The sequence below is a fragment of the Amblyomma maculatum genome, chromosome 8 (genome assembly GCF_055883805.1).
Source record: "Amblyomma maculatum isolate TAMU_Amacu chromosome 8, ASM5588380v1, whole genome shotgun sequence".
Taxonomy (NCBI): domain Eukaryota; kingdom Metazoa; phylum Arthropoda; class Arachnida; order Ixodida; family Ixodidae; genus Amblyomma; species Amblyomma maculatum.
In genome coordinates this window covers 91,967,525-92,111,703 of record NC_139351.1, presented here as the reverse complement: position 1 = coordinate 92,111,703, position 144,179 = coordinate 91,967,525, and the positions used below count along the sequence as shown (strand labels likewise).

General features: G+C 45.3%; 2 protein-coding genes and 4 long non-coding RNA genes across 8 annotated transcripts; 5 read left to right on the top strand and 1 right to left on the bottom strand.

Moving 5' to 3' along the window:
- Nucleotides 1-12,391: 12,391 nt before the first annotated feature.
- On the top strand, nucleotides 12,392-17,121 carry LOC146181810 (uncharacterized). The gene is made up of 2 exons (XM_084575551.1): nucleotides 12,392-12,574; nucleotides 16,365-17,121. The coding sequence occupies exons 1-2, from the start codon at nucleotides 12,517-12,519 to the stop codon at nucleotides 16,586-16,588; spliced, it is 282 nt and encodes a 93-aa protein (XP_084431677.1). The 5' UTR covers nucleotides 12,392-12,516; the 3' UTR covers nucleotides 16,589-17,121.
- Nucleotides 17,122-38,335: 21,214 nt separating this feature from the next.
- Nucleotides 38,336-40,832, top strand: LOC146181809 (uncharacterized). Its single transcript, XR_014700022.1, has 2 exons — nucleotides 38,336-38,486; nucleotides 40,579-40,832. It is a non-coding gene; the product is annotated as an uncharacterized LOC146181809 (long non-coding RNA).
- Nucleotides 40,833-45,676: 4,844 nt separating this feature from the next.
- LOC146181808 (uncharacterized) lies at nucleotides 45,677-48,118 on the top strand. Its single transcript, XR_014700021.1, has 2 exons — nucleotides 45,677-45,785; nucleotides 47,861-48,118. It is a non-coding gene; the product is annotated as an uncharacterized LOC146181808 (long non-coding RNA).
- A 5,058-nt stretch (nucleotides 48,119-53,176) lies between these two features.
- Nucleotides 53,177-55,655, top strand: LOC146181807 (uncharacterized). The gene is made up of 2 exons (XR_014700020.1): nucleotides 53,177-53,318; nucleotides 55,396-55,655. It is a non-coding gene; the product is annotated as an uncharacterized LOC146181807 (long non-coding RNA).
- A 23,974-nt stretch (nucleotides 55,656-79,629) lies between these two features.
- LOC146181806 (E3 ubiquitin-protein ligase rfwd3.S-like) lies at nucleotides 79,630-112,436 on the top strand. Of its 3 annotated transcripts, none has more exons than XM_084576805.1 (14): nucleotides 79,630-79,749; nucleotides 81,850-82,081; nucleotides 82,923-83,064; nucleotides 90,183-90,343; nucleotides 91,682-91,767; nucleotides 92,300-92,402; nucleotides 96,484-96,650; nucleotides 97,881-98,094; nucleotides 101,113-101,270; nucleotides 101,991-102,197; nucleotides 102,744-102,841; nucleotides 102,954-103,045; nucleotides 104,484-104,657; nucleotides 109,801-112,436. In XM_084576805.1, coding segments are annotated over exons 1-14 (1,998 nt in total). In that variant the 5' UTR covers nucleotides 79,630-79,747; the 3' UTR covers nucleotides 109,963-112,436. The 3 variants fall into 3 exon arrangements, with proteins under 3 accessions (XP_084432931.1, XP_084432932.1, XP_084432933.1); XM_084576806.1 differs by lacking the exon at nucleotides 79,630-79,749 and adding an exon at nucleotides 79,978-80,427; XM_084576807.1 differs by lacking the exon at nucleotides 79,630-79,749 and adding an exon at nucleotides 80,772-80,790.
- A 1,322-nt stretch (nucleotides 112,437-113,758) lies between these two features.
- LOC146181805 (uncharacterized) lies at nucleotides 113,759-142,921 on the bottom strand. The gene is made up of 4 exons (XR_014700292.1): nucleotides 142,637-142,921; nucleotides 140,534-140,717; nucleotides 121,697-121,731; nucleotides 113,759-114,290 (listed from the first exon to the last, which is right to left on the bottom strand). It is a non-coding gene; the product is annotated as an uncharacterized LOC146181805 (long non-coding RNA).
- Nucleotides 142,922-144,179: the final 1,258 nt, after the last annotated feature.

Below are 144,179 nucleotides of genomic sequence, written 5' to 3'. Positions count from 1 at the left end.
TCTGACATAATGTATGCATAATGTTAACAGCCTTCCCTTAATCTAAGCCAATGTGGCTTTCAATAAACGTTTTCATCATTATCATTCACAGAAGTCATCCAATATTGGGACATGGTACTGTCGTCTTCAGTTATATTTTTAACTATAATCAACTAACGATAGTGGCTTGAGGCCTGAAATTAGTCTTGTTGAAGCGCGCTTATTTGGCTATTCGGTGATATATTTCAGAGCTGTAGAATAATAAACCGATTTTATTCACAGTGAACTGATTAATGGTAATTATGTAAAGCCTATATTAGTCCAGTAGGACTATACTCTACACAAGCTGACTTACGGTTATTCGTAAGCTACACAACGCTGTTGCATGTGTGTTGCTATGGCTTAAGTCCAATTTTTCACACTGAGGCTAGGATGTTATGGATGTTGCAGTGAGCGAGTATGCAGCGAGGAAAACTGACCCCATAAAGGGTATAATCATGATTTCTCCACAGCTGTACATGTGAAGCGCATTCGATGCACACGTGGCGAGCGCATCCCGCGGTGCGTACAGAAACTGGAAAACTAGGCCCCATCTTTCATAGAGAGCGCCACCGGCAAACCCACGAATGCCACATATGAGAGTTCGTCAGGTATGTTATGTGATAGCGAAAGCCAGGGGAAAGGCTGGTCGTCGTGCGGAATACTTTGCGGCGAACGCCCTACCTTGCAGCGCTGCGTTGCGGCCCGCAACCACTTCTGGATAGAAGCGGTGCGTTGCGTTATGGTGGCTAGCCATCATACCTGCGTGTTTTTAAAAACGGCTCTGCATCGTGACAACGTGGCGTACGCCGTCGGTTTCACTCTACGTTGTGTGCCGCCTGACATTCACACCGGAGCACCGGAAGTGATTTATTCACTGACTGCACGCACCGCTAAAAACAGACTCTAGCCTCGAATTGTATGGTTAGCTTGATCACATGGTTTCGTTTTCGTACTCTCTCGCACTCCATCTGCCACAATCAAAGTTTTGGGCTTTTAGGACTGTGTAATACGTTGTACCGGTAAAAATGGGTACAAGCGTCCCCCGGTCTGGCGCTCGGCTTTTCCAGGGGTGTGCGTTTGGGAGAAGCTCCGTAAACCCCGCTGCGCGCCCCTCCTCCGCAGTGGGCCCAAACCCAGTTTCGAACCTCGCAGCCTGCAAAGGTGGTTCTGTTTGTCTTGCAAAGGTACTTCATTTGAGCCTCACCTGAAGTGCTCCCTTAGAGCCTCAGCTGCAGCAGTCCTGACTGCTCAAAGTTAAAGCTCAGCTACTTTGGTCATCTGATGAGAAGAGAGGAGTCGCTGGAGAAAGATTTGATGTTGAGAAAGGTTGAGGGCCGCCGGAGAAGGGGTAGGCAGCGAACGCGATGGTTAGATAACATCCTCGAGGCACTGCAGATGAAGTTATGTGATGTTAGGAAGATAGTGAGAGACCGGAAAGCGTGGCGTGACATGGTCCATAGGGTCACGAAGAGTCGGACACGACTGAACGACTGAACTGAACTGAACTGAATACGTCATTATGTGCAATAGAAAAACTAGTAGGCTTCTGCTGCTCTCGTAATTATTTAAGCTTTATGTGTTTTGACGCAAAGCTGCTTCAGGACATATATTTTACTTAGACCCATAAGTTTTACTTCGATGACATCTAACAAAATACATGCCGTTCATCGTGATTTGGATGACTAGTGTGTTCGCAAGCAGATATGCTAGGCATCGAGCGCGGACTGCAAGGCCTACGTGCTAGGCCCTTCCTTACCTGAATGTCTGGTACAAGCGAGTCGTCTTTGCTCGTGTCTCAACGGGCTGTTCGCAGCGAAAGCTACACTAACAAAGTAGAAGCGCTTTTTTTTTTGAGCCGGAAGCCACTATTGTGCGTGCGCCGTTCCCACAGCAACCAGTTGCGCCGTATCCCCAGGTGTGCGGCGCGCGTCATCGCTCCGCCGCACGTGACGTCATCACTTGGCTATGCGCAGTCGCGCCGCACACCTGAAATATAAGCCTGGCGAAGCGTTCGCTCCTTAATCGCGCACCATGGAAGAAGAACAACGGCCGTGTTCGACACATCAGTAATACAGGCAGCAAGAAATTGAGTTTCGATCCAGAAGTCAAAGCATGGTACAAAACCAGCCGAAGGCATGAAAACGAGGTGAGAAAAACAGCGGGTGGGTGAGACGTTCGAAGAAGGAGAGAAACTTCTCGCGGAGAGACGCCGCCAAGCCACTGAATGATGACGGCCTATCGCTACCGAAATGTCAGTAGACAAGTGAGATATGAAGCCGAGATCGGCGAGGAACGTTACTACTTTACGGGCTCCAAATGAAGCCACCCCAGCTGATGCGCGCTGCGGCATGGACAGGGGGAGAAGGCTAGTTTCCGCACTGGTGGATAGGCGGGCCGCTGCGGAGAGCTGACCGAGTGGAGCGAGGAAGTATCTGCCAGCATCGCAAGCGCAGGGCGTGAAAGTGTATTCTGCCTAGAATGCCGAGGAACTTCGATGCTCTCAACAGTGCGCTGGGTGTGTTCGATTCAACGTTCGAATGCGTGCAGACTAAGCTTTTTACACTACATTCGGTTCAGCAGCGTTGTACCCCTCTAATTTTTTTTTTCCTTTTGTTTCAGCTGCCATGCGGATATATGTAGATATCGCCTCTAATAACACGATAACACTTGAGGCATCTTCGAACGAAAAGATTGCGAACGTCAAGACCAAGATTCAGGACAAGGAGGGCATCCCAGTTGAGCAGCAGCAACTCATTTACAATGGCCAGGATTTACAGGACGCCAACACGCTGGGTTACTACAAGATTAAGAACAAGTCGGTCCTTCTCCTTGAACTTGAGGACTAGTTTTTGTGTGTGATCCTGAGTCAATCCTTCCAACTAGCTCTTCCTTATCAAGTATAATTTTTCTTTTACAATTATCCCATGTTGGCCGTGATCCTTTCTTGCGAGGCTCTGTAGTAGCAGTATTTTTTTTCTTCATCTAAATGTGTTATACCACCAACCATTCGCAAGTTTCTTCTCCTTCTGCAATCTCGAAAAGTTGTCAGCACATTTAAGCGTGTACACTTTATTGCGTATTCTCTTCTAGATGCAAAGTCAACAATCAAGGTATTTTATTTAACTTTGGGAAACCTCATGACAACAGACTTGCTTATCAAACAAAATTCCAGCACAGAGGAAATACGAATGCGCGCACGTTTTGTTATGCTCTACGATCCTCCGGACGAGAAAGTGGAGAACGAATATATGCATGACAAGATATATTGGTGTCTGAGCACCTGCGATCTCTGATTCATGTTGCTGTCGGCATAATCCTAACGCCGTCAAACCGGAGTATGCTGAACGTCGAGTGAACTATATATGCTGCCAGGTTCGCTATGGCTGCAGCGCTGACGTAGAGCTTACGCTCTATAAACAGGTTCATCCATTGGTAAATCATATATGTATGTATGAAAACGTTATTGATCCACCGAGAAGGGGCCTCCTATTCCCCGGTACACAGGCCGGGGGCGCGGGTCAGGAAAAACCCCGCGGGCCTCAGCCGCCAGGCGGATGGCTAGCTGCTGGATGGCGGGATCTCCGCTACGAAGCCAAGCTTCCCAGGCTTCCTATTTTAGAATATTGCGTAAGAATCTCGTTCAGGCGAAAAGTCGGTGTCCGTTATCATCGCCGTTATGCGCTCTATGGAAAGGAACTTCTTGGCCGAGAGGTCATCACATTGCAACCACATGACCTCGCACAAGACTTTCAAGAACGCCAGATTTAAAGCTAAATTTGAGAGGATCCATAGGGACTTGCGTAGACCGTCTGGAGCGATCGATCGTAGGGCCGCATTCTGATTTTCAGCGTCCTCTCGATGGTCGATGCTTCACTTTCGAATTCCGGCGCGGTTTTTGCTAAATTTCTGACCAGCCCTGAAAAAAGAGACTCTTGAACGCCTTGCATTAAAAATTTCACTTTCTCACCTCCGGTCATGTTAGGGTCGGCGCGGCGAAAGGGGCGCTTCATCTCCTCAACATAGCCCAGGACAGGCTCGTTAGACAGTTGAAGTCTTGATTGAAGGATGGCCTGGGCTCTTTTCTTTCGGACGACACTTGTAAAGTAAGTCGAAAATGCTTTCTTGAAAATCCCCAATCCTTCCAAGCTGCCTCATGATTTTCGAACCATATTCGGGCAGATCCCTCAAGAGAAAAATAGACTTGCCTGAGCTTCGTTCTAGCCGTTGATTTCTTCCACACTGTCGAAGAAGTCCATCTAGGTGTTCGCATCGTCAGTGGGCACTCCTTGGAAGATGGGGGGCTCCCGGGGCTGCCCGAAGTCAACCGGTGCTATTGACTGGGTCGTTTCCAAAGTTGATGCCTTCCGGGGTCGAACGGAGTCAGGCAGGTTAGAGCCCTTTCCGTCAGCTTGGTGACCTGTAGGCTGATCCCCCAGGGCGACAGGAACAAGAATGACGTCTTTGTTTCAAGGATCAAGGGCAGTACTTCCAGCAGATGTCACGTGGCGGTAACAAGGTCGGTGACACAAATGAAGAGACTTTGAGTGCATTGAAGAAACTCTTTGTTGGGCTGACTTGCGCCCGCAAAAGGACAGCGATTCTGCGACGGCGATAGCAACAATTGTGCTCGGCGGTCGTTAGACAAAAAATGCTTGTCGCACACGTCAACGCTGAATTTAAAGACGGCTCAGAACCATCTAGACAAAGTCGCAAACTGTTACTAGCACAACCTAGAGCATTGTAGAAACATAAGCGAGTGGCCGGAATCATCGAGACAGATCTCGGTGCATCTTGCGCGACAAAGAAACTGATAAATGTGCGTCTCGTGACATTGAGTATTAACGAACAAAGAATACAGAATTGATGTGCGTGCCACAATCAGAGTGATAAGGCCGCACGCCGGCGGCTGCTAAAAAACAACTAATACAGTTTTGAAGCTTTCGCGGCAATATATATATATATATATATATATATATATATATATATATATATATATATATATATATATATATATATATATATATATATCAGTTACTAGTTCAGTCGTTCAGTCGTGTCCGACACTTCGTGACCCTATAGGCCATTTCACGCCACGCTTTCCGGTCTCTCACTATCTTCCTAACATCACATAACTTCATCTGCAGTGCCTCGAGGATGCCATCTAACCATCGTGTTCGCTGCCTACCCCTTCTCCGCCGACCGTCAACCTTTCCTAACATCAAATCTTTCTCCAGCGACTCCTCTCTTCTCATCAGATGACCAAAGTAGCTGAGTTTTAACTTTAGAATTTGACCCTCCAATGAGCAGTTAGGGTTTATGGTCGACAATATCGACTGATTTGATCTTCTGGCAGTCCAAGGAACTCTCAAGAGTCTTCGCCAGCACCACAATTCAAACGCGTCAATTCTTCGGCGGTCAGCCTTTTTCACAGTCCAACTCTCGCATCCATACATCACAACTGGAAAGACCATAGCACGAGTTATACGGATCTTGGTTGGCAGACTAATGTCTCTGCTCTTTACTAGGCGGTCAAGGCTAACCATTGCTCCCTTTCCCAGAAGCAGGCGTCTCCTAATTTCATGGCTGCAGTCTCCTTCCGAGGTAATCTTGGAGCCCAAGAAGAGAAAATCTGTCACAGCTTCCACTTCTTGTCCATTGATGCTCCAGGACTTGATAGGGCAAGACGCCATGATCTTTGTCTTTTTGATGTTCAGTTTAAGCCCAAACTTCTCACTCTCTTCTTGTACGCGCATCAGAACTCTCTTGAGTTCCACTTCACTTTCTGCCATTAAAGTGGTATCATCCGCATATCTAAGGTTGTTGATACGTTTTCCAGCAATCTTCACTCCATATGAAGACTCGTCCAGACCAACCTTCCTCATGATGCACTCTGCATATAGATTAAATAGGCAGGGCGACAGTATGCAGCCTTGCCTCACTCCTTTCTCAATCGGAAACCAATCGGTAAGACCATGCCCAGTTCTGACTGTGGCCTCTTGTCCTTCATACAGGTTCCTGAGGAGACAGATGAGGTGAATTGAAACTCCCATCTCTTGGAGAGCTTGCCACAATCTGCTGTGATCTACGCAGTCAAACGCTTTAGCATAATCAATAAAGCAGAAGTAGATGGGTTTCTGGAACTCTCTTGCTTTTTCCATGATCCAGCGGAGGTTGGCAATTTGGTCTCTAGTTCCTCTGCCCTTGCGAAACCCAGCTTGCACGTCCGGAAGCTCCCGATCCACATACTGCTGCAGCCTACCTTGGAGGATTTTCAACATCACCTTGCTAGCATGCGAAATAAGTGCGATCGTGCGGTAGTTGGAACAATCTTTGGCACTGCCTTTCTTTGGAATGGGGATGTAAACTGACCTTCTCCAATCCTGTGGCCACTGCAGGGTTGTCCAAATCTTCTGACATAATGTATGCAGAATGCTAACAGCGTCATGGTTGAGGTTTTGAAGCAACTCAGCTGGAATGCCATCACTTCCGCTGGCTTTCTTCTTAGCAAGACTGGCTAAGGCCCATTCAACTTCACTCTTCAGGATGCCCGGCTCGAGATCAGTAATCACAACCGTCTTATGTTGGGTTTGCACATTCGGGTCCTTCTTGTACAGTTATACTGTGTATTCCTGCCACCTCTTCTTTATCTCTGAGGCTTCAGTGAGGCCCTTGCCTCGTTTGTCTTTTATCACGCCCAGCTTAGCACAGAAGCTTCCTTTGATATCTTTGATTGTCTTGTACAGAGCTCTTGTGTTCCTTAATTGGCTGTTGTCCTCAACTGCTTGGCACTGTATGTTCAGGAAGGCATTCTTATCTCTCCTTGCTATTTTCTGAAAATCCGCATTGAGAACCTTGTATCTTTCTCTTTCCCCCATAACTTTTGCCATCCTCCTTTCCTCAGCTATTTGCAAAGCCTCTTCAGATAACCAGTTTGCTTTCTTGCATTTCTTTTGCTTTGGAACTACCTTAGTAGCAACTTCTTGTATTATATCACGAACATCAGTCCACATCTCTTCGGGCTCTCTGTCTTCTAGATCTAATTCTTGAAATCGATTGCTCACTTCCACAGCATATTCTAATGGAATTTGATCCAGATCATACCTGAAAGGCCTTCTAGTTTTCTGAGTTTTCCTCAATCGAAGCTTAATTTTGGCAACAAGAAGCTGATTATCGGTGCCACAATCGGCCCCAGGCCTTGTTTTTACTGCTTGTATAGCGCTTCTCCATCTCGTCCGGCAAAGAATATAATCGATCTGATTCCTGTACAGACCGTCCGGTGAAGTCCATGTGTACAGGCGCCTCTTGTGCTGTTGAAAATGAGTATTCGTTATGGTCAGGTTGTTTTCTTGACAAAACTCTACTAGCCTCTGTCCAGCTTCATTTGACTCGCCAAGACCGAACTTGCCTACAATTCCGGATATTTCTTCACTCCCGACCTTAGCATTCCAGTCTCCTACGAGAAAAACAACGTCTGATGATGGGGTGCGGTCTAAAAGGCATTGTAGGTCCGCATAAAATCTCTCAACGTCAGCTTCTTCAGCAGTAGTGGTCGGTGCATAGACTTGGATAACTGTTATGTTGAGAGGGTGACCTTGGATCCGAAGTGAAATCATTCGGTCGTTTTTGGGGATGTACCCTAGCACTGCTTTACCCATTCTTCTGTTTACTATGAGAGCAACCCCATTCCTTCTCTTGGATTCGTGCCCACAATAAAAGACATAATGGTCGCCGGAGTTAAATTCTCCCATTCCGGTCCACTTGAGCTCGCTGATACCCAAGATATCAATGTTCAATCGGTTCATTTCTCGCTTGACGATATCCAGTTTACCTTGCGTCATAGATCTTACATTCCATGTTGCTATGTGATACATATCCTTGCAACATCGGACTTTCCGGTCGCTTCCCGACACATCCACAACTGAGCGTCCTTTTGGCTTTAGCCCAGCCGCTTCATTCGTCCTGGAGCTACTAGGAATCGCCCTTTGTTCATCCCCAGTAACATGTGGGACGCCTTCCAACCTGGGGGGCTCATCTTCCGGCGCCATATCATTAATGGTATTGTGACTGGCCATAGGGTTTTCTTGGCAGGAAATACTGGAGTGGCTTGCCATTACCTTCTCCAGTGAATCACATTTTGTCAGAACTCTCTGCCGTGACCTGTCTATCTTGGGTGGCCCTACACAGCAGAGCTCACGACTTCATCGAGTTTCGTAAGCCCCTCCGCCACGACAAGGCAGTGATCCATGAAGGGGATATATATATATATATATATATATATATATATATATATATATATATATATATATATATATATATATATATATATATATATATATATACATATACATATGTATGCGTGCTTCTGCACCGTCAATAAAAGGTAGTTGCACGCCAGTGCTGTGGTCTGGATTTCTTTCACGTCCCTGTCTTTTTGCGCTTCAGGCTTCGCCAAAAATATGATCAATCTCTACCAACTATCCCGAGAAACAGCTCTTCTGCGCTTTTCAGGTACGCCAAATTTCGTTTTACTTTACAGCGAAACCTCTACTATTACATGTACAACAATGTTTTGTCGCTTTGTAACGTGAAACCCCACAAAACAAACAAACGAAAAAACGAAGATAGTGTAGCATTAAGACGCCATAAAAAAGAGAAGGAATTGCATACTTTGATTCCACGATATGACAAGCTCCAATAAAACAGCACTGACCACAGGGTTCGAAAACTATAGCACAAATACCAGCAACATTTTTGGTGAAACAGGTTTCGATTCTCAAAAACATTACAATAAGGGGCGGACGTTCAGTTGTTTTTCTGATAGCACGTATCTTACTACTTCCGATGGAAAGCGCTGTACAATAAAAAACGTATAGACAAAGGACACAGGACTAAAGCGGCGCAAGCTGCAGCTGTAGGTTGTTTTGAAAGCTCCGCGGAACGCCCTTAAAATTATTAAGTCCACTTCGCCTGTAGCATCCCAGACCCTGCGTGACGTGTCGGGAGAGGCAATGAAGGTCCTTCTCAGCACCGCCGTTGCACTGCATGTTCTCGAAAATGCATTTGCACGTGAGGGCAACACGCAGGGATCCGTTATGCTTGGGAACGCTGAAAACTTGTTTATCACTGAAAGTTTCGCAATGACGCAAAGGTTTTCCTCTTTGCTCAACGAGTCTTACAAAGGCCTGCGAGAATTGAGAGGACCTATGATAATACTGTAGATAACGAAATATATATTTTCTTTTGCGTATTAGAGGACGTCTGGTTGAATTTGGGTTCTATTTTGATTACAGAGGCGCGGTTATTGATGTGCTCTATGTTAGGAAGCGGGAATAAGATAATTTTAACACCAAAATAATCTTAAACTTTGCCAGCGATTTTAAACGCAATACGTGCGCCTACCGAGCCACACAGGCTCGATCGGACTGCTTACTTAAAGCGGAGCTTTATGTAGAATGCTTTTTCACGTAGTGTGACAACCTAAAATTGAACAATTATAGCCAATTAAGGGATTTATTTGGAGGGCAGCAAAATGCATCGGGGTAATGATTACGATAACAACAAAATGCACGTACTCGAGCGATTATCTACAAAATTATTTGTATTATTTATATTTTTATTGTACGTTCGGTTTATTAACGAAAAGAGCAGTGGTGAAGTCAAGGTTGAGTAGATATCGGAGGACACAAAAGATATATTATTTTGAGCTGCACTTGCAGTAGGGTCGCAGCTGCATGATTTTATTTCACCCCGCCGGACTTGCTCATTCGTTAGGCGTTCCACAGCTGCTCTCGCGAACGTCGGCTCATTCCCTGCCACGGCGACGAACCGTCGGTGGAAATTTACTCACAGGTGCCCGTGTATTCTGAGGTACCTGCATATTTAACAACCACAAATAGTTGAGTACACAGCGGAGTTCTGAAAATTCTGCGCTCCTCATAGGGGTCGCTGACTTCGGATTTTAAATGCCAAGTGTACATAAAATAAATAATTAATAGACTGTTGTAATACAAAATTGTAATGAAACACGAAAGTAGAATCATATGGTTTTGTTCGTGAGTTAAACGAGTTAACTGAATTTTGGCATCAAAGCCAACGTATACGGCTGCCCCGACCGAAACAAGTACACCAGCAGATAAGAAAATTCTATTATAGATGATTTCCCACACGGACGCGAATTTCATGCCCCAATTTTAACATTACAATGCCTCGTTTTACAACACAATTCTTTCTCCCTATCGCGCACCTCTTTGATTTCCTCTACCTCTTCCTCGCAATCCCTTTATTTCCGCCGCCCCAGTTCAGGTGCTTCAGATATCAGATAGCAGATACCGGGGCTGGCAAACTTCTTTTCTTTCGTTTTGTATATACAATAAATAACCACTACCACTACCAACAAAAAGCGCAGGTAAGAATGTAGAGTCGTGCTTGACATGAATATACAGATGCCCAATTTTATGGAAGGTTTTTAAGCTGATGGCGGTAAAGGAGGCCATGGGACCATTTTCTGTCATTTCAATATATTTTTCTATCGATTGGGCAGATGTGTGGGCAGATGTGTGGGCAGGGAGAAATGGGCTTTTATGCTTTGAGAAACACTGCATTTTCTTGCTTAAAAATTTGGCGAACACAAAAGTTCCCCATTTGAGAATAAGACGCGATAGTAGTGATAATGGCTCTTACTTGCGGCTCCCTTGCGGATCTTCGTTCGTGCACATTCATTTGTTAATTGCGTAATTTCTAAACATTTATTATCTGATTTTTTTGTTGCCAACATATTGATAAGCATACAGCTGTAAGCTATCCAGGTACCTATTTTAAAAACATGCATAGATACGAATCCCCGTTTTAACTAAGCCGCACCAACGGGATCACACTGGGTATGGGTATGCGGAGACGAACAGACAGACTGGTCGTTGGCTCTCCACAAATATATTTTTGGCAGGACCTGCTGTGCCAGGCGGGAACGGCGGGAATTGGAGTTGGAGTTGGAGTTGGAGTGTATTTCTTTCTTTTACAAGAAAGGGGAAGCCAAGGCAAAAGGCGACAAGCCTGACTGGGCCTTGGCTCCCAAAACAGACAACAGCAGACAGCAGCACACACCTCTAGTGTATATAAAATATTAAAAAAACATTATGCAACACTTACATACGATATATAAAAGGTATCAATACATGCAGTATTCATTGGATATTCAAATAAAGAGATCACGCATTCAATAACATATATTTCATAGCAAAAATATTTACACAAAAAAGATTGCATATGAGAAAAATACAGTTACTACCACTATTGAAATTATAGGGGATATTCAATCCTGCTGCCACGTAGCACTAACTGCGCGTGTTTGGCAGGCGTGCTGAGGCTGTCGTCTTCTTCTTGGCCAAGACGACGACGTCATGCCACAGGCACTTTGTTTGAATAGGCATCCATGGGTCCCAGAATCTATTCCCATCGCACCCTTCATCTCAAAACCTCCTTCCTGGGTCACTAAAAAGCCAACCTCTTACTGATGCGAAAATGGCGCAGGGTGCAATCAGCCAGAGCGCTTGGCACCGCCGTGTCAGTCGAGTACAGACGTGCCTGAGTCAACACAGAGGAGTTATATGTCACGAGAGGCGACAGCAGGGGGGGAGTAATACCCCGCACCTCCACCCGATGTCACGTAGGGGTGACAAGGCCGTTGACACCAAAAGAAGAGACAGGCTTGATGGTACTGAAATTAACTCTTTATTGGGCTGACTTGCGCCCGCAAAATAACTAAACACCTCGGCTGCGGCGATAGCAACAAACGTGCTCGTCGATCGTCGAACTAAGAATGCCCGTCACACTCGTCAACGCTAAATTTAAAGGCTGCTCAGAACAATCTAGATAACGTCGCAAACTGCTACTAGTACACCCTGGAACATGGTGGAAACATACGCAAGTGATCGGAATCTTCGAGACAAATCTCGGCGCATCTTTCGCGACAAAGACAATGATAACGCGTCGTATAGAGACAACGATCATGAACAACCACGGAATACAGAATTGATACGCGTGCCAGAATCACAGTGATAAGGCCGGATGCCAGCGGCTGTTAATAAAAAAAAAACAGTTTTGAAGGTTTCGCGGCAATATTTCCCGAGAGGAGACAGCAGCAGCAGCTTGCAATCAGCAACGGCTGTGAAAATTTGTGCTGTGACAAGACGATTTAAAATAAAAAAGAGCAAAACACATGGTTTCCAAACGTCATGAAAATATCAGCATGAAGGGCAGCTCTCGCCGTTAAAGTCGTTGGCGCGAGTAGACCGGACGTTACTATCTTCCTGATATCCCGTACCTAGCTACATCCGGCTAAATTGTACCCTGCATTAAGCATGAGCAAAGGGCAATGCATTCCAGCCCACCACGTGACACTGCAAGCTGTATTTAAAGCTGCGCCGGAGGCGCTTTGTTTCAGTGAAGACCGGGGCTGTCCAGCATCCTCAGCCAGCGTGTGCCGTATCGAGAGAGACGATGAAGGTTCTTCTGACTACCCTTGTTGCGCTGATTATTCTGCAAAATGAATTTTCAGGTGGGTGTAACACACAGGGACACTTTGAGTGCTTCGGAGAGCCGTAAACGTGTACGTTAGCTACTAAAGGTCTTCTCTGGCGCGGAGGTGTCCCTATATGCTCGTCTAAACGTTAAAAGGCATGTAATGGCGTTTTAATACAGCAGTTAAAATTCTCGAGATGCGGAAGAGTACGACGATTTGGATTTCCATCAACCCAGTAAAGAATTCCTGTTGTTCCACTCCTCTTAAAGACGAAATCTTTTCATGAGGCGCGAAAAAAATGTATTTCTTGGGCCAAGAAAACATTGAATTTTACGACAGCCTCAAGCGTTTTTTGCTATTTCATATCTGAACAGCACTTGCGAAGGCGGTAAAACTAATCACCCGGAAATTTATTTTCTAGTTGATACCGGTCCGAGGTAAAGTAAAGTTGTTATGCGAAAAAAAAAAGGAATCAGTAGTTTTAGCTGTGCACGTGGCGCCGACTGGGAGTCCCAGCAAAAAATGACGGTGGTTTAACAGCGGCCTTAGAGATCAGCTCCAGTACAAAACGACGCATGATTGCGGAGAGAGATCGAGTGGCATTGTCGGAGGCCACAGGTTTGTGGCGCCATCTGTCAAAAACAGAGCAGCAGCTATGCCGCAGTGGTTAAGTTACTCGGATACTGGTACGAACCCGAGGACTAGGGTTCGAACTCGGCTAGGTTCCAATCGGCTCCGATGGATTTCGTGTTTAATGTGAAAGCAATAAAAAGACGGGCTCAACAGTGTTCAGTCATAGGCTCCATCACTCTCTTTCTCTCTCTCGCTTGGCTGGCGAATTTGAAAGTCCCGTCGGAGAGCTTCGTACTTTGGAATCTCTATAGCGGACTGGGTTTCAATTTCCCGTCCCAGGCCATGTCGTTGCGACCTCATGAAAAACAGCTGGGCCAATCAGAGCGATGGTACAAACCAGATTGAATAAGGTTCTCGGTCGGTGGTAGGGATCGTGTGAGTACTCCCGGGGCAAATGTTGTGGTCACTTAAGTTTCGCCTTAAGCGTGAAACACTATAGCACGTTTTCCTTCTTTCCATCACGTTCTCATTAATTCAACGCCACAGCGTCGCTCAAATGCACAAGCTAATACTTCATAAACAAAACTTCGCATTCTATAACCATTCACAAGTAGCTTTCGGTCATGGATGTGCGTGGACACCTAGAGAACCAAAGGTAGGGATGGAAAGCCCCTTGCAGCGATGGAGTAAGATAGGGAGTAGGGAGGCGGTATAAATTAAAGTGGGTTAAGTGGAGAAATATGTGAGAGTCCTTCGCCCTGCAGTGGGTATAATCAGGCTGATGATGATTATTATTATTATTATTATTATTATTATTATTATTATTATTATTATTATTATTATTATTATTATTATTATTATTATTATTATTATTATTATTATTATTATTATTATTATTATTATTATTATTATTATTATTATTATTATTATTATTATTATAAATTAAAGCAAAATGTGGAGTAAACTAGGTGCCTATTACAGCTACCTGCAAAATAATTCCAAGACAAACCTGCCTTGTAACTTCAATTCAGACAGTTGGTCAATACATCGTACGGTCACGCATAAACACAGTTGCATATCTGCAGCCACATTTATCCATTTTTATATTCACGTTTTCATTTATACAAGCATGGAAAAAGCATGTAACTAACAAAACCTAACTACCACTTCATGGAAAAGGAGAAATATTTCAGCAGTTCACAACTGGAATGGCTCAAGTTATTCAGTGGTAAACTTCACCTTCATTGCTCTGTTTTCCTGAAGCTGCATCAACCAATTTTCATCTTCAGCTTATTCATGTGCAAAGCATGTCATGTCAGCTTCAAAAGCGGCATCAAGCGATGTGTCTGGGAAAGATCCTCGGAAGTTCTCGAGGAAGTAATCGAAATAATAAAAAGATAAGTTGTGGTATAGCTCTGGTTAACCCTACTTGAATTGCGAAAGTAACGGCGGAAGCATTTTTTGCCTGCTACATTATTCCCCTATCACGCCCTATCAGTGTAAGGTGCTACATTTTTGGGGGCACTTCAGCTCGACCTTTAAGGGTATGACGCGAGAGAGTAAGCATACAGCCCTCATAAAGTCACGCTTTAACCGAGCCGTATGGACGTGCCTGCGTGTCGTATAGAGTTAACGAGAATACAAACGGTTCTGGCCGGCTTATTCCGATATCATCCTCTCATACGAAAGGAGCAAGCCGAGTTGGCAGCTCCTGCCCGTGGCATGGGGGTAAAGGAAACCGTAGCTAGGCCTCTTCACGGCATAACTGCGTCCACCCGAGTTCTCGCTTTGATTATCTTAATATTCTTTTAGCAGTAAAATTACAAGGGGTCAACGCTGCTGTACCAAATATTGAGCGAAAGCATTAGCTGCGGGTTCTTCTTCCTCAGCCCACATATAAAGCCCCACTTTAACCAACCCACCATATGAACATGCCTTAGTGGCTTATAGGAGTAACGTGAATTCTAGGGTCCTAGCAGGCTGATTTCGACATAACCGTTCCATGTCAAACGAGAGACCCAAGTTGGCAGCTCCTACCAGACCACATATAAAGCCCCGCTTTAACCAAGCAGTTTGAACCAGCCGCGGCTCCGACCGCGCCACGCCGACCGCTTGAGTTGAGAATCCATCTCTCTCTCGCCTTTGTGTCTCGTGGGGTGTGACGTCACACCGCGCAGCCGCGGCTCCGAATATGTATATTCGCCAGTCCTTAGTCGCGGAGGTTCCAGCCCCCGTTCCTTAGGCCTGCGGGCCAGGAGCGGGGAGTAGGAGGCCTCCTAAATAGATGGAAATTGAAGTTTTAATCAATCAATCAATCCGCGGCTCCGACCGCGCCAAGCCGACCGCTTGAATTGGGAGCCTATCTCTCGCTTTTGTGTCACGCGCGCTGCGACCACGTCACGCGCTGCGACCACGCTACATCGACCGCTTGAGTTGGTAGCCCAGCTCTCACCCTAGTGTCAAGTGGGGTGTGACGTCACAGCGTCACGTGGGTAAGACGTGGCTACCGGCCGCGCTACGCTGAACGCTCGAAACATAGAGTAGTATTGCCTAGAGTAGTAGAGTAGTATAAAAATTTTCAGTGAGAAGTTTTCCACTCCAAAGCACGACAACACTGCTGATAAGCCACCACAGACGAATAATCGCCGTAGGCTGAGCCTCTTGCGTGTCGCATACTCGTTGTTTACAGGCAGCGGTAAGGTCTTGTAGTCCATCCTATGTGAGAAAGTTAAAGTGCATAATCTACGCGATCCACGCCTGGGTCCTGTTGACTGTTCTTCCCTGAACGTACGCATCGCTACAAACAGTGGCTGGCTTTAAGATTATCCTGTTAATTGGATGACATAGTTATAGTTGGATAACATCGTTCAATTTGCGTACTTTGTGCTCTCCATCGACCGCATTCAGAACTTGGGCTCCTCGGTAAGCGCATTGGCTCGTTACTTGAGGGCGCGTTGCTCGCAGCCTTCTTCTGTTGTAATGATCGCTTAAGCCTAATGCGCTGTTGCGTTGGCCAACAAACTATTTTCTGCCTTTGGTGGCCGCTGAATTGCAACACTGCGATTACGCGTTTAAAAAAATATGTGCACTTTATAGTGATTTACGCGGCTACTGAGGTTCCAAGCCGCCACTGAGGCTTCGAGCAGGGAGACTGTCAAGCGTATCCATAGGGTAAAGTACCTAGGTATCTGTTATGAGCAGGTCATCTTTTGCACCTGAATCACATGTTGCGTTTTGTTTCTTTTCTTTCCAGCTGCTTTTAAGATATATGTAAAGACCCCCTCTGGCGAGACCATAACGCTTCAAGCACAATCGGACGAAAAGATTGCAGCCGTAAAAGCCGAGATCCAAGAAGAGGAAGGCATCCCAGTTGACCAACAGACTCTCTTTTACAATAACCAGGAGCTGCAGAATGCCCACACTCTGGGTTACTACAAGATTAAAGACGAATCGACTATTGAACTTGGGGTCGTTTAGGGTTTGTGCGTGTGCGATACTGTGATTTTGTGTCCAACGTTCAAGTTGCCTCTTGGATGCCCAGTATACTTTTTTTGTTTCCCAGTGATCCTGTACTGGTTATTTGTTTCATCATTTGTCCTGACCTCCGTGGTGGCAGCTGTTTATACTAGAAAAAGGGATCACTCTAGGCACATAATATGGAAATGTGCGAAGTCACCAGAAAGTCTAAAATATTGTTAACGTACTCTTAAGGTTTATTTACAGAATGCGACTTCACCTTAGCTGCGTTCATGCTCAAATGGCGAGCTTCTTCCTGTTCCTGATACTTCATATTCCCTCTCTTCAGCGCTACATAACACTTCCCCCTTCGCAGATGAAGCCCCCTGGGCTATCAGTCAGAGTCGCGCGTGAATGGCTGAGCTTCATCCTTGCGACATGAACAACCTGTGTTTTCCGCGAGAGGCAGCTTTGGGAACATTGGCGAGACACCACCTAGTCCAAGTCATTGGTCCGCGTGAGCACAATAAACGGGCTTGTCTAGTGCGACAGCTGTTCTGCCACAGACCACGCTTGCGGAGAGGCGTCCAGAGCCATACTAAGTCTCCGGGAAAATAGCAGACATCCCTGTACCAACGATCGTAACGCTGATTAGAGCGTCCTGCTAGGTCAGAGTGCGTAACCTGGCGAGCCGACGAGTCCCTTCAGCGCGGTAAAGTGTGCTCGAAACAGCAGAAGGATCGCTGTCGAGAGAGAGCATTAAGATGGAGTCGAGAGAACTTCGATGCGGACGGACATAAAAAATAAAAAATGGGCTAAAGCAGTTGTATCATGCCTCGAGGTGTTATAGGCGTATGTAATGAGAATTCGAATAATTCATTATGATTATATATATTATCATTATGATTATTCAGACGAATAATCGCCGTACGCTGAGCCTCCTGCGTGTCGCATACTCGTTGTTTACAGGCAGCGGTAAGGTCTTGTAGTCCATCCTATGTGAGAAAGTTGTCTTCGCGAACCACGCCTGGGTCCTGTTGACTGTTCTTCCCTGAACGTACGAATCGAGAGAACTTCGATGCGGACGGACATAAAAAAAGAAAAAAATGGGCTAAAGCAGTTCTATCATGCCTCGAGGTGTTATAGGCGTATGTAATGAGAATTCGAATAATTCATTATGATTATATATATAATCATAATATATTGACTGAACGGCTGAACTGAACTGAATGAAGGGAAGCACGTCATCCTAGTTTTTATGCTAGGAGTCGGCACACATTGCAACCATGTTCGTCAGTGTCCGGTTTGTACGTTCAATAAGGTCATTTATCTGGTGATGGTATGGTGTAGAGTGACGGCATTGGCAAGAACAAAAGCGTAGAAGCTGTTCCACGACATCTGCCGTAAACTGGCGGCTGCGGTGACTAATAATCACACGAAGAGGTCGTGACGGAGGACCACAGCCTGAAGGAAGAAGGACACGTCAGCGGCGGTGGCGGAAGGGATGGCGGTAGTTTCGCAGTAACACGTGAGATTATCAACGGATACGAGGACCCAGCGATTGTCTTTGGATGAGCGAGGAAACAGGCCTATGAGGTTAACACACACTTGCTCATATGGTGCGGTCGATGGTGTAAGCGGCCACTGGATGTAAGCGGCCCGGCGGAGAAGTCGCGGGAAGCTTGAATTGCTGGCATTGCGCACAGTCGCTCACATCAAGCTGAGTCGTTCGGCGCAAATTTAACCAGTAAAAACGTTCCTTGATGCGGGTTAGGGTCCTGGCAAACCCCAAGTTTCCAGCTGTGACGTCACCGTGCATTTCGTGTTGAAGGGAGTAGAGGCTACACGGAACGAAGAGCAGGAAGCGCGCACCGAAGACGAGTGATGTTTTCGGTAGAGCAAACCATCGCGAATGCCGAAAGGGTTCGCAGATGTCGAATCAGGAGGTTTTTCAAACAGCGGTACCAAGTTTTGATCTTTGTGCTATTCTCGCTGGACGGTGGCAAGATCCGGAAGTTATAAGGAAATGGCTGCAAGATGGCCATCAAAGTTGTCATCGCAAAGAGTAGTCGCGAGGGACAGTCAGCATCGGCGTACTGGCGGCCAATGTTTTGTGACACAGTAAAGGTCCACTCCTGAAGGCGAATTTTCCAGCGGATCAACCGACCGCAGAGGTAGCGCAGATTCACCAGCTAGCAAAGAGAATAAGGATCGGTGATGACTGTAAAGGCACGTCCATAAAGGTAGTAGCGAAACCGCTGTATGCCTAAAACAACAGCAAGACTATCTTCCTGTGTCGCGGGATAATTGCATTCAGACTTGGTAAGGGTGCGACTTGCATAAGCGACAACGTGTTGATTTCCACCATGCCGGTAAATGAGCACAGTATTCACGCCAATGCCGCTAGCGTCAGTGGGGAATTCAATAGGAGCTGTCGGGCTGAAAATACGCATTATGGTCCACGAGGTAAAGAGAAACGTGAGCTTGCGAAACGCAGATTCACACTTGGGAGTCCATTTAAAAAGAATATCTTTCTGTAAGAGGCATGTGAGCGTGTAAGCTACGTCAGCAAACTTGGGTATGAAGCTCCGAAAGTCAGACCAAAGTCCCAAAAAGCTCCTGAGTTCTTTCAAAGACATGTGCTCTTTGACGCAGCTGACGTCTTCGATTTTCTATGGATCGATCTTAACACCATATATTTGTCAACCTCACGCCGAAACAACGATTTGGTGTTCTCCGAAGCGGCACTTGGAGTTCTTCACAAGAGTGGCTTTCTCTATACAGTTAAGGACAACATCTAAACGGCTGCTATGCTCGGCGAAGGTCCTCCCGAAAATTTCTAGGTCATCTGGGTAACACATGCAAATTTGCCACTTCAGTCCACGCAAAATGGTGTCCATAAATTTTTCAAACGTACCGGTAGCGTTACATAGGCCGAAGGACATCACATTAAATCCATATAACCCAAGTGATGAAAACCGTATGAGTCACAATAACCTCCATACAGATTTCTCATACTAAACTCATACAAATCTCATTATTTCTCATATGTTTCTCATATGATGGATGAGTTTAGTATGAGATTATATGAGATTTGTATGAGATTAGTACGAGTTTAGTATGAGAATTTGTATGATGTTATTGTGACTCATAGGTTTTTTCACTAGGGAACCCATCTAGGGTCACGAACGCAGTCTTCTCTTTCTCTTTCGGATGCACCGGGATCGGCCAGTATCCGGACCGTAAATCAACTGAGGAAAAGTAGAAAGCTGAATAGAGGCAGTCAATGGCATCATAAAAGCGCGGAAGCGGGTAAACATTCTTTTTTATAACAGTGTTGAAGGGGCGATCGTCGACACAAAATCGCCATATGCCATCGTTTTGTTTCACGAGAGCCACAGGGGCTGCCCACAGGCTCGATGATTCCTGAATATAAGACTTCTCCCTGTTTACAAACAATGTGACGTCAGGAAGGCACGTGATGACCTGGCTTGGTGGGCAAAAACGCTCTTTTCAGCCGGGTCTCCCTGCTGCAAGAAGCGGCGGGAAGCTGCCCGCTTCTGTGCAATTTTTGCTTCAAATCTTGAATAGCCATATTCGCATCCGGCACAATATGCAGCACTCCTTAGTACACGCACCTATTAGCAATTTTCGCCTTGAAAAAGATGACAGTCTCGGCAAGCATGCATGCAATTATTTTTGTTCAATGAACTGGCACGGCCGCTCGCGGACGACCTGAAGTCCTACCAAACACTTGAAACTCATAGGACGTAAGCATGCTGGAAAACGGGTCAATGCAGGCATATTACCGGCATCATTTTATGTTCTATTTTAATCTTAACAAAACCGACTGTGAGCCCTACGAAGCGTAGGCAGTTATGAGTGAAAATAGCTGCGCACGCGCGAGCTTCGTGCTTGGCTGGATGATTTCCAACCCAAGTACAGACATTTTTAGTTTTTGTTATATTCCACCAGACAAAAAAAAAAGTATTTCCGCCTAAGCGTGTAGTATTGTAACCAAAACTGTTACAAGGTAGCTATCAATGACGCGCGAATGAGTCCCGTGGTATGAAAAGTAACAAAGCGCGATTTGTGCTACAAAATACTATTCATACAAGGCACACAAATATTCATAAGGGCGCTTAAATGATTTCAGTAAAAACACTTTTCGCTTGGGACACGATAGCTTTTGAACGAGCTATATAACGATTCCGTCAAGGGATGCTGTTCACTTCGGCATCATGCCGCTGGCATGACCTGGGGAGCCGTTTGGTGAGAGAGCTATCTCCTTCAACATGACCTACTGAACTGGAATAAATTCAATGCCGAGCAACAATCTCTAAAAACGCTGCAATCAATCGCATGCCGCCCGGGCCTTTAGGAGCGCGATTGGCCAGCATTCAGCACGATTCGTTTGGAAGGGCAATAAAGCAAACTAATAAGTACTTGTTCTTTTTCCCAGAATTACGCGAACGCACTTGTATAGCAGAAAAATGTGCTTACCGTCGAGAACAATGTTGAGGCTTGCCGGCGCACGACGTTTGTCGCTTGGCTCTTTGCACAGCTGAAAAACACATTTGGACCGCGTATAGAACGGAAGAAACATACAGTTGGTCATCGGCGATCGAATATAACATCACACCACGCGGGATCTTGACGGCGTTGCGAAAAACACAGCAAGTTGTCACCAGACGAGACCAAATCCTCCGCGCCATGCCACCAGCAGCGGAATGTTTTGCCCACCAAGGAGCGATCGCCCCCTTCACCCCTCCTCCGAAACGTCATTCGTGACGTTGGCGGGGGGGGGGGGGGGGGGGGGGGTCTATTTTTTTGGGTGCAGCATATCGCGGACCTGATCATCACTCATCTTACGTTTTTAAGGTAAGACACGGTATAGCATCCGTCTAATCGGGGTCTAATCGATGCCGGGGGATAAGACCAGGCATCGATCATGTGATAGGAGCGGGAAGGCGGAATCGGTGGCGTCTGATCTCAAGCGAAGTCAAACATACCCACATGCTTCAAACGAACTGCCATCAATATCCAGCGGTCGCTGGTGGATAGCAATTTGTTTATCATGGACTGGAATCGGTCAGATCCGAACGTCTAGTTGGACGAGCAGCGCATGTCACTGAATGAGGCAATTGGCATAGAAAGGCGTTCTTCAAAGTAGGCGAGTTTCAAACCACGCGGCAATACGGCAACTTTGTTGGAATGATTAAGAGTCAAAAGCGTGGCATGACCCTCGTTCACTCGAACTACGCTGTGGGGCACCAGCCCACTCTTTTTCGCGCCGGCAAGGGAAGCGGGTTCCACCAGAACGTCGAAGGCATTGAAATCCACTCCCGAGGACACAACTGGGACGAAGATGGCGGACATCGCCGGAACGACGGTATCTTCCAAGACAGAAAATGCTTGAGGAGCCCATGGCCATTCTTTTATGAGGGACAATAGAAGGCTAGGTCTTATTGCTATTCGGCCCCTTTGCCACATTGTTGTGCAAAGTCAACACCTAGAATAATGCGCGTAGAGAGAGAGAGAGCACCTTAAATTTAGTTCTAAACACGTGGCCAGCAATCGCTAAATTTACATAGCAAATACAAAGTGGAACCGAAAATTTTCCCCCCACGCCACGAAATATGACATGTTCTATTCCAACCAATTCTAATTTTACGGTTGAGGCGATTCTTAAAATCTAAGTTTATCGAGGACAGTGTAGAACCAGTATCCACTACGACCATAACACAAACACAGACTTCAAGCGGTTCTTTAGCATAACGACATGTAGAGGAATTGGTTACATCAGTGACCTGGCGCCCGCACCTCCATCAGCCGCACACGCTAATTTCCAGGTGGCGGCGAAGAACGGCGGGGAGACAGCGAACATCAGGAGCGGCGAGCAGGGAGTGTCAAGGTCCGGTAAGAACCTGGAGAGTATTTTCGTTATGGTGCTTAGCGGTAGGGGCCTGATGGGGGCGGAATTGTCGGGTCACGAAGGTCGGGTCACGGACTTCTGGACTGAAACCGACGATTCTACCATTGGCGCTGGTAGCGTGTAACCTGGTTTCGGCGGAGGCTGAAACGGGATATGTGGCCAAGCTACCAGAGTGGTAACATAGGGGTGGTTCACGAGCACGGTCCAGATAATAGCCTTCGGAGTCAGGATCGAAGCAATCAGCAAATTCCAACCACTGGTGCCATTTTGGAGGGGTGGCGCGCTATAGTAGGAACATGTGAATAGAGCAAAGCCGTAGAAGTTGTTCCGTGGTTCGCGGACAGGATGAGTGCGTGCGGTGGTACGCCAAGAAGAGGAGCGCTTGATCGGAGCTGCCTTCAGGGGGCAGCTGTCACAAGGTTTGCACTGCGGCTCAACATATCGATGGTAGGAGAGTTCATCACGGACAGTTTGGCGAATCATGTCGGGTAAATTTGGAGGCTCATGAGTATTCACGCTTCCAACAGTAGGTACATTACGCAAACGACCGAACATCGGGGTTATGACACGCAGCTTTAAAACTTCGAGCGTGCGACAGTGCTTGATGACGGCCACGGTAGAATCCAAGTTATCTTTTGTGATTTAAAGTTATATACCTCATCCACGATGCTTTTAAGAGGTGGCAAACTCTGTCTTCTTCAGATGCGGGTATTGACCCACACAGACCGGTTTGAGTTCCATAGAGAAGACGCGGGAAGGGAAAGAGTGGAATAAACACTCTCCCCGCGTACAGCGAGGAGAGCTAGTCTGTCTCGCTAGCTATGTGTACGGCCTGCCTTCTGGGCGAACCTACCCGCGCCCTTCTCAGGGCACGTTGGTGACCCACGCATAGGCGTCTTGGGGCTCGGCCCTTTACAACCCTATAACATTCTGGCGATGAGGTAAAACGTTTTTCCGGCATTGCACTAAATTATTTGCAACCATGCCGACCTACGGAGTATTGAAGCCGTTTCACGGAGAAGGAGCAACCTTGACAGAGTACCTGGAGCGAGTGAAGCTGTTTTTCGACGCTAACAGCGTTCCCGGGGAAAAGCAAAGGTCTGTGTTCCCGACATGTTGCGGACCCAACACATACTCCTTGCTACGAAGCCTGGTGATGCCTGAGACACCCGACCAAGTCTCCATCTACAAGATATTCAGCGCGCTCTCCCACCACTTCATTCCGAAGCCTTCCGTGGTGGTGTGCCGCGTCAACTTCAACAGCCGCCAAAGCCAACCAGATGAATCCGTCAACAATTACACGGCATCGCTGAAAAAGCTGTCGGCGAACTGTGAGTACGGCACCTTTCTTAGTGACATGCTGCGGGACAGACCCGCTTGCGGCATTAATGACGCGTCAATGCAGTGGCACCTTCTTGAAGAGCAGAACCTGACGTTCGAGTTAGCAGTCAATATCCTTGTTGCGATGGAGACAGCCAGAATAGACTCAAGCATGTTGATGCAAATGCAGGGCGTGGCCGAAGCTCAGACAGCTTACTCTACGAGACGAGCGCAAGTGACACAGACGATAGGAGAGCTACACTACGCAGCAGTATGCCAGCATGCCAAATCCCGTTGCAACTCATGCAGCAAGAGAGGGCATTTAGCGAGAATATGCTGCTCTACGAAAAGTGCAGACATGAAGCAGAAAAATGTGTCGAGTAAGCACAACAACAAAAGGCAACAAAAGCAGCCAGTGCATAGCATTGAAAACAGTGGGAAAATTTCAGCTACCAAGCCGCAGGTCTACGAGACGTGGCAGATGAACAGTGAGAAAATAGTTCCACCGTTTGTAGCAGTGTTACAAGTTTCAGGCAGATCTCAGCGAATAGAGGAGCACACGGGAGCCAGCGTCTACGTCATGGGTGAAACTGCATACCAAGAGCGTACTCCTATAGCTGAACTTGAGCGTTTGGCTGCTCTTCCACCGCTCGCTACCATCGTTTCCAAGTTACAGTCGCGTCATCGAATACGTCTAGAGAACACTGTCCAAGGGCGTCTCTTGCTCTCTTGTAATGAACAGCGTAACGACAAAACACCAGCCCTATACGCATCTCTTCTCCCTTGGGTGATGCCAGTGGTCACACGCCTCCATTGCCGACCTATAAACCGCGATTTTGTCATTCCTCGAGTGCTCCTCGCTGCCCATCACCGACAAGTGTAAATCCCTGATACGACTGACATATACATCGACGTTTCGATTACTAGCGAATTAGCATCTATGGACGGGGTATGCGTTGACAACCCTTCCCTTTCAGGCGCTTATTCCTGCCACCCACCTTAAGGTACCTCTCTTCATGCTCAACTCCTCGCGATTTAGGGAGCCTTGTCAGAAGTGTCTTGCACCGGAACTGGTTCAGTACCTATTCTTACTAATTCCTATGAAGCCTAAAAGAAAATCGCTACTACGGGATCGCAAGATACAACTGCTACGGCCATACAGCGCCTCCTTAAGCGCCACCAACTCGCAACCAGAACCGTCGTTATTCAGTGTACCCCAGGTCACTCGGACGAATCAGGTATCAGGACAAATCAGGACGAATGCAGCGGCACACGCCGCGGCTGCCCTGGCAGGTGGGATGACCACATTTACTTCCCCATCCCCCTTGCTTCAGCCTTACTCAACCTCGGGCGGGCAACACACCCCTTCTCTTGCCCTGATGCACTATACTCGGACAAGTCTTCGTAGCCTCAGTCAGCATCACATGCAGGTGGCCACACCAGACCCACCTTTTACGCGAAAAAACCCACCTCACCTGAAGTCAAGAAGTCTTCTTGAATAAGCTCATCGCCCATGCGGTTTACACGCCACGTATTATGGCCCGCTAGAGTCAGTATAGAGGAAATAATTACGTGCCCCCCCCCCCCCCCCCCCTGTACGACTCTAACACACGGCGGCATATCTCATCTACTCTGGGATTGCCCTGCTTTTTCTACTGGACGCTCCGAGATCGAACCCTACAGCCTGAACTTCCGTTCCCTTCCAGAAGCTGATGCTAACACAGATGTTTCCAAGTATGGCTTCCTTATTGGCCTTGTCAAAGCAATATGATTTGAGTGACGACCTGTGCAAATAATGAAGATTCTGTCTACTCCAATTAACCCCCCTACATGGACATGAGCCTTCCTATTCAATGAAGTACGTTCAATCAATTAACCTAAATTAAAGGAAAATTATTGGTTGGTTGTACAACTTTTAATACCATCGGAAATGGACGTCCTCTTCCCCGCCAAGGCATTCCTGATTTAACTATTAATTGTGACGTTTTTTTTTTTTTTTTTTTGAACTCCTCTGTCTGGGTTGAGGCCTACTTTTGCAAGGATTACCCTACCCGTCACGGTGGTGCTTAGTCTCTCTAATTGGGAGACTCTCACTGCCTCCGCCAATTCTGCCCACGTGTTATGCACCCCGAGTTCGAGCAGTCGTTCGCTCGAGGTACCCATGGGCAGTCCTAGCGCCTTCTTAACGCATCTTCGAATCAGGCAGTCTAACTTCTCTTTTTCGCCGGCCTTGATGTCCAGGTAGGTCGTTGCGTAACTGATTCTGCTTATTACATGTGCCTGGATGAGTTTTAGTAAATTTCTCTCCTTGAGGCATCTTCCTTTAGTGGCGACCCTACTCAAGAGCCCAAGGGTTTGCATCGCTTAACTTTCTCATTTTTTCCGGACCTCACTGTTATGGCCGTGGGATTGAATGACCATCACCAAAATCCTGATCTGATCTACTTTTGGCACCGGTTTGCCCTCCACCTGAATATGAAACTCCCCGCTATTCTTGCAGTGGAGGTACTTTGGGTTATAAACGAACAACTTAGATTTATGCGGGGAGCACGAAAGTCCCCTTTTAGCCGCGTAATCGACAATGATGTCGGTCGCTGCCTGTAGGCGTCCCTCCGTAATCGCATCGCTCCCATGGTTAATCCAGAGGTTAATATCGTCCGCATACATGCTAAACTTTAGCCCCTTGATTTAGTTAAGTTTACCCGGGAGGCCTCTCATTGCCACGTTGAATAGGAAAGGCGATAGCACTGAGCCCTGTAGTGGGCCTTTGCTTCCTAACTCTATCGCAGGAGATTCTAAATTTTGAAATATCGTGCAGGCTTTTCTGCCCGATAAGAAGTCTTTTATGTAGTTGTACGTTCTCTCCCCTACTCCGAGCACTTCGAGCCCTTCGAGAATAGCCTCGTTCCTGACATTGTCGAAAGCCTTGGTGAGGTCTAGGCCCAGGATTACTTTGGCGTCTCTCGATCGCGAGTCTATGATATCATGCTTTAGTCGGAGCATTACGTCCTGCGTGCACAAGTGTGGTCGGAAACCGACCATTTCATGCGGCCACAGGTTGTTTTGCTCCATGAAGCACGTTAATCTCGTCTGTATTACGAGCTCCAGCAACTTCCCTATCCATGAGGTTAGGGAAATCGGTCTCAAATTTTCCAATTGCGGGGGTTTTCCCGGTTTGGGTATTAGTATTATTTCTGCCGTTTTCCACTGATCTAGCAACTGGCTCGTTTCCCAAACTATTCCAATGAATTCCGTTAGAATGAAAATTATTGCTCGACACCACACGTAACCAGGTCAAATAACAATAATAATAATTGCTTCACAGGAAGGGAAAGGCGCAGTATCTGTCACACGTGTTTCTTTGGACACCTGAAGAAAAAATGATTGATTGATTTATAGGAAGAGAAAGGCGTGGTAACTGTCTCACTTGTTTCCTGTGGACGCCTCGACCGCGTCGAAAGGGAAGAGAGGAAGGTGGGGGTAAAAGTGGAAAGAAAGAGGAGCCGTAGTGGAGAGCTATGGAGTAATTTCGACCACCTGGGGGTCTTTAACGTGCGCTGACTTCGCACAGCACACGGACGCCTCTTCGTTTCGCCTACATCGAAACGCAGCCGCCGAGGTCGGGTTCGAACCCAGGTACTCCGGCACAGTAGTCGGGCGTCCCACTACTGCGCCACCCCGGCGGAACAGCGCCGTAATGTAAGGGAGGAAGGTGGAAGTGAAAGCGGAAGAAAAGACAGGGGTCCACTAGTGAAGGGCTGCCGAGTAATTTCGAGCACCTGGGGATATTTTACGTACACTCAAGCACACGGGCTAGATCAGTCATTTTGCATATTGGGGGCAGGTGGTGAAGGGTGGCTGTTTTTGGTCCTACGGGGTTGTGACAGTAGGTCAACGCCGCTTGCGGCGGGGGCTAGCCAGCCGCCGAATTTTATCTGTTGTAGGCCGTCATTGCACCCGCCACAACTTAGGTGATGGACGATGGCTGTTGAGGCGCGCGTCTTTCTCCCCCTCTTCCTTTTCTTTCCTTCTCTACTTTCTCTCTTTTGTTCGCACGAGGCAGCGGAGGTGGCTCAGCCAAAGCCAGTAACAGGCCCGTGTATTTTCTTCTCCTTCTCCTACAGGCACAACATTTTGCATATTTTGAATAATAATAATAATAATTATTCAAAATAAGCAAAATGTTGTTGTGGCTGTAGGAAGAAGGAGGAGAAGAATATATATATATATATATATATATATATATATATATATATATATATATATATAGATAAATGAAGGGGAATGAGGGTACCCGTTATAATACATGAAGGAAAGAAGCCAACAGTCGGCGAGGCCAAGGAAAGCATTGGGGATTGTACTTTGCCTTTTTTTAATTTTTACTTCATAATCACGTAAATTAGTAATGTAATGTATTTAAGGAAAGATAAATAAACACAAAGTAGAAAGAAAAACAACGTGCCGATGGTGGGAACCAAACCCACGACCTCCGAATAACGCGTCCGGTGCTCTTCCAACTGAGCTACATCGGCCGCTGTCCCCCCTGCTACTTTCTTGGATATTAATGTTGTCTGCATACGAACCTTGAGAGTGTTCACCAGCGCCACCCTCAAATATAGCGGTGGACGTGTAACGTCCTGTGTTACCGCCAGCGTCACGTAGAACGTGATCACGAGTCAGGGCGAAAGCTGTGCTAGAACCCTCTTACGCTACCTATGGTTTCAAGACTGCCAGAACCGAGACCCCCGTGAGCTACAAGCAGATAAATAAAGGGGAAATGAGGGTACTCGTTATAATACATGAAGGAAAGAAGCCGACAGTCGGCGAGGCGAAGGAAAGCATTGGGGATTGCACTTTGTCTTTTTTTTTTAATTTTTACTTCATAATCACGTAAATTAGTAATGTAATGTGTTTAGGGAAAAGATAAATAAACACAAAGTAGAAAGGAAAACAACGTGCCGATGGTGGGAACCAAACCCACGACCTCCGAATAACGCGTCCGGTGCTCTTCCAACTGAGCTACATCGGCCGCTGTCCCCCCTGCTACTTTCTTGGATATTAATGTTGTCTGTATACGAACCTTGAGAGTGTTCACCAGCGCCACCCTCAAATATAGCGGTGGACGTGTAACGTCCTGTGTTACCGCCAGCGTCACGTAGAACGTGATCACGAGTCAGGGCGAAAGCTGTGCTAGAACCCTCTTACGCTACCTATGGTTTCAAGACTGCCAGAACCGAGACCCCCGTGAGCTACAAGCAGATAAATAAAGGGGAAATGAGGGTACTCGTTATAATACATGAAGGAAAGAAGCCGACAGTCGGCGAGGCGAAGGAAAGCATTGGGGATTGCACTTTGTCTTTTTTTTTAATTTTTACTTCATAATCACATAAATTAGTAATGTAATGTGTTTAGGGAAAAGATAAATAAACACAAAGTAGAAAGGAAAACAACGTGCCGATGGTGGGAACCAAACCCACGACCTTCGAATAACGCGTCCGGTGCTCTTCCAACTGAGCTACATCGGCCGCTGTCCCCCCTGCTACTTTCTTGGATATTAATGTTGTCTGTATACGAACCTTGAGAGTGTTCACCAGCGCCACCCTCAAATATAGCGGTGGACGTGTAACGTCCTGTGTTACCGCCAGCGTCACGTAGAACGTGATCACGAGTCAGGGTGAAAGCTGTGCTAGAACCCTCTTACGCTACCTATGGTTTCAAGACTGCCAGAACCGAGACCCCCGTGAGCTACATGCAGATAAATAAAGGGGAAATGAGGGTACTCGTTATAATACATGAAGGAAAGAAGCCGACAGTCGGCGAGGCGAAGGAAAGCATTGGGGATTGCACTTTGTCTTTTTTTTTAATTTTTACTTCATAATCACATAAATTAGTAATGTAATGTGTTTAGGGAAAAGATAAATAAACACAAAGTAGAAAGGAAAACAACGTGCCGATGGTGGGAACCAAACCCACGACCTCCGAATAACGCGTCCGGTGCTCTTCCAACTGAGCTACATCGGCCGCTGTCCCCCCTGCTACTTTCTTGGATATTAATGTTGTCTGTATACGAACCTTGAGAGTGTTCACCAGCGCCACCCTCAAATATAGCGGTGGACGTGTAACGTCCTGTGTTACCGCCAGCGTCACGTAGAACGTGATCACGAGTGAGAGCGAAAGCTGTGCTAGAACCCTCTTACGCTACCTATGGTTTCAAGACTGCCAGAACCGAGACCCCCGTAAGCTACAAGCAGATAAATGAAGGGGAAATGAGGGTACTCGTATTAATACATGAAGGAAAGAAGCCGACAGTCGGCGAGGCCAAAGAAAGCATTGAGGATTGTACTTTGTCTTTTTTTTTAATTTTTACTTCATAATCACGTAAATTAGTAATGTAATGTGTTTAGGGGAAAGATAAATAAACACAAAGTAGAAAAACAACGTGCTGATGGTGGGAACCGAACCCATGACCTCCGAATAACGCGTCCGGTGCTCTTCCAACTGAGCTACATCAGCCGCTGTCCCCCCTGCTACTTTCTTGGATATTAATGTTGTCTGTATACGAACCTTGAGAGTGTTCACCAGCGCCACCCTCAAATATAGCGGTGGACGTGTAACGTCCTGTGTTACCGCCAGCGTCACGTAGAACGTGATCACGAGTGAGAGCGAAAGCTGTGCTAGAACCCTCTTACGCTACCTATGGCTTCAAGAGTGCCAGAACCGAGACCCCCGTAAGCTACAAGCAGATAAATGAAGGGGAAATGAGGGTACTCGTTATAATACATGAAGGAAAGAAGCCGAGAGTCGGTGAGGCAAAGGAAAGCATTGGGGATTGTACTTTCTCTTTTTTTATATTTTACTTCATAATCACGTAAATTAGTAATGTAATGTGTTTAGGGGAAAGATAAATTAACACAAAATAGAAAGAAAAACAATGTGCCGATGGTGCGAACCGAACCCACGACCTCCGAATAACGCGTCCGGTGCTCTTCCAACTGAGCTACATCGGCCGCTGTCCCCCCTGCTACTTTCTTGGATATTAATGTTGTCTGTATACGAACCTTGAGAGTGTTCACCAGCGTCACCCTCAACTATAGCGGTGGACGTGTAACGTCCTGTGTTACCGCCAGCGTCACGTAGAACGTGATCACGAGTGAGGGCGAAAGCTGTGCTAGAACCCTCTTACGCTACCTATGGCTTCAAGACTGCCAGAACCGAGACCCCCGTAAGCTAACAGCAGATAAATGAAGGGGAAATGAGGGTACTCGTTATAATACATGAAGGAAAGAAGCCGACAGTCGGCGAGGCCAAGGAAAGCATTCGGGATTGTACTTTGTCTTTTTTTTTTAATCTTTACTTCATAATCACGTAAATGGTGAACACTCTCAAGGTTCGTATACAGACAGCATTAATACCCAAAAAAGTAGTAGGGGGGACAGCGGCCGATGTAGCTCAGTTGGAAGAGCACCGGACGCGTTATTCGGAGGTCGTGGGTTCGGTTCCCACCATCGGCACGTTGTTTTTCTTTCTACTTTGTGTTTATTTATCTTTCCCATAAACACATTACATTACTAATTTACGTGATTATGAAGTAAAAATAAAAAAAAAGACAAAGTACAATCCCCAATGCTTTCCTTGGCCTCGCCGACTGTCGGCTTCTTTCCTTCATATATATATATATCAGTTCAGTTCAGTCGTTCAGTCGTGTCCGACTCCTCGTGACACTATTGACCATATCACGCCACGCTTTCCGGTCTCTCACTAATATATATATATATATATATATATATATATATATATATATATACATTATTAGATATTTTCAAAAACATGACCAGGCCAAAGTCACGCTCTCACATTTTTTCTCCGCAGCCCTCCACTACGGCTCCTTTTTCTCTCTTTACCCTTCCACTCTACATTCATGTCTTCCCGTACGGCGTGGCTCAGTTGTCCGCAAGAAACACATGTAAAAGATACAGCAGCTTTCCTTTCCTGCAAACCAAATGAAGTTTGTATGAAAAGTTATGAAAAAAGCCGCGCATTGAAAACGCGGTGTCCTGCCAAGTATGACTGACATAGTACCCGCCACCTGCTCGAAGTGTTCCACACCGGTTTCAAGGTCGCCGAAAGCCACGGACTAGCGGCCAGTGAAGAACACATCGCGCACGTGGCGAGTCCTATATGTCAGTCATACGTGGGCAAAGAAGAAAAAGCGGCAACGTGCTGCGGCAGCGGCTAAGAATAGTTCAATGCAATGATATGATGCGTCAAGCTAAAAACAAAAAAAAAATAAGAAATAAATTCGCCGCTCGGATTCCAAACCCCAACACGAATATCCAATCCAATCTGCACCCCAACACAGCCGGTGCAGATTGGATTGGATTGGATTGGATTGAAAAGATTTATTGTCCGCATTGACCCCTATGTGGGAACTATACTAGATGGGACCGGAACAAGAATTGCAGAGAGAGGCTGTCATTCACTCAAACGTGTTTGGTTTAGTTTGGTTTATGAGGTTTCCCAAAGCGACTCGGGCTATGAGAAACGCTGTAGTAGAAGTCTCCGCAAAAATCGACCAACTCTGGTTTTTTCGCGTGCCCTGACATTGCTCAATTCGCTCAGATTGTCTCTAATATTCGTGCTAGGGTTTGTCAACCGAACGGTCACTTCCTTTTTTTCGATTTTAATGAGTCGTGTTATCACATCAAACTATTAGTTGCTTATTCTATATTTATTGAAATGTCCTTTTATTCGGATGTAATTAGAAATGGATAATGAAAAAATGAAAAACTGACCGTCCGGTCCCAGTACTGTGATATGAATCGCATAGACGGGCTGTCATTCCCTCATACTGTTTCCGATGTTAGTGTGGGCGTTTGGGAACCGAGCGGTCAGTTTCTTTTTTTAGTTTAATGCGTTATGTCATAAATAACACATAACTATTATCTGCCGCTTCTGCTGCACGTTGCCGCTTTTTCTTCTTTGGCCAAGTATGACTGGCATAGGACCCGCCACCGTCTCGAAGTGTTCCACACCGGTTACAAGGTCGCCGAGAGCCACGGACTAGAGGCCAGGAAAGAACACAGCGGGCACGTGGCGAGTCCTGTATGTCAGTCATACGTGGACAAAGAAGAAAAAGCGGCAACGTGCTGAGGCAGCGGCTAAGAGTAGTTCTATGCGATGATATAATGCGTCAAGCTAAAATAAAAGAAAAAAAGAAACTCGCCGCACGGATTCCAAACCCCAACACGAATATCAGAAACAGTTTGAGCGATTCATGGTACTGTGCGAGGACCGGACGGAAAGTTTTTCATTATACATTCTAATTACGTACAAATTAAAGGACATATCAGTAAATAATTATATTGTTAAGGGAAACTTACAAAGCGGTAAAAGCCAGATAACTCCCAGAAGCTCACACCACCAGCACAAACCCAGCTTAGCTTGAGCGTCGTCTTCTTCACCACACCACACCAGTGCGTCGTCGTCATCTAGATATTGCGCACCGTAACAGTATTCCCCGCGCGGGAGAAGCACCGTCCCGGTGCTGCCTACACAGGAGAACTTGAATAGTACGGTTTCAGACGGGCGACGTGCACAATTTCTGGATGAGGGGTTGTGGAAGGATACTTGGGCTGTAGAGGGGCGATCTCATAAGTCACATCGGTGACTTGTCGCAGGACGCAGTAAGGACCTACGTAACGAGGCAGAAGTTTCTCGCACATCCCCACACGACGGGCCGGGAGCCAAAGAAGCACGAGGGAACCAGGAGGGTAGTGGACGTCTCGGTGATGTAGGTCATAACGACGCTTTTGTGAGCACTGAGACGCGCCAAGCCGGTCTCGAGCAATGTGGCGGGCGGCATCAGCGCGGGCGATGGCGTCCGAAGCGTAACTACAGGAAGAGTTGTCAAGAGGCAGCAAGGTGTCGAAGGGGAGTAAAGGGTTGCGGCCGAAAAGTAGATAAAAGGGAGAGTATCCGGCGGTATCATGGCGTGAGGAGTTATAGGCGAACGTGACGAAAGGTAAGGAGATGTCCCAGTCACGATGGTGATCGGACACATACATAGATAGCATGTCGGTCAGTGTGCGATTAAGGCGCTCAGTAAGACCGTTCGTTTGCGGATGGTAGGCCGTGGTGAATTGGTGACGAGTAGCGCATGAGCGGAGAAGGTCATGAACAACTTTAGAAAGGAAACAGCGGCCACGATCTGTGAGCAGTTGACGCGGAGCGCCATGAATCAAGATTACGTCATGCAAAAGAAAGTCAGCAACGTCGGTGGCGCAGCTGGTGGGGATGGCCCTGGTTATAGCATATCGGGTAGCATAATCAGTCGCCACAGCAATCCATTTGTTTCCAGACGTCGACGTCGGAAAAGGCCCAAGAAGATCGAGGCCCATACGAGAAAACGGTTCAGTCGGCACTGAGATTGGTTGCAGGGGCCCACTAGGTTGAAGCGATGGTGTCTTACGGCGCTGACATAGCTCACAAGCGGCGACGTAGCGACGGACAGAGCGGTAAAGACCAGGCCAGAAAAATCGTCGTCGCACACGGTCGTACGTGCGTGATACTCCCAAGTGTCCTGCTGTAGGGGCGTCGTGAAGTTGGGCGAGGACAGTAGAGCGCAGATGAGCCGGAACAACCAGTAAAAGGTCCGCGCCATCTGGACGCATGTTGCGTCTGTATAATGTCTCGTTATGGAGCACAAACATGCTGGCGGAAGAGTCGGGGTTGTTGCGCAGCTGGTTTATAATTGGTTGCAGGGCAGGATCCCGACGCTGTTCTGAGGCGATATTTATAAAGTCCGAGATGGACAAAATGTAGTCGTCAGCAGTATGGTCGGACAAATCGGGAGGATCTACGGGATGGCGGGACAAGCAGTCAGCGTCTTGGTGTAAGTGGCCGGACTTGTATACCACAGTAAACTCGTACTCTTGTATTCGCAAGGCCCAGCGACCTAAACGGCCAGTGGGGTCCTTAAGTGAGGACAGCCAACACAAAGCATGATGGTCTGTGACTACACAGAAAGACCGCCCAAACAAATAAGGGCGAAATTTCGTCAGCGCCCAAACGAGTGCAAGGCATTCCCGCTCTGTAATTGAATAATTGCGCTCAGAGGACGAAAGCAGGCGGCTGGCATAAGCAATGACGCGGGAGGACCCATGCTGGGATTGGGCAAGGACAGCACCAATACCATGGCCGCTAGCATCGGTGCGCAGTTCGGTAGGTGCAGAAGGATCGAAGTGCGCCAAAACAGGTGGTGTAGTGAGGGCGGAAATAAGCGTCGTGAAGGCATATGCTTGGTCAGAACCCCATGTGAAAGGTACGTTTTTCTTCAGAAGAGAGGTAAGCGGACGAGCGATGTCTGCGAAGTTCCGAATGAAGCGGCGGAAGTAGGAGCAAAGGCCAAGGAAGCTTCGCACGTCACTTGAGCTACGTGGGGAACTCGCGCACGGCTCGAACCTTGTCAGGGTCGGGCTGTACACCATTTGCATCAACCAAATGACCCAGGACTTTGATTTGGCGCCTACCGAAGCTGCATTTTTTGGCGTTCAGTTGAAGACCGGCGCGGCGAAAAACGGCCAGGACTGTAGAAAGTCGATCAAGGTGCGTTGCGAACGTGGAAGACAAAACTACGACGTCATCTAAGTAGCATAAACATGTTGTCCACTTGAAGCCACGAAGGAGCGAGTCCATCATGCACTCGAATGTCGCAGGAGCGTTACAGAGTCCAAATGGCATCACCTTGAATTGATAGAGTCCGTCGGGGGTGACAAATGCGGTTTTCTCGCGATCCCGTTCGTCGACAGCAATTTGCCAGTAGCCTGAACGCATGTCGATAGAAGAAAAATAGCTGGCACCATGCAAGCAGTCAAGCGCGTCGTCAATTCGTGGAAGAGGGTAAACATCTTTCTTTGTTATTTGATTAAGGTGGCGATAGTCCACACAAAACCTCCAACTTTGGTCTTTCTTTTTGACCAATACGACAGGGGACGCCCAGGGACTGCAGGAAGGCTCAATAATGTTTTCCGTCAGCATCTTGTCAACTTCTTTCTGTATAGCATGCCGCTCAGTAAGGGAAACACGATAAGGCCGTCTGTGGATGGGGCTTGCATCACCCGTATTGATTCGATGGGTCACAACGGATGTTTGGCCCAATGGTCGGTCCCCGAAATCAAATATATCAGCGTACGACAGCAAAAGGTCGGAGAGAGCTCTGGCTTGGTCAGCTGGCAGATCCGCAGATATCATGCTTGAAAAGAGGTTCGAATGTGAAGAAGCTGATATATGCTGCTCCGACAGATGCTGAGGCGTTAAAGCAGCAACTTCGCAGTCCGCCAAAGGAACCAGATCAGCAAGTGCGATGCAATGGGGTAAAACTTGGGTCGAGCGGCTGAAGTTAAGGACGGGAAGAGAGGTGCGGTTAGCAGTGCCAGTCACAACGGTATGAGGGAGTATGATGTTGCGACGTAGAACAACATCGGTAATTGGGCAAGTGACGTATGTGCCGTCAGGAACTGCGGGGAACGGGGCCAGCGGAACATAAATAGCAGCTTCGGGTGGTTGACGAACAAATTCGGCGGATCGGAGGCGGGGCTTGACATCGCTGGTTTCTGGGCAGTAGGGCAGGTCTAAGCGAAGAAGGCCAGTTGAGCAATCAATCAGGGCAGAATGGGCCGTTAAAAAGTCGATGCCGAGGATCACGTCATGAGGGCAGCGGTCGATAACAGTGAAGAGGACAGGGGTAGTGCGACCGGAAATACTGACGCGCGCAGTGCACAGTCCCACGACGGCAGCGACGCTTCCATCGGCGACACGAACGGCGGATGAAGCGGCGGGTGTGACAACCTTTTTGAGACGGCGGCGAAAGGATGAGCTGAGGACTGAAATTTGGGCACCAGTGTCAATGAGAGCAGTAACAGGGGCACCATCCACACAGATGTCTAGAAGGTTACGGCGATTAGCGAGGGTCAGCAGAGGATTTTCGGGCCTGGTCGTCAATGCAGCATCACCTCCGGGAGCTGCATTGGTTAGTTTTCCGGAAGAGAGCCAGAGAAGTGGGGAGATGGTGGACGGTGAGGTAGGGGCGAGCGGGACCTCCGGGTCTGAGGCGACGGTGAGCGGCTGGACATGCGCGGAGCTGGCGAGTTAAAGTCACGAGAGCGAGTATCCCGGAAATGGTTTGGGTGTGGATATTCGGCGCTGCGATCTGGAAAGTATCGGGGTCGAGGTGGCGGAATCCAACGGCTGCGGCAATGACGAGAAATATGGCCGACACATGAACAGGTGAAGCAGATCGGTCGGTCATCCGAGGTTCGCCATTCGTCCGGATTGCGGTAGCGGTATCGCGTCGGCAAGGGCGCAGTTGGAGCCGCAGCTGCTACCACCGGAACGGTGGGTTGGACAGATGGCTGTGCATTAGGTTGGAACGAGGGCTGTGCAGAAGACTGGCCAGAGTTGAAGCCCATGTTCGCGTTGAGGCCCACATTTGCGAACTCCTGGCGAACGACAGATTGTATTAAAGCTATAGTAGCATCTGCCGGTTGAGGAGCGAACGCAACGGGCGCCATAGCTTCTATCTCTCGGCGAACAATTCTGGTCAAGTTTGAAGGCAGCGATGGCTGCTGCAGTGTTGGACTGTCTTCGCACGAAGACGTAGTAGCTGTATTTGGCAAGCGGTCGAAGCGGGGAGTAATGCGACGGTGTTTTGCTTGCTCAAACTGCCGGCAAACTTGAATGACTGAGTCGACCGTCGGACAGTCTTTGCAAAGCAGCAGATTGTAAACATCGTTTGCAATGCCCTTTAATATGTGACCAACTTTGTCTGACTCGGACATGGCGCTGTCCACTTTTCGGCATAAGGCTAGAATATCTTGAATATACGACAAATATGATTCCGTGGAAGACTGGGCACGGGATGCGAGGTCTTTTTGTGCGCCGAGTTTGCGTCCGATCGGCTTGCCGAATAGATCGCGAAGTTTCTCTTTGCACATATCCCAGGATGTGATATCATCTTCATGCGTCTCAAACCAGACGCGCGCCGTACCCGCCAGATAGAAGATGACGTTTGCGAGCATGAGGGTGGCGTCCCAATGATTGTGCTTGCTTACTCGCTCGTACATACCGATCCAGTCTTCTACGTCGACATGGTCGGTGCCGCAAAAGGTGCCCGGATCACGAGGCTGCGTCATGACGACTGTGGAAGCCGGTGGTGCAGCTGAAGCTGATGTCGCGTCGGATGGCATAGTGATGGTACCAATCTGGCGGCCACTACGGAGATCCAGGTTTCCTACAGGTGCACTTCCAGCAATCCTCCACCAAATGTTAAGGGAAACTTACAAAGCGGTAAAAACCAGATAACTCTCAGAAGCTCACACCACCAGCACAAACCCAGCTTAGCTTGAGCGTCGTCTTCTTCACCACACCACACCAGTGCGTCGTCGTCATCTAGATATTGCGCACCGTAACAATATTCAAAGAACCATACACTGCCGTGCCGCTATCTGCGGCTGCAATTTGCATTTAAAGCTGTTCCGAAGGCCCGTATACTCGGGCAAAGCCACAGCGGTCAAGCATCTCAGCCACAGCGTGTCGCGTCGAGAGAAGCAATGAAGCTTCTTCTGAACGTCGTCTCTGCACTGATTGTACTGCAAATTGCGTTTGCAAGTAAGTGGAACACAGGGATGCCCTGTGCTTTTAGGACCACTGGAAAAGTATTAACCACTGAAAGTATTACATACAGCAGAGATTTCCGTATATGTTCGCCATGACGTGAAAAAGCATTTCATAGAGTTTGAGAGAAGCGGTTTTAATAATTTTCTTGCCGAACAAAAGAAAGTGTTAGATTATCTCACGTGTAGGGAATAACCCCTGCTCGAATCTAGCTCCTCTTTTCATGCTCTAGCGTACGAATAATAAAGAAGCTCTTTACTGCAGAAAGCGGAGGCATTATATTATTTTTTTAACTAATAAGAAAGTAGACATTATCACTTGTTTCAAGCGTTACTTTGTTTTGTTTCATATTGCAAAAAGCATTCACGAAGATATTGAATCTCATCAGTTTGACATGTGTTGTCGTTCAATACCAGTCTGAAATGAAAAGAAAGAAAGAGGCTGTTAAAATTTTACAAACACTCGCAGTAATTAGGATAAATTTGAAGAATCCAAGATAGAAAATAAATCACGTTATATGGCAATTACCGTGGCCTATGTACACGTACTGTTAATTTTCTTTCTAAAACACAGACAAATACAAGACGACAAGCTTTTATCCACCAAAATATTCTCGTCGCCATTTCTTTAGTTATCATTAAACAAAACGCAAATATCGTGTCGTAATATTAGTATTTTAAATTCATTTCACTCAAATCTAGAACACGTATCCAAATTTTGCTTGAAAGGTGAACAATTTTTAGGTTTTGCTTTGATTTGGTTTGTAATAGCTCACTCATTTAGCAGCAGCTAGGTATGACCAGATGCCTGAAATGGTTCTTCGTTCGAAAGTATTTAATTTTGGAGTCCACGTGCAAGAGCCCCAGCCCCCCCCCCCCCTCCCCCTAAAAAAAATTGCAATAAAATACCGTGAGAGGCTGAGACTTAGTTCGCAGTTCCTAGTCAATGAAAGGCAGTCATCGCTGTAAGCTTAAATGCTTCCCTAAAACCCTCGCATTCTATGATACGAAATCTGAAGGATAATTGAGGCTATTATAGCCTGCGTGAAAATATTAAATAACGTTTGCCTTCATTAACGGGCAGCCGCGGCGTTCGCGGCTAAATCCGGCATCCTTGGCATCAGCAGTGAACGGCGTAGTCACTAAGCCGTCTCGGACGGCGACATAATATTGGACTTAAGTTTTTAACGCATACAGAGGGCACAGAATGAAACAAATTTGACATGACTGAACGCTTCGTTCCTTCAGTCCTTCATGTGTTGTCTGTCAGAGCAAAAAAAAAAAGCCATGACCAGTGACGCACCAACTAACCTGCAAAAACGTCCTCGCAAGGCCTAATACTAACATGACAAGTCAAGAATTCAAGAAGTACAGATCACCATTGAAAGAAGTATTTTCAACCAATCGCATTAGTCCACAGAGCGGGCCCCCTCCGAGGGAACGTCATCGGCCCTTTTCAATATCTCCCAAGTCTGAGCTATTATTTCCTTTTTAACCCAAAGCTTCCCTACGCCAGGCAGTTCGGGCCATAGAGTATGTACAGTTTTAACCTTGAGGTTTGTGGTCGCCATTTGACTTTGGGTCATAGTCACGTAGCCCACCAAGTGGCCCATGACCACTGTCAAGGTCAAGGTCGCGTGAACTGGCGGTCGCAATGTGTCTTTGGGGCATAGTCACGTAGGCCACCTGTCAAGGTCAAGGTCATGTTAGTACGGTTTTCACCTTCAGGGGGATTTAGATGTCAAACTTCTGTGTTAAACCATGGTGGTCGCCATTTCTTTAGAGGCTTGAACACTGGTCGCCAACCTACGCTCTCTGCGACTGACTAGCGTCAGAAGAAAAAAATTATTCTGTGCCTCACTTGCCGGAAGGTTCCCCTCTGTCGACAGCATTGGTTGAAGGGCGTCTTTAGAGTAATTTTGCCGCTACATTCTCGACTTCTAACCGACTATATGCGAGTAAAAAAGACAACCTCGTTGTTGCGAAGACAATGTATTTTTCTTGAACCTGCTTGCTTGCTAGACGAATGTGGTCACTACCAATTTGCTTGATCCCTACGGCTGTGAAATGTAAACTTTCTCACGCAGAGCGGCCGTCATGCCCCGAGGGTGAAGATTTCGGCCCGACGGTACTGAAAATGTGCGAACCCCAATGCGGACAAGAAAGTGCAATAAGATGCCCCATGGTCCTAGACATCAGATGCCATTGCTCGGAAGGCCTAATCCGCAGACCATCTGACGACAAGTGTGTCCCCAAAGACCAATGCTAAAGGAGCCGAACAACACCACGAAGGAGAATAAACAAATTTTCGAATTTTTTGGCACGCAATAAAAATGACAATAAGCAAGCCACTTCTCCCGTCTCTTGTTCTGTAAATCCACCGCAGATGATTACTAAGCCATCTAGCTTTTGAGGCTTAACTTAAACGGGCCTAAACGGCTAGGCAGAAACAGGCATAGCGTGAGTAGCAATCAAGGTTCTGTGACTTAGCTCTTCCTCTCCCCTGATGGGGCTGGGACAGGTAGGTCACCGTCGCTTGCGGCGGGGGCTTAATAAATAATAATAATTGGTTCACAGGAAGGGAAAAGGCGCAGTACCTGTCACGCTTGCTCTGTGGACACCCGAACCGCTCCGTAAGGGAAGGAAGGAGGGGGGGGGGGGGGGATGAAAGTGGAAAGAGAGAAAGAGGAGCCGTAGTGGAGGGCTACGCAGTAATTTCGACCACCTGGGGATCTTTAACGTGCGCTGACATCGCACAGCACACGACGCCTCTTCGTTTCGCCTCCATCGAAACGCATCCGCCGAGGTCGGGTTCGAACTCGGGTACTCCGGCACAGTAGTCGGGCGTCTTACCACTGCACCAACCCGGCGGGGACTTGCCACCGAATTTTTATCTGTTGTAGGCCGTCATTGCACCCGCCACCGCTTCGGTGGTGGACGACGGCTGTTGTTCCGGCGCGCGTCTGTCTCTCCCTCTTCCTTTTCTTTCTTCTCTATTTTCTCTTCTGTCTGCACGAGGCAGCGGAGGTGGCTCAGCTACAGAGCCAGTAGCAGGCCCGTGCATTTTCTTTTCCTTCTTCTTACAGCCACAACAACAACAACAACTTTGCTTGAAATTTCAACAAAGGTTTTAGCATATACACTAGCCGACGCAAGGAATTCGTTTAAGAGAGGTTAGTCGGTAAAATGTTATCGTTTAGTTTCAAGATATTTCTATTGCTGATTTAACAGCCAAACAGGAGTGATGACGATAGAGTTCCTTTCACGCTACAAGAGGCAAAGAAAATGCACTATTATTGTGGCTGTGTAGCTTTTAATTCCCTAACACTCTTACCCCATGCCTGCTTGTAGAATAAAATGACAACGAATAATGCTGTGGCCACAATGCCGCTTTTTGTGTATCTTAGACGGGCTACATTGATCTCTAACACCATATTCGCCATACGGTCGTTCGCGCCCAAACAGTAAAAGATGAGCTGCAAAGTTCAACAATAAATTATATACAAAATTTGGACGTTTAAATTTCGCGATTTGTGTTTACTGATGCCTTAGCCATAAATACAATCAGTGAACCCACGATCGAAACGGAAGTCAATTCTTATTTGAAATATACATTGGAAATATATCTTCAGCTGAGAAAGGTATGGCACCGGTCCTGAGACCATTTCTTGATTTCACATTTTACAATGCACGCGCAAGCCTACTTACATGAAAAAACGCGCCTTTATTTTTCTTTTCAAGAAACAGTGTATTTTTCTTCTTTAAAAAAATTGCACATAATGCTCTATGCAGCAGCCGGCCCAAGTACGACACTTAACGATAGATAGCAATCAGATTATTGCCCATTGGCGGATCGCGAGTTCTCCGTCCCGCGCCAGATATTAACTATATGACGCCGGACAAGATGATGGACGCGACAGACAGGTAAAATCAAGATTTTAGGATAATAGATAGGCAGCTGGCCGCCACGGTGAAAAAACAAAACAAGCGAATGAACCTTGAAAGTGTTCAGAGAGATTGGTCATGAGAAATGAACAGCCTACATACATGGACGCGCCCAGAAGCAAGGGCGATGGTGCCGTCTCTGTGTTTGTTTAAATGGGTTATGACAATGAATGTTTTGGCTCTTTCATGTCCGAGCCCTTCGCTGTATGTAAGCTATTTATGCATGGACAGGTATTGAACCCAAGAAACGCTTAAGATATATTTTAGCTCAGGTTCAAAGCGTCGGTAAATGCTCTTCATTGCTATTGAGGTTACTCGCTAGCGTGATAGTGAATGACGTATGAAGTTGAGAAAAAATATCTGGTAATATTAGTGACTTCGCAGCACAGGCTGCACAGAAGCTTGACGCCGGTGCACCAGCGAAACATTCACAAGAGGGCTTGACTGTCTAAATAATTTTCTTTTATTCGAATCGCAAATAAGTGAAACGGCATTACATTTTATATGCTAGCACTTCAAAATTTCGCCGCAAATACCGACATAATTTTAGCTCACGTCGGCCGCCCCCTTCCACGACGATTATACCTAGCGAATCCGCGGGTTCGCATGCGCGATGTCTCGAAAGTGCAGAGAGAGCTGCAAGTTTCAGCGAATGCAAAGGGTTATCTAGTACATTTCTGACAATAGTTATCTGAAATCGACGATTATTGACGATTCCTTAGAGCCCAGGGCGTGCTGATAATGAGCGGGAAGTGTCACTGCCAGGCGATGCAACCTAGTCTGTCCGACGAATACTGTAGGCTCCAGGCAGCAGTGGCGACTCGTCCGTGTCGCTTGCAGACAAATTATGTCAATTTAATTACTAAAACTGGGACCGAACTTCTGAATAAAGCAATTTAAAATCCAGTGTACTGATCACACCGGAGAAGGCATATACGACGAAGAAAAGAGCGTATACCTTGCGCTGTGTGAACGATCCGGGCGTTCACCGGACACACACGCTCTCATTCGTCGGCGCTTCTTGTAGAGTTGTTGCATTGCATATAATTAAGCAAATAAACGTATACGTCATGTACAAAATATAAGATTGTTTAACTTAAGTATACTACATATTTCAGACCAAACGACAAAACATGACGTTTTCACGTTCTGGAAGAGGCAATATACCGGATATTGTACAAATCTGAGCGAATTGTGCGATGTCAGGGCACGGGAAAAAACCTGAGGTGGTCGATATTTCCGGAGACCTCTACTACGGCGTTCCTCATAGCCCGAGTCGCTTTGGGAAACCTCATAAACCAAACTAAGCCGCATTTAATCCCGCTTTCTGTACAACGAGCGTCCTTGACGCCATTGTCCCTGCACACGCACATAGCAGTTGGGGAACCTCCACTTCTGCAGCCGGTGCAGATTGGATTGGATTGGATTGGATTGGAAAGATTTATCCGCATTGACCCCTATGTGGGAACTATACTATAGATGGGACCGGAACAAGAATTGCAGAGAGAGGCTGTCATTCACTCAAACGTGTTTGGTTTAGTTTGGTTTATGAGGTTTCCCAAAGCGACTCGGGCTATGAGAAACGCTGTAGTAGAAGTCTCCGCAAAAATCGACCAACTCTGGTTTTTTCGCGTGCCCTGACACTGCACAATTCGCTCAGATTGTCTCTAATATTCGTGCTAGGGTTTGTCAACCGAACGGTCAGTTCCTTTTTTTCGATTTTAATGAGTTTGTTATCACATCAAACTATTAGTTGCTTATTCTATATTTATTGAAATGTCCTTTTATTCGGATGTAATTAGAAATGGATAATGAAAAAATGAAAAACTGACCGTCCGGTCCCAGTACTGTGATATGAATCGCATAGAGGGGCTGTCATTCCCTCATACTGTTTCCGATGTTAGTGTGCGCGTTTGGGAACCGAGCGGCCAGTTTCTTTTCTTATTTTAATGCATTATACCATAAATAACAGACAACTATTCTCCGCCGCTTCTGCCGCACGTTGCCGCTTTTTTCTTCTTTGGCCAAGTATGACTGACATAGGACCCGCCACCTGCTTGAAGTGTGAGAGAGAGAACAACTTTTATTTAAAATGCCTGCAGAATCGGTTAGGCTCCCTCCACGCAGGGAGGACAAGCTTTTACCGCGACGCGGCCACTACGTCAGTCTCGTGCGTTGTGCTCCTTGAGGTCTTGTTACGTCCCTCGCTACTTCCGCGGGTTCGAGAGGGCCGCCGCCCCCTTCTTGGGGGTGCTGCCCCCCCTCTCCTCGGTTTCGCTCGGTCGCTGCCTCTCTAGAGCTGCCGAGACCTGCTGGACGGCCTTGAGTTGTGTCTCTTGATCACAGCTCCTCGTTGCAGCCTCTAGCTGCGGCGGGATCGTCGTCTTCTCGCTGGCTTCGCGCGGATTTACTCTACAGTCCCAAAGGATGTGAGCCGCGGTGGCTCTCTCCTTCGCGCATAGTCTACACATGTCGCTCGCGTGCACACTCGGACACATGTGCTTAGCTAGCACCGGGGTAAGCAGGGACCCTGTCTGTAACTGTCTGTATAACACTGCCTCCTTCCGGGTAAGCCCCGGGTGAGGTGGCGGCATAGTCTGTCTGTTCAGTCTGTACCATTTCACTATTTCGTTGAAGGTGGTCATCTTGTCCTTGGCACTGCGCCGCGACCAAGACTCCGAGTCGGCCGTGCTTGCAGCCGCGCGGTTGGTTAGTCCTCGCGCGGCCGAGTTGGCCGTCTCGTTGTGGTTCACGTTTCCGCGTTCCGACAACCACCGGCAGTGTTCCACACCGGTTACAAGGTTGTCGGAAGTGTTCCACACCGGTTACAAGGTCGGCGAGAGCCACGGTCTGTAGGCCAGGGAGGAACACATCGGGCACGTGGCGAGTCCTATATGTCAGTCATACGTGGACAAAGAAGAAAAAGCGGCAACGTGCTGCGATAGCGCCTAAGAATAGTTCCATGCGATGATATGATGCGTCAAGCTAAAAAAAAAAAAAAAAAGGAAACTCTCCGCACGGATTCCAAACCCCAACACGAATATCCGAAACAGTTTGAGCGATTCATGGTACTGTGCGAGGACCGGACGGAAAGTTTTTCATTATACATATCTAATTACGTACAAATTAAAGGACATATCAGTAAATAAATAATATTCAAAGAACCATACACTGCAGTGCCGCTATCTGCGGCTGAAATTCGTATTTAAAGCTGTTCGGAAGGCCCGTATACTCGGGCAAAGCCACAGCGGTCAAGCATCTCAGCCACAGCGTGTCGCGTCGAGAGAAGCAATGAAGGTTCTTCTGTACGCCGTCTCTGCACTGATTGTACTGCAAATTGCGTTTGCAAGTAAGTGGAACACAGGGGTGCCCTGCGCTTTTAGGACTAATGGAAAAGTGTTAACCACTGAAAGTATTCCTTGCAACAGAGATTTTCGTATATGTTCGCCATGACGTGAAAAAGCATTTCATAGAGTTTGGGAGAACCGCTTTTAATACTTTTCTTGCACAACAAAAGAAAATGTTAGATTTTCTCACGTGTAGGGAATAACCCCTGCTCGAATCTAGCTCCTCTTTTCATGCTCTAGCGTACGAATATTAAAGAAGCTCTTTACTACAGAAAGCAGAGGCATTATATTATTTTTGAACCAATATATTTTTTCAACTAATAAGAAAGTAGACATTATCACTTGTTTCAAGCGTTACTTTGTTTTGTTTCATATTGCAAAAAGCATTCACGAAGATATTGAATCTCATCAGTTTGACATGTGTTGTCGTTAAATACCAGTCTGAAATGAAAAGAAAGAAAGAGGCTGTTAAAATTTTACAAACACTCGAAGTAATTAGGATAAATTTGAAGAATCCAAGATAGAAAATAAATCACGTTATATGGCAATTACCGTGGCCTATGTACACGTACTGTTAATTTTCTTTCTAAAACACAGACAAATACAAGACCAAGACGACAAGCTTTTATCCACCAAAATATTCTCGTCGCCATTTCTTTAATTATCATTAAACAAAACGCGGAGATTGTGACGTATTATTAGAATTTAAAATTCACTGGACTGTCATCTATTAGAACATGTATCCAAATTTCCCTCGAAAGGTGAACAGTTTTTAGGTTTCGGTTTGGTTTAGTTTGGTTTGTAATAGCTCACTCATTTAGCAGCCGCTAGGTATGACCAGTATTTATATTGGAAACCACGAGCAAGAGCCCCCTTCACTCAAAAAAATTGCAATAAAATACCATGAGAGGCTGAGACTTAGTTCACACTTCCTAATCAATGAAAGGCAGTCATCACTGTAAGCTTAGAGGCTTCCCTAAAACCCTCGCATTCTATGATACGAAAACTGAAAGATAATTGAGGTTATAGCCTGCGTGAAAATATTAAACAATGTTTGCCATCATTAACGGGCAGCCGCTGCGTTCGCGGCTAAATCCGGCATCCTTGGCATCAGCAGTGAACGGCGTAGTCACTAAGCCGTCTCGGACGGCGAAATAATATTGGACTTACGTTTTTAACGCATACAGAGGACGCAGAAAGAAACAAATTTCACATGACTGAGCGCTTCGTTCCTTCAGTCCTTCATGTGTTGTCTGTCAGAGCAAAAAAGAAAAAAAGCCATGACCAGTGACGCACCAACTAACCTGCAAAAACGTCCTCGCAAGGCCTAATACTAACATGACAAGTCAAGAATTCAAGTACAGATCACCATTGAAAGAAGTATTTTCAACCAATCGCATTAGTGCACAGAGCGGGCCCCCTCCGAGGGAACGTCATCGGCCTTCTTCAATGTCTCCCTAGTCTGAGCTATCATTTCCTTTTTAACCCAAAGCTTCCCTACGCCAGGCAGTTCGGGCCATAGAGTATGTACAGTTTTAACCTTGAGGTTTGTGGTCGCCATTTGACTTTGGGTCATAGTCACGTAGCCCACCAAGTGGCCCATGACCACTGTCAAGGTCAAGGTCGCGTGAACTGGCGGTCGCAATGTGTCTTTGGAGCATAGTCACGTAGGCCACCTGTCAAGGTCAAGGTCATGTTAGTACGGTTTTCACCTTCAGGGGAATTTAGATGTCAAACTTCTGTGTTAAACCATGGTGGTCGCCATTTCTTTAGAGGCTTGAACACTGGTCGCCAACCTACGCTCTCTGCGACTGACTTGCGTCAGAAGAAAAAAATTATTCTGTGCCTCACTTGCCGGAAGGTTCCCCTCTGTCGACAGCATTGGTTGAAGGGCGTCTTTAGAGTAATTTTGCCGCTACATTCTCGACTTCTAACCGACTATATGCGAGTAAAAAAGACAACCTCGTCGTTGCGAAGACAATGTATTTTTCTTGAACCTGCTTGCTTGCTAGACGAATGTGGTCACTACCAATTTGCTTGATCCCTACGGCTGTGAAATGTAAACTTTCTCACGCAGAGCGGCCGTCATGCCCCGAGGGTGAAGATTTCGGCCCGACGGTACTGAAAATGTGCGAACCCCAATGCGGACAAGAAAGTGCAATAAGATGTCCCATGGTCCTAGACATCAGATGCCATTGCTCGGAAGGCCTCATCCGCAGACCATCTGACGACAAGTGTGTCCCCAAAGACCAATGCTAAAGGAGCCGAACAACACCACGAAGGAGAATAAACAAATTTTCGAATTTTTTGGCACGCAATAAAAATGACAATAAGCAAGCCACTTCTCCCGTCTCTTGTTCTGTAAATCCACTGCAGATGATTACTAAGCCATCTAGCTTTTGAGGCTTAACTTAAACGGGCCTAAACGGCTAGGCAGAAACAGGCATAGCGTGAGTAGCAATCAAGGTTCTGTGACTCAGCTCTTCCTCTCCCCTGATAGGGCTGGGACAGGTAGGTCACCGTCGCTTGCGGCGGGGGCTTAATAAATAATAATAATTGGTTCACAGGAAGGGAAAAGGCGCAGTACCTGTCACGCTTGCTCTGTGGACACCCGAACCGCTCCGTAAGGGAAGGGAGGAGGGTGGGAATGGAAGTGGAAAGAGAGAAAGAGGAGCCGTAGTGGAGGGCTACGCAGTAATTTCGACCACCTGGGGATCTTTAACGTGCGCTGACATCGCACAGCACACGACGCCTCTTCGTTTCGCCTCCATCGAAACGCAGCCGCCGAGGTCGGGTTCGAACTCGAGTACTCCGGCACAGTAGTCGGGCGTCTTACCACTGCACCAACCCGGCGGGGACGCGTATTTGGGTTTGCTTGGTACGGTGGCTCTGCAAGGGACAAAGCAACAGAAGAGACGAAGAAAACGGGCTGTTCCGACTAGCATCTACCGCCCCCAGGAGCCGAGCAGCCTAGCGATTAGCGGCGCATGCTTTTTCAATGGGCGTCACGTTGGACGCGGCACTAGCTTGAGAGAGCCTATAATACTACTACTACTACTACTAAATAATAATAATAGTAATACACAGTAATATTTCTCTGCGAATTATTATTATTAATATTATATTATTATCATTAGTAATAGTAGTAGTATAGAGGAAGACTTGTTTCACGAAGTTGGGACTGAATTGTCTAGTTAACGGCCGAATTAACTGGCTAAATATTATCTTCACAGTTTTAATTAATCATAATAATAATAATTGGTTCACAGGAAGGGAAAGGCGCGGTATTTGTCATATTTGTGTCTGTGGACACCTGAACTACTCCGTAGCCCTGCGCTACGGTTGCTCTTTCTCTCTTCCTCCCTTGTGTCTGCGGATACCTTCATCCCTTGGTGTCCACAGACACAAGTGTGACAGATGCTGCGCCTTTCCCTTCCTGTGAACCAACTATTATTATTATCATTATTAATTAAAACTGCGAAGATAATATTTAGCCAGTTATTTTGGCCGTTACCTACAGACAAATCAGTGCCAACGTAGTGAAACGAGTCTTCCTCTATACTACTACTACTACTACTACTACTACTACTACTACTACTACTACTACTACTACCACTACTACTAATAATAATAATAATAATAATAATAGTAGTAGTAGTAGTAATAGTAGCAGTAGTAGTAGTATAGGCTTTCTCAAGCTAGTGCCGCGTCCAACATGATGCCCATTGAAAAAGCATGCGTCGCTAATTGCTAGGCTGCTCGGCTCCTGGGGCGGTAGATGCTACTCAGAACAGCCCGCTTTCTTCGTCTCTTCTGTCGTTTTGTCCTTTGCGGGGCCGCCGTACCGAGCAAACCCAAATACGCGGCGGGGTCTTGCCACCGAATTTTTATCTGTTGTAGGCCGTCATTGCACCCGCCACCGCTTCGGTGGTGGACGACGGCTGTTGTTCCGGCGCGCGTCTGTCTCTCCCTCTTCCTTTTCTTTCTTCTCTATTTTCTCTTCTGTCCGCACGAGGCAGCGGAGGTGGCTCAGCTACAGAGCCAGTAGCAGGCCCGTGCATTTTCTTTTCCTTCTTCTTACAGCCACAACAACAACAACAACTTTGCTTGAAATTTCAAAAAAGGTTTTAGCATATACACTAGCCGACGCAAGGAATTCGCTTAAGAGAGGTTAGTCGGTAAAATGTTATCGTTTAATTTCAAGATATTTCTATTGCTGATTTAACAGCCAAACAGGAGTGATGACGATAGAGTTCCTTTCACGCTACAAGAGGCAAAGAAAATGCACTATTATTGTGGCTGTGTAGCTTTTAATTCCCTAACACTCTTACCCCATGCCTGCTTGTAGAATAAAATGACAACGAATAATGCTGTGGCCACAATGCCGCTTTTTGTGTATCTTAGACGGGCTACATTGATCTCTAACACCATAGTCGCCATACGGTCGTTCGCGCCCAAACAGGAAAAGGTGAGCTGCAAAGTTCAACAATAAATTATATACAAAATTTGGACGTTTAAATTTCGCGATTTGTGTTTACTGATGCCTTAGCCATAAATACAATCAGTGAACCCACGATCGAAACGGAAGTCAATTCTTATTTGAAATATACATTGGAAATATATCTTCAGCTGAGAAAGGTATGGCGCCGGTCCTGAGACCATTTCTTGATTTCACATTTTACAATGCACGCGCAAGCCTACTTACATGAAAAAACGCACCTTTATTTTTCTTTTCAAGAAACAGTGTATTTTTCTTCTTTAAAAAAATTGCACATAATGCTCTATGCAGCAGCCGGCCTAAGTACGACACTTAACGATAGATAGCAATCAGATTATTGCCCATTGGCGGATCGCGAGTTCTCCGTCCCGCGCCAGATATTAACTATATGACGCCGGACAAGATGATGGACGCGACAGACAGGTAAAATCAAGATTTTAGGATAACAGATAGGCAGCTGGCCGCCACGGTGAAAAAACAAAACGAGCGAATGAACCTTGAAAGTGTTCAGAGAGATTGGTCATGAGAAATGAACAGCCTACATACATGGACGCGCCCAGAAGCAAGGGCGATGGTGCCGTCTCTGTGTTTGTTTAAATGGGTTATGACAATGAATGTTTTGGCTCTTTCATGTCCGAGCCCTTCGCTGTATGTAAGCTATTTATGCATGGACAGGTATTGAACCCAAGAAACGCTTAAGATATATTTTAGCTCAGGTTCAAAGCGTCGGTAAATGCTCTTCATTGCTATTGAGGTTACTCGCTAGCGTGATAGTGAATGACGTATGAAGTTGAGAAAAAATATCTGGTAATATTAGTGACTTCGCAGCACAGACTGCACAGAAGCTTGACGCCAGTGCACCAGCGAAACATTCACAAGAGGGCTTGACTGTCTAAATAATTTTCTTTTATTCGAATCGCAAATAAGTGAAACGGCATTACATTTTATATGCTAGCACTTCAAAATTTCGCCGCAAATACCGACATAATTTTAGCTCACGTCGGCCGCCCCCTTCCACGACGATTATACCTAGCGAATCCGCGGGTTCGCATGCGCGATGTCTCGAAAGTGCAGAGAGAGCTGCAAGTTTCAGCGAATGCAAAGGGTTATCTAGTACATTTCTGACAATAGTTATCTGAAATCGACGATTATTGACGATTCCTTAGAGCCCAGGGCGTGCTGATAATGAGCGGGAAGTGTCACTGCCAGGCGATGCAACCTAGTCTGTCCGACGAATACTGTAGGCTCCAGGCAGCAGTGGCGACTCGTCCGTGTCGCTTGCAGACAAATTATGTCAATTTAATTACTAAAACTGGGACCGAACTTCTGAATAAAGCAATTTAAAATCCAGTGTACTGATCACACCGGAGAAGGCATATACGACGAAGAAAAGCGCGTATACCTTGCGCTGTGTGAACGATCCGGGCGTTCACCGGACACACACGCTCTCATTCGTCGGCGCTTCTTGTAGAGTTGTTGCATTGCATACAATTAAGCAAATAAACGTATACGTCATGTACAAAATATAAAATTGTTTAACTTAGGTAAACTACATATTTCAGACCAAACGACAAAACATGACGTTTTCACGTTCTGGAAGAGGCCATTTACCGGAAATTGTACAAATCTGAGTGAATTGTGCGATGTGAGGGCACGCGAAAAACCTGAGGTGGTCGATATTTCCGGAGACCTCTACTACGGCGTTCCTCATAGCCCGAGTCGCTTTGGGAAACCTCATAAACCAAACTAAGGCGCATTTAATCCCGCTTTCTGTACAACGAGCCTCCTTGACGCCATTGTCCCTGCACACGCACATAGCAGATGGGGAACCTCCACTTCTGCAGCCGGTGCAGATTGGATTGGATTGGATTGGATTGGAAAGATTTATCCGCATTGACCCCTATGTGGGAACTATACTAGATGGGACCGGAACAAGAATTGCAGAGAGAGGCTGTCATTCACTCAAACGTGTTTGGTTTAGTTTGGTTTATGAGGTTTCCCAAAGCGACTCGGGCTATGAGAAACGCTGTAGTAGAAGTCTCCGCAAAAATCGACCAACTCTGGTTTTTTCGCGTGCCCTAACATTGCACAATTCGCTCAGATTGTCTCTAATATTCGTGCTAGGGTTTGTCAACCGAACGGTCAGTTCCTTTTTTTCGATTTTAATGAGTTTGTTATCATATCAAACTATTAGTTGATTATTCTATATTTATTGAAATGTCCTTTTATTCGGATGTAATTAGAAATGGATAATGAAAAAATGAAAAACTGACCGTCCGGTCCCAGTACTGCGATATGAATCGCATAGAGGGGCTGTCATTCCCTCATACTGTTTCCGATGTTAGTGTGCGCGTTTGGGAACCGAGCGGCCAGTTTCTTTTCTTATTTTAATGCTTTATGCCATAAATAACAGACAACTATTCTCCGCCGCTTCTGCCGCACGTTGCCGCTTTTTTCTTCTTTGGCCAAGTATGACTGACATAGGACCCGCCACCTGCTTGAAGTGTTCCACACCGGTTACAAGGTCGGCGAGAGCCACGGTCTGTAGGCCAGGGAGGAACACATCGGGCACGTGGCGAGTCCTATATGTCAGTCATACGTGGACAAAGAAGAAAAAGCGACAACGTGCTGCGATAGCGCCTAAGAATAGTTCAATGCGATGATATGATGCGTGAAGCTAAAAAAAAAAAAGGGCAACTCTCCGCACGGATTCCAAACCCCAACACGAATATCAGAAACAGTTTGAGCGATTCATGGTACTGTGCGAGGACCGGACGGAAAGTTTTTCATTATACATATCTAATTACATACAAATTAAAGGACATATCAGTAAATAAATAATATTCAAAGAACCATACACTGCAGTGCCGCTATCTGCGGCTGAAATTCGTATTTAAAGCTGTTCGGAAGGCCCGTAGACTCGGGCAAAGCCACAGCGGTCAAGCATCTCAGCCACAGCGTGTCGCGTCGAGAGAAGCAATGAAGGTTCTTCTGTACGCCGTCTCTGCACTGATTGTACTGCAAATTGCGTTTGCAAGTAAGTGGAACACAGGGATGCCCTGTGCTTTTAGGACCACTGGAAAAGTATTAACCACTGAAAGTATTACATACAGCAGAGATTTCCGTATATGTTCGTCATGACGTGAAAAAGCATTTCATAGAGTTTGAGAGAAGCGGTTTTAATAATTTTCTTGCCGAACAAAAGAAAGTGTTAGATTTTCTCACGTGTAGGGAATAACCCCTGCTCGAATCTAGCTCCTCTTTTCATGCTCTAGCATACGAATATTAAAGCAGCTCTTTACTACAGAAAGCGGAGGCATTATATTACTTTTTGAACCAATATATTTTTTGCACTAATAAGAAAGTAGACATTATCACTTGTTTCAAGCGTTACTTTGTTTTGTTTCATATTGCAAAAAGCATTCACGAAGATAACGAAACTCGTCAGTTTGATATGTGTTTTCGTTAAATACCAGACTGGAATAAAAAGAAAGAAAGAGGCTCTTAAAATTTTACAAACACCCGCAGTAGGTAGGATAAATTTGAAGAACCCGAGGTAGAAAATAACTCACGTTATATGGCAATTATCCTGGCCTATGTACACGTACTGTTAATTTTCTTTCTAAAACACAGACAAATACAAGACGACAAGCTTTTATCCACCAAAATGTTCTCGTCGCCATTTCTTTAATTATCATTAAACAAAACGCAAAGATTGTGACGTATAATTAGAATTTTAAATTCACTGGACTGTCATCTATTAGAACATGTATCCAAATTTCCCTCGAAAGGTGAACAGTTTTTAAGTTTCGGTTTGGTTTAGTTTGGTTTGTAATAGCTCACTCATTTAGCAGCCGCTAGGTATGACCAGTATTTATATTGGAAACCACGAGCAAGAGCCCCCTCCCCTCAAAATAATTGCAATAAAGTACCATGAGAGGCTGAGACTAAGTTCACACTTCCTAATCAATGAAAGGTAGTCATCACTGTAAGCTTAGATGCTTCCCTAAAACCCTCGCATTCTATGATACGAAAACTGAAAGATAATTCAGGTTATAGCCTGCGTGAAAATATTAAACAACGTTTGCCTTCATTAACGGGCAGCCGCTGCGTTCGCGGCTAAATCCGGCATCCTTGGCATCAGCAGTGAACGGCGTAGTCACTAAGCCGTCTCGGACGGCGAAATAATATTGGACTTACGTTTTTAACGCATACAGAGGGCGCAGAAAGAAACAAATTTCACATGACTGAACGCTTCGTTCCTTCAGTCCTTCCCGTGCTGTCTGTCAGAGCAAAAAAAAAAGAAAGCCATGACCAGTGACGCACCAACTAACCTGCAAAAACGTCCTCGCAAGGCCTAATACTAACATGACAAGTCGGCAATTCAAGAAGTAAAGATCACCATTGAAAGTAGTATATTCAACCAATCGCATCAGTCCTCAGAGCGGGCCCCCTCCAAGGGAACGTCATCGGCCCTTTTCAATTTCTCCCTAGTCTGAGCTATTATTTCCTTTTTAACCCAAAGCTTCCCTACGCCAGGCAGCTCGGGCCATAGAGTATGTACAGTTTTCACCTTGAGGTTTGTGGTCGCCATTTGACTTTGGGTCATAGTCACGTAGCCCACCAAGTGGCCCATGACCACTGTCAAGGTCAAGGTCAAGGTCTCGTGAACTGGCGGTCGCAGTGTGACTTTGGGGCATAGTCACGTAGGCCACCTGTCAAGGTCAAGGTCATGTTAGTACGGTTTTCACCTTCAGGGGGATTTAGAAGTCAAACTTCTGTGTTAAACCATAGTGGACGCCATTTCTTTAGAGGCTTGAACACCTGTCGCCACTCTACGCTTTTCAGCGACTGACTGGCGTCAGAAGAAAAATCTTCTGTGCCTCACTTGCCGGAAGGTTCCCCTCAGTCAACGGCATTGGTTGAAGGGCCTGTTTTGAGTAATTTTGCCGCTACATTCTCGATTTGTTACCGACTATATGCGAATAAAAAAGACAACCTCGTCGTTGCGAAGACAATGTATTTTTCTTGAACCTGCTTGCTTGCTAGACGAATGTGGTCACTACCAATTTGCTTGATCCCTACGGCTGTGAAATGTAAACTTTCTCACGCAGAGCGGCCGTCATGCCCCGAGGGTGAAGATTTCGGCCCGACGGTACTGAAAATGTGCGAACCCCAATGCGGACAAGAAAGCGCAATAATATGCCCCATGCTCCTAGACATCAGATGCCATTGCTTGGAAGGTCTCATCCGCAGACCATTTGATGACAAGTGTGTCCCCAAAGACCAATGCTGAAGGAGCCGAACAACACCACGAAGGCAAATAAACAAATTTGCGAATTTCTTGGAACGCAATAAAAATTATAATAAGCAAGCCACTTCTGTCGTCTCTTGCTCTGTAAATCCACCGCAGACGATTACTAAGCCATCTAGCTTTAGAGGCTGAACATAAACGGGCCTAAACGGCTAGGCTTAAACAGGCCTAGCCTGAAATGAAAAGTCGCAATAAAAGTTCTATCGCTTCGCTCTTTGCTTAAAATTTCATGAAATGTTTTAGCATATACACTAGCCGACGCAAGGAATTCGCTTAAGAGAGTTTAGTCGGTAAAATGTTATCGTTTATTTTCAAGTTATTTCTATTGCTGGTTTAACAGCCAAACAGGAGTGATAACGATAGAGTTCCTTTCACGTCACAAGAGGTAAATAAAATGCACTATTATTGTGGCTGTTTAGCTTTTAATTCCTTAACACTCTTACCATTGCCTGCGTATAGAATGAAATGACAATGAATAATGCTGTGGCCACAATGCAGCTTTTTTTGTGTCTTAGACGGGCTAAATTGATATCTTATACCATAGTCGCCATGCGGCCGTTCGCGCCCAAACAGGAAAATTGTGAGGTGCCAAGTTCAACAATAAATTATATACGAAATTTTGCCGTTTAAATTTCGCGATTTGTGTTTACTGATGATGAACACATAAATACATTCAGTGGACCCACGATCGAAACGGAAGTCAATTCTCATTTGTAATATGCACTGAAATATACACTGGAAGTATATCTTGAGCTGAGAAAGGTATGGAGCCGGTCTTTAAACCATTTTTTAATTTCACATTTTACGATGCACGAGTAAATGTGCCTAAACAAAAAAATGCGCCTTTATTTCTTTTTTCAAGAAACACTGTATTTTTCTTGTGTAAAAAAATAATTATTTATATAATTTTTTTAAATACCATTGCGTACTTATATGGCGACATGGCAGTCTACTGTAGTCAAAGAGTTCCCTGCCGTTAGCACAAAAATTGGTACTAGTAGTTTAAGTGTTGCGGAAGTCCAGTGCCCGGCACGACGCCTACTCACCTGCTCCGCCGCCACGCCCATGTTGTAAATAAATCCGGTATTGAAAGAGACACAGTAGCCTAAGACTTCTGATAAGACCCTCCGTAAAGCGCCAAAAGTACAGTAAAATCTGGACATGCGAATTTTTTTTTATACCTGGCGATTTTCGCAAACTAAAGCTGCAAATTTTCTGAAGTGTGAACTGTCTTCTCTGCACACGGGAAAAAGAACACTCAAATGCCGAAATAATCTTGATGCTGTAGGTACACCGTTTCTTTTCGACACTTCAGAAAAGTAAGCAAGTGTATAAAATAAATTACTAACTAGAGCCGATATATTATAATGCAGGTATTGAAAAATAAGTCTCACTAAGAAGGGGAACAAAAGTCGGTTGACAATCCTCCCCGCGCCATGAAAACAAATTGCAGGGTCCCTTCATTACATTATTCGATGGCTTGCATTAGAATTACCTCTTACTTTCATTTGTTTCATTGTATACACCTTATATACTCCTCTTATTTTCTTATACACATTGACCATGTATTTCTTCACTCACCGATGGTTTTTTTCCACCACTCTGATATGCAATCAGGTCAGCAACTTTGCTCCGCTATTTGCTAAAGACATTTTTCCTCTTGTGAGACATTTTTAAAGATGTGATCATTTTCATTTTGTCTCAGTTATTTTGTGGTCAATTTTAGTTCTACGTTTAGTCATTATGAGTGTCATTTTGCTCGGTTCAACTGGTGGCAGTCGACTTCAGGACTATTCCTTGTCTGGCCGAGAAGCGAAGAGCGGGACATGCTTCTCACCATTTTGCTATCTGCCAACCAGGGCGATTGTCTCTGCCGTTTTCCAAACGCGATATAGTATCGGTCAAAATGCGACATAAAGCAACCTACAAGTTGAAAACGTCCACCTATCGGGTGGCTGGAGAGGTGTTATCTTAACTCTATGTGCGAATTAACCCAGTCGAAAAAAACTACAGAACTGTGTCAAAAATACGACAAAATATCCTGTAGTTCTGTATAACCATCAGATTTTTCTCTATTTCTGTAGTTTTGCTGTAGTATATTTCTGTTGTCTGTAGTTCTGTAGCACTTTTCAGTTGTAACTACAGAAATTTCTGATGTTACTACAGAATGTTTTGTTGTCACAACAGGCTTCTCGTCAAAAACCGCACAGAAATTTTGTCGTAATATCAGAAAATTTTCTATAGCTTTTTTTTTTTCGACTGCGAAGGTTTTAAACCTTGTCTTTTGAGAGAATCAGTGCACTGGGGAGAAACGCGAGACCTCTGGCATCAAGAAGCGGCGAGAATCGGAGGTTTTTGAAAGCAGTAAGAAGCAACAGGACAATTTTCTCTGGTTTCACGGTCACGAAGCAACTCCTTGCTTCGTGACCGTCGCTTGTGACGATTCGCCATGTCCACTGTCCTCGAATCGTTCGACACGAGTATTGCGCCGGGAACTTCACGAGGCCTAAAATAAAACATATCATTTGAACATCTACTACGTAGATCAACAGCAAACTACTTCGTTGAAGACAGGTGTCCCTTGTCAGTGACGGCCGCAGCAATCCAATTTAAATTGGTATAAGGAAAATAAAACCACAGCAGGGACAGGACGGAGGGTGGAGACAACACAGAGCCCTATGTTGTCCTGTGCCTGCTGCGGTTTCATTTTCCTTTTGTCTCACCAACTGGCCTGCACTTCTACCCTGCTAAGTTAAATTTGTATATTATGTCTACGAGTTGCGTTGGATTAAGTGCACGAAGTCTGTTTCATTAATCAAAGAGGCTTGTTAGGCGAGCTGGTTGAACATTATTTTAAAACAGCCCTAGAACACGGACAGGTAGAAAGAAACAAACATACATTGTGCAGCGCGATGTGTGTTTGTCTCTTTCTATCTGTCCGTGTTCTAGCGCTGTTTTAAAATAAATCGGTTTTATTATTTCTTTTTGAGATTTGATACATGGTCTGAGCTAAGCGTCTCTATACATTCAGGAACATGCAGCCACATATTATATGACAAGGTAAAATATGTATTTAAATACTATTTACTTCGAAAACACCACTAGCTCCACCGGCAACTTTATTCTAAACTTAAAACGCATGATGTCGCCGATACGTGGCCCTACATCGCCCTACATCGCCCGAAAGATAGTGCCAGTAAACGGCTTGCTGTTAGCTCTAGCGCCTTGCACACAAATTCTGCGTGGTCTCTCATTTCAAATGTAGTACAATACTCTCGACGTATTGACGCATTTCGTATTGCTTCATGCAGATAGCCACGGCAATTAGTTAGCATAATGTCCCCACATGTGAGACCCCGTCGGGGCGGTGCAGTGGTTACGGCGCTCGACTACTGTTCCCAAGGACGAGGGATCGAATCCCGGCCTCGGCGGCCGCTTTTCGATGGTCGCAAAAAGCAAGGCGCCCGTGTGCTGTGCGATGTCAGTGCACGCTAAAGAACCACAGTGGTCAAAATTTCCGGAGTCCTCCACTACGGCGTCTTTCATAGCTTGAGTCGCTTTGGGACGTTAAACCCCACAAACCAACCATCAACACAGGTGGGTCAAACAAACAATATAGGCAGGAAAATAGAATTAACTCCTTATTGTGTATAGCAATTCTCACAATATGTGGTCACAGGGGCTATAGACGTTCATTCGCTCCCTCCAAATTGTCAATGAAAGGGACTGACACAAATTGTGAACACTTTCACTGAGGTATTTACACGATAAAGATTTATATTTTTAGGCGATTTAATGTAAGCTACAAAATTCGCAGTAAATTTGCCAGTCGAAAAAAAACTACAGGATATTTCTGTTGTTAAGACAAATTTCTGTGCGGTTTTTGACAGGAGGCCTGTTGTGACAGAACTTTCTGTAGTAACATCAAAATTTTCTGTTGTTACAATAGAAAAGTAGCACAGAAATACAGAAAACAGAAACCTACCACATAAAAAAGTACAAAAGTACAGAAAAGTACTACAGAATTACAAACATTTGCGATAGAGCTATAGAATACTTTGCCGCATTTTGACACGGTTCTGCAGTTTTTTTCAACTGTGTTGAAGTGTTCGTAGATTATTGAGGATACGTGGAGCCCCTTCCGGATTAATCCGGGACCAGCCGGTAAGCTACGGCGCATGTGACCGGAAGGGTTTATAGGAGTTACGGCTTCTCTTACTATCCGAACAGGAGCGGAAAGTCGCTGGGCTCGCCTATGAGACCTAATCGTGTCTTTCCGTGAGTCAGTACAACAGGGTGTTTCCAATGGAGAGAAAAGGGCGTTTGCAATTTGAAAAATCGTCAAGCAGGACTGGAATGCTGTATGGCATTGAGTAAGGCCATGATGTATATCTGTGGGTATATGTACCGGTACAAATGACGTTTGCGAGGTGTGTGAAGAAGTGGCAGTATCTGAAGGTATGCGATGTAGAAGAAGCGAACGTCGTCGACTCCGCGGGCCACATGTGCCACACCTAAGGTCAAATGCCTGGCGCCGATGACCTTGGCACGACGAGGTCAGTAGATTTGGTTTTAAAATGTATACAAGAGCATTGTAGATTAAGCAGTGATAGCGCACGTCCCCCCTCGTCGCATTTATTAACTATGCAAATCGGCATCAATTATTTTTCTGTATACATGTCCAGCTGCAATAAAATTTATTGCATTTTTATAGAGGGTTCATTGCAAAGTTTGCCTACTGGGGACGTGTACATCTGGAGGCGCGGCATAAAAACATCATACAGTCCAGCAGAGTTGAAGGCATGCGTAGTATGCGCAGACGTGCACATAGCCTTGTTTTTCTAAATAGCAACTGCCTGCTGGAATTGCATGGCACTGACGTTCAGTGCATACTTGAACTATCTTCCATATCTTGCTGTCAAGCCACGTCACACTGCTTGCTGTTGCTGCAGGGTCAGATTTAAAAGGACACTGCCATATTTTTTTTTATTTTATTTTTTTTTTCAGCATTTGGTATTTCCAAGCAGCAGCCTATAGTTTTTTATCCTGCAGCGTCGAATGTCAGTTTGAAATTAGGTAGAAAAAAACTGGAAAGAGCCTTTTTTAGCCGAAATACACAGCCAGCACCTCGAGGGTCACCCTTATCGGCTGTCAGCCAGCTCTGATTGGTCGAGACGGGATGACGTCAAGGACGTCTCGACCAATTACAGAGCACCATCACAGTATGCTCGAATGCGTGCCTTTTATGGCCATATGCCAATCAATGATCAATTACTAATTAATAATTCATAATAAATTACTAATTTTGAATTACTAATTAAGGAATACTAATTACTAACTGCTACTTACTAACTACTAATCAACGGCTAATTAAATAACGACTTACAAACTACTAATTAATCACTAATTAACGACTAATTCATTAATAACTACTAATTATTGACAGTTGCGTAAGAAATTAATTTCTAATTTATGGCATCCCTCTGGTAAAATCAATCACAACAGTAAACGTAGAACAACTGCGAAGATACAAGGAGCGCGATCTCGTCGCTACCAAGCAGAGTTCAGTGAATAAATGCCCTCGCAGAATGTGAAAGAGCAGTCGCTCTCTTTACTCGTAGCAGCATTCACCGCTACATGCGCAACAGTCGCGTTACAGCGCTCAGGCTTTCGCCTTTCATCACTTTAGTTGCCAAAGTGTCCTCGAATTTTTTTATACATAATCCAATCTAAGCGTCTGTGTACATTCCGGAACATGCAGCCACGTATTATACGACACGGTAAAATATCTATTTAAATACCATTTACTTCGACAATGCCACTAGCTCCAGCGGAAACTTTATTCTAAACATAAAACGCACCATGTCGCCGCTACATGGTCGTCTGTGGCATTGCCCGAAAGGAAGTGCCGGTAAACGGCTTGCCGGTTAGCCTAGCTTTGCACACAAATTCTGCGTGGTCTGTCATTTCAGACGTACAATGCTCCTGACGTTTCGGCGCCTTTTAAATTGTTTCTTGCAGATAGCCACGACAACCAATTAACGCAATGGCAACGCGTGTGAGTCAGACAAATAATGTGGGCAGAAAGATGAAATTAACGTTATGTATGGTTTATCGCTATTCTCACGAAGTGAGGTCCCCGGCGTGGTAGACGTGCACTCGCTCCTTCCAAATTCTCAATGAAAAGTATAAATGTAACTCATGAACAAACACTCACTGAAGTATTTACAAGGTGAAAATTTATATTTTCTACTCAATTTAATGTATGCAACAATTGCAATTAGTACTTTCCAGATTCGCACAAAATTTTAAGTGTTCGTTGACTATTACGGATACGAGCAGCCCTCCCCGGCTATAGCCGAGACCAGCCGGTACGTAAAGGCGTATTTAGCCCCATGTGCTTATAGGGATTCAGGGCTTTTCTGACTAGCCGTGTAATTGTTATTTTGTCAAATGACTTCTCTCAAGAAATGTTTCGTTCCGTTACGGATTGGCCCCATTTACGTCGACCATAATCGATCACCACTGACCGCACTATGAATTAATGGCCGAGCTTCTTTTAACACCCTTCCTCTTTTTCTTAACAGATCCCTCTCTATCTGTGGGGCAATAAACAAAGTGTAGTGAACGAAGAGCGGATTCACGAAGGCGAGGAAGAGGACGACGAAGTGCCGCTGCGCTGCTCGAGCTCTCTAGTTTTGTGCCTTGACGGACTGTGTGCTTGTGCTGTTCGCCGTGCAGCTTACAGAGGGCTATATTTCCTATTGAACCATCAGTAAAACCCCTTTCACTTGGTGGAGGTGAGGATTTCCGTCCGCCCTGGAGCTTCGCAGCCGCACACTACCAACAAAAGCCATGACTGACACTACCACCCCTAGTACAACCAGCTCCTCGTCCCCCGTCTTCTGCACTGGAGCTTTGCGCCAAAGGGACCCTCCAATCTTCAGCGGAACCGGCGACCACGACGTCGAAGATTGGCTTTCCTCCTATGAGCGGGTCAGTACTCACAACAAATGGGACGACGGCCTCAAATTAAATAACGTCATATTCTACAACGGACGTTGCCAACCTGTGGTTCCGCAACCATGAGGCCGATATCTCATCATGGTCTGCTTTCAAGACCACTTTTTCCGATATCTTTGGCAGGCCTGCAGTGCGCAAGCTGCGCGCTGCGCAACGCTTGCGCGGCCGTGCCCAGCTACCTGGCGAGAACTTTACAAGCTATATTGAAGATGTCGTAGACCTCTGCAAGCGCGTGGACACTTCAATGACAGAACATGCCAAGATTGGTCACATTTCACAAGGAATAGATGACGACGCGTTCCAGATGCTTCTGGATTTTATAAAGAAATCATCGGGCTGAAAATAGCATTGCATAGAGTCATCGTTGCAATGTACCTGTGTTTTTCTGTCTTGTTCAGACCACATTTTTTACTGTTTTCTTGTCTAGCCCACCAGGCTCAATGGCGTATACTTTGTGAAGTAAGATGGACAATGGGGCCATTGGCTTGGACGTGTTACACGTATTACGTGAGTAAATGCGAACTCTGCAACGTCATTAAATGTCCGAGTCTAAGAGAAGGAATAAACTGCATACGCATATGTGCATGTGTTACAAATTTCATCTTCCCTGTATTCTCTCTGTAGCGCCTATATGTACCAAAGAAGGGATACCATAGATGTTTTAACTAGGATGTTCAAACAAATAAAAACATTTGCGCCCATGCTTGTTCCTGTACTGTGTCTCGCCAAAAGTTCGGCCCAAAGCTTTGTATTCTAGAGTCTTGTACCGTGGTCCCTGCCTGTTTCTATTCGACAAAGCGTGACAGAAAGCTTGAGAATATTACGCACATACCTTATTTCGTCTGCAAACAGCTTGAGGTCAAGGAGCAAGCCCCACTGGACGAAACTACTTATTCTGGTCATTGTAACAGTGTTGTAAAAGTCGCGCATCATTACACGATTACAGCGCTACGGTCCTGTCCCACTTGTTCCACGCTTGAACAACTCTATTTCCTAAAATAAACACACACCCTGATGACGGTCCATCGAAAGGTGCAATGAATTCCAGGGCCACTATCCACATCTCTTCGTCGCCGCCTTCTAGAAAAAGCTACAGCCGTAGCAGCTGCAGGAGCAGCATTGGCGACGGAACTTTCCACGATGTCAGCGTAGGTGGCGTGAGCGAAAAGGGGTGGAGCATGGAGGAAGGAAAGAACTAGGAGAGGCCCTGACGTCATTTTTTTTAAAGCCGGCGCGACCGCGCCGCGACCGGACGCTGCAACGTCTATCCTCCTCGTTTACCCTCCGCATTCTCTTTCTCCGCGACGCTCACGTACCTAGGGCCTTTAGCAACGCTGTTGCTAGTGGCCCGAGTTTTCAGAGCAACAGCGTCGCCGTTGCTAATGGCCCGACTTGGCTAACCCTAAATTTTGACGTCACTTCCGCCACACTTTCTCCAATGCATTGGGAATGGCAAGGGCCTCTCCTAAGTTGTTTCCTTCCTCCATGGGGTGGAGGCACACTGGATGCATAGAAAGCCACTGTGCTCGCCAATAAAACCCTCTTGTGTCGTTCAGTGAGTAAATAAAAGAAGGTGTTTCCAATGACAAAGGTTTTTGTTTTTTGTTTTTTTTTAAGTTTGAAAAACCATCGAAAAGTTGCTAGTAGGGTCATCTGATGGCTAAAGCATTCAAACGTTGCTCTTTAGCCAGAAATCAGAACATGACCTGACTTTTATTTTCTTCTACATTCTAATCAATCACCTCCGTGGTCGCATTATTTTTCGCATTGATAAATACAAAATAAATCCCCTGTACTTTCCTGCGTGTCGGTTGCTGTAAGTTCTCTTTGTTTGTAGATAAATAGAACAAATGGCCACCCTGTGTCCTTGAAAACAATGATATAATGTGTGTCTAAAAAATGTTGTACGGCGCAGAAGTCTCCACTATATCCTCGCCGAAGGGTGAAAAGTTCCTCAATACCGCTTGAGAAAGCCTGCTTTCTGTAGATACCAACCAAGGCAGCACAATCCATTGGCCATTTGCACTGTGTTGGTAACGTCCTACCTAACATAGGACCAGTGTATTTTCAACGTACTGCCGATATTGGGACGATGGCTTGTGCCGCCTGGGAAACAGAACACCAATGAGAATCCCCGCAGTGTCCCCGGCTAAATTTATCGTTATGCAGAAAAGCCCGGCATTGTGGACGACGGCGTTGTCGGCACTGTGGGCACGAAATCTCGGCCATGCCTATGGCAGGTGGCAGTTGGCAGGTGAGGCATGACCGAGCAGTGATTGGTCGGAGGCTCGTGTGACGTCAAATTCCACGTGAAATGGCCTATTTGGCAGGGGTTGCCAACATTGGCAGCTTCATTGAGACAGGACGGCAAAATGGGAATTGAGCCCGGACCTTTGGATCTCGAGTCAGACGTGCATACTCCTATAGGCGACGCAAGACACGTTCGTGCGGCTGGGTTAAAAAGCGAGGCTTGATATTTATGTCAGGAGACGCCTATCTACTAAATCTAATCGGTACAGAATCGTACGGCACGTTTCATTCTCTATATCGCCATAACTCTAGTGCCACTACCAAGACGTCAAGATTATCACTCCCACTATACTATCCCAATGTATAAGCATACTTCGTAATTGTAACCTCAATAGGTTTATTGTGGCAACCCCATTCTTAAGTACAAATTGATAGCGCCACTTATCATGAGAGGTTGATGCAGCTAGCACAGAACCTGGTTAAGTGGAGAAATAAGGGAGAGGCCTTCGCCCTGCAGAGGGTATAGTCAGGCTGATGATGGTGATGTTTATGATGATGATGATGATGATGATGATGATAGCGCCACTTAGTTCGTTCAGCTCACATCAGCCGTCATCGTAAAGTGGCGTCCCCTCATGCCAAATGAATCATCTCTAATACTCATTCATCTCCAGCACACGGGCATGGTGGAATCACTTCCCTCAGCCGGTTGTCGAAATATATGGTCATTGTGCGTTACAGCCACTTGAACTAATCTGATGTTCATATAAATGTTAACATAAATACATATTATTTTTGTACACTGCCACATGTTTATTATTTCTGAATCCATCGGCTGGTTTGAAAACCCTTGTTTCAGTTTTTTTTTTTTTTTCCAAATTGTGCTGTGAGGGTATGTGATACTATATTTCAGCAAAATGTTTGTCCTACCAGCTCGCAAAAATAACCTTTATGCTTTGTACATGCTGCAGCATACGCTTGTCTGCTTTTCCCCCTCGAGTTTATGTCAATGGGTGTTAATTGGTTTTATTCTGTAGCTACAACCTAATAATTTTTGCCAGAGACGTTTATGCTCACATTTGCATTGTTACTAACTGCTGTTTTTCTTTTTTTTTTTTGTCTATAGTACATCATTCCTCTCGGTAGTATGCTCATGGGTTTAGGGGAACTAAGATAAATAAATAAATAAATATTTCGGGTGGTCTCCTATTGAATGCATAGCTTACGACTGTGTGCTCATGAGTATGTGTTGTACAATAGATGCAAATATTTCATGATTAAACTGCGCGAGAAAAAAAAAACACGGACAGAGACAGAAAACACGTACACACATAGAGCGCAGAACTTTCAACTTTTAAAAGTTGGAAGTTCTGCGCTTTATGTGTGTACGTGTTTTCTATCTCTGTCCGTGTTTTTTTTTTTTTTTTCGCGCAATTTAATCATGAACGACAAGCACCAACTAGCCCGCCAGAAAACACTTCTTCAATAGATGCAAATAACTATCCGAGGTTTAACTCCTCTTCAGTAGATAAAGACTTGCGAGAGCACTGTTTTGCATTAGCATATGGCCTTGGCAATTTGGCATTGACAGAGTGGGGCAGAGTTAAGTGAAGTGTTGAACGTCTTTATTGCACCGCATATAACTGGAGGTACTAAGGCAGTCGGTTCGAATCCCTATCCAAAACTAGCCTAGCTCTAACTTGGCTATACAGCAGCTGGATCCAAAATTTGCTGTGAAATGATATCAATACCTTGAATATTGCACAATAAACGGTTACGTCACAACAGCGGCATGAAAGAAGGGAAATCTGATGCCACACGGACGTCCGTTAGGAATGCCGTGCAAGCAAATGAGGCTCCGGAGGCGATAAGTGGGGAGGAGCCCTGCCACAAGGATATCTCTTGTGCATGCCGTCGTCCCAATCGCTGCTTCAGTGCATCGACAATGACTGGTGTCACAATTGCTATGGCAACAAGGCACAAGCAAGATCTTTGCTCTGCTGTGATGATAGCATGGGTGCTTTCGCAACTATAAAGTTAAAAGATCGGTGATTAATATATTAGAAAAATGCATCTACGAGAACGAAGGTGCGCAGGTAGAGCTACAGATGGACGGTATTGGTGTCACATCACACAATTTAAGGCAAAGCTTTAGTGCTTGACGAATCTTTGAAGAACTCTTAATAGATAGCGGGAGTTATGTAATTTTGTGTATAGAAAAAAGTTACCTCTATCAACTTTTTCACGCGAGATTTTGTCGGTTCTGTGAATTCCTTCGGGAATGTGGCAAAGCTTAGCACCTTGAAATTATTCTACCAGAAATGCCGACTCGAGGTAAACGGAAACAAGTTATGAAAATGTCGACAATACGCGCAGTAAGAATAATAAATCCTAAAGTAGTGGGACAGAAAATAACCATAATTATATGACATTGTTTCTTCTAATAATTCCGCGTGTTTTACAGAGGGTACTTCCAAAACAGCATAAGCCATTGATCAGTATATTGGGACTATGGTGGCAATACTGGCCGCCATAGGACCAGTACATTAACATCACACTCCAATATTGGGCATATGGTTTGTGCTTCTTGGGTTAAAAGTGCGTGTGTGCTGTAAAGGCGACAGAATAAATGTCTCAGTGAGGGTTTTTATATCATCTGTTGGAATCCCTGTCGAAACCAGCCCCCAATTTTACCATCAGTTGTATGCTATATGCAAGCATAATTTCTATAACACCACCCAGAACGCTGTACGATGAACGGTTGAGTATCCGGGTTCGAATACTTGTCTTATCTTTGTCACACAGCACCACTCTTTAGAAAACATCAGCGCCTAACCATCCACAGAGTCTTCTATCGATAACCAGCCTTCGAAATCAGTAATCAAATGAAGACCAACCTTGTAGCCTTTTTGGCGAAGTATTTTGAGGAAAGTAATGTACTCATAACTTGCGAAATATCATACCTATTTAAGAAAAAAAAACTTCGAGTAAATTATGGCACCCAAATACTATCCTACGAAGTACTCTCACATCAGACCATTACTAGAACAAAACACATCTACAACAGCGCTTCAGAATAAAGTTTTTGATTGTTTTTGCCGATGCACTTGTATAAATATAGTTATCATCTTAAATCCTAAATACAGACAATAACGGGTCTATATTTAAGACCCATATTATATACCATATATTATATATGGTACTGGGCAGCGGTGGAGGTGGATGGAAAGAATAGGCAGGGGACTGGAAGGCTGTGTAGCGTTGTGTAAGGCAAAGTAATATTGTTACGAAGTGGCATGACAAGCGATGGAACACGACGACACAACAGACACAGAGCGACATGATGACATTACGATGAAATATGCTTTAATGGCCAGCGGGCCTGGCGCGAGCGCTCCGCCCCGCGCCACTGCCCGCTTCGTCATCTTCGTAGCACTACCCGGGGCCACCGAGCGATCGTCCCGATCGATTGCTAAAAATCCATTGCATGAAGTGAAGATGAACACAGACACAGAATTAGGACATGAAACGCTGGACATCACAATGAATGCGAAGATGGGATGAATGCTTGCCCCGGAGCATCAGGTCCATTCTTCACCGTTTGCCGAAGGCCAAGGCTCATGGACACGCCGAACGGCTTGAGCGGGGATGCTGTCTTCGCTTGAATGGTCGTGAAGTCGCTTCGTCGTAGGGTCGGTCGGATCGGCTTTGGGCTCTTCCTGGTCGTCATGTGTTGTGGTGCAAGGCTGGGGACGGGGCTGGGGACAGCAGCTGGTCGGGTCTGAGCACAAAGGGCTGGGGTAAAGCTGGGCGGCGATCTCCACGGGCTCTCGGCCGATGGACCCGGCGTACAGTTGGCTTCGACGCGGCAAGGCGAGGATGGGGATGAACCGCACCTCCAAACAAATGTTACGAAGCGGCATGACAAGCGATGAAACACGGCGACACAACAGAAACAGAACGACGTGATGATGTGACGAAGAAATATGCTTTAATGGCCAGCGGGCCTAGCGCGAGCGCTCCGCCCCGCGCCAATATAATGTGGAAATATGTACTGATACGAATAATGTTTGCCTCGTGTATGAAAACGAAGACGCAGCAGGCGTGCTAAGTAAAATAAGAAGCGAGCACCGCCGGCTCCGCGCGCCGCAAATGGGAAGATTGATTGACTGAAATAACTTCATTATGCAACAGATTAGGATGAGAATACCCATTCACTTAAAGGGCGACTCGCAGTTCTTGGGTCCGGGCGGCGTCTTCAGCAAGTTTGATCAGAGCACAGCTGTGTTTTCGGGTCCGAGCTGAGCGTTAGAGCCTCCCAGGAGGCCTCTGTTCCTTCTTCCTGACGTGTTGGAGTTAAGTTTGAGCATGTCCAGATCATATGAACCATGTCTGCTGTGTTTTCAACTTTTGCATGTCTCTGTAATGTGTTGGGTACCACCTGCTCATTAGCGCGGCTCCTTGCATCTTCTTGCGCCGCACCTGTGGCCGAGGTCATCCGGCGAGTACATGGTGAATCTGGCTCAACTAGCTCAATGAAGTTTTCGCTTCAATAGGAGCAGGAAACTCCTTCAGCCCTTTAAAAAAAAAGCTATTTGCATGATTTGATACAGTATGCCTCATAACATGTTCGCGAAATAAAAAAAGGAACTCCTGTCATGTGTTTTCACCTGGGTGTTCATGATGCTTCGTAAATTACCGTCGCATATTCAATAAGTCGTACAATACAATTCGTTAAATAAACATTTATTAAAATAAATAAATCATTTAGGAATTATCTCAGCACAGTACTTCAAACTAGGGCTAGGTCAGCACAAGGCTTCTTTGTTTGGTTGGACGACGACAAAAATTAAAATTTTATCGCGCATGCACAAGCTGGGCGCGTGCCACGAGCGGCGCACGCTTGCCTCGGCGGCGGCGTCGCGAGCCCAGTTCGTGACATACAGAAGCTGCCATAGGGGCACTCCAAAAGCTGACCGATTTATCTTGTCTGTTGTGGTACTGCGTGCGTTATCACCATACGCTCACGAAGTGGTCAGCGCCACTGATTCAGGTGATCATGACGGAGATAATCGTTTGACGACCAGGAGGCTGAGCAGCTGGATACAGGAGCTCGCTTCGTCCCTTGGTGGACGGCCGTAGTAACCCTAGAAGGGTGGACATCATTCATATGCTGCGACGGTTTGTGTAGACCACCACATCACGACTAGCTGCACCACTACTACCCTGTCCCGCCCAAGAAGGTGAAGCTTTGTTATCGCTAGTGTATCACTCTCGGCTAGCATGTGGGCACAGAGATGGAATGTCAGGCGCTGCGTCCACATATGTGGGCGCCACCCAAATTTCACTAAATATTTGCACAGAGTGCGAATTTCCGCCTTTGAATTTGACACCCGTAACATTTGGACCCGCCTTGTCGAGTTTTTAGCGCCATCTCTTGCTCCTACAGCGAAATGTGTTTGTAAACAGCTAGTAAGAATGGACGTCGCAGCGTTTTATGGCTGTACGAATCAGCAGCTCTTATTTTTGTATGCCTCTTTTTAAACCGGGGGCTAATAATACTATTTATTGTAATGAATGTGTCAATAAGGGAATGTAGATGTCGCATGCCAGATTTCATTATCTTAGACAGAAAAAGTGCTTCAGTGGACTTTCAGAATTTCGCGTCCACAGTTGTGGACACGGCATCCTAATGCCGCAATTGTTAGTGTCAGCGGCGCTGCGTTATTTCGAGCAAGAGTACGTAATACGCTGATTTGCGTGCCGGTGTCACAGTCATGAAAGCGTCAAGGTATCTTCAGAGGAATACATTTATTCATGCTTAATAATTAGAAAATGCAGGAAATGTTGCAATGTTTTCTTTCACGTAGCAGCTTTGAGGCGCCATGTCCACATATGTGGACGAGAATAAAATATATTTTGGCATAATCTTTTATATTTGAATTCTTCCTGGCCTACTGATCATGCATGGTGCAAAAAAAATATGGTGCCTGAAGGGAATATACGTGGGGTGGTGGGGCATTTAAAGGAACTCTGAAACGGTAATTCCGGTATTTTTATGCAAGAAATCCATAGAATTATAGTCTTTGTAAGGGTCCGAGATAAATTTAGATACTCTGCCTGGATAATATAATGTACAAATTTTTGAAAAGTGCTCCTGGCGACCACTCGCTACCGATTAGGGCAAAAGGTCATTGAGGTCAACGAGGCTTCCCGTAGACGTCAACTGGGTTTTCTGGATGCGCCCACTCATTGCACGCTCACGAGTAACGCGGGTGAGATGAGATGCGGTATTGATAGATTAAATAACTTTATTTAATCAAGATATTCTTCGCAGATGCTCCTTTTGTAGAGCCTTCGGTTGGTGTCCTTATTCCAGGGCTCCACTTGCTTCCGCCGTCCGTGGAGCACGCTGTATCAGACCTCGTTGGTCTTCACAGCGGTCGCTGGCCAGCATTGCATCCCATTGCTCCGCTCTAGGGTCTTGTATGACGTTTACCACGTCAATCTTTTGGCACGTCCAAGTTATATGATACATCGTGGGTTTTTCACCACACCACGGGCATAAGGGCGGATATGCCGTGGGGTTAATAATGTTTCGTACGCACAGATTCGAGAACGTCCCTGTCTGTAGTTTTCGCCATATACCCTCCTCTTCTTTGTTGAGATCTTTATGTGGTGGCGCGTATCTACGTCTCGCCCCCCTATTATATGCAAGTATCGCCGAGTACTCGCAAGGCACCGGCGTAGGTTCTTCGAGATCGAGTGGCCCGGGAGCTCGGCCCCGTACATATCCTCGAGCTACCCGATCCGCCTCTTGATTCCCCGCCATTCCTGCGTGTCCCGGCACCCATATGATAGATCGCCGTCGCGCCGTCATGACTTCTCATTTTTCTTCTTGCGCGTTAGCCTGAGCTGAGTTGAGGGCGGAGAAGAGGAACGTGATTTCCGATCACCGACTTGCTTCGTGTTAGAGAAGCTAGTTTGAAAATTATTTCGTTGGGGAGAGGACGTATGGAATACCTATACTGCTCGAGCGTGTTTTCTAGTTTTAGTAAATAGGTTTTCATTGTCCCTATAGGTCAGTCTTTTCACCTGCATTACTATCGCCAGCGTATTGGTTCATTCGTAATTAACCAAGTTCTTAAATGATTTTAAATGATGAAAGTTTTCAGCTGGAACTGTATGACAATGTCGACAGCCGCAGCAAATTCACTGGAAGACTCTGGAGTATTGAAGGAGCCGTCAAAGGAAAGAACGCATAAATCTCGCTCCCTTATTCCACGACATTTGCGCGATAATGGTACGCAACGCTTACGTGAGAGGCATTTTATTGCTGGGCTTAAGCAAACGTGATCAAAGACGTTCACGCTGCATGACTCAGTGAAATAATTCAAAAGCGTGAAGGGGCTGGCCAGAACAGACAGTATCTATGCCAGGAATTGGGAAATAAATATGCTAACGTGATAGTGTTTAAAGCATCGTTCTCCAGGAAAACAAATGTCAGCATTGTCAGCATCGGCGTTGAAAAAAACAATAACCAGCATGCATCTGGCAGGTGGTAGCCGACAGATGTCACGACAGAGCACTGATTGGTCGGTGTGTTGTGTGACGTCACGAGGCTATATGACATGGCCGAAATGGCATGAACTGCATATATATACAGCGCATTGCGTAATTACATGCGCGCCATAAAATGCTTCTCCCAGCTAAACCACTGAATACTTGCAGCTCAAATTTCTTACAGAAATGGCATTTGGTCGTCAGTATTTTGTACTCAATTGTTTGTGAGGAATTTTGATGTTTTCATCGTATGCGGCGGCGGTGAAGCAAGACAGGCCGCTGCCCCATATATGGCACCTGTGGCATCAGCTCGTTACTCGAGTAGCTCCTTTGAGATGTGAGGGTGACGTGGAAACCGAAGCGTCTGGGACCTTTGGATCCCGGGTCAGACACGGGCTAGTCGGGCACTTTCGTACGGTATGATTGAAGTGGGGCTTTATCCTTATATCTATGTCTCGTGGTCTTTCGCATACAGTGGGATACAACTTATAAAAAAATTACGAGGGATTTAGCGACTAAAGAGTGAAAGGCGAAAGCCTGAGTGCTGCATTCTGCTGCGCAACTGGCACTGATTAATTAGTTAATAATTATTAACCTAATTAATAAGTAATTAGCTATTTCAGTGGTAATGAGTATCCATTAAGTAGGAAATTAACTGATTAATTGAATAAATACGTAAAGTTTGGGCAAATAACAAAATACTTAATTAGTTATCAATTAATAGTTAATTAATTCATTAGTTATTAATTAGTAATCGATCATTGATTCAGATATGGCCATATAACCCACGCATTCGCGCATGCTGTGGTGGTGCTCGGTGATTGGTCGAGACCTCTATGACGTCATCCCACATCGGCCAATAAGAGCCGCCGCCAAAGCGGGACACATTTTGTCCACGACAGCATGAGCCATTAAAGGCTTTCACCTTAAAACAGCAGTTGCTAACTATTGGCAGTGGTCTGCGGGGCGTATATTACTCCGCTAACAGTAAGCAGGATCAGGTTTTATTATTTGATTAAACGAAACAAGCCAAGGACATCGAAATTCTTGAGCTTTTAGTTCGGTCTGACGTTTAGTTTTTATTTGTAACCAGCAAATCTTAACAGCAGGCTGCTTTCTGTCACGGAGGGAATGTGAGGCGGTTACTGAGGACTTAGGCTGTATTCGACTGTTGCATAGCAGCTTCGACTAAATAAAGAGTACGTGTGAGGTAGAACGGGCACAAATTACCAGGTAGCTTAGCGAATGCACACGGAAGATCATCCACAAGGAGACTTGGCAGATGGAGCAGTTGTCAGACAAGTGTTCCTTAAGTGTTCCCGAACTGTTCCTTAATAACCGTGCATTCCTAGCTCCTGGCACCGTAACTTTATTACATAACTATCATAGAGATATGAACAAAGCGTGCTTCCTTTAGAGACTTTTTTGACGAATCATTTGTATGTACTTTGCCGTCATTGTACGTAAGTCACGCGCTGTCGCAAAAAAAAAATGATAAAATTAAGTGCTTGTGAAAATTGTGCGTACCTGTGGAACGCTTCGAATATATTCTGACCATCCAGTGCTCTTCAAAGCGCATTGACATCTCAGCACATGAACTATATAACTCGCATTATGCCTGCGCCGAAATATGGCCGCCGAAGCCGAGATAAAAACCCAAGAACTTCTCATCAGCCGAAAGTAAATATCAATCAGGCGCCTCAGTGCGAAACGGTAACAAATGTAAACGCCATAATCGGCTAACCGGTCACATCTACACAGCAAATGCATCGTCGTACAAAGCATTGACAATGGCCGTGATTTTGTTTTGCATCGAGCACGGCTAAGAGCTAGGAGCGTTTTCAGCCAGCTGATCACCGCCTGCTCGAGCCTACGCTGTTGAGGCAACGCGCAGGGCAACAAACTGGTACACGTGACGTAACCTGAGCACCTCCTAGTGATTGCCTATCAGCTCTGCCTCGCACAAGCCGCGGCCATCTTGGCTACGAAAATTGTTTGCTGTCAGTCACGCCGCAATTTAGAACGAAACGACAAATGCGAAAGCAGCCGTTCAGTTGTATCTTGCTCGATTTTCTAGCTTTGCGTCTGCCAGTCGCAAACCGCTAATCGGTCAGCGGCGTAACTGAAGGAAAAGGAAGTAAGCTTGTTCCACATCCGATTTCTCTTAGCCGGTAGACAGTCAAAGCACAGCAATGTCGACAAGTCTCGAACGTTCCGTCATCATCAGCCTGACTATACCCACTGCAGGGCGAAGGCCTCTCCCATATTTCTCCACTTAACCCGGTTCTGTGCTAGCTGCATCCACTTGACCCCTGCGAACTTTAGCCTCATCCGCCCACCTAACTTTCTGCCGCCCCCTGCTACGCTTTCCTTCCCTTGGAATCCAATTTGTTACCCTAAGAGACCATCGGTTATCCTCTCTTCGCACTACATATCCTGCCCATGTCCATTTCTTTTTAATTTCCGCTAGAATGTCGGTAACTTGCGTTATTTCTCTGACCCACTCTGCACGCTTCCTATCTCTTAATGTTACCCCTACCATTTTTCGTTCCATAGCCCTCTGAGTTTTCCTCAGCTTAAGTAGAACCCTCTTGGTTAGCCTCCACATTTCAGCCCCATAGGTGAGTACAGGTAAGATGCAACTGTTGTATACTTTCCTCTTGAGCTATACCGGTAAGCTGCTAGTCATAATCTGCGAGTGCTTGCCAAATGCGCTCCATCCCAATCTTATTCTTCTTGTTATTTCCTTTTCATGGTCCGGATCTGCGGTTACTACCTGTCCTAAGTAGACATGTTCGCTTACTACTTCCAGTACTTCGCTACCTAATGCAAACTACTGTTCCTTCCCGATGTTGTTCGAAGCCAATTCGGGAAAGCTACCTGCGCTACTGCAGGTCACCCTTGTGAACATCGGTACAATTGAGAGCTCTCCTGTCGCAAGCGAAAGCCGTGACGTGCGCCCTTCGCGACTTGCAAATTTTAACTGGCCGTCATTTATATACAGAATTCTACAATTGGAATGCTCGCCATCCCAGACAGCATATGCGCGCACCTGCCATCGGACCACTCTGATGGCTCTGATCGTACGCGGTGTTCTTGAGTCAGTAGATATAAGTTTTTCCCTTAATATCATTCCCGTTTTTTTTTTTTTTAATTTTGCTTCATTTTGTATTAGCTGAAGTAAATTCACAACCTGAGGTTAAGCCAGTAACAAAGAGCGGGTGCAGGCGCTTCCGCCGTCGCTTCAGGGGCTGGATAAGGCGGTAAATTCAAAATTTTAATGAAAAATCATGCAATATTGTATTTTACCGACCGCACCTTTGTTCTCTTCTGTGCAGCAGTACCGTTGACCGACACGTGGCATAATCTTCCGAAAAGTGCCAATCGCCATAACGCAGCTGCCATTCGACGCGCACTAAACGGAGAAGCAGGAGTGACAAGCAAATTCAACTGAAACTTTTGACCCCAAGACTGCGTAAGTCCGCAAGCGCGCGTACAGGTTGAAAAGTGTTAATGTGTCGTTAAGGCTCCACTGTTTTTACTATTCTAGAGACAAAGTGGAAGAATAAATGCTCAGAACGAAAAGAGTTGCAGTATAGTGTCTCGGAATACAACGAAAATCGTCTGGGAACGTTAGGCTTATCTAATGCCACAGAATTTCTTCTGCGAATCAAAAAAACACATATTTATTGTCTATGTAGCTGCCCCTTCAAGAGGCGCCCAAAAATATGCCCATGTATACGGGGATAGATATTGTGGCGCCGCTCCGTGGTTTCTGAGCTCTATACAGCCCTATAGTTCGAGCACGTAAATATTTACAAGTTTATTTCCTGGCTGTGACTGCAGATTGATTGATTGATTGATTGATTGATTGATTGATTGATTGATTGATTGATTGATTGATTGATTGATTGATTGATTGATTGATTGATTGATTGATTGATTGATTGATTGATTGAAAACTTTATTTGTTTTTTGGAAGTTTGTTAGCGGTGGAGGTCGAGGCTTTTTCTGGAAGTCCGTCACCTCCCTGGCCGTGGTTGGGCCCCTAGTCCAGGGCTCCACTGAGTCGGGCCACCTCGCTTGCGTGTGCTATGAGTGCCCTCTGGGCCTCTAGCTCGCAGCTGGTGAGCCGGCTCTCCCATTGCTCCGCACTTGGTGTTTTCTGTTTGTGAAATGCATGATTTCTCTCGCATTCCCACGTGATGTGATACAGCGTTGGTTTTGATCCGCACCATGGGCAGCTGGCGCTATATTGTGTTGGAAAAATCTTAATTAGTATGTGTAGGTTTGGGAAGGAGCCCGTTTGTAGTCTCCTCCATCCCGTGGCTTCTTCCTTCGTTGCAGCCGTGAAACATGGATCCAAATCTCCACGCTCGCAGAAGGGCAGCTAGGGCAGAGCATTACGAGAAAAACATGGGATACAGGGAAGACGCAGTCTACACAGACGCCTCTAGATATCCACAAACACACAAAGGAAACGCAGTAGCGGTGGTAGTAAACCACGAAGGGGAACACATCGCAAGTGTCCCGACCAGGGTGTCTGACATAACAGAAGCAGAAGAGATAGCCATTGCTCTGGCTGTAAGAGAAGGTTCCGTGGCTGCAGAGAATGCGCCGGCAATTTCAACTGATGTGATGTCTGATCGAGCTGTCCTTTAAGCGTGGGAGGTTACCAGAAATCAATTCGCTAGATAAAGGAGGCAGTTTTTCGCTGAGGTCTATTCCGTTGACCTCCTGCTGGACGGTGTACGACAAAACGAAAATTCGGCTGTCTCCCAAGTTACCTCAATTTGAAGGGCACCGCGAAATTCCCTGAATGGTCGAGAGTGAATATCACGGGAAATGACCTAGCGCTTATTGGTCGGCGCGGTGTGTGACGTCATGATACAGCGTGGCATAGTCAAGTCGGCGGGAGCTCTGGATACGTGCCGTTGTAGTCCGAGTGAAGGCGTGTTTGTGAATACGGCGGTGATTGTCGGCAACATTCGAGACGTCATGGCACCAGGTGACATGGTCGAGTTTGCAGGTATTTGATATTTAACAGTTTGTGTTGTTCACCTGACACTGTACGTTGCATCCACAGCAAAACGGAAACTAAACTACAACTGGCATGCCGGAATGCAGTGGTACAAACATTTTGCAGCGACACTGTTTCTAAAGCTTTCTCAGCTTAGAAGCAATGCTTTATTATGTCATCTGGAAGCTACCGCTTGCCAACACCGTGCTCGTGGTTTTTCACCCACAGTGCCGATGCCGAAACCGGGTTTCTGGTGACTACCGTGTTAAATGCAAACTGCAAGGGGATCAAGCATGAGGCACATAGAGATATGGATGCCCATTTGCAACGCCTGCCATATATAGACATCCATGCGTACAGTGATTCCACGCACCAAAGGATGCCTGTAGAAATTTCCGTTATTGAGGCCATGACGCTGGAAATATGAAAATTCCTTTTCGCTGTAACAGAACATCGGACCGTTGCGAAATTTAGTACAAATGGCAAACTCAGGAGGATATACAATGAAAGTTCCAGTGAAGTCCCATGAGGTCAGAAAAATGCCGGAGTGGCCCCATATATAAATTTAAGTGAAAGTTTTACTATGAAGTGAAAGTTTACTAATTATTGGTGTGTCTAGTGTATGCGCGTGAACGAAAAGTGCTGGCCACTTTCTTGAAGAATTGGGGCAAGAGGTCTCTGTCAGAGGAGTTGCTGCTGTGCGCCTGGCAGGACAAGGAGATGGGTGTCCAGGCAGTGCGGGCTTGGGCTCTTAGCAGTTTTTTGTGCGACACGGGACTTGACTTGCGCTTGTAAAGTTAGCAAACTGCGTGCCTGTATATATTTTCATATGCCTTTTCCCACATCGTCACCGATCATGATTTCTCTATTTCCCCAGTGTGGAGTAGCAGGCCAGATTTTAATCATTCCGGCCAACCTCTCTGCCTTTCCTATCAATAACCCATATATCTATCTTTACTGTGCTCTTCCTTAGCTTGGTCGGCGTGTGTTTCACATAGCCTTGAACGTGACTAGCGGTACGCGGCCTCCTTCTTCAGTACCCTTTTGAAACGTGGCACATACCCACATCGGGGATTGGCCAAGGTGTTATGCGTATAGCGCGGCCTCAGCGCCCCCCACTTCCTCTCTTTGTGCATGTGGAGCGCAGACCGGCGGCGCTGGCTTCTTCTACATCGCACACCTTCTTCATGCACATATTAAGATTCATTCGTACCGGCACACATCTCAAATATACAACGTTGCCTGATACATTGCCCGACACAATGCCACACAGCCTTCCAGTCCCCTGCATACCCTGATCCCCAACTACATCACCCCCGCTGCCCATCTGGCTCGCTTCCTGGGACCTCCCCCTTCATAATGCCCTCTACACCTTCGGGTCTAGACCCAGCTGTGATGTCCTTGAGGTCCGCATACAATTCTGAAGGAGTCGCTTTCGCTTTGTCTGCTTATTATGTTTAGCCGTGTTCATTTTTCTGAATTGTCCTAATTTTTCCTCGCGCGAAATTGGATCAGCACTATAAGTACCACTCCCCCCCCCCCCTTTTTTTTTGTTCTTCAGGCAGGGTCATGCGAAGGGCACCGGCACTAGGTAATTTTATTTTTGAAATGAATAAAAAGACCACACTTGGTTGGCAATTTGGTACGAAATAAGATATGATATATGGTACATGGAGGTGGGGGGGGGGGAGCGGAAGGCTCCCGGTAAACAACAGGTGATATGTGGAGGGGTTATATGTTGGTACACTCTGAAGAACCACACATGGGCAGAATTTCCTCAATAGTATTGTACGCAAAACACCGTTTAAGCCCTATAAACTACATCTAACATCAAATTAAACATTCTTATGTAAGGGTTGCCAACTGATTATTGCACCTGTCTCCGTGTCCATGCATCCAATGCATGCGTCGTCGTTAATACGAAAAAGATGTACGTAATGTTGCAAGCATTTCATGAGTGATGTTATAGTATTATCGCCTCATCGTTTTAGAATGCAGGAAAGTACACAAAACACAGGTCCCGGCAATAATTTTGCATATCAGAATCAGTTTATCTAATCGCATGTTTGGTTTGGCTTTGGTCCAAAGAATGCTAAGGCTGGAGTAAGTAAAAGAGCGCCCCTTGTACACCGATCATGCATGCGTTTGAGCGCGTTGGTGCTGCACCCACGAGATTTTTTGCGAACTTTTATACGAAACTTGTGAGCTTAGTTCTACGGCATATTATGCCGACGCTGTTGCGTTGCTGTGTAGATCATCCAAGGTCCATCGGATCATCTCCAAAGAACATGCAGCCATGTACGTGTTCCTTCTCCAAATAATTTGACAAAAACTGTTTTCTGCTCTATAACGTGCATTCATTAATATGTAGTAGGCTGAGGGACAGTGCGCTCAAATTTCAGTACTAAGGGTGTGTGTACGTCTTAGAGGGGTACATGTATGATATGTATGAACCAGTGTAACCGCCTGAGAATGGAACATCGTCAGCGTCATTTCGATAAATATAACCTATAATGGCACGTCGCGTCGGGCAACGCTGCTCCATGGCAGTTGAGTTTGGTTCTCGCTTTAGTACGCGCCGAGTTGAAACAGCGTTGTTTTGCGCTGTTATTTTTGCGGCACGTCGTTGACCAAGCTTAGAAAAAGTGATGTCGTTTAAGAAATTTATTTTTTAGCTTAGCTGACGCAAAATCTAATCGTTGCGTCAAGTGTTTAACCTCGCGAAGCGTCCGTGACAGTGATCGGGCTTTGCTGTTAGTGGAGTTGACGGGCGCTGCTCTGCTTTTCCGCTCTTTTCACGTTATTCTCTTTCCAAAATTGGGGAAAAAAAGTTTAATCGAGCTTAGCGTTCACTACTTAACCGTAGTTATGCAAGCTGTGATAGTTATCTCTTCTCGTCTCTCGTCCGCGCGCTGAAAAAGGTCGCACCGTCATGTACAGCTGACTAGTGCTCTGTCTGCTTCACTTGCGGAACAGGTAACTAAATACGATCGTTCTTCCCCAATAATGTGTCTGTTAGCAGGAAATTCAACAATCAGTTGCTCTCCTCAATGAATTCAGGGCAACACGTCGTGTTAACTGTGATTTGGTTCCAGGCGCTCAAAATCTGGCTTATTCGGGTTAAATATGGGCACCCGAGTCATGTTTCTTCGCATTGTAAATTGCACTATCCTTGCGGGCACGCGCTGCCCAAAAATAACTGTTAACTGAGCAAGGCAGACTGCTACGAACTTTGACTACGTTTGGGTTTGTAATCGCCTGTTGTGTGCGTGCGCTCCTGGTTGGTGCAAAAATATACAAAGAAAAGCGGTCGTCTTCGACATTTTATGGCTGGGCCCCGTGAGTTGGTTATTATTAGTGTTATTAGTTCTAACGACTCGTTGCGAATACCTTCATTTAGTGTGCCGTCTTTCCAACGTGTCCTTTTGCTGCATACGCTAGTCAGCAACTGAGCGCAGTTATTTTTCTTTGTTTTTGCGGTCATGGCTTTGTGGCTTACGCGCTGTGTTGAATAGCCCTGCACTTAACTTTGCCTCACGTTGATTTGCTGCTGTTCGTAAAATTGGCATTCTAGAGGGGCAACTAGTGCTTGACCAGACCTCTGTGGAAAAAAAAAAAAAATTCCGTGATGTGTTTGTTGCGTGGGATGTAAATGCATCATAAAACTTATTGGCTTCGTGTGTGTTCATAGCCATGCACAACTCGCAGTATGTGTCAAAAACCATTACTATACGTTTTTGTTTATTAACCCTTATGTATAGTGAGCGTAGAATGTAGTTTTGATTATTGAAAACCATGTAAAGAAGAAGTAGTGAACAGGTTGAGTATTAGCAACAGCTAGGTGACAGACGAATATGCAGCTTGCATTGTTGCTGGTAGCAACCTTTCTCGGAGCACATTCTTGTTTTCGTGTCTGGATCAACTTGTTAAATCATGTATTACTCAAACAACGAATAGGAGGGGGGGAGGGGTTCTTTTATGGGTATTTATATTCATAACTGAGTTTCAACATTGCATAATTGTGACACTTAACTTTATTATCAACGAATTGCCTTCTATAATATCACTTTGTGTCACAGGACCTATTCAATGGCCCTGGTGCTAACTTATTTGCACTTTCATTGGTGTCAGTCAACAATTTCGTTTCTGCAGTGTATTTGTTTGAAAATATACAAATTAAGCTGCGGGTTTAGTTTTCGGTCCTTTTGTTTCATTGCATTCCTGCAGAGAAGGCAGCAATGAACAGATGTCCTGAACGGGCATGCTGATGAGAAATGTTGTATACCGTGGCTGCTCAAGAATTTTTAAATGATCTATGAGAATATCCATTCATGCAGTCATACACTGAGCATCTTGTTGGCTTCTACCTGAATATTTTGTTGTATTTTTTCTGCTTAGGGCAGCCGACGTTGAGATGTCTGATGTGGAACTTTCCGCTGACTCTGACGAAGAAAGCAGCTGGGAAACGGACGTATCGCTTTCAGACACTGATGCATTGAGCCGCTCAACAGCCGACATAAGTGGTCTGTCGGGTGACGACGACGACCAGGAAATCTTCTTGGACTACGACGACGAGACCAACAGCCTTGGCAGCGCTGATGTGCATGTTGACGTTGCCAACATGAGTGACGTTAGTGCCAGTCCTGTCATTTGAACAATATTGCCAAAACATTGTTTCCAAGTTAAGTATTGGGCTACCCCAGTGCAACAACTTGACAAAGGAGCAGGGATCTTAAAACTGTTGTACCGTTATTTCTTTTCTTTTTCATGCCAGTGTTGTTTGCTTAAGCAATGAGGGAGTGTGGCAGTGAGGCTGCTCGCAATATTTATTTTTTCTTATTTACTTGTTTATTTTTCCAGAGTGGAAAGAGGCTAAAAACATCCTTTATCAATTTCAGACCTAAAAAGGCACTAATTGTGAAACCTGCTATTGTAAAACGTTTTTGAAAGCAGTAGTTGAAAACCAAGGTTACAATGATAGAATATTAAGGTGCATTTTGTGCACGTCCGTTTAAAAGGTGCTCAGTGTTTTTTGTTTTTTCTATTAATCTATTTGCTTCACTATTGAGACCCGCGTGGAATACAGTGGAAGAGTAGGAATTGCCAGGCACAAGTCATTGAAGAGGGGCAGAGGAGGAAAGAGCTTTTAGTGTATGGAACAAGGCTGTGTGTTTTCTGAAGAGTGTAGAAAAGCTTTATTTGATTTAGATGTTCACCAACACATAGTAACTGGTGTTCATGTTAAAAAAAAATTGTTTTAGTTCATTTTCCATTAATGAGCGATGTTTCAGTTACCCAGTCTATTGACATCTAAAAGACATAAGCTTTTATCTTATTGCAATATTTTTTGGGTCACAGACTGTCATTCCTGTCACTGGTCAGCTATATGTTTTGCAAAAATCCTTCAAAGCTTTTGCGCCAATCTGCAGACTATAAATATGGTTGCATTTTGTTGTGTTATCTTGTTGCAGGACGAATATGAGGACTCAGACTCATCATCGGTGCAGGTGCTATCAGAAGCAGAACAGTTAGACGTTTCCAGTGTCGTTGAAGTGTGGACAGACAGGGGTGATGAACATGCCGGGGACGATGATGAACGAACTGTGTCACCAGGTAGCCTTGTCTTTTTATCTTCTCGGCAGCCTATGTGCATACACTGTATTTCTGCATGTGTTACCAGTGCCTGCTCATAAACTACACACATGGTTTTGAGCACGATCATGGGCAAGTAAATATGACCTCTCTTGTTTCATGCACACAAATCTTCCCAAATGCTTGACCGTATACTTTTACATCTATACAACTGGTGCCAAGTTTGCTGTCAGAATAAGTTGCTCCACTCAGCACTCAAATAGCAAGTTTCTCCAATCATTACTGTCACTGCCATTTTACTAAGCATTGTCTTCCTGCAGAAAATTGTGCCATCTGCGGGTCTATGAAACTATGAAACTTGTTTCCAGAACACTCGTTGAAGGTTTTTGATTGGTTTGATTTGTAGGGTTTAACGTCCCAAAGCGACTCAGGCTATGAGAGACGCTGTAGTAGAGGACTCCGGAAATTTCGACCACCTGGGGTTCTTTAACGTGTTCTGCCATTGCACAGCACACGGACGCCACTCCGTTTCGCTTCCATCAAAACGCAGCCGCCGAGGCCGGGTTTCGATCCCGCTTCCTTGGGCACAGTAGTCGAGCGCCGTAACCACTGCGCCACCCCGGAAGGTTTTTGAGTGCAGTCTCCTCGTTTAATTTGCCCCCATGTTTCATTTATTAATTGGCACAATGATGCATCAGTGACTGCAAAATGTACTTGCGTAGTGCATTGTGAATGGGTACTTATTTTGTTTTACTGCCAGCGTCCAGGCTGTGGCAGAGCTTTGTACGTTGTTAGCGCTAACGCGCGGCACTAAACGCCATACTAGGGTGCCAATCAAACCGCAGGGAAGGTAGCTACCCTTGTCAGTGCATACTACTGTGGTGAACCAGTGTCCAGTGTTTGTCATCGATGCTATTTGTTGCATCTGGTATGCTGTGCATAAGTGCCAAGAAGGATATGTACACCTAAGCTTGGCTGTCATTATGCCTACATTGGAACGCTGAATAAACCGTCGATGCTCTTTTTGCCTGTCGACGGCAAACGGCAAGAAAAGTAGAATCAGGCAATACGACATCAAGTAGAGGGCTTTACATTAGACTGCACGGGTGCCCATGTCTACAAGAAACACTTTGACGCTAGTGACATACTACCGTATGAACGCGTGTAAGGGCTGCACTTCTTTTTCTAGATTCGCGGCCACTTTTAGGGGTGCGGCCCATACATGCGACACTCGAAAAAAGAAAATTTTTCAAGTGAGAACAGACCAATGGGTGAATGTGCGGCGTTTATTTAGCATTCAATCGTCAATCTTCTTCGTCTTCGGACTCCAGGCTGGCGCTGTGCTCTGGTGCACGTTCACCCCACAATTCGTTGTCTTGAGTCCTGTCTAAACTCTTTGAAATCCCGGTCACCTTGAAACTCCGGGATACAATGTTCGTAGGCACGGAGTTCCACGCCGACAAAATCCAGCCAAGCACAGTCGCAAACAGTGCCCTCTTGAGCCGCCGGTCGGTGCCTAGTCGCGACTGCCGATTGCCATCCATTCGGAATTCTACCTTAAAAGCTTATTAATGCTGACTTCCAGGTTTGCAGCATGTCGATGAGGCCACCCAGTATGACAGCCATGTCAGTGCGGATACTGCGCAGGTGTTGTTTAACTCTATCAGTGAAGTGACCGCGGAAGTCGCAAACGCCTCAAAACGAAGACGGGGTGGCCGGGGCTGGCGATGCCGATATGGATTGCGGAAGCTTGCAGCAGAGGAAAAATATGATAATGATGACATGCAACTGCGGGCGCCATCCGTGGACGGCATCTGGAAGCTCCTGTGCACATGCATTTTGAAGGCTATTCCCACGTGTGTCATGAAAAGTTTGGGTGCGGCCCTTACACGGATTTCTTTTTGTTTCATATTTGCTTCGGGAAATCGGCGATGCTGCCTATAGGCACCGTGCAGGAGTAACTCGCGGTGCGACGCGCGCGCCCCTCGCGGCGGGAAGAACAGTTTGGTAGGGAGACGTGCGCCCGGCCGTGCAGCGGAGACGCGGCGGATCTGCTGTGCGTGGGGCGCATTCGCCGCTCGTTCTTTCGATTCGCGGCATTCTATGGTCACAAATGAATTTCTAGGTTGCAGACCTTGCATTGCTGCTGTTGCACACATTTTCACTGGCCTGATAACATATTTTTCGCTTCACCGAATAAGTTTTACGACGCGAAGAGACGCTAAGTGCGAATCGCTGCCTTCCAACGAGCAGTGAGCCGGCAATCATGCCCGGGTATTGCCGCGTCCAGATTTACCGCGAAGCATCTTTTTTCGAAAGAGGACACACTATACCTTCACCTGCATTAGCATCCCTTCTCAACCTGCAAAACAAAAATAATATTTAAAGAAATTGGGCAACTCGCATCAGTGCTACTGGGACCACCGTGCGCGCACAGTGGGCCGCGCTGGTGAATGCAGTTGTTCATTGCATAATTTTTATGTATGCTGTCCTGTGATCTATATATTTCCCTGTCTACGATAGCTTGCATAAGCACCAGTACAATGCAGAGAGTAATCAACAGGAATGGAGCGTTTTAATGGCGCATTTACTATGTCTTGCGCATTAGTTCCGCGAATTTACCTTGCCAACTTTTTTTTTGCTTGCTTGCTTGCTTGCTTTCATTATTTTTTTCCTCCCTCTCAGCTCGTTCCTTTTTTTATTTTCTTTCGCTGTCTGCTTCATCCTCCTCTGTATATGTGATTCAGGAGATGTCATTCCATACGCTTTATTCATTTAGTTGTGTTAATGACATTTCGATGTCTACTGAGCTCTTGAACCTCGAATGATAAGCTGTTTCTTATGCGATACTGCTCAATCGAGACTGAAGTAGTAAATAAGTAAAAAAAAATGAATGTATTTTTTTTTTTACTTATTTGTGGATGCTCTGAACAGATCTGGCATTCATTACATGCCATCCTGCTCCAAACAAGTTGTCGAGCGGCTGACTGCCACCTGCTACCTTCCCCTGTCAAAACTTAATTTTGTGGCAGAGGACTTGAAAGTACCGCTAAAGAGGCATTCAAGTCGGGATGGGGCAGGACGTCCTTTTAACGAAAAAGAAAATTAAGCTAGCTACAATTCTGACATGTGACAGAGAGGAAGACATGCATGTGTATTGGAAACTGTAGAGCATTTGTGCAGTGCTGTAAGGGAGTTTTCATTCTCATAGCTGTGTCGCTGTATCAGCGACCGCGTGCTATCTGCCATCCTTTCCTTTATCGTCGAGAAAAGTGGCAACCGCCTCACCAGAAAACAGCTAAAGTTCTTCAAAATCCGTCTGCGTAATATAAGTGCCTGCGGCATTTTCAGGCCCCCGTAATCGCGTTCTAGAGTTTTCAGGCTTGTCGCTTTTTATTTTTTAGGCTTTTTTCTCTTCACCGACTACAGCTTCATTCATTCCTATTCTTCTCCCATACTCGTTCCGTCCTTCTCGGCCGCTCGATTCCCCGCAGCTTTTTATTTTTTTTCTCACCCACCCCTGCTTGGGGCATTCGAGCTGGCCTTTGTGAAGCTGTACCACACTTGGGAGGAGGGGCGTTCGCCACAAATGTTTTTTTGTATTTTTCTACATTTTTACCGTGTTTTTACGCCCCCCACCCTCCTACCCCCTTCGTTTTTTGCTCGGCCTTTTCCAACTGCTCGCGCTTCTCCTGTCGTCTTCCGTTTCGCGTGTTTCTAGCCTAGAAATAAACGCCCAACGGGCGGCCAGGGCTCGTCCCTGTCTCTGCGTCGTGTCGTGTGGCTCTCGCATTGTTTGTGCTTCGCTACGTCGCTCGAGCTGGCTGAAACTGCTACCATTTCGCTGCGCAGGCCGCCTTTTTCAAGCGCGCGCCCTGCCCAGGCGGCCGGGTGTCTCCCTCTCAAACTGTTCCGGCGCTCACTCGTGGCGCTGCCTGTTCGCCGCGAGTGCTGCCCCCTGGGTTTCTGCACGGTACCTATACACGGGTGTGGTTTATACAGTAGTTGGTATCGATGAATAGATTATGAACGATTCATCATGTCACTGCATCAGATTCCAAAACATGTTAAACGCTGTACTGAAGCTGTTCAACAGCCTCCTGGCATATTGGTCCAACCCAAATTCGAAACGTTGTTTGACAAAGCAACGAAACCATGCAGAATGTTGCAGGAGGCTGTCAGTGGTGCCACTTTTATGTTACAGCATCTCCTACACAGCTGTTGTCGAAAAGGATGTCACTAATTTAGGGGAAGTACAGTCGCTGATTGATTTTTCGGACACTCAACAGGCCGCAAAAGCGTCTGGGAAACTAGGCAGTCTGAGAAAAAAGAGTTCGCGCTAAAAGCATAACTTTATTTACCGACCAACTTGTAAAACTGGTCAGTCTGTTTCTGCAGGAAAACCACGTAACTGTCGGAGCAGCGTGACGTTCACAGAGCCATCGGACACTGGCAAATCGCTGCTCCCTCGTAACTTTGCGTCAGCACCTTCTTTTTCTCTCACATGCAAAAAAAAAAAGATCAAAATTTGGTGATGGTGGCTGTGGTGGCTGGAAAAGTTGTCTACTGCGTGCATTGGTTTAAAAAAAAAAGAAGTGTCGCTGTCTCATGAGCTCTAACATCTGTCTAAAGTTGGAATGCGATTTGGAACGCAAAGCTCTTCCAGAGGTCGTGTTTAGTTGAGCCAACAGATGTACTGCAAAATGAAGTAAAACCAGCATCTGTTGTTATTTTGGCAGTGGGCGCTTTTCGGTGCACCAGACAGGCGCGCCATTTTTTTTTTTTTACCTCGCCATCTGCAAGCGGGCTCGTGCTGCCGCGACTCTGCTTGAAGGCGCCACACGACCCGCACCACTGGATCTCTGGCTCGCAACTAAACGCAAGCTGTGACATAATAGTCATGTGGCAGAAGCACGCTTGCACTGATTGGCCCATCCTTCATTGGGTTGGGCCACCCCATTACCTCCCCGTCTCAGTCAGAACCGTCAGATGCCGACGCGACGGAGGAGGTAAAAACTGGCTGCGAGAAAAACCTGATGGAGGTGTGATGGCAACTTGACGGAGTGTGCAGCTAGCAGTGCCTGCTATCGAGAGTATGGTAGGTGTGCAGGATGCGTGCTGTGCGGGTTCGAGGTTGCAGAAAAACAATATGACTGTGATGTCATGGCAATTTTTCATAGATTATAACCTGTGATCGAGAGAAAAAGCCAAGTTTCCAACGTCCAAAATTTTGGTCGGTATTATAAATTGACTCTGCAGCACATGACATTGCCGTGGCAGGTTCCGGAAGGAAAATCGGGTGTTCAAAAAATCGGTCAGCAACTGTACTGAATGCCTCGTTACTAACCTCATTATGCTACAAAGTCACATAGTGCTAGATACGTACAAGCTCATTGAGCTGATACATTTTTCTCGTCTGGAGATGCTGAAGTAACTGTAAACAAATATGTCAAGACTGCATGCCAGCGGCCAGATCTATGTGCTATGCCTCGGAGCTTCAAAAATTCAAAATAGAATTCTGCTGCTTGAAACTTTCATTTTTCTACTTTATATCCAATATGCTGTTCTCTTTTTTCCTCATATTTCATGAAGAGCACCCTGATAGAAGAGACGCGGTACAGCTGGCACATGACCTCTGCCACGCAACCTGTGTCAACTAATAGTCATTGCCATTACTTCATCCCAACAGCCCCACCCCTTCCACAGTCGGCACCTCTCACAGCCTTTGACAAAGGAGTTTGGAAATTAGTTTTCCTAGAAAGGAGTTCAAAGATTTCAGAACATGCTATTAAAATTTATGGCCTAAATTAATAAATGAAAAGTGACCTGGTGCATAAGGTGGGCCGACTTTTCAACATGACACTGCTCTCTAGCGATTGCTTCAAGTTGGCTCTTTTTTATTCTTTTTGTCTTTTTTTAAGCCTTGCGTATGTCCAGTGCCCTTGTCTACACTCTTGAAATGCTTTCATTGGTTGCTCCTTATTGTCACGTAGTGGTGACAAGCCCAGTAGCCACAGATGAAGACACTGGAGTTGCACTCAAATGGAACCCTTTATTGGGCTGATTTGCGCCCGTAAAAGAACTAAGAGAATCAGCGGCGGCGATAACAACAAACGTGCTCATCGGTCATTGAACTAAAAATGGCTGTTTCACTCGTCAGCGCTCAGTTTAAAAGCGGCAAAGAAACATCTAGATAAAACTGCGAACGGTGACTAGCATAACCTGGAACATTGTAGAAACACAAGTGTGTGGCTGGAATACTTTGCGATACATCCCGAAGCATCTGCCACAACTAAGGAAAGCCGCAGCTTGTGACAACGAGCATGAGCCAACAAAGAGTACAGAATTGATCCACGCACTAGATTCACAATAAGACTGCATGCCAGTGGCTGTCGAAAAAGCACCAATTAAGGTTTGAATAATTCGCAGCAATATTTTATCTCCGGCTGGTTGAGCACTTTGATTAGCCAGGCAGGGGTGCGAAAAGGGCGTTCAAAGGTTACATGCTGCGTTTTAGTCAACCCAAGCTTCTATTTCAGTTTACCAACCAATCTGCTGTTGCCACAGCCCAAAATTTGCCTTTTCTTTGTTTTTTTCTTTTAGCTGTTTGCTGTTCTCTCAGTAGCAGTTCCTTTTGTCCAGAAAGCGCAGAAAACGTATTCTAACTTGGGGATGCACTCCGCGTTCAGTTTCTTGCCCACTGTGCAGCTGCGTCTTGAAATTGACATTCATATGTGCTTTCAGTGGTGAGTGCACCCCATCTCGCAAAAAAATATTAATTTTGATTTTTATGATGTTGAGATGGCAAGCAAACTTGGTGAGGAGTTTCTTTAATACATGCACGATCCAAAACAACAAAAATTTAAAAACGCGTTTTTTTTTTTTTGTTTGATTTTTTGTGTGTGTGTGTGTGTGTGTGTGTGTGTGTGTGAAATTGTAATTTCAGCCCCGCATCCCCTCTTAAGTCTGACGCATACCCTCACTCCATCAACTGATCACGTTAGCTACGTAGTAGATTCTGTCGCCTTTAAAACAAAAACAAATTTCTGTGTCAGGTAAACACTATGATATGTGTTAATAGCATGCGTTTGCTGTTCAAGTTTACTTCCATTGACCGTGTCCGTCTCGGTTGAATGCAGATGCAACGTCACCGGAACGTGGCAGTTCAGACACGGAAATTGAAGAAAACAACGAGCCGCAGGCAGCAGACGCCCCAGCAGTTGCAGCACGGAGTGATTCGCCCCAAGTGGCTCAGCCAGTACCTGGACACGAGCGGAGTGTGACGGACGAAGAAGGAACTGTGAGTACTAGTTAAGATAGTCAGCCTATGCCAGTATCAGAATAGGGAATTAAAAGTCGCACTAAATGGGTGTTGCTTGGTGTCGGCATTTATGAGCAGTCACACAGGAAGTTTGAGCAGTACTTACTGAGCAATTCGGTTGGAAGTAGTTTAGGTCAGTCATCTTACTTCGCTTATTCCATGGACATAGTTTCTAACCACTGCGCAAAAAGCAAAAGTATACTCTGCTGAACATAGAAGCTATGGTACCTTTTAAACATAAGCAAGACAATGTCTTTCTTTGATGGGAGTGTTTTTACAGTTCATGACTATTTATCATGTCGTTTTGTCAACTTGGCTACAAACATGGCCATTAGTTCACGAAGTGTGCTTCACTGTGTAGCATGCATGACAAGGAACCTATGGGGATGACAGTTGATAAAACAATGTGTGTTCAAAATACTGAGCTCAGTGTGTGCTGTTAATTTGCCATATTCGGGATGGACGTATGAGTAGCGCTCCCTTGTTTGCCCTTTTCTGGAAATTAGCACCTTATGTGCTACCTTTACAGCTTTTGGAGTTGTCAGTAAGTAGACAAACTTAGAAAAGTAATCTTTTTTCTTTTTGTTTTCTAAAGCTGGGGGTTGTGGTGTGTGGCTGTTTGGGGAAATGTTTGCTATTGTTAGTATAGTTTATTAATCCAACAGCAGCTACATTCTGCTGTTTAGGACCTTTCATTTTCAGATAAAATCCAAGTTATACTTATGCCCCAAACATTTTCTTTAACATATATTAAGTTAATGCCAATTTTTACCTCAATATGCAGTTTTCAGAAAGCATAAATTTCGAGCTTCGTCTACAGGTACAGGTCTGTAGATGCTGCATATATTTAGTAAATGCGTTACGGTCATTATAAATAAATGCTCTTGGTTAAGCGACAAGTATAAAGCACTTACTTGTGTTGTTTAGTTTGAAGAACAAATATAGAAGTATGTTTTAGATATGAAGGGATAAAATCCAGATACAGACAAAGCATCTTGCTTACAACACGTATCATGTGTTGCCTGTTCTCACGTCCGGCTTCAGGGCTGTTATGTATTTAATAACGGTCTTTATTATGTTGAAGGAACGTCTTTACCTTGTGCAAAAGCCGGCAGGTGTTATGGTTCTTTAGAGGTCATTTTGTTTGTTGCAATGGCTAGGTACCCAGTGATTGCAAATCTCCGTCAGCAACGGTTTTTGAAAAAGCAGGCTTTCTTCTTTTATCGGTAGCCTTTCGTTCTCCGAGTTTGTTCCGATTTTAGTAAGAAGTGCTTTGACAATCATTAACCATTCTTCCTCTCCTTTACTCTGATGCAGACCTGCACAATCTGTTTTGAAACGTGGACGGCTTCAGGTGTTCACCGGCTAGCATCTCTCAAGTGTGGACACCTCTATGGACTCAGGTTGGTGCTTAGTTTGTGGTCTGTGCCTAAAGAGTGCACATTGGTAAGCCAATAAGAGTGGTTAACTTCCCAAGATATGGGTCCTCAGCCTTTGTAAAAAAAGGTTGAAAACAAAATGGAAAAATAGACAAGGAAGGTGCTTTTATTTAGCTGCTCAGACTAACCCAAACACACACTCCTAAAAGCCAAAAGGACCTACATAACAGAGTTTGTGAAGTCCAGTTTTGAGGGACGGGGGAACATCTTTTTTCTTTTTATTATGAGAGGTCGGTGAGATGTACTGCAGTTCTAGTGGTGGCACCAATTCGTTTGTTAATCTTGCATCTGGAATGAGGTTAGGCCTAACTTTGGCTGAAAACATTTCTTCATCTTCGTTGGAGGGCTACGTCAAGCAAGTGTTTGAACAGTGTAGTGATTAAAAATCAAGCAGTCTGGGGCATCGTGCTGTGACTGAAGACGGGTTCAAAATGGTGAGAAGGAAAATGAAAGAGAGGTGTGGCTGGGCTTTTATTGTTTGTATTTTCTTTCACAGCTGCATCGAAAGGTGGGTAAAGGGACAGCGTGCCAAATGCCCCCAGTGCAATGCACCTGCCAGGAGAGCCGACATCCGCCCCATCTTTGCCCAGAAGTTGATGGTGAGAGCCATTTTCTGCATTTTGCCAGTGCTAAGCGATGGTGGCCTTAAGCAGTGGGCCACCGCGGAGCTGTGCTCATTTGATGTTGCCTTGGCATCCATCAAAGGTAAAAAAAAAGAATTCGTATATAAGATAAAGCCCCGTATAGTGCTTGCATTCCCCGCTCAATGCTTGAAGTCTCACCGTCACGCGAGTTGACGTGAAGAATCAATGGAATCTCGTTTGCACAGACTTGCTTTATTCGAGCGGCTCGTTTATTAGAGCTGGAGCATTGCCCTTTCGGTATCAGGTGTACTGAAATGGCTCTGCTAAATTTCGGCTTTGAATAGTTGGAGAAAATGTGCGGTCCCTTTTTAAATTTGAATGATGGAGTGTTGACTGTGATTAAATTAAAGCTGTGCAGGTTTCATTATTCCGAAGGGCCTGAGGCCTTGCTGATTCTTCTTTTTAGCTGTTCTGCTGGGGAATGTCATGTGTAACACATGTGCACGTGTAACAGCGTGTGCAAGGCCTTTGCTGATATATTCTTCAACTTTGATGTAATGAAAAAATCGGGCCTGAGCCTTCGCAGTCTGGGATAAAAAGGCAGGAACGCACGAGTCACGCTCCTGAAACTTTCAGCCACAGCTATATAGTTCTGAGATTCCTGAATCCGCACGGATATGCCGCACAGATACATGCTGCATAAATACAAAATATGTATAATTCCTGAAATTTCAGTGTCTGAAATATCTGTTAGCATCTTCTAGGTTAAAAAGTCAGCAGCTTATGAAGAATCACTGGGTAAGGGCTTGAGGTAGTGATGCTGCGTGCACCATGGCTTGCTGCTGATTGACCATTGCCGAACACAAGTTTGAAAGCACTATTTATTTATTATTATTATTCTTTTTTTACCTACGGTAGTGAACTCTACAAACCGCATCTTCAGGTGTATGCCACTAAAGAAATATATATATTTTTTTCTCTACTACATTCGGAGTGCAAAATATTCAAACTTCGCTTCTTATTATTCACGTTAAATTGGAAATTGACTAGTTGCACATGCCTGCACTTCAGTCATTCAACATTTTTGGGACAGCGCACATGATTTCATAGTTTGGTCGGAACCCAAATGGGGGGGGGGGGGGGGGGGGGGGATCTTCTAGTTTTTGCTGTTTTGACTTACTGTTCTGAAAAACATTTTTGTATGCTAGAGAGAGAGGACTCATAAGAAATGCGATCTGGTTATCAGCTCGGAGCTTTCAGAAAAGGCCTGGAATTTTTTTTAATAATGCAATGCCTTATGCGGATTCCATCCAATATTTTGCATTCTAAAAGCAGTGCCCGCATTGTATTCAGTCACATGCTCCAACTGTACCCGTGGTATTGCCAGCATTAAAGCTGTCATTGCAGTGTTTCTTTAGGTTCGCGTTACCTGACATTAGGCCATAATTTCAAAGTAGGTTGTCATTAACAAGTTTTGTGCATTCAACAGGTTGCCAAAATGCAGCGACATGAATTTGGGGTAAACTGTCATTTTTCTTTTTTTTATTTTCTTCTTGACATCAACAGCATCATAAACCAGATTACGTCTGCTACAGGTCGGAGTCTTCTGTTAATGCCTACCAGGGTGCTCTTTTCTCATGGTATCTTTGGTCTCCCCATTCTATTAAACTTCCCGATTCCTCCAACTGACATTTCAGTCGCCTAAAATGTTTTGAGACATTTTTTAACATTCCGACAAAATGCAGCTCAAGGCTTCACACACAGTTGCAGAAAGGAGCTGCCTTCAATAGTTAGTGTGCCTAAAGACATAACCCTGTGTACAGCTGGGCAGTCGTTGGTATTCTGACCATGTATGTTATCATGTCTTCGCTTTCATCATGAACTGCTAGTTAGAACATAGAGCAAACTTGAAGTTCTCATGCATGGTTTAACTGCCCGAGACAACATCGTCTCACTTCCACACTCAGTCTACTTGCTAGATTTAGCTCTGTAGACTTCGCCCTCTTCCCAAAGATGAAGGTCTAGGTAAGAGGTCATCATTTTGACATTAATTATGGAGATATGACATGAATTGCTACTTGACATGCTTTGAAAAGGGGGCTTTTTATTGTGAGTACACAAAAATGCTTAAAAAGTGCAGCCTCAAAACATTTGCAGCTAAAAGAGAGAAACGAGATCTCATCTTTTTTTTATAAATGCGTACATACCCTAATAGATTGCTTTCATATCCTGGAATCAATATGTTTCAATGCACCAATTAAAAGGCTACGCTACAATGATGTTTTTTTTTCTGTCAAAACAGTTTGCTGAACTAACCTGGTCATACGAGTACAGTTGTATAACAGTTTAGCTGACCGAACTGACGATAATGTTGTTGACATCATTGCGCCTGCCCTATTTGGACTCAAATTCTCTTCCCTGTTATGAGTGTATGTTGTGTTGTGTACCATAACCAAGCCGTTTGCTGTTCGTGGGCACGGTAGGTGGTGAAAACTGTTATTGTCCTAAAGGGGTGACACCAGAATTCCGGTACCGCTTGCAGGCGTCCAGGGAGCTCGATGTCACCCTAAGGGGCAGGGGTTAGACAAATCGGTTTGCCGCTTCAGCTGCCAGACGGACAACGTTGGCCTGTGCCGCCGGGTCTATGCTATAAAGCAGTGTCCCATGCCTTGCGTCCTTGAATAAATTGTAGCCCACGGGAGTGGCTGCACTCCCAGAGGGTATGTCCTAGAGAGCCTATGTCGTTACAGAATCTGCAGAATCAGTCCTCCAGATTTTCCATTTGCGTGAGGTATCTCCATCTGGGAGATTCTTGGCTTGCAGGTGACGCCAGGTGACTGCCTCTGCGGACGTGAGGGACATATCTAGGGGTGGATATCTCCGCCGACCTAACTTGGTATTGTAGTGCTCAATGACCTCATGATAGGTCGCGAGCGTCTTGGGTTAGGTTGAGGCTGGCTCCCCCCCCCCTCCCTCCTCTCTCGGATAATAAGGGCTTCGTTTCCTGGTATGTTGGAGTGAGCGGGGGCCCAGGTTAGGGTGATCCCTCTGTCTATGTTGCCTTTCGATAATATGCTCAACACGTAGTGTGATATTTTGCCTTTGCAGAAATTCCTTAGTGCCGATTTTTTTGTCACTGATGATCACCTTCACGTCCGTACTAAGGCACGCTAGGGCGATCGCTGCTCCCTCCGCTGCCATGGCATTTACTCCGCTTGTGTATATCTTGCCTTGTTCTATTCTGGATCCTTCGACTACCACGGAGATGGAGTTCCCTTCATCGTCAAAAGCGGCGTCTCTGAAGGCAACCGTCTCGGGTGGCATTTTGCTTAGTTTTGTTACCAAGTGTTTGGCTCTGTGCTGCCGTCTTTCCTGATCATGTTGTGAGTGCATGTTCTTAGGTATCGGTGCGACTGTGAGAGCTTTCTTAACATCTGGTATTTAGTGCCTCTGTTCTCTTCTAGTCCCACCCAGCTTAGAATCTGCTGTCCTGTCTCGGTTAGACTTATGCGTTCGAGCTGCGCTGTTCTAGTTGCTTCTGCTAACCCCTCCCATGTGCTGTGCACTCCCATTCCCTCTAGTGCCTCGGTTGAGGCTGAGATTGAGAGTCCCAGTGCTCGTTTCGTGCATTTCCTTATTACGGCTTCTAACTTGTTTTGTCTGCTTTTTTGACTTTAAGGAATGAGGTTGAGTAGCAGATCCGACTCAAGATGAAGGCCTTGACCAGCCTCAACTTGTTCTTCTTCTTTACCCCTCTGCCCCTGGCCGAGATTCTTCTAATGATGCTTACCACTTGGCTTGCGTGCGCGTCTAGCTTAGCTATAGTTGTGGGGTTGTTTCCTGTTTTGCTTATAAGCATGCCCAGAATTCGGATCTCATCTACTTGCGCAATTTCTTTTCCGTTCAATTCTATCAAGATACTGGATTAAATAGGAAGGGGGGTAAATATATAAATTATGTCCCTCTCCCAGTGCTCCAGCAGAGTGCATGCTAAAAGAGATATCTAGAAAAGCTGTCTCTTCAGTGTTATGGGAACACTTCGGTGTCATGTCTGGCAGCACTGTTCTTTATTTATTTTTTTTTTTTTTATTCACAGGCATTGGACACTGTTCAGCTAGATCAAGTGGTGACCGAACTTAACGCTGAGCGGGAAAAGCGGAAGCGGTCCGAGGTTGACGCGGAGCTGATGCGGCAGAAATACAAGCTGCTGCTCAACGACTACGAGAAGGTCAAGTCCGAGTACAGCAGTCTCAAGAAAATGAGGTATGCTTCTTCGGCGACAGCTGGCGGCCTCTTTCTGTGTGGTGCGTTCGAACTGCTTTTAAAGTCGATGGCTGCTGCGTTGTGACCGTCACCAAGCTTGATGGCAGTTAAGGATCTCTGCTCGCACGGTTCTTTCCTTTGATCCAATTTAGCTCTTTATTTGCTTTTCTGAACACTTGAGGCCAACCAGTAAGTTAGCAGTATGTTCTGTTTTTCGATCGCAGAGTTTTTAAATTTTCTGAGCAGTACTTCTTGCAAAATGTATTATCAGTCATAACACGAGGGGTACTTCTTCACCTGAGCTCTCCGTTAAAAATTTTAAAAATGCGCGCGCACACACACTCTTCAAATAAATGCAATGCACATATGAGACTACATGTTTGTCATCATATCAACAGCTTTGCTTTCGAGTTAAAGGGACGTAGAAAGGAAGTGGGTTGCACAAACCCAAAACAGATGGAAGCAAAAACCTGTAACAGTTGTCGTGTGGTTCAGTTCTGGGGAGATTGTTCTCAAACCATTTAGGCAATTTCTTTTTTTTTTTCTCGCCTGGCACAAACGGCTGTTATTTCTGCCCCCTACACCAGTCCTCTGCGCATTTTATGCTTTTATTTTATTTCTGTCTTCTCTAAAAAACAACACTTTGGTTTTTAAATTCCAAAGCTCTCAAACCCCTGTTGTGGCCCTTCCGAGGGCTTGGAGGCTTAACATTGTAATAATTTGCAGTATAATAATAATAATAATAATAATAATAATAATAATAATAATAATAATAATAATAATAATAATAATAATTTCCTGAGGGCTTAGAGGCCTGAATTTATAATAATTATATTATTAATAATTTCTGAGGGCTTAGAGGCCTGACTTGCAATAATTTGCATTATTGTCATCTAGTACTTCCTCAGAGTGGTTCAATGGCTTTGGGGCTCGGCTGCCGATACCAAGGTTGAGAATTTGATCCCGGCCGCAGCAGCCTTATTTCAACAAGGCGAAATTTCAAAAATAACTCATGGGCTGTGCAATGTCAGCACACTGTAAAAGGGTCCCCAAGTGATGAGAATTAACCCAGATCCCTCCACTGCAGCATCCCTCAGAGCCCTTACATTGCGTCACGACCTTAAACCCTAGTACTACTTACGGAATTTTGACCAAGATATGGCTCTGTGGCCTTATCACATAAATGAGATTCGGGGACCGTTCCTTGCTTCCGTGTGACAACTCTGGCAGGTTCGACACCACCGTCTCCAGTCACGGCGATGGCGTCGCCAGCGGCAGCTCCTCTTCGCAGCGACTATCGGGCATCTTCACCTTGGACCGGGCCATCGACCTTGGCATAGGCAGTGGGTTAGCGTGCCGAAACCTGGCGGTCTCGGGGGTTCTGAACCAGCTGGTGGTGTCACAGAGTCGAACGGGCCTCTTCAATGGATACGGCCTTCGCAAGGTAAGGCAGCCATCATTCTAGTTACAAGGAGAGCATCTTCATTTGCCGGCTCATTTGCGTGCTCGGGTTGGTCATCACCACCATCATAGGTTATGCTCGTAGTTGTCGTTGACATTTTGAGAGTTGTCTCCATGTCTCATCATTGTTCCTTCGTTCCGTTCGTGTTACTTGTTTTGTTCCACCATCGACCGTGTTCTTGTTGCCACATCACGATGGGGCGGTACGCAAGCTATACAGTGCTTTTAAGCTGAAAGCTTTCGAGTATGCGCTACAGCATAGCAACTACGCGGCCAGCAGGCACTTCGGCGTCAACGAGTTCTGCGTAGTATGTTACTGGAGACAGCGATTGCAGTGGCGACACGGACTCTGATCAAGTCTCTGATCGAGAGTAGAACTGTGTGGTCTGCTGTCAACATTATACCATGAAACGCGGGGAGAGATGATGAGGCTGAATGCGGCAAATAAAGTGCTTTAGCAATTCGTGCTTTTGGTGACCATGTATACTTCTTTAACAAAGGTAAGTTCTGCTTGAAAGTTATGTTTTGGTTATATTTACAATACCTAGCCTAAGAATCCCGGTCCGCGCTTATTTAAATTTGCTTTTAGTGCTCCAAAACATTTGAACATTTGCTAGAAAATTTTCCCCGCATAATTATCGCATCCCCTAACTTCGCATCAATTTTCCACGAAAAAAGTGCGAGCATTATGCGGGTAAATATAGTGTATTTTATTCTCAGGTATCATATATTATTACATATTATAGTATTGCCACGTGCCTAGTGCCGTGCGGCTGCCGTGCTTGGCACCGACGACGACGAAGCGGTTGTTGGCTCGAGAGGCGCGCTGGTGCTGGACGCTGTTATCGGAGCTAGAAGCCGACCTTATTCTCGGGTCCTTGTCTTTCTCACTGCGCTCCGACAACGGAAGCGCCGTAGAGTTGAGTTGATATGCATACCGCTTGTACCGAAGCAGCACAAACCATCGACCTCATAATGGAACTTTGTTGGCTATGTCCGGTGCTACATTGGACCAGTACATTGCCAACACACGCAAATATTGCGCCGGTGATTTCTGGTGCCCATTGTCAAAGGAAATATCAATGAAAGGTCAGTGCTGATGGGAAGGGAGAACATATGTTCCTCTTCCCATCAGCACTGACCTTGGCAGAAACATCAGTTGATGCCGAATTGCCCACTCGTTCTGTGATGAGTAGGCCTAGTGTGAGTATGCGAGGTTCAGGTGTACAGTTTCAGCGATTACGGAGCTCGCATTCACAAGTTTTAGCGGTTGCATTTGTCCATCGAGTGTAGTTTGACAGTAGCGACCCCCAAATCGACAACTGCTTACATCACAAAGCGAGTGCACATTGTACAGGAAGCGACGATATGTGACCCTGTCTGGTGAGCGCAGCTGGCAGCTGTCTGCCGATCGTGAGTACCCGGCGCAGGCAGGGGACGTAGCATCCACGGTGCTTCTTGCAGCGCTGTTTTAGTTTGTAAACAAATAAAGTGCAACTGGTATGAAAACAAGTAGATCGTTTTGATATTGCTAGCTCGGCTTGCATTTTATGCCATGCGAATGAACGGCATACACCTGTCATATACAAAAGCTATGTAAACAAACAAGCTCGGGGTGCTGTCGTAATCCGCGTATCGATACATTCCATCAGGAGTTTAGGGCTCACACACTAAATAATAGATGGTGTATATTTACATAGAAGCGCTCACGAGTCATCTGCTGGACAAGCACTAAAAAAACGCAAGGCTAGACTCTGGAGTCGGTCGCAGTCACGCGCGCACGGCTGCGGGGGAAGCGAGATGGAGACTACGGCGGCTGGGAGGCTCTGTTCAGTGCGGGCAGTGAAGCACATTCGAATCGCATCGGGTTTTGCGATGACTGGACTGCAGCGGCGGCAACGACGCATCCTTTTGTGTGGCCAGACTGAACATATAATTATGCAAAAACGGTTTACCAGCCGAAAATAATTAAGTTTGACTAACTTGCGCATATAGCAGTAAGTCAAGAGGTATAAATAACTCTTTGTTCAAATGTTTTGTCTGCTCCTCTATTGTCGCAAGGTGTGCTCTCGCGTCAGCGTATGGTTACTTGGGTTTTCCTCTTAGTTCTTGGACCAAAAATGCGACGGGCAATAGCTTAACAATAGCAACACAACGCTACCCCCCCCCCCCCCCCCTTTCTCGGTGCAGATGGTGGAAGGAAACATTGGGCATGTACTCTTTTATATTCAGGGGCGCTAGTTGCCAAAACTAGCTAACTCGCATAACGTACGAATAATATGCTTCTCATTGTATGCCTAAATAATACAGCATAGCCGATCGATTTCGTCTCCTCAGCAATCTCTAGACAGAAGCCTAAAACAAGTCCGAGGATCATTAAGGTCGCATATTATGTGAAGGCTTCTCAAAGAAAAAAGAGAATAGGCGAATAAAATCTTTTTGCTGAAGAAAAAAAAAAAGCTCTCAGGGACCACCGTCCACGCAGGAGTGCAGCCGACATCGCGAATAGCAGACAACATGGGGATTATATGTCATTGTGATGTCAGCACCCAGTGGTTGCCAAACCAGGAAGCTGGTTTCGAATTATTTAAAAAAAAAATCATTTTAAGAATATCTATTGCACCGAATGAGCTTAAATTTTGAGGAATTATAATTTAGCGTGTGTGGAGTTAAATGCATTAATCAGTTTATGCTCAAATGTTAGCTGTCATGACCTCTTGAAGGCACTTACCCTGCATTTGGTTTAACTTGATTTGATTTGTTTCAGTACTGGGTGCATTTAGTAGTTTTGTGCAAACACTGTATTTTCTTTTCTTTTTTGGTTCGATGTGACTTTGAACCAAACAGTCTCCTGTTTTGCTTCAGTTAATTTCAAAGCAAACGTTCGGTTCTCCACCCATTTCATCTAAATGGGTAAGAATGGTTTGAGAGCTTCTGGTTTGAACTCCGGATCACCACATGTTGCGCCTCGCTGACGTCTTCCGCGTCGTGTTGTCCCCAGGTGTCGCTGTTTGACCTCAAGTCGTCGGAGTACGTCCTGGTGCACAAGGGCGAAATCAAGGACATCGCGTTCCACCGCCGAGACGCGCTGGTGCTGTCTGCGTCGTACGACAAGTCCGTCAAGCTCACTGCCATGACCAGCAACAGCGTCGTCCAAACGTGAGGACTCCAAGGACTCCAAAGTCCCTCTCAGTCTGTCTCGCAACCAGTGATATTCAGAGTGCTTAACATGCCTTGTCACCAACTGCAGCATGTGGACGTGTATTGCTGGGAACAGTGGACTGAAGTTCCTCATGTTAACGAAGTAGATTTCAAGTCGAGAAAAGCGTAGTTGTTTATGGAGGAAAGTTTGAAAGTTGTTCGCCCTTCAGGAATTCCACATTCAAATAGTTTAGATGCTTTCCCCACTTCGAGAGGTTTAACTTAAAGAGCCTCTACCAAAATTTCGTGAAGCCTTTTCAATGCTGTCCTGGGCAAAGGGGTCGCCTGTGACAGCATTTACAAAGACTTTTGAATGACACCGTGGTGGCAGATATACTTTTAAGCTTGGTCCTAGGCCTGAATATTCTTCTTTTTTTTTCTCGAAGTAAGGTTTTTTTTAATCTAACAGCATTAGGGGCACCACGAAGTTCAGCGTCAGCAGCAGAACGAAACAAAAGCAAGAAAAATTAATGTGATTTAGATTAACTCAGCAAAAATGAGTAACAGGGGATAATGTATGTCAATGTATTAAGAACTGAGTCAGAATTGAAGTAGAACCAAAATTGAAGTAGTTTGGCAATTCTCTAAGTCAGTTCATTCGATCACTCCAGAGCTTTCTTTTCCTCAAAGCTTCGTTCCCACTCACCTCGGCTTACCGATGGCTTTTTCCTTTTGCAGTTACCACCAGCCTGTGGAAGCGTGGAGTTGTGCCTGGGACAAGGATGACAGCAACTGCTTCTATGTGGGCCTCCGCAATGGCTCCGTGTTCAAGTACGACATGCGTGTAACCTCAGAGGCGGTGTGCAAGCTACCCTCCACCAACCGCTATGAGCCCGTGGTGGCCATGCAGCACATTCCAAAGGGGCCCTCCTGCACGGAAGACAGGTGATGGCAACCCTGCCTTTGGTTCAAATTATATGCTGTTCAAACCAAGGGAGTCTTCTTAATACATTCAACGTTGCCAGAATCAAACCTTTAGTTCCAATAAACGGGCTGTTTATATGGGGTGAGTTAAAATAAATAAATGCTTACTGTTAGTCGCAAATAAGGAATGAGTTGATTCAGATTAAGGAGATTCCACTGTAGCGGTCAAAGAAGTACGGTACGAGAATGGTGGGAGGGTCGTGTGACTCGGGTGATGCATTACGGCCTTTTTGGCACCCGCAGTGGCCACTTTTCGTTGGTGGCAAAAAGCAAGGTGCCCGTACGCTATACGATGTCAGTGCACGTTGAAGAACCCGAGGTGGTCGAAATTTCCGGAGTCCTCCACTATGGCGTCTCTCATAGCCGGAGTTGCTTTGGCACTTTAAGCCCAATAAACCAAACCAAACCAAAACAGCCTTCTTGGCAAGTGAATACATATGCAGTCTTGCTTGTGGTGGTTGCACTTGTTAAAAAAGTAAACCTTCGTGTTTTTGTTTTTTCCAACAGGTGCCCGGCAGGTCTCCTTGTGTCACAGTTCCAGATGTGCTCCTTCTTTGAGACGAATTCCGACACGGAGTTTAAAGTGCATCCTCTGCACTTAGAAGGCAAGTGCTCTTAGAGCATCTACTCTGGGGCCACAGTTTCTGTGCTGCGGCTTCGAGCTGTGTGTTTTGAAATGGGCTTCATCTCATTTTAGTTCTCTCTCTCTCTCTGCAGGCAACTGCATTTCCATCAGCTACGAGCACAACACTCGGCACCTCCTGATGAGCTGTCGGCCAACGGCCAGGACTCCCTACATAACACACTCGGTGAGAAAGATGCCAGTACCACTCTGATATGAGCTTTTTTCGTTGTTTTGTCATTTTTGTTTCTTGATGGTAGCGTTTACGAAACCCCGCATGGTAGCAGGAAAAAGTGGAGGGAAAGGGGAGGGCCAAGTCACAAAAGTGAGAGGGCCTGCTTTACAACATGGCACGTTGTGTTGTTGTGTACCTCTCCGTCGTGTAAATGTTAAGAGCCGTCTGCTGCAGCGTAGGTTCATTTTCACGCCTAGGCGACAGAACAGCACATCCACAATGAGGTGAATGTAGGACACTTGCGCCATAGCAGCCGAAGAAGTGTGCCACTCGGAAACGCAACAGTGGGGTTTTTACCAGTTATGCCAAAGTCTGCAGGTTAGTGATAGCTTGCTCTATATTAGAGGAGGCAGTGTGTGTGCATTTACGGCATTGCCTCGGACTGTCCTTCGTGCATCATAGAGGAATTATGTTCATACGTTCCCGGTTCATGTGATTTGTCATTTCATACGCTCAAAATCGCTGGCAGCAAAACATCTCCCTTAAAGTTTCACTATTTTTCTCCCGGTTAATATATTCCCCAGATAACACGATTTCTTGGTTGCTGTGTTTGAAATTTTGAGAGATTGTGGTCGTACAATACACTTTGCGATCAACCGGTCATGTGCTAACAAGCGCTCGCGGCAGCTCTCACCTGCCACAGTTTCTTTCCTGCAGTGCCTAGGTGCAAAGTGGCGAAGCATCAAAGATGGCCAACTTACGAGGTGCCCGTTCCCACGGTAACATGACTTCATGAGGAGAAACGCGGTGGCTTCTTTTGCGGTGCCTTAGGGGAATAGGCGGGAACAACTATTCGTTAGCATATGAGCGAGCTGGGTCTGGAGGATGCTGCAAGCGCAAAAATGCGATGGCTTCTGCACATGTAATTTGTGTAAGGGGGCAAAGAATTCGGAAACGCCCAAGGGAACGATCTCAGCTTCTCATTGCGTTCGTTGCTTCTACGAACTGGATTTGTTACTCAATCTCTTCCGCGCTTAGAACAACGAAACCACGGACTGAATTCTGCGGGAACTATAAAAGGACCTTTTGGTTGTCTATAAATGCTAATCTACACTTTTATGTAGCGAAAGTCTCGGTTCTAAATGCCTTCGTACCTCATTCAGCAGTTCAGTTTTTCAAAATCAGGTAGTTTGGACTGTACATTTTCCCGGACAATATGTTTCTTTCCCCGCATCATTTAAAATACGTACCAACCAGGTTTTACTGTACTGATTTCATGATTTGACTCTGTGGCTCAGGTTTGGTTCCCAGATTTTGTAGCTGGACCTAGGGGTCTCCATTTGCTTTTTATTTATGTCCCAAATGTTCGAAGTAATGATTGGCTGTCTACACAATTAAGTACTGGGAAGCAGGAAGGAAGCCACATGTTCCCGTGGCGATTCATGCGCAGATATGCAACCTGCTCTTCCCAATGACGGACGAAGGTAGCCGGTGCGCCTTCAACATTGTCCACGTCTTCAACGGAGGACCCACTCAGGTGCACCTGTCCAGGTCTTGCATCTGCCTCGACCCTGAGGATGCTGCCAACTTCTGGGCTGTGGCCGGAGACGAGTCGTACAAGCAGGTATGATGGTTGAGAGGGGACATTACTTCTTGTGTGCATAAAACAGATTTTTGTCAAAAAAATTTTCTTAATCAAGGAAAGAGATTACAGAAGCGAAGGCAATCAGTTTTGTTGACTTCATTTCTGCAAATGTTGTTCATAGTTGATTGCAGTGACTACGTACGTATTTAGGCGCTCTTTTCCGCCATGCCTTGTCATTTCTTATTTTTAGCAGCGCGCAGTTTCAAAAGTGCTCATTCTGCATTGGCAGCTTCGTCTTTAGCGGGGGACCCTCAGAACTGTCGCTAAAGCCTCGAATGTAAGATCACTTCCAAGGCGAACGTGCCGCACACCTGCACGCGGTACAAGAAATGACCATCATAGCATTGTAGATGTACATAGCATGGCAACTCAGTTTTTCACACCCTGTCCGATGAGAGGTGCTATCAGAAACACGCAGCGCAACGGGTCGTTACTTACCACCTTTACCTTCGGGAAGCCGGCCACTCTGAACCATTTTGAGAAGCGTATTGTGCGTCATTTTCAGTTCTGCATCCATGGTGAAGCTTGTTTTGTTTTTACGTGCACAGTATTTTGTATATTTTGCAGCTCCGCCTCATCAAAATAAATGTTTTCAATCCATTCTTCATCTTTGGGCTGTTTTTTGGCGGTAAGGGCCTCCTTAGTGGGAAAGCGAAGGGGAGGGTTGTTACGGTGATACTTGGCTCCCCCCTAATGCAGAACGCTATGCACGCCTGTGCATGCTTGGTCTCCTCTTGAAAGCATGAGTGCGGGTGAGTTTCAGCTTGACTTTTAGACGCACATTGATCGTCGGATCACTGAACTTACCTATGTCATGGGTGTCGCAAGAGGGAAGGGCTCCTTACATCTGCTGAATGTGCCATGACTCAAGCAGCATTCTGCAAAGGTTCAACTTAATTGGGCTTAAGCAGAACATTTCCATCAATGTCTCATCCATCAATGTCGCCACACTTGGCTCGTTGTTCATTTGTCTGATATCAGCTTTGTGGTGCTTCATCCTTTCCATAAAATTCTTCATTCTCTAAGGTATGATGTCGGGCACTCAAAGCAACAAGGAGTTTTGTACACAATGCCTTTGGCCTTTTGTTCAGAACAGGGATCTTTCAGGCAAGGCGGGAGGCGTTTGATGATGGTAGTCAGCTTATGCATTGTTCGATCCCCTCCTTTCCCAAGAATATGGGCGCCAAGGTTTCGGTGACTGTTTCAATAGGCAACATTTGTAAAATGCCTTACTTTGTACCAGGGCAAGTTTTCAAAGCCTGTAGACGCTGATGGCCAGCCTTGGCTCTCTGTAACGAAGATGCTGCGTCGTTTGTTGATGCAACTGGTGCGAATACATACGATGAAACCCCTAAAGGTCACTGAAGTGGAAATTTACACCTCCACGAAGAGCTGCTATCTGCAAGCAATGCTGCAGCCATATCGGCAGCTTTGCTCCTTGGTGTTTCGTCGCACGACATCCCGGCCAATCGCAGGTGGTGGCACGACCTGCTGTTTTTCCCATGGTGCTGATTACATATTTCTGCTAAAAAAAGGGCAATCGCCACTTTCTCTACCAAATTTCAATTCGATATTAAAACTGATGCGGAATTAAAACCTGTAGGTTTTTCGCTATAAGCCCATTTTTGCAAAAATTGCTGCAATGTCCATTTAATGCTTGGTTCAATGTGGCATTTGATGCACTTTGTTTGCTCGCATTATCCGCAGATGAAATCTTCTTCCCTCTTTTTGTTATCCCGAGATTGCTCCTCGTATTAAATGTGTTCCATCAAGTTTTGTATTGCATAATTGACTAGAGCTCTCGCGCACGAAACACGAGGTGTATTGTGTTTAGGATGCAAATCAAGCCTAAAACCTTCATCTTGTATTATGTGCAGGCTTTCAGAGTAATTGTGAATGTTTCACTCGGTGTTCATGCACCTCCAGCTGACCACTTGGTGCATGCAGGTGTGTTACAGCCGAGCCCGCTTATAACGGCCACAGTTACGGCAACATTCGCTTTTTATGAACAGGGGTGAAGATACCGTCTCGATTTACATTATGGCTCTTGACTGTTTTCGATGTTGTGATGCAATGACAAGGGCTTACATTAAAGCTTTACAACATTCTCGCATGTTTTTTGCACAATTTCTGTGTTGCCTTCTGTGTTGCACAATTTCTTGCCTTCTGTGTTGCTGTCGTGTGGAGACAGTGCACTGGTAGGAGACATGTAGTACATTCTATGCACACATGCACTGTGGTAACTTGAGCATTGCTTCCTCGTTGAGAATCAAAGCGGTGCACGACGACCTGCCATCGCACGCCTTGAATGCCTCAATTGCTATCACTGTAATTACTATGTTTGTAAAGCAGCTAGTCCAGGTGCATATGATGATGCTAGAGAGCTTGGAAAGCAGCCAGCTTGATAGTGTCTGTTTTGGTGAAACAGATGCACGCAAGTGACTTTTTAAAAAAATGAACTCTGTTTTTCTTTTTTTGCTGAAGTACAGCAAGGCCACTTACTAGGAACTTTGGATACAACGAACGTAATCTGTCTGACGCCAAGTTTGTTTTAAGACCATGTTTTGAGGGTAGAGCTTTTTCGGATTTCTAGGTGCTGAATATCTGTGCTTTGAAGTGAAAAAAAACTTTGGGCAAAATCAGCCATCGGCTAGCATCAGCATGCCTAAAAATTGGTGTTTTCAGTTTTAACTGCTTCCGTGCTTTCTTTTTCGCTACCAATAGATGATTATTGGGCGTTTTTTTTTATTATAATCCGAAATGAAAGTCTAAGCTTATGAGTTCAACTTTTCGGTTTTCATTTTTCTTCAAAATTCGGCAGGCCTTTTTTGGTGCTTATCTTGGCATGCAAGTTATAATTATTTGCAGCGACTGTTGTTTTTGTTGAACGAATCGCTTTTTTTTTTCCGCTGCTTTGATGTGGAAATACTGCGAGGTCACAAGTCACTTTGTGTCTGTGTCAGCGCTTTAGGTGCCACAAGCAGTTTATTTGCCAGTAATTAGCATGCAGATGGTAGTACTTGCTGGTTTTCTTGCAGGAGGCATTACTTTTGCCATCAAAATAGTAAGTCAAGTTAAACAAGACAGACAGTTAACAAAAATGCAAGTGGAAGTCTACTTCCAAAACCAAATTGACATGTTATGATTGGGTCATTGTGCTGGATTGAGAGCGAGTCACGCAAGCCGTCACATAGCGCTTTTGCGAACCGTGAAAGCAAGGAAACAAAACCACATAGTAAGGTGCCCTGGTACACGTGTTTCATAGTCACGGTGCGATTGTGTGCCTTGGCTTTGTGCATGGCGCCTCTGTTGTACAATTTTTTCTTGTCTACTCTTGCCTAAAATTTATAGTTTTTAGGTTACTGAACAACCACTCCATTATTAGTTATCTGTAGTTAGGAAACAACTAAAGTCACCGCCGCGAAACAGTCCTAGCAGCACACTGGCTGCAACTTCACCCTCTTATGCTGTCCTCCAATAGCGGGGTCACTTCCACGGGCTTGCATATTGTTATCTGAAACAAGATAATTGGTGCGAGTCAGGCTCATAGCCAGTTATTTCCTGCATCGTAACTAGTTACATTTATATTACACAAGGTGTTGTGCTTTGTTTACCGACTCATGAGTGCACGGCACCCACTTGGCGGCGGCTTTTGTTGGTTGTCAGCACATACTTCGCGAATTTTAGCGGTGTGCTGGCAGACTATTCTTCGAGGAAAGAGCTAGCTGAGTCGTCTGACAAGTGCAAGATAGTACTGGCAGTTGGAAAGGTTGTGACGTTTCACTGCCAGTTTCAATCAACTAAAAATTGGTAGTTTCTGGACGGTTAGGAGGTTCACAAACTGCCCTTTCATGACTCAAATTATTCGTGGATATTTCGAATACATAGTGAAACTGCGTTGCAAATCGAATCGGATAACAAATACTATCCGAAACCTGTTCCAAATTTCAAATACTCTCACATCCCTGCTAAGCACTTTTCCCATCAAAGTTTTAAGTAAGTTTGTTGCTGAAAGAGTATTGTACCCAAATTAATAATAAAAAAAATTAAGTAATACTGTGCAGATATCATTTCTACATGGTGCTCTCTCCCTTATTAATGCCCGTTAAGTTACTACAAGTTTAGAAAAGTGTGCCGTTGAAAAGTAAAATAGGGTAATCATGAATGCAATACAGATTGTTTCTTTCTATAGCTATGCTTTTCGAAAATAACATTTTGCTTATGATTTAAAGCATCCTGTGCTAGCATTTACGGCAATTGGAAAATAATCGGTAAAGTTCACGACCAGTATTGGTTAATTCTGTTTAAAAAAATGCCTTCCAAACAGCAGAAATTTGGGAGACACAGAGCTGTGCTGTCTTTTGTGGAAAGGTTGGAACAGCTTTGGGTTCTAAGGTGTAATTCCAGCAATGTGCGTTCCGTGTTCAGACATCGTTTCCTAATCCGTGCTTCACACGGGCTTAATTAGTTAATTAAGCCTAATTACCTTGGCCTCAGCCCTGGTTATGGTCACGGCACTCATGTGGAGCAAAGGTAGTCCTGATTGTCGCCATAGCAACATTCAGTTAGGCAGACAAATACCGGAATGCTGGGACATTCTTTTGCAACAAAGGCTGAAATTTTGTGGGCCAGCGGGTCACATCACACAGCTCTGCGCACCGCATGCGGCAACAGCATGTGTGAGACTCCTAGACTCGGTGTTCCAACTCTGAGCGCGACTTGAGGCGGTCTCCTAACACAATGTTTCAGCACTCAGCACTTGAACTCCACTGTGATAGTGTCTGTATCTAAACGCAAACTGGGCATGCGGGTTGTCACAAAATTCGCGCGCAGCCATATTTAGCACACACCAGGTGAATAACTGCAGCGGTTAGTGACAGTGAACTCCCAGTTGAAAGGCTAACTTGTGCACCCTTTTTCTCGTCTGTTGCGGCGCTTCACAATCAAATGTGGTTACCTTAGAGGTTGCCTGTTTACTCATTGAAACCATAAAGTGTCGAGGGAGCTTCTTGTTGGTTCAAGGAAGCTAGTCAAACTGGCCCCTCTAAGAAATTTTTATTCTGACCCAGTCTGCATCACTTCTCTTCGTGCATTAAAGATGCGCCTTTTCATATGTGTGCAGGTCCTCGTATGGGATGCTTCATCGGGAAAGCGAATTCACCAGCTGGATGTCACCAACCCAGTGCTAGATGTGTGCCCAGTTACCACTCCAGCAGGTTGGGGACTGGCTGCCCTTGCCAAGAATACGCTATCACTTTACTCCTGGAAGCAACGCAGCAGCTAAGTGTCAAGCTTCAAACAATGCTTCACTCCAGGTGTCAAAAAGGAGCTTTTGGTGACTGAGATGTTGAGCACCAAATGACACCCGACTCAAGATTACAAAAGGGAGTTAATAGAGACCAAAGTGCACGCACCTGCAGAATGGACCTCTTGGCATGCTTTTGAGCATGTTTTCTTCTCAGTGGTGCCGCTTCGTGAGATATTGTCAAGTTCTGTACATAGCGAACTGCCTTCACCAGAAATTATTGTCCTGCCATGGGGTTTGTGGTAAGGAATGGTCATTGTGTCATTTCCTTTGCAATTTGTAAACTATTACTTGTACAGTATGACCTTGTTTTTTGTTTTCGGCCAACCGATTAGCTCGTTGTTTTCTCACTGAAGGATCGTTCTCAGCGTGGTGAACCCCTGATAAGCCAAACAAAGCCACTGTTCAGGCCATTCTGTGCAAGGGTGGAATTCTTGATTTATCCTGCGCAAGTATTGTGCCATTGCCATCCTGTTGCTTCAGCGTGAACCGCATAAATTGCAGCTGAAAGGCACAGCAGTGCTGTCATCCTATGGCTTTGCCATGAACCTTTGCAGCTGGAAAGTGGCGCCATCATTTGGCTTGTTTGTGAACCATGCTGCACCTTGTCCTATCAGTATGCATGAAGAAATGAGCCTGGAATGGTGTTTGGAATATTGTGGTCAAGCAACCCTGTGTGAAGCAGTTTCTGGGGCTGTAATTTTTTTCACCAGCCTGTGAAGTACCCAGTGCTGCTGGGTGCCATACGTTGTAGCTAATCCGCGCATTTGCATAGTTGGTGTTGGTTTTTGGCAGAGTGCCTTGTTTGGTTGCGCCCTTGGTGACGGGAGCCAAGTGGTTGACCACAGCATTGAGTGCACTGTTGTGAAAAACTAGCTGTAGTGACGATGATTGTCGACTTTATTTTCCTGCCTTGTGGGAAGGGAACTGGAAGTTGTGCGTGGGGCGTAGTACATCACCACTAATGGTGTTTGCCTCGGAACGGTGTGACCACACACTGTTTTGGCGGAAAGTTATAATTGCTGTGCAGAATCTGCACTGTGATAACTAACTGTACAGAACTGTTGTTAGTTAAGCGTCAGTGAAAGACAGTTTTAGCCTTTTGCTGTGTGCTATGTTAGTAGTGACTTGCATGAAGCACTAGGAACTAGAGTGAATCGATATTGCCAAATGTAGAACTGCAGCTGTACACATTTGTAATGTTGACATTCGTGAGACCGCTGATTGGCAGGGATGTATGCCAGTGCTTTGTTACAAGGATATTTAAGGCTTCTATAGTTGTACAGACTGTCAAGAGAAACTTCTCCGATACCCAGCAGCACTGTATAAATTCGAAACAGTGCTGTGCTGGTCATTTATTTCTTACCTGCATAGAAAATGTTATCTCACCGTGTCCTTGAAGACTATTTCTTGTGCCAAAAGGAACTTAAACCTGATCACAATGACAAGCCGAGCTGACTAGCATATTGAAAGAGACAGTGGTTTACAAGCATCACTTTGGAATTGACACCTTCGGATAGTCTGCTTGCTTCACTTTTCAACATCAGTGCATTAACTTTGTGCAGTGGCTGCTACCAGTAAATATAACGTTAATTTAAGAATAATCTGAGGCTATTGCTAGCCTTCAGTAACTTTGCACAAAAGACATAGTGCATGTCACATTTTAAATTAGAATTTCACTGCCTTATTACAAAGCAGAAACTTCAAACAAAGGATATACTAACAGAGTATACTAACAGCACTTTACCCATGGTTTATTCATGCTCAGTGTTCAGTGCAGCCTGTTCAAGGTATTTTTATTAAGCAATTCGATTTTAGACACCCAGATGAGCTCTCCCGTGGTCGGCAAGAGCCAGACGCAGGGCTCATCACTTTTTAAAAGCTTCAGTGCTTTGTTTGTTGGTGGTTTAGCATGTGCAAGTTTTATTCTGTGTTAGCAGATAAGCGACAGAAATTACCACCACACACTTTCTAGCCAAAGCCTCTGATATGAGACTGGGTTGCATGCCATGTGTTAAAGAAAGCCATAAAAAGCATGTTTTTCTTTGATTCATTTTAAGTGTGCTTTTTTTTTTCTTGACTCCTGTTTGTATTTTATGATGGGCTTTGCTATGTGGCAAATTCCAGTTTTTGTCATCATTTCTTTAACATTCACAGCAAGTTTGGTTTGAAGGTTTCCATCTCATGTGGGAACATTACTGTAAATGTGTGTGTGTGAGAAGTTTAATGTACATAATATATGCAGAGTGTTTCCCCACACCTCTGATTGGAAGTTTGGGAAACCGTCATTGCGAAGGTGCTGTACGGGAGCATTATAGTAGTAATCACTTACATATATAGCGCATGTTTGAACAGTCGCTGTTGCGTGTACATGTGTGTACAAGACTTCGCATGCGCGCAGGCAGGAATCAATAAAGTGACTCATGTGTGAGCCCTTTTTTACGATATATTGTGCTGTGTGATGTTATGTAGAGACTGCGGCCATACAGGAGACAATGACGAATACTAAGGGAATATAATGTTACCCTAGATATATGTGTATCCAACTGTAGTACCTATGTAGTCGATAATATGGCTGCCACCACTAGATCCCAAAAGTACCGACAAAATATCATGAATTTGTACTTATTTTGCAGAAGTGTGTGCCAGCAGTCATGTTCTCGTTTTTTGATGCTATGATCCCGACCGCCGGCAGCTGCGTTTTGATGCAGGCGAAACGAAGTGGTGTTCGTGTGCTCTGCAATGTCAGTGCACATTAAAATCCCCAGGTTGTCGAAATTACTCCGGAGCCCTCCACTACGGCACCCCTTTCTCTCTTTCCACTTTCACTGCCACCTTACTCCCTTCCTTACGGCTAGGTTCAGGTGTCCAAGAACAAGTGTGACAGATACTGCGCCTTTCCTTTCCTGTGAACCAATTATTATTATTATTATTATTATTATGGGTGGGAGATGAATAGGAACAACGGCTACTGTTTTACCTTATTTGTGCAATTATGACATGAGGGACGAGGAGGAGAGTTGTAGAGCTCTGGAGAATTTTCTTTTTTAATGTCATAATTATTCCGCAGTCTCAAAGGCCTTCCCAGAATGCATAGGCAGCATGTTAAAATAGTGAAGCACCAGATAAATTGACGTTATTTAAGAGGCAGCATTTACGACTTGGCGTTTCAAACTGCCCTGTCCTGTACACATTTGCCATTCTTTGATTTCCCTACTCTGCTCAGCTCTTTCAGTGCCTTCACTTTCTCTACGACATGCACCGCTACCTTCGCTGAACCCGCTACTTACCTACCGCTACTTACGCTACCTTCTCTGAACATGTCTCAACTTGAACCACCTTCTTTTCTGTGCTACCTTCACTGAACATGTCTTGGCAATCTGCACCAGCTTCTTTTCGGTGCTACCTTCACTGCACATGTATGAAACACCTTGGCCCAGTGCCATTAAAAGCTGGATCTTCCAAATGTTCAAGTCTGGTGGCAAGGGCTGCTTTAGCTACCTAGGAAAGCTTGGGGAAAAAATAATTGTGCAGCTCCATATATGATGTCAGGCGAATTCTGGAGCATTATCTGATTTCTTCATGAAATTTTGTGGATTCTTTGTTCTCAATTTGAGAAATGTAAACTTTTCCACCTGCTGAAATTTTGGAGCTGTAATTATGGCTTACCTTTTGTCTTTTATTTTCTTGAAAACTGCTGAGATGGCAGTGGTTTAATATCTGCACATAGCTGCTAGCAAAGATCTTTTTCATGCAGGAGTGAGTTGACCACACGTTTGCTGTTGACACATTTTATTTCACCTTTTTTCTGCTGTGATGCTCTACGTAGGCAAGCCCTTCCAGACTGCTTGATAGCTCTATTTTTTGTCAACTAAAGCATGATTGATGAGCGTACTACACAAACATTGATGAACTCGTAAGAACAAAAAATGCCTCAAGGCGGCATCCTAAATGAGTCTGTCGTGAAAACATATTTAGCAGTTGGCAGCCACTTCAGGCTCTATTTGCAAAACATTACTGGAAAGCTTAAGGCAGTTTGTATATACATGGATTTGCTGCTTTCTCTGTGGCTGTTTATTAGTTGGCATGTTGTGTACCAATTGAATTTTCTGTCCATTTTTTTCCCTTGGTTTTTCTTCGATGCATTTGTTGATGTTATATTTGGCCGGCACGTCTGGCCACCTTCGTGTGGAATTTGCAAGGATGTTCTGTTTGATGTTCCCTCCTTGACGAAGCTCCATTCATCATTGTCACTACATTGGAGATGCAGTTTCTTTACAGCCGTCGAAGTCTGCAGCAGATGATCACTGCAGAATGGAAATCGTGAATGGCAATGAGTTTTAGCCGTGAAACTGTAAAGGAGGTACTAGTTGACTGCAAGAAGCATGGCTGAAAAATTTAGCCTGTACGACACCTGGCCTCACTTCTTTCAAGTAGCCTTCTCTGAAAACCCGCAGTACTGCTGACCATGTATTTACAGTACACACCTTGGAAAATATGGAAGTATTAGACTTCCTGTAAATTTGGTTGTGGAAAACTTGATAAATATAAAATGCATGATCACAGATGGGGAAAAATTGTGACTTAGAGATACAGCTGTGCAAATTGAAAGTCTTCGTGGCCTGACAGCGAAGCACTGCAAGATCAGCAAATCTTTCCATGTTGTTAGGCTAAAATTATTACCTCCTAGATTACAGACAATATTGGAGGCCATGCTGCAGTCATGCAAAGCCCCTTTGCTGCCATTGGCAACGCAGTCGCAGAATATGTTCGAAAATAAAGTTATTCCCTTTTATACAAAAAATAAATCATCGTAAACAACTGGTATGATAAAACTTGTTATAGCAGGGTGACGACTGAGACATAATATATATTCCGTATACGCACTTGAACTACCGAGGCAGATGTTTGCCTTCTTAAAGGTCCACAGAAATGGTCACAAAGACGGGTAAATGCTATAACACTGATAGATATTGAACCACCCATCATTCTCCAGCAAAAATTTTCGATCTAGCGATCTAGGGAACTAATCACAAAAGGCAGATTGTGGTACAGAATTGGCCCACAGTTAAATATAGTTATTATGAAAACCAACAAAAATGAGATGGGCCAGTTACTTTTAATGGATGATAACTATGCATATCTCACCCTAAATAAGGCATTGCAAACTTAAACATCAAGTAAACGCAGCTACTTTTGGTGCACATTGGTGCAATACCAGTGACGACAGTTTTGCAATGAGAGGTGATTCATCATAACCAACTGAACCTCCCATTGACTTTTCCTATGTTGTGTACTGCCTTATTCAGGAGTGCAGTTGTTTTAAGTGAAAGTTACCCACAGACCCTACTGAAAGGGGAGCTGAAGAAAACTGCACATTTTTTAATGTGTTTTAGAGGCCCCTTGTCTGAAAAATGTGCCCGTTTGAAGCCTTGGCAGGTGGCAGAGTGGAGAAAGAGTAATCGCCCTGTCCGCTGGAAAGAAAGATCACAAGTTGGAGAAATTCCCTCTACACTGGGAAGAGGAAGACGACAGGGTTGGGGGGGGGACATGACCCTTGGGAAAATGAAGGGAGCAGTACCAGGGACTAACACCCTTCACTGGGCAGAGGAGGACGGAGGACAAAGTGGAGAGGGTTACGGTCTGAACCCAGCAGTGGCAGCCACTGCTTCTTTCAGGTAATAGCATTAATGTCAATGCATACTCTGCTGCGTTAATTGCATTGATGGTCACTTTTTTTCTCAGTAGGAATTGATATTGTAGTCGAGCATAACAGCAATTGCTAACTATGGGTAATGGTACGTGGCGTATGTATTACTTCGCTGAACCGTAAACAAAATCAATTTTTAATATACGAATAGCAGACAAGCCAGAGGCATCGAAATTTTTGCACTAATAACGGTCTACTTTCTGTCGCGGAGGAATTGTGTGGTGACACGGCCGGTCTCGAGGGAGAGAGCGCGCGCTCTTTCTTACGGCCTTCTCAATCGCCGCGTGAACAATGGGAACTTTTCTCCTTGAGTCACGCTCTCCGCCGCCGCAAGGGGCGCGACCTGCTCACTGTTCGCTCCGCATCTGCTTCAGTGGCGGCGGGTGGCTTTTGCCTGGTTTCGCGCTGTCGCCCGCGGGTTTCGTGGTGAGTGCAGCCCCTAAATGAAAAATTACAGAAGGTAGATGCTGCAGCGGCATCTTGTCAGCGTGCTACGCACGTGAATGGAGTCTTTATATTAAAAAACACTGTCGCTCAGCAAACGCTCGACAAGCATATGACATGTATTGCGGCATGGTATCTACTTTTGTTCATTTTAATCTTAATTTTTTCCCAAGCTTGTACAAGAAGATGAATAAAAAAAGTGAATGAGCAGTGATCACATCGAAGCTTCTTCAAGGCAAACATAACAGCAACAATGGCAAAACCGTCTTTCAGCGCTAGATGAGAAACCGTCGAGGTAACACCGAAGATGAAAATAATTTTATAAAAATGTAATGTAAGTTGCACAATGCTTACATGACATAAAGTATTAGTATAACGTCAGAGTAAACGCTTTTAAGTTTTGTTTTCAATTTTGCTATAATTTATAGACCAGCAAATGTTTTATGTTGTATTATAAACATTATTTTAATTTTGCAAATAAACGTTGGTTTAATGAAATGTTTACATGATATGATTATTTCATGAAAACAACAGGAAATCTATTTCAAGCACTAATTCCTAGCAATATTTTCATTCTTCTTCTTGTATGTTTTTGATATAGTTCCTTGTAACTATCTGTGCAGTAATGCCTGCCTTAGAGAGCAATCGCTGCCCCATTATTTTGGTAGAATGCTTTGCTTATTACACATGCGCCACTGTTACTCAAGGGACACTCCTCAATAATGGATATAAAAGCTTTTCTCTGTGCTATTTATTCAGATGTGACTATAGGAGTTGTATGTCGCGCTGTATTGCGCGCCTAGGCACCTAGTGTCGACATCGACGAACTCATTTCAGCTCTGCCGCAATCAGTAACCGAGGAACTGAAAGAAGTGATGGTATCTCCTGTCATCCCATTACCCACTGTCACGTATTCTGGTTTAGCTTACGTCGCTGGATACATTGTGAAGTTAATCAATGACTTCGGGTGTGACGCTTGTGCTATCCTTCTTGAAACCAGCGAAAGAAGCAGCCCCATGTACACTATTCTGCGAGGACAAGATTCTAGCGGACCGCATTATCCAAAACCAGAGTTTGTAGCCCTCTTGGACAAGGTTGTGTCTCTTTTTGAAAAAGCTGTCGTGCACCTACCATACACAAACGTCCTTGAAGTCCTACAAATCTTAATCCAGCCAGCACTTGAGGACTCACCTTGGCTGAGTTGTCCGGAAGGCATTGACAATAGCCATGCTATAAGGTCCGCTTCTTTAATATGTGAGAAATTTATCAGAATACTTCTTGTCAATTATGCTAAGAAGGTGACAGACAGGAACGAAAGGCCAGCTCCTTATGTGCACAAACCGTCCAGAAAGATTTTGAGACTTTAATTTTCTAGCCGCATGTACCGTTTTGATGAATGAGTGCAATGAGTTAACTTTGAAGGACATTTTTTTTATTGCTTGCTGCAATTTTCAATTATGCATATCTGCTTACGCCCATTTCCTTGATTAAATGTATTAAAACTGTATTAAACTATGGCTGTCTACGTGTGCGTCATTCGCGAGACTACGTATGCATCTGCTATCTTTCAACCTACTGATTTGTTTTAAACGAAGCTAGAACAGCCCACTTAACTAGACAACTGAAATTTTAACTGTATGCGTAAATGTTTGATCCTTACTCTGAATCTGAGACGTGCTATGAATTTTCGTCAGTGCCTCTTTTGCTCTAAACGAAAACGGCAGCGGTTGACAGAATATCCACCGAACAGTTTGCCATGCACTAGCGTCAGGTCGCGTTATACCAGCTTACAGCTTTCAAAGGCACACTGCATAAAATGGTACATATAGTTTTGTGAAAAATTTAGGGGCAGAAAGTGTTGATGTAAGTGCACCCGAAACTTCATTCGACGGTGCGCGACAGCACTGACGAAGGCGCGCGCGCTCTCGCGCACACGCGCATTATTGATTATTTTATTGCTCATACACGATAAATCAGACGCTGATTACGGCTTCTTCCTATAAGCCATAAGGGGTGAAATATCAGAACATGCCGGTTGCAACCGATGCGGGCGGAGCGAAGAGCGAGCGCGCGTTTCCCTTGCGCGTGAACGGCTGTAGCGGAGGAGCAGCAGTGGGGCGGTGGCGACCCCACCGAGGCGCGGCGGGCGGTGGAAACAGACCCCATTGGAGAGGCCGTAAGAGAAGAGAGAAACGCGCTCTCCCTCGAGACCGGCCATGGTGGTGATTACTGCACGGCCAGCGTGGGAAGCCACCGCGCATAACGCTGAGGCGGTCAGCGTGTTTATGGCGCTGTGTGCTTGCCCGCTCGTTTGGTCATCCCAAATATATCTGTAAACGTTGGTCATCAAAGCGAGCGAGCATCGTCTGAACCTAACATGGCGTCTTCCAAGTGGAACGTTGGCGCGCCGGCTTTGTGCACCACGGATGCGGCGGACACGCCTGCAAGCGAAAAAGCTGCGCAAATGATTTATCACCCAAGATCTCTTTCTGCCTTCTGGTAGAAATGGCTGCGACAAGGACGTTTAGAGACGAGTTGAAGTGAGTGAATGTTTTCGCGAGCGCTGACCGGGCGCTGGGCCGAAGCTCGCGCTTCTAGTAAAGCTGGTGTAGACTAGAGTTACTATATAGGATTATTTCGGTTAGGAAAGTCCACATTCTTTTATCCTGCCCGGAGTCTCCTCCCACCGCCGGGACGGTGCCACTCCGAACTTGGAAGGACTGGGAGACCTCACTGCGGTCAGCGCACCCGGCCAGGCAGAAGATCGTCGTCAGTCGGGCCGCATACGTCATGGATCAACATCACATGAACGTACTTAGATCGCGAGTGGGGTCGTGCGGAGACCCAGGAAGCCTGCGTGCCTCTAATTCTTCGTATAATAAAGTTTTTCCTCCTCCTTCAATGTAATATCCTTCCCGACTGCTTTCCAGTCTGGCTGCTTGGCTCCTGCAAAGACAACGTACGTCTTCTCTGCACAACTTGATTGCTTAAGCGGCACCTTCGCGCATCTCTGACAAAGCCTGTAACTTTTATAGTGTAGACTAGGGTGGTATGCACGCTATTAATTAATGATCACTAACAAAGTGCGCAGAACCTGAAAAAGCGTGTTTTAGTGCTACCTGCACCTAAAAGTTAAGTACTCTGGCTAATGTAAATGAGGCGCAGTCGGCCATTTTTGTGTCCACGGAATGAACAGGGCGAACGTAGTATGTATCTGTCGTGCGGTACTACAAGCAGTGGCATCCGCAGCTATATGTTGTTTATTGAGCTATCGTAGACTGTACTAGACGCGTGCACAGTGTAGACAACGGAAGCTGAAGAGCTTCGCGAACGACCTCGGCATTTTAAGGTTCCGAAAGTACACGAACTCCACTCGAACGAGACACCTCACCAAGATGCGACGTCACGTATGGCTGGCACGGCTCAACCGCACAAGTATCACCGCCGGCATGTCAAAATGATCTGGACTGGAATCTTCCGGATGTGCCCTAGCAGCCAGCTCCTTGTCACTATTCGTGCACGACTGTTCTTCACGAACTCGGAAGATACATTATGGGTAAAAGAGCAGCGCGACAATGTATCGCTTCCAGTCACGCGCATGCATGCAGCGCGCCGCCAACACCTCCTCGTCGTGTTTTGCTGCAATCATCATCATCATCATCAGCCTGATTATACCCACTGCAGGGCGAAGGCCTCTCCCATATTTCTCCACTTAACCCGGTTCTGTGCTAGCTGCATCCACTTGACCCCTGCGAACTTCTTAATCTCATCCGCCCACCTAACTTTCTGCCTCCCCCTGCTACGCTTTCCTTCCATTGGAATCCAGTTTGTTACCCTCAGCGACCATCGGTTATCCTCTCTTCGCACTACATGTCCTGCCCATGTCCATTTCTTCTTCTTAATTTCCACTAGAATGTCATTAACTTGAGTTATTTCTCTGACCCACTCTGCACGCTTTCTATCTCTTAATGTTACCCCTACCATTTTTCGTTCCATAGCCCTCTGGGTTGTCCTCAACTTAAGTAGAACTCTCTTGGTTAGCCTCCACGTTTCAGCCCCATAGGTGAGTACAGGCAAGATGCAACTGTTGTACACTTTCCTCTTGAGCGATACCGGTAAGCTGCTAGTCATAATCTGCGAGTGCTTGCCAAATGCGCTCCATCCCAATCTTATTCTTCTTGATATTTCCTTTTCATGGTCTGGATCTGCGGTTACTACCTGTCCTAAGTAGACATATTCGCCTACTATTTCCAGTATTTCGCTACCTAATGTAAACTGCTGTTCCTTCCCGAGGCTGTTGAACATTACCTTAGTCTTCTGCATATTGATTTTCAAGCCTACCATTCTGCAATAAAATCCTTCAAAGAGGGTTCGCTAAACTTTATGTTTGCCGTACTTGCCACATTCGATCAGTAGAAGTCGAATGTTCGCATCGTCTGTGTCGGCTGCTAATAAAAGCAGACCGCATGCAGATTCGGCTAAGGAACGTAGGCGTAGGCAGGCAGAGTTGTTTTGCAGTAGGTTTGAAGAACTTTATAAACTTATTTATCTCTAATAACAAACCAAATTTAGCTTGGCCAAAACTGCGCTGTATTTCAAGAGGTTTGTTGCAAAAAGTTAATTCGAACCCGCAAGGCAATGAGGTGGCGCCACCGGTATGGCTGTCAACGATCGCTGTGACCTGTGGCAGCGGTTTCTTTTTTTGCTCCCTTACCGTCACAGACGATGCAAACATCCGACTTCTTCTGGTCGATTGAGGCAAGTACACCAAACAAGTTTTGTATAAAAGATACTGACTACCAAACGCCATTTTTATGCAGAATATCAGCTACAAAATCTCAGCGGTTTAGTTGGTATAAACGTTGGACGGCACGCGAGTTCGTCTGCTTCAACCGCGGCTCTTAACCCAGCCGCTTGTAACGTAGCTGCGTTCTTCGAGTGGTCAGTAGGCTTGCGATTGGTTTCTTGTGACGAAGCTCGTCCGTAGGACAAGGAATTCATGAATGTCGCACGTATTTATGCGTGGGCACCGGTCGACGCTTACCGTGCAGTTGCGCATATCGACGGCACACGGGTCGGTACCAAAGTTTTGTTTCGTACAGGTCTCTGCCCGCATCGCGCACACTTCTCCGATAAATCGAACTGTCACTCATGATACCGACTGAGTTTTCATAACAACGGTGCTGGCATGAGGCAGAGTGGCAGAGCAAACGGGCGCGCACCAACAGCTAAGCTAACCGCCGCCCCGTACTAGTACGGCGTCGGCTGCATACATGACTGCAACGCTGGACGACTTTTCTTCACGATGGAGCTATTAATTCGAAGGCATTATAATTGCTGTTCACGCCTGACAAACTAATGAGGAAATGGACATGAAGGGTCGCGCTATTCTCCGTCACCAAGGACTGCGCTATTGTCCTGGAGTTGCCGCCTGATTTCAACATGCGAGGTTCTGCAGGCAGGGTACGACGATGTGGACATGAAAACGGCATCCTGCCCGTATTGCGTGCTTGTAACTAATGCAGTTTAATTATACTACCAACAGCGTTTTGCTCTTACCTGCTTGTGAGTCCGTGTGGCCCGCTTCTTCACATCTGCGTAGGAAAAAAAAAAATACTCGTGAGTTACGGCGTTCATCAATGAAACGAGTGATGCTGGGACAGCGCCTATGCGGGCCACGAGAACAGCATGGCTATTTGAAAAGCGCCGAAAAAGGCATGCCGTTGTGATCATATTGTGCGCCTGCACTATATTGCCGCAAGGGGCTTTTCAAAGGCTTGCAGCAGGCCTCCTGCTCTAGTCTGAAGTCGATTGCGAGTTCAGCAGTATGGTGTAAGCTGCATAGCAAAACTTTGCTTACATTTCTTTTCTTTGAGTGAGTGAGGTGCGAACCGGTGCAGAGCGCCGTTCCTATCTATTCTCAAACCAGACTAATCGTACTTGCACGAAGGCGCGCCTTAAACAGGGTTTTCGAATTTTTTGTTCTCAAAGACCGGTAGTCGATCAACAAGTGGGCTCATATAGGCCGCTGGACATCCACCGAGCAAAGCCAGCTTCCTGGCTGATATTTTAAAGCATATCAGCCAGAGGTGCGACAAAGCTACGAATCCGCCCAGCGGTAATTTTACTTTCAACGACAAACTATTCAATTCCATGTGTTAAGGCCCCTGGAGTCAAAATTTAGTGAAAACCCCTCGTGCACCTTATGTATTTGTCATTTTATCATCGACAGGATGCACCGTATGTGATAATCCACTTCTGCAGCTGCGAGTGCTGAAACACTTAAAATTTCCCCCCGATTTGCTAGCGGCAGAAGCTTGGAATCAAGCGCTCATATTTGCAGCAATTCAAAAAGAATAATTGTCACAGTTTAAATGATGATTAACATTCCAACTAATTCCAAGAAGAATTTCGCCACTGAGGCACATTGCATCCGCCATTTTTAGTCAACCTTCCCGATTCTTTCGATGTTGGCTTACCATAGAGGTAGTGCAGTAGCTTTTTTTTTTTCTCCATTTCTTTTTTCATTTTTGTCTGTGGCAACGAATATGCGACACACATGTATACAAGGAGTATATAATTAATCATTATTTTAACTTGTTCGCCCTTTGAAACTTACATGTGCTCCACCCTGGGTTAAGAACGGAAGCCAGAACTTTTGCATAAGTAGATTTTAAAGGAAACGTTTAGTGAATAATTTAGGCAATGTGCCAGCGATGTGGCGCTGTTCAAAACATTTGGGCAGGACGGCAGAGGAGACAAAAAGGTCACTCAGGTTATTGATCACACGTCAAACCTCAAACCACAATATGAAGAAATCCATGCGATGATTCGGACACAAAAACCGAAACAATGCCTGTGGAAGCGGCGACAAAAATCGAAGGGGAAATTGAAGCTGCATCTAAATGAAGGAGGTAAAACAATTTCTTTTTCTACAGGGAGGTGGAACTGGCAACAGAAGTGGCGGCAAGCACACCACATTACGGGACCACACACTCACAGGATGTCATGCTTCGGAGAGGAAAGCTAGTCACGAGTGGAGGCACGAACGGCCGCCGCCATTATCGCCCTCGTGACGTCAGTGAAGCAGAAAGCTCTCGGTTTTGATTGGTCAGCGAGCTTTACCGTGCACTAATGGCGGATATTTCTGCTTTGATATAAAGCTAGTCACGAGTGGAGGCGCGAACGGCCGCCGCCATTATCGCCCTCGTGACGTCAGTGAAGCAGAAAGCTCTCGGTTTTGATTGGTCAGCGAGCTTTACCGTGCACTAATGGCGGATATTTCTGCTTTGATATAAAGCTAGTCACGAGTGGAGGCGCGAACGGCCGCCGCCATTCTTGCCCTCGTGACGTCAGCGAAGCAGAAAGCTCTCGGTTTTGATTGGTCAGCGAGCTTTACCGTGCACTAATGGCGGATATTTCTGCTTTGATATAAAGCTAGTCACGAGTGGAGGCGCGAACGGCCGCCGCCATTCTTGCCCTCGTGACGTCAGCGAAGCAGAAAGCTCTCGGTTTTGATTGGTCAGCGAGCTTTACCGTGCACTAATGGCGGATATTTCTGCTTTGATATAAAGCTAGTCACGAGTGGAGGCGCGAACGGCCGCCGCCATTTTTGCCCTCGTGACGTCAGCGAAGCAGAAAGCTCTCGGTTTTGATTGGTCAGCGAGCTTTACCGTGCACTAATGGCGGATATTTCTGCTTTGATATAAAGCTAGTCACGAGTGGAGGCGCGAACGGCCGCCGCCATTCTTGCCCTCGTGACGTCAGCGAAGCAGAAAGCTCTCGGTTTTTATTGGTCAGCGAGCTTTACCGTGAACTAATGGCGGAAATTAATGCTTTGATACAAAGCTAGTCACGAGTGGAGACGCGAACGGCCGCCATTATCGCCCTCGTGACGTCAGCGAAGCAGAAAGCTCTCGGTTTTGATTGGTCAGCGAGCTTTACCGTGCACCAATGGCGGAGATTTCTGTTTTGGTAAAATTACTGCTCAACGGCTGGAACAGGCGCAAATGATAAAACGGAGCCAGTGATTTTCAGATGGGTCTCGCCAGCTGGACAGCTCCAGTTCTGTTGACGTTTCCGGCGTTCATCTCCCTGGAAAGGTTCTTCAGTTTCCCTTTTACGAATATTTAGCGCTTGATAGTAGTAGAATTATGTTCAATTCAGTGCAGTTTCATTTGCAGCAGTACTTCAAAACAGAATTAGTCGGTCCCGCTTCTTTGGGGTCCTTGACACACACTTCGACGCAGCAGGTAGTCGAGGAAGCGAAGCTACCACACTCAGCATTTTGTGAGCCTGCGTGCGTGGGCTGTCAAACAACGGCAGACATTTTGACACCAATGTTACAAGCTTAGTCAAGGAATTTTTTTTTTTTATTTGGTAACACCGCTGAACCACTTGTGAGTGCAGCGGTTTTGCATAGCGTTACCCGAGCCGTACACTCCATGGTTTCACTTTGTGTTGATATCGTCTACCGCTACAGCCAGCCACCTATAGCTTTGCGCAGATGGCGGCAAGCGGTTATAGTATTTGTTAGCACATTGTTGACGACGCTATGCTAAAGTTCTCTAGTAAACATGTAGGTGAGGGGAAATATGGGTCACAATTAAAGGCGAATGTTGTAGTAGGTTTGGGGGGACGTATGAACAGTGGTTTGTAGAATAAGGTGAATGACCATGAAGCTTGGAGAAATTGTTAAACTCACGAAGTGTGGGAGAAAAAAAAAAGCAGAATTTGTTGTTACTTTTGTGTCATTTTTTAGTTGTTTCCAGTCTATTTGCTTGCGGATATCGCAACCAACCAGTCGAATGCGGTTAGTGCGAGTTGTTGTTAGGTGTTTACCTGTGTACCTTCAGAATGCCAGTGTTAAGTGGCATCGTCAGTGGGACACCTCCGCAGGCACGTGGGGAGGCGTCTTACGCATTTTACCCATTAATGGTCTCCCTGAAAAAAGGGGGCAGAAATGGTTCAGAGTTTAGTGGGGTGTTTTTCTTGTATTCAACTCTGTTAAAACACTGCGCTTGGTGTGCATGTTTCATTAAAGAGACTCTGAGTACAACTGCATGCTTTTTGTTCGTTTCTTTCTTTTCTTTTTTTTTTTTTTTTTACAGGGGACATCGACAATGTTGTTGTTTTCTGCGAGTGTATTGCCATTTGTCCTGTAGTCAACGATATGTGTATTGCTGATAAAAATGCACTGAAAAGTTTTTTCAGTCTACAATTCAAAATTAGAAACGAATGACCATGATCAGGAGAATTTTCGAGTGGTTGGCAAGGTAGCTTATATCCTCTAATTTTCGTGAACCAAGAAAATGTGTCGATGGATACAATCAATAGTTTTAGGCACCGTTTTAGTTAAAGCTTCGCATTTGTCCTTAGGATGTGGTAACCTGTCGATACGGGCCACTTTCAGTTCGTCCTCAGTTCGTCCCCAGCGCATGGCTGGATCGCATTTTGTCATTTAAATGAAATTCACCAAAGGGAACAACTTGCTAAATTCTTGCTCGTAGCAAACTAGTTAAATGGTAGCATTCTTTTATTACTTTTCTCGTTTTTCTTTTCTTCATCAGCATTATCATCAGCCTGACATCCACTGCGAGGTATAGTGAACTAAACTGAACTGCTGAGGCATTTCTCATATCCCCCCCAGTCTTGTGCCAGTCGCATTAGTTTAATCCATGGAAGCTTTCTAATCATCTGCCAACCTAGCTTTCTCCCTCCACCTTCTACGCTTTCCTTCCCTTGGAATCCAGCTTGTTGCCCTCAGCGACCATTGGTTATACGTGCCCTGCCCAAGCAATTTTTTTCTCGATTTCCTAGAGTATCAGGAAGTCACGTTTGTTTCCTGTTTATTTATTTATTTATTTATTTATTTATTTATTTATTTATTTATTTATTTATTTATTTATTTATTTATTTATTTATTTCGAACCTGCTGCTAGCCTCTTTCGAGGCTGTTTCATGATTAGGGTACATCATGATAGTTTTAATCACGTGACGAAGCATCCATCGACTACGAAAGAAAACTTGCACAACAGAAATAACGTCGAAAACAAATCATCATGTGCGATAATATGAAACTGTGTGGTATAACATCCAATGCAACATGAGTAAAGTTGAAATAAAATTGTTTAACTAGTGGAACACAAATATCAGAGCTTAAAGGCTCAAAATAAAAAAAATTATGGCAGATCAGAAAGAAACCTGTGCAGAGATTCACAGCTAACGACATCCTCGGGTAACATATTCCGTTTCCCAATCGCTTGCGGCAGTAATGATATATACGAAACTATACTCCGATAAATGTTGTATATGTTTGGTTTCTATATTTCTTTTAGGTGAAGAAACTAAGTAAAGCTCATAATCTATCACTCTCGTGGTGCTAATCTGCTGTTACTACTTTCCTTAGTGGACGTATTCCGCTACCACTTCCAGCGGCTCGAGATTGTCGGTTCGCACTCGCCTCGGAACAGCACTACAGACAATAGGTACGAACGATAAAAACGAATGCATAAATGCACACGCATTACGTAGAGTTTAGAATTTCGTCATGACAACTTTACGCTCATTGTCTTTGTTTCGTGCAGTGTCTTTAAAATGTATTTATGCCGACGAGCTACCTGGCTTAGGTCTTTAAAATATGGTAGACATTTCAATACATTTAAATTTTTTGAAAAAAATTTCCACTAAAGCAATAAAATATGCTATAAATATAATGCACATAATTACTTGCAGGATGTCTGCACGTAAATGCATATTTCATAACATGCAACTTGTTTTTACATATTTGCTGGGTAAACAAACGGCACTTGGAATCGGGATTCATACCAGTGTCATGATTACCCATCTCCTAATTTTTCAGCCTATTTTCTAGGGCACCAGATGGTGGAATCTCTGTGGTACCCGATCATGTTGGGATCCTCCTTATGTCTAGGTGGTACATCACTTTGTAGCATCTGAATAATTTTCCGACATTCGGAATGCCTAAAAATGTGTAAACGATATCTTCTAATAAGCGTTATTGTTTAGAGAAATGTCTCTTTGTGGTATATGATCTTGCATTGTAGGTGACGCTACATTGCTTGTATTCCGTTCGGTGGCTTATACCGTGAACACTGAAGCTAGTGAGAATCTCAACAAAGTAAGTTTCGTTCGCGGTGAGGAAACTTCTCGGTGGTGACAATGCACCGAAGCAAAACAAAAAAAAAAAAGCAGCAAATTAAGAAGCAGCCCCAGCGGTAATTAGTGAAGTGAATCTGATGAGCCTCGATCGGTCTAAATTACATTCGCAACTCAAAATGCTCGTGCGTTGCATGCGCAAAAACGGTTCGTTCCAATAGGTAGCATTTTTTTACCTGCATTCAACATCGTTAATCGTATCAAGTGCTACATTTATTTCTTGTTTGCTATGATGCTTATTATGTTCCTAAACAAACTCGGCTGTGTAGTCAGTGATGTCCCATTTAATGTCTGAAAATTCCTTCAATTAAACACAAAGTTTTTTATTATTATTTAGGCCCATTTTTCTTGTTGCAGCTTAACAACTGCGTGAATTTGACAACGTGAGGCAATCGCAATTCCTAACGTTTCTTGACAGTACGTAAAAACTTCTTTTCGTCAAATGTTTCCGCTAACATTCCTTGGGAAAGAAAAAATTCTTATGAAACATAATTATGTTTAATACTTCAGCCATAAAAAATGCCAAAATTAAAAATAAACATGTAAACTTGTCTTCAAATCAGCTTAGATCGACATTCATCTTCGACCCTTGAAGTAAGAGACATCATCTGTCTATGGCTTCCGCACAAAAAATCTGCGATTTTAAACGAACTAAGACAGGTATATGGGCAGCATTAAATTTAGCTCTTGACCTGTGTTCAGTAGCCATTTCTATTTTACTTTACATCGCTCTCGAAAAGAGAATAAAGATATCTTGTGTCCAGATGAAAATAGCCCCGGAAAAATATGTACTCTTAACACAGATTTGGAGAGTACATTTTAATGGAAAAGCTCTTTTTCATATTATTTTCGACGGCATATACTCTTCGGATGGAACCAAACGAGAACATAACCCATAGATATAGAGTGCGAATTTTCCCCATTTTACATGCAGCCACAGTGACAAACCAATCAAATCTATGTGTCCACGTAAAAGAATCCGCGAAAGTGCACATTTTCTTCTGATCTGACTTCAATGTCGAGCTGCGAAGCACTGTTAGTATTGGTATACGTTGGGCTGAACATCTCGACTATGCACTTGGGCCGGCCGAGGAATTCTGGTGTAATTCTGACCACCCGTGATTCTTTAACATGAACTGACATCGCAAAACACGCTAGCATTCTTTGCATTTTGCCTCCGCCGAATCGAGATTCATATACCCGTGACCCCGGACTGGCTCAATAGTCAAACGCCAAGGCCACCCGAGTCTTCGTTGCAGTTAATGTGTATGCTATACGCCGCTTTTCGATGGAGGCGAAAAGCAAGGCGCCCGTGTGCTGTGCGATGTCAGTGCACGTTAAAGAACCCCAGGTGGTCGAAATTTCCGGACTCCTCCACTACGGCGTCTCTCATAGCCTGAGTCGCTTTGGGACGTTAAACCCCATAAACCAAACCAAGAGTGGAGAGCTTTAGCATATCGTTAACGTGCAGCACTACCTTCAGCCCCCTAGAGGGCATTCGCTTGCTGTAACGATGTGGAAAAAGAGTGCGCTAAAACTCTCTAATAGCGCAGGGAGTTTTCTGCGTGGGAATCTGACCCGATAGCATACATATATATAGGCGTGCGGCGGCTGGAGGCTGTCGTGGCATCTGAAGACAGCGCGCACTGAAGGGATTTGGGCCGCTAGCTGTGACTAGAACACACTGACTGGTGCCCTCTCTCTTATATTTAGGGCGTTGTGCTCCCGTGGCTGGCTCGGCCGGGAGGGGGAGTCCGAAATAACACCGACCTCGTGTGCGTCGGTGAGGACCGGAGCGAGACTCGGCCAACACAATTCCTATCCAGCGCGCTACCGAAGTATTACGTTCAGCAATTAATCACGCAAAAATAACTCGCGCTCCACATTTCAGTGGGGGTTTTTGGCGTTATAGTACGGCTGAGCTTTTCTAAAGTGTGTGTAAAAATTGCGTAGTTTGTCGCAATGGCATGGCGATAGCGTAAGCATGCTGCTCCGTCTTTAATGGCCGTGCATAAAATGCGCATAAAGTTTTATAGGGAATTTTTGCGTTACAACATGGCTTCATTTTAGTTAAAACTGTCAATAAAAGCAAGCTTGTCGCAATGGCATGGTCATCGCCTAGCATGCTGCACTGCCTTTAGTTGCTGGGCATAAAATGGCCTATTCGGCTTTCGTATAAATTAATGCGTTTTATTTTCTAGTTATATGTGCTTTTGTCGGTGACTTTTTTTTTTATGCGAGTGATCAAATTAGGAGCTATGTCCCATTATCTTTTCTGGCACCTTCTAGATACCTTTGATTGCATCCATTTAAATAACATAGCAGAAAACACTGCGCTAATAGAAACGAGTCGCCTGAGGACAAGAATAGGCACACGACTAACGCGTGCTAACAGTTTGTGGCAAGTGCAGCCGCAATATCGGCTCCATGAATTGGTACTGAAGAGATCGCGTCGCATACCATATTGAACGCAAAGAACGATTCAATCTTACGGTGTTCATCTCAGCTGGTTAAAAAAGGGATTTTTTTATAACTAACCAATAATTTTGAGGGCTGTTCAGGGCTTTGATGAGCGCGCAACAGACACCCGCGCAGCTTGGGCTACCACATCGGTCGCCCACCAGACCAGAGCATTGCCGCATGGCCCACACCATTGAGTTCTGTTAGATATCAGAGAAACATCTCCTCCGGTTCTTTATTTAATCCATGTCGCGTGCACGGGAAAAAATAAAGATGTAGGTTGCGGTAAAAATGACTGAGGTTGCGAGCTTTGGCCATAACTTTATAGGCACAACCTGTGAGAAAGGAAGCAGTTGAATCGCACTGCGGAAGTAAATTCTTAATTATGTATCGAACTTGTAAAAGGAATTGAGACCGCGCAGAAAAAAAAAAAAAGCCTAATTCTTACTAGCATTTCAAGAGTAATTTTACACGCTCAAAAGAATCTTAATTGTTCGACTGACCGAAGATGCCGCCGGAGTCCGAGAACTACCGGCCTGCAACTAAGGGGACTGTCCCACCTTCCGGGTCTAACCCCCGAAGAGCGGGATAGTCACTCTGTTGGACGAATAAAAGTTCCTTCTCTCTCTCTCCCTTTCCTGTATTGCTTCGACCTCTGCCACATTACACGCATTGATTGATTGATTGATTGATTGATTGATTGATTGATTGATTGATTGATTTCTGAACTCTACCTGATGCTTGGCCATTACTAATACACGTTGGCATACCGAAACTGAAACGTTGAAAAATAAATTCAAAAATTGTCTCACAGCATTCTCATTCGTCGTTGGCGAGGCGCGCCGATAACAGGCGCTGTAGGACGTTTTGCCTGTTAAATAGGGTTTATCGGAAATGCAGTCAGAATTACATTTAAAATTAACGCCTGGCCAGCGCATTTACGTCACGTCAACAACACTCTGGTGAGCTCCTTCTTAAAAGCACACCGAACAGTGTTCCGCGGCTCCACACGCTTGAAGCACGTCGCGCCTGCCTTCGGAGCGTACGTGAGCGGCGTCACCGCGTTGTTCTGCATCAGTTGCTGTCCCGCCGTGTTCATCGATGTTCGGCTCCGGACAGCACTCCTCTTCCACCTTACTCCTGCCTCCAAGTCGCCGATTGTCTAACGCTTTATTTTCGGACGCTGTCCCTCGTCGCACTGCGGTTGGGGCGCTAAAAATACGGCCTCACCAACAGCCACACGCGAACAAGGGGGCGTGGGTGTATGGTGCACTGGGACGCAGACGTCTTACTACAGGCTCTCTCCAAGGAGACCCTCCTGAGTTACGTGATACACCTCAAGTCTGACACGTCTCAGTAGGCTCAGAACAGGAAAAGACAAGACTTTTGGTGAACGACCATCCCTGTCTAGGAGAGTGAAATCGAAGACCGATTTCCTGACTTTTTTTTAAAGCCTTAATGGCTTTATCAGAGAGATTTATATTGTTTGTACACAGTCACTTTTATCTACGCCATATCATTCGTAACATATTTGTTCGGGGCCGGCACTTCGCGCCTTTCAAAACCTGCGCTATGCTGAAAGCGCAACAAAGAAAGGAGGTTTTTGAAAGTCATCCTTCAGGGCCGGCTTGTTGAAACTTAGCGCCGAAGATAATTGCGATTTATGAATTCTAAAACCAAAATCCCCTAATCTCTAATAGAAACCAGGCTCCGAACAGTCACGCTAAAAAGGTAACTATGAAAAAAATTGCAAGGGACTTTAGCGACTAAAGTAGTGAAAGGCGAAAGCCTGAGTGCTGCATCTGCTGCGAAACTAGGACTATAGTAATTGATTAATTATTTAGACATAAATTATTCACTAAGTTGGCAATTAATTAAGCATTAATTAGTTTATTACTGAATTGATTGTTTAGTCGTCAATTAGTAATTAATTAAATACTTTATCAATTAGTAATTACATATTTAATTACATCGTCATTAATGAGACGCATTCGCGCATACTGTGGCGGTGCTCTATGATTGGTCGAGACTTCTTTGACGTCATCCCGCCTCGGCAAATCAGAGCCGCCTCAAAAGCGGGACACACTTTGTCCACGACAGCATGAGCCATTAAGGCTTTCGCCTTAACAGGTCAACCAGCATGAGTCACCTGTCTTCTTACATCCGTAACACCTGTGTATGACTACAGCGGAAAAGTAAACTTTATGCCCCTCAAAATGTCTATTTTAATAATTTGTGGCGAAGTTCACTAAAGCACCCGGTATATGGCAAAGTGGAATAGCGCACTTGTCTGCTCCTGCGTGCAGAATATAACACCGTTTGTTACGAGCGAGCATTAAAATGATCTGATACCGGTACCGACCACGACTTGTGCAGTGCACAGTTCAGCGCAAATACGACTTTGGGCTCAATCACAGATCAAAAATCACTTTCATTCTCTAAACATCCCTTCCTATCAAGCCTTGCGATCCGCACGTCTTTCTTGCTTTAGACAACGAAAGAAGGAAGTGTCAGACACTTCTTGTCTCCCCAAGAAGAATAAAAATGTGAATCTCTTTGCGTATTTTAATGAGTGCTACAAGTGGTTCTGTAAGCGTTAGTATAGTAATTATTTTTTGTAAGAAAGGTAAATCCATAAATTGGGCAGTGAAAGTGATAACAATACAGCAATATTTTTTTCGAAAAATTTCTTCTATATAAACCATCTGCTTCAGTGCCAGCATAAGTTTTCTAACTGCAAGTGTGACGAGCTGTAACTTTACTTGTACTAGGCTAATTGGCCGAGGGAAATGTTTATTCTTTTATTGAAATGATTAATCACTATTTATAACTTTCTTTAGTGTACTGTTCAATATAGCCAAGCTTCCTGATATACAGAAGGCAAGCCCGTTTAAATACAGCAAGATGTATAAATTTCCTAATGAAAAAAAAAGTGTTCATTTTATGGATTCAGCATGTTACACACACACACACACACACACACACACACACACACACACACACACACACACACACACACACACACACACACACACACACACACACACACACACACACACACACACACACACACACACACACACACACACACACACACACACACACACACACACACACACACACACACACACACACACACACACACACACACACACACACACACACACACACACACACACACACACACACACACACACACACACACACACACACACACACACACACACACACACACACACACACACACACACACACACACACACACACACACACACACACACACACACACACACACACACACACACACACACACACACACACACACACACACACACACACACACACACACACACACACACACACACACACACACACACACACACACACACACACACACACACACACACACACACACACACACACACACACACACACACACACACACACTTAATTTTCGCCTGTTTCAGAAGGACGCTTCGAATTTCATCTCGGACCATGCAGCAGTAGCACTGAAGCAAGGCTGAATAATAGATTTTTTGGCACTTCATAGTCAGAAGGAGTTGATAAGAAAAAACAATTAAATAGGACGTAAACGCAAAGTGTTCTACGCAATTCTTTCTTGTGACGACATCCTATTATTTTTTTTTCCTGACATTTAAATAGACGATGTCCAAGCAACCAGAATGCATGCCACTTTCAATAAGCATTTCTTCAACGTAAGAGGCGCCTGCGTTCCCTAACCGTCGTATGCTAAGCCTGGCGCGACCTCGTACACAGCGCGTGATGGAGCCGAGCCGCGCGGCGTTCCCCGTTTTCATTCCGAGGCCCGTGCCAAGAATTCGGCTTTCCTCGTCTCGTCGTTCACTCTGTGAAGCGAGGCCGTGGCGCCGACAGAGTATTTACGCGGCATCTCCTGCTACTGACGGTGTTTTGTTCCTTACTCCAGCTGGAGTTCAACGTCACCACGAGTCCTCCGCATTCAAGCACATGCGGCGACTTGCGATGCCCGGATATAAACCGCCTTGTTTACTCTGGCTTAGCTTCGCTCGTCATGACTTGATTATGCCGCTGTTGACGTTGGCCCGATTCGCTGTTGCCTTCCGGCTGAAAGTTATGGGATCTACGGTTACGAGTATTTCCGGATTTCTCCGACGAGTGCGCGCATTGATTCAGCGATCAGTCTAAAGTTAAACGGGTGTTTTTCACAAGACCTGTCGGATTATTTCAACGGCTTCCTCGCGTTAATTGGACATTAAGGAGATGATTCTTAGGCGATGTGTGACTTTTACAACTCTTATAACTGTGCGTCATGCGTCGTCTGCTAGCTTTCCCTCGACCTCAGTGTCGTATAGTCGTCACGTGACGCAGCTACTCCCTCTGCCTGTCGAGGTGTGATTTTTTGCCTACTCTTTTTTCTCTTTCTCTTTTTATAGCTTTATTCCCTTGTTCACCGGTACACTCATAAACACAGATATACCGCAAATTCATTCTGAATACTCCAACAAACTTATGTTTGTAGTGTCGTCTGCTATAGACCAACTTCTCATATTTCAAGACACGTCGCTGAGTACTCGTGGCAGCGATATAATATTATTAAACCCTATTATTGAAGTCATTACACTGAAAGGTCACATGGCCGAGTTCGCATGACCAATTGGTGACCTAAGCGTCACGTCGAAGACTGCCAGGTGAATTTGGTCGGGAGATTGAAGTTGTGACCACTGAGACTCGTAGGTTACGCGATCAATAAGTTTATGGGTAAATGGCTGGCTAGGCACATGACCCGTTGGTCACATTAGTCCTCGCAGCTTTACTTCCGAGCACGTCCTATTGTCACATCCATTTCACTCATACACCAGTCGCTTATGAAAGGCCCCCACTGTTGAATCATTCATACACGGCTCATATGCATGGGGGACCGTGGATTGCACGTACGCCCAGCATACTTTACTGGCTTTGGATCTTCTTTTTTTTTTTTTTAAGTGTGTGTGTGTGTGGGGGGGGGGGGGGGGGCTGATATTTCCCTTGTTCCTTGCAGCTAGTGCCTAAACAACGTCTAAAGCTCGATGCAAAATGAAGCAGCAATCATAGCCGAATGTTCAGTAATGGGCGCACTGTCCTCGATTATTTGATGACCTTTCCAGTATTTTTGTTGTGATGGTTACACTTTGCCATATTCCCTGTACGTTGGGTTCTTGCAATAGGTTTCAACTCGACAGCAGCTTAGCGGCTCATGCAGATGGCATTTCCTCTGCGACACACGCTTCAAGCATTCCAACCAAACCCCTGTCATCCTCTCCATTTTGAGAAGCCCTTCTACTAAGCTACTCTGAGAGAATCCACCGGAAGTGCCTCAGTCCCATATTTTTAGTGACCTAGAAATGGGAGGAGGGGAGCGTGAAGAAAACACCGTACTTACGGAAGGAGACAGTTCGCCCTGTCTGCGCGCCTGTACCCTCTCCATTCTCACCGACTCCGAGTATACGTATAGCAAGTCTAAAACGGGAGGACCGAGATGTGTCCTCCCCTGTCGCCAGCAGGTGGAGTCGCGCGCATTCCTCTCCCCTGAACAACCGCTCTTCCACACGTTCTCCTCATATCATCCTTCAAGTTCAGCCTCCGAGCATCTGCCGCTCCCTCTCCCTTATCCCCTTCTTCGCCCTTTTCACTTTCTATAGAGGCGGTACCAAAACTAGCGCTCCCTCAGTTATGTGGAGAAAAACAAAAATCGGGGCAAAATTCAGTACGTAAATGGCAAGGAGCCAGGTTCTCTGTAATGTTTGCAGCAATACGTTTGTTTGTGTGTGTGTGTGTGTGTGTGTGTGTGTGTGTGTGTGTGTGTGTGTGTGTGTGTGTGTGTGTGTGTGTGTGTGTGTGTGTGTGTGTGTGTGTGTGTGTGTGTGTGTGTGTGTGTGCGTGTGCGTGTGTGTGCGCGTGTGTGTGTGTGCGTGCGTGTGCGTGTGTGTGTGTGTGTGTGTGTGTGTGTGTGTGTGTGTGTGTGTGTGTGTGTGTGTGTGTGTGTGTGTGTGTGTGTGTGTGTGTGTGTGTGTGTGTGTGTGTGTGTGTGTGTGTGTGTGTGTGTGTGTGTGTGTGTGTGAGAGAGAGAGAGAGAGAGAGAGAGAGAGAGCCGACCATTCTCATGACGTCGTGGATAATCCCTTCAACCATGCTAGCTTGACAAAGCAGGGTGTGATAGATGAAAAGAAATTCACAAAGGCCTAATCGCATGAACTCGCCTCATCAAGAAAAATCAGTCGACGAAATTGGATGAAGGGCCTCCTAGGCACATTTGCCGCTTCTCTCTCAAATTGTATCCGACTGTTATCGTTTTCACTCCTCCATCCCAAGTTGGGGATCCAAAGTCAGTGGACAACCCTGGCAAGTATCGCATTCTGAAACCAACACCTTAAATCACGCATATTTTGTAGTTAAATGTCCTTTCTAGATTATCATGGCGTTTAGGAAGAACGAATTGCAACTTTTACAGGTCGATTTTATGTTCACCATAAGAAAGTGATTGTAGGCGAAGGAGTCGATGGCCTAACTGCCGGCTATGACGCTGGTTTATTATTCATGCTTGTTCCAGTAAGCACACAAAGTGAGTAACTGGGACAGTACGGCCATCGCGAGAAATAAGAGACGCCTTAGAGCAGACGTGCTTGCCCCGTCGTCTTATTTTGCTCCCTCGCGACCTCTGCGTTCCTGTTCGCCCCTAGCCTGTTCAGAGCCTGACAGATGGTCCTCACGGCTCGGAGGAAAGGAAAGCAACAAAAAGAGGAGAGAAGGCACGAAGAAGAACAGCGGGGTGTTTATTTTGAGACCAGGGCCCGACGTTCTTGGCGCCCATAACGCGACCAGCTTTAGCCTGATTTCCCAAGCGCTGCTTGTTTGGGTTTGTAAGGGTTCAACGCGTGTCCGAGGCCAAGTGTTTTTATTATTTATTTATTTTTGCTTTGTAAAATAGCTGCCGCTGTGACGTGTTCGACCAGGTGTACGCGATTTAAAGACGGCGGCTCGTAACTGATGGAGAGCTGAGGATGATGTCAGCGAGAAACCATTTTCATTCGGAATGGCCAGGAGAAGCGCAGTAGCATATGACGCTTACTCGGCTTATTGTGGCCTTCTATTATAGAGCGGTATCTTTTCGCAGTTCAAGGTAACCATTCACTACTTTCCATCAGTTCTGTTAATTCTTAATTAGAGAATTATGCGCGAGCTGGCAGATGTGAGCCTTGTAAAGCATACAAAAAGGCGTAATCCTACCATTCCAGTTTGTTGTAAAGTTAAAGAAAAAAAAAAAGAACTCGCGTGCATCTCGGGTGTTTAATTATCCGAAACTCGAAACGACATAGATTTTTTTCAACTAGTAATACTTGTCTTGTTCATTACAGCGCACTGACTCGCTGCACGAAAGTGATGTGATTGAATTTATAGCGCAGAAGTTGCAGTTATTAAACTGAAAGCATTCATAAGAAAGCACACCTTGTCCAGTGCTTCAGTAGCTCTTCGTATAGTAATGAACTCAACATGATAACTTTATCACCCTTTAGGCTTAGGTGAGAGCAGGCCTTTCGATATATATATATATATATATATATATATATTCCCGGAGTACTTCAACGGGATATCGTCGACTGGTGTATCCTTAATGTCGTCCTCGGTCTCACCTTGACTTTGGTGGAAGATTATGGCTGCAACTGGCGTTGTGTATAGTTTTATTTGTTTTAATTTACGACTTTCATTGTTCTAAAACGCCTCTTCAGCGTGTCGTGGAACAGAGGCAGCAACAGCCAAAGCTACATCACGCGTATCAAAATTGGCTTTGCTGCATAACTGGTTTGTCTAACAGGCAAAGCACGCTTTACAGGCGCACGTAATGGGTGGGTCGCAGCGAAACGGATGACAGAGCTGGCGAGAGGAATGCAAAGTTCAGAGGCCCTAACTATCTCGGCCGAAGAAGTGTTCGTTTACTGGCTTGCACCTGTCAGTTTGACAGCTGTAATAACCCGGCATACTACGGTCGGGTGACGGACAGGCGCTGGCTTTTTTGTAACGCCAACAGCGTTAAGAATTCGGCGATTTAATTTCTGACTCCAGCTGAAGCTTCCGCTTCAATGGCAACAAATTCGAAGAAAAAATAAAAAGCACAATTCATTTTTGCACAAAGCGTATGGAGTGTCCTAGAACCAAGCGCATGGACTGTGGGACAAAAATATTTATGGCTGTTGGGTTAACACGGACTGTGCTGCCAGCAAAATTTCAATTTAAACCACTGGGGTAATCATGCCTCACGGGCTTTTTGTGATCGCGCACTGAGCCTAATCTAGAAAATAAAACGTATTTCGATGTCGCTAAGTGCACGGTACTGCAACTTTCATTGCTAAGATAACAAGTATACGGCGGAGTAGTTGGCGACGTAGCGCGCTTAGTGAAGTGAAGAATTTGGTGTTTGTGTCCACAAATGATGAGGAGCCGTTACGCTTTCAGTACACACAGAAACGTTACTACAAGGTGCCAACTCTAAGGCCGTTACACTTATAAATGAAACGCTGACGTCGCAGTCTCAGACAAATACGAAGTAGGCTTGTTGAAAAGTAGATAGCACAACAAAATGCTTCATGTATTCTTAGGGACCTCACTGTAATACATGACCCCCGCTGTACTTACCCCATTTGTCTGTAATTCGTAATATTACACACCACATGCGAACTAACGAAAGTATATCGTGCCAGGTGACGAAGCACTGTGCAGCATGCACGCTGCAAACTGTCACTGGCAGCTTTCGAAAGGTGACATACGTTAGAAAACTTCCGTTATTGATAAATACTTACCCTTACTTCAATCTCTTGGCAAATTCAGCCCTCAGTGCATTTGCAACAGGTTTTTATTTAGTGTTCATTTGAGACTGACAGCCAGGCTCGCTCTCCCGTCAAGATGATGAAATTTGTGGGTAAGCTATATTTAAACGTGTCAGTCGTGACGACGGGAGTTGGATCTCAAAATGTGACTTAGCGAAATTTGAGGTTGTTCAAATTTGAACAGAGCAACAGTTAAACATCCAAGTTCCCAAGGAGAGACGTTAGTCATTAAGCTTCTACGAAGCAAGTGATGAAATTCATGACGTAGATTTCTTTCTAAAAGTGCAGTCTCAACGACGTAAAGGACTTACGTCGGTGGAAGCTCTTGCTACGTAGATGAAATGCATTTGTGGGTTTTGTGTCAGTTGGAGAAATGGCCTCGGCACAAGACGTCTGGTTGTTAGCCACGGAAAACACGTAAGATATGAAGTATAACTCTGTAGCTTTCGCACTCCAAGATAATTTCTGTCCTGTATTGTCAGTGCTTCTACGCACGCTTTTTGAAAAGGAGTAGAAATAGAGGTTAAGAGACTGTCGTGTTCTCTTTTTAAGACATGAAAACTACGTTAAGCAAAAACTATGAACTCACTTTAGTTCTAGAGCCAGGATTATAGGCTATTTTAAAGAAGGCCAGTTGGTCGAGTCTAATCCAGGGTCTCTTACTAGGGCAACTCGCATAAAACCGAAGCCTTTATTATTAAACTTCTTTTCTTTATAGTAGACAGTGGCCGATACCTGGCAAAAACTATTACTCTGCGGATCAGTTATTAAACCTGAGGCGTAACACTAAAGGGGCGAGAAGGAAGCAGGGAGAAAATAAAAAGTACAAAAAACTGCCCTTGTTGCTCAGATAAGTAAAGAAAGTTCTTATTTTCGTTACTGCATAATGCACGCAGAAAGAAAAAAAAACAACAACTTTTACTCCTTCATAAGCGAAAGCATTTAGGCTTTTTGAAAACCTGAAATGGTACCTAAAACAGATAAGCCCCGGAATGGGTGCAAAATTATAGTAACCTGTTAAACAAACGCCCCCCCCCCCCCCCCCCCCCCCGATGCACTTTTCGAGGTCAGTGAGCACGCCTCTTTGGCTTACTGCTGATAATGTTGATAAATCATCATGCCGTGTTCGCGAATATTCCTGGTACTTTTCGATACTGATAAATGCGCTATGTACGCATTTAAAGCCCAGAAATTGCTGCTGCACAGTTTTATTAGCAAAATTCAGTTCAGTTCAGTCGTTCAGTCGTTTCCGACTCTTCGTGACCATATGAACTATATCACGCCATGCTTTACGGTCTCTCACTATCTTTCTAACATCACATAACTTCATCTGCAGCGCCTCAAAGATGCCATCTAACCATCGCGCTCAATGCCTACCCCTTCTCCGGTGACCCTCAACCTTTCCCAACATAAATCTTTCTCCAGCGACTCCTCTCTTCTCATCGGATGGCCAAAAGTAGCTGAGCTTTAACTTTAGAATTTGACCCTCCAATGAGCAGTCAGGGTTTATGGTCGACAATATCGACTGATTTGATCTTCTGGCCGTCCAAAGAACTCTCAAGAGTCTCCGCAAGCACCACAATTCAAGCGCGTCAATTCTTCGGCGGTCAGCCTTCTTCACAGTCCAAGTCTCGCATCCTTACATCACAACTGGACAGACCATAGCACGAGTTATACGGATCTTAGTTGGCAGTGTAATGTCTCTGCTCTTTACTAGTTACATAACACTTCTCACTGAGGTTATTTATGCATGGCTAGTAACTATACGGGAGCACAGACCTGTTCATACGAGCGCTCAAACGTGCTCATACGTGCGCCCTGACGTGTTGTGGCAACTAGCCAAGTTCCCCGCTACAGGCAAAGCTCGGCAGCAAGAAAAAAAATGGCAGGGTTAACTTACACTTTGGCGAAGCGCGTTTCGCTCCGCACTACGAGCTAACTGCGCTAGCGAGAGAGCTGTCTTGGTGTGCGTGACGTGCTATGGGGGTCCACGTCACCGCAGGTATTCTCGCTATGTGGGGAGGTGCCTAGAGGGTGGGAGGAGGAGGACGGAGCCAGGTTCTGCTGTGACCACGCGCATCACCCTGGAGACAGAGGTGGCGCGGTTAGACAGGGTGACACAGGTTAAGCAATGACACAGGCTCAGGTTCGACAGGTTTGACACAGGTTAAACAATGACACAGGCTCAGGTTCGATAAGATTTGTAAGCTTGGCGGAGTTCACTCTTCAGAAAACTCCAGCGCTCTGAAGTCATCATTTTCTTTTCCCTAAAATCAAGCCCAAGTTAAGGTTGTAACCAAACGCAGTTAAAAAGTCAGTACCTTGGCAATTGTTGCTCAATAATGCATAATGACTGAAGCTAATCAGGCACTGATTGACCCTTCGAAGCTCTAAAAGTAGCCTGATTGGTTTTAGGGCGAAGTCGATTTCTGAACACCGGAGTGATATAAATAAGAATAAATAAAAGTGCCTAAAGTTTGTCTGTGATAATTAAAGTTTTCTGCCAGTTAATTCAGTCAGTTCTCTGCTCCTGTTTTTTCACCGAAACACAGTTTATGGAATTCAATTCTAACGATAGCAACACAGAACAGAGTCTGTGACTTTGGCAAGCTTCTTCAAAAATGCTCTTTTACACGTAGATGCCTTAAGCGCACTGTAAGGAAAGACAGCTGCTGATGAGACTGTAATGAAAAGTATGACTCTGGCAAATAATAAAACGTTTCAAGCATTGTTTTGTTTTTTGTTGTTCCTTTCATTCGACTGTTGTTCTGATGGACAGAATTTAATAAAGCATTCTTATCGATACATCTTCTAAATGTTCACATGAAATGTTATACAGGGTTCCTTTAGCGGTATCATCATTGAAGCCGAGGACTAAACTCAATATTACTAGCGCAGGCAGAAAAAAAAAAGAAAAGAAGCCTGAGTGTATGTACTTCGTTCAGGCTTAAAGCTACTGCATACGCATCTAGAATGGATTAGCCTAGCCGAGGCTTACACGTTGTAGCAAGTAAGTGCGCTCTTATATGAATCATTCAGCTTGCGTAAACATACAAGGGCTCTCTTGTTCTCTTCGACTGCTGAATGCATACATTCCCAGCGCCGATGGATTCTCAAAGCTTCGTGAAAGCTCGTGTATACTGCTCATATTGAGAGCGATAGTGTGCATGCATTAATCTTACTCCGAAAACGTTCTTTGCAGTGGTCTATTCGTGACATGGATTCGAACCCAACACTTGGCGTGCGTATGAGCTCCCCTGCATTGTTGGGACAGGGGACACAGATACAAAGGAAAGCATCGGGTAGGGTAGGAAATAGTGTGGGCGAAATAATGGGTAGGAAGGCATTGTTGCACTGCCTTCGCTGAGAGACGCCGAGGTCCACACTGTGCCAGATGGTCATGCCATCACGTACTGTGACTGCAAAGGGAGCCTTCATCTGCCGGGTAAACCTACATTTATCGAAGTGTGGTCTAATTCTGGCTCTCACAAACTCCACCGTTCTTATCATCAGAAGTTATCAATTTAATGAGCCACCGAAACAGAACGTAGAATAATTGCCGTACGATTCAGCCAGCATCCATGCATCCCTCTGCGTCGTTCTCTGAAACAGTTGCATAAGCAACGTAATAAGTCATCCGACTTGCTCTAGACTTGCTCTATATTTCACAACGACAAAGTTAAGAATATCCCGACAAACAGGAACTGGTTACTTAGCGAAATAGTGCGCACCGACAAACTACACGAGGGTTTTTTCCACTTAAAGAGTAATCATGGTTTAAATTACATACAGGCCATTGGTGCCATTTTGAATCAAAAAGAAAAACTGAAAACAAATTAAAACCATTCGAGTAATAACGATGTAATATGCGACCAAACTTTAGTTTCGGAATTAACGGTGCCCAACATGCTTGAGTCAACCGTTGCACCGGCTAATAGCAAAACGCGTGTTTAGTAACGCGTAATGACAGCACGTATTAATGGCAAATCACATTCATACTCACTCCGACGTAAAGAACCCATAAGATGAGCAGGAGCACGATCAGTATCAGGTAGTTGACAAATAAACTCTGCCCCTCGCGCGAATCGAAGGACGCCATCGTTGCCAGCCGAAGATGGCGAACGTCCCAAGCTTTCGCTACGGGTGTACTATCCTGTGCGCTCGCAGGACCAGGGACCGCTGCAGCAACGTTCGAGAGCGATTCAAGCGCGGCGCCTGTCCCTCGTCTCCGGCACGTCTCACACTCTCCCGGCAAGCAGCTCGCGGAAGAGCTTGTTTTCAAGCCGTTCGTTCGCGATCTGGGGGATACGATTGGCTCATCGCCCGCTTCAAACAAGCCTTTTCTTTTTTTTTTCTTCGCGCTCTCCCACCCGACGCGGCGCTTTCGGGCTCATCTCTCGCTTATGATTGGTCTGTGACCGGCAAGAGGCTTGCACTCTCGCCTAGACAGCAGTTTTTTGTTTTGTTTTCCCTCCTCTCGTGAGACCCACTGGGACTCCTCAACCAGCTCCCCTCCGTTTTCCCTTCGTCCTTCCATATTTATTTTTCTGTTCTTCCCCGCTTATCGTTACTTTTTCATTTTTAGTTTTCTATCTTTTGGGGTGCTTTGGTCTGCCCCGCGTGGAGTGGAAGTGTGCGCTTTTTCACATTTTCACCCCAGGGAAGGAACTTTAATACATAGAATTCCAAAATTTGGCGCTATTTCGGAGGTTCCCTGACCAGTAGCGGATGCGAAAATGCCTTGCAGCCAGCGTGTTGGCTATCAGTATTTTTTTTTATATTTGCTGTAGGTCAGCAGAACAAAGATTCCTGTCCTGCTATTGCTGTTTAAAATGTTAAGGCCTGTCGTGCTCGCTGTCTTAGCACTGAAAGGGCGCATTTTGCATAGTTTACTTGCTTCGGTTTTTCTGTGCAAGTTTGTAAAACTGTGAAACATTGTCTTTAAGTACAGCTGTATTTGACCTTGTAACGACCAGGCACTGAAAACGTAGGATCAAACTGAAATTTCAAGATTTCATCAATATTGGCACCTTCGTCGCATAACTGTCAAAAATAAAAGTAGAAGCATTGAAAATGTAATATCCGCCTAATTAAATTTATTTAATGCTCAAATCTTCTTAATGTCCAAGGACATACTGGTTGCAAATACGCCGACGCATTTGTATGCAGTTTGCAGTTGTATGTTCATTTTTTGAATGAAACTTCATGTCGACTGTCTCTGTATGTAGCAGCACAAATGATTACCTTGGTTTGAAAAATACGTTCAAGGGAACTGTCTCTTAAATATGCTAAATCTTTATGTTGCTCTGCGAGCAGAAGTGAAAATTATTCGCATTTTTGCCCTCGTGTTTAAGGTTCCATTTGTAATTCTGAACTCTTCGCCTTTTTTGTTTTTGCTGAAAATGTTTTTTTTTTCATGCCGCGATTCCGCCATATTTGAGCTGTTTTTGTTGATACATATCATTTCGCGTTTTCTGCTGCCTAGGTACGGAATAGGAAATAATAGAGCTCACACACGAATCTTAATATTTCTGCGTTGTCGGGCA

Bases quoted from the DNA above. Each gene is read 5' to 3' on its own strand.
- LOC146181810 (XM_084575551.1), top strand. From the start codon at position 12,517: ATGAAGGTTCTTCTGACTACCCTTGTTGCGCTGATTATTCTGCAAAAT. The intron at 12,575-16,364 runs GTGGGTGTAACA...TTTTCTTTCCAG, and splicing joins TCTGCAAAATGAATTTTCAG to CTGCTTTTAAGATATATGTA.
- LOC146181806 (XM_084576805.1), top strand. The intron at 102,842-102,953 runs GCAAGTGCTCTT...CTCTCTCTGCAG, and splicing joins GCATCCTCTGCACTTAGAAG to GCAACTGCATTTCCATCAGC. The intron at 104,658-109,800 runs GTATGATGGTTG...ATATGTGTGCAG, and splicing joins GAGACGAGTCGTACAAGCAG to GTCCTCGTATGGGATGCTTC.